The following is a 144,179-nucleotide window of genomic DNA, read 5'->3' on the forward strand; positions in this document are numbered from 1 at the left end:
CATAATTTTTGTTTTTGCGCACAAAAAGTATTCTCGTCACTTCATAACATTAAGGTTAAACCAAGTGGACTATTTTAAAGATGTCTTTCTACCTTTCTGGGCCTTGAAAGGCAGTAGCCCCTCACTGCAGAACACTCGAGATCCAGGGGGCGGAGACGGGTCGGTTAAGGGATATGTAAAGTGGGAGGAGTTGGATCCAGATCCAGGGGGTGGAGATGGGTAGGTTTAGATCCAGGGGGCAGAGACGGGTAGGTTTAGGGATATGTAAAGTGGGAGGAGTTGGATTTAGACCCAACCCTGCCCCCTGGATCTTGTATTCTGCATCCATCTCTTCTTATCTTAAAATGCTTTCCTGCTCACTCTCCATATGCTCCGGCTCATAAACATCACCCCAAGCGTCCATCTACAGAAATGGAATGACAGGGGTTAGAAAGTAAAAGGAGGCAAGCTTCGAGCGCAAAGCTTTCAAACGCAGGCTATCACAGTGTTAAATGTCAGATAGGCCATTAAGCGCCACCTGAGCATGCTGAAGGCCCAAACAGTGTACGCACCTGTCACGAGTGTCTCGCGATGAACCTGTCACATGGATCGATGTATCTCCTATAGGCTAACTCGTGTCCGCTTGAGAGTGGAAAACTGCTCTGAAACGTCAAGTCAAGTCAAGTCAAATTTATTTATATAGCGCTTTTACAATTGGTAATTGTTTCAAAGCAGCTTTACATATTAGAAGCACAGAAAAAAAGGGAAGTGGTTAAAACTGTACAAACAAGATGGTGCTACATTAAGCCAATGTCGGCTGACTTCCAGGGGTGGAAAAAACCCCCTAGGAGAAAAACCCAGCGTGCTAGCACTGGGAAAAAAGTCCTAGGAGGGAAAAAACCCCTTCGAAGATATATATATGTAAATGTATATGGAGATCAACATCTGAATTGTACATTTTTATTATAGAGATTAAAAATCGATTATATATAAATATATGTAAGCGGATACGGGGATTAAAAATCTGAATTATAGATGCAGCCAGAATTGGATCTTTAGGCCCATTGTCTCCTGGGCTACGTTGTAGTCAGGTCCAGACGCAGGTTCTCCATCTGATCTGGATACGGCCTGGATCCAGCACCCGTCAAACCTCAGGATAAGCAGAGAGACAGATATTAGCGTAGATGCCATTCTTATTCTGATGTACAGGTATATCTAGTGTTATAGGAAATGTTCTTGGTTCCGGCCGACCTAATTATTGCAGCGTAACAATCCTTTAACGGATTTGAAAAATGTTAATGTATTGATAATGTGTTATGTGTATGCAAGAGCAAAGAGATGTGTTTTTAGTCTAGATTTAAACTGACAGAGTGTGTCTGCTTCCCGAACAATGCTAGGAAGATTGTTCCAGAGTTTAGGTGCTAAATAGGAAAAGGATCTGCCGCCTTCAGTTGATTTTGATATTCTGGGTATTATCAACTGGCCTAAATTCTGAGATCGCAATAAACGTGAAGGACTATAATGCATTAAGAGCTCACTTAGGTACTGGGGAGCTAAACCATTTAGAGCTTTATAAGTAAGTAGCAAGATTTTAAAATCTATACGATGTTTAATAGGGAGCCAATGTAATGTTGACAGAACTGGGCTAATATGGTCATACTTTCTGGTTCTAGTAAGAACTCTAGCTGCCGCATTTTGGACCAACTGTAGTTTGTTTAAAAGCCGAGCAGAACAACCACCCAGTAGAGCGTTACAGTAATCTAGTCTTGAGGTCATGAATGCATGAACCAACTGTTCCGCATTTGTCATTGAGAGCATATGTCGTAATTTAGATATATTTTTTAGATGGAAGAAGGCGGTTTTACAGATACTAGAAACATGACTTTCAAATGAAAGATTGGTATCAAAGAGCACACCCAGGTTCCTAACTGAGGACGAAGGTTTAATGGAGCACCCGTCAAGTGTTAGAGAGTATTCAAGGTTTTTTCGTGAGGAAGTTTTTGGTCCAAAGATTAGGATATCAGTTTTTTCTGAATTTAATAATAAGAAATTTCTTGTCATCCAGTTTTTAATGTCAGCTATGCATTCTGTTAGTTTTGTGAATTTGTAGGTTTCGTCAGGGCGCGAGGAAATATAGAGCTGAGTATCGTCAGCGTAGCAGTGAAAACTAACACCATGCTTCCTAATTATCTCTCCTAAGGGCAGCATGTACAGAGTGAAAAGCAACGGTCCTAATACTGAGCCTTGTAGTACCCCATATTTAACCTGTGATCGATACGACATCTCTTCATTAACTACCACAGACTGATAACGGTCAGATAAGTATGATTTGAACCATGCCAAAGCAATTCCACTAATGCCAATATAGTTTTCAAGTCTTTTTAAAAGAATGTTATGATCGATAGTGTCAAAAGCAGCACTGAGATCTAATAACACTAATAGAGAAATACAGCCACGATCGGATGATAGGAGTAGATCGTTTGTAACTCTAACGAGAGCAGTCTCAGTACTATGGTATGGTCTAAATCCTGACTGGAAATCCTCACAGATTCCATTTCTTTCTAAAAAGGAACACAGTTGTGTTGAAACTGCCTTTTCTAGTATCTTTGACAGAAAAGGTAGATTCGAGATTGGCCTGTAATTTACTAAATCTCTCGGATCTAGTTGAGGTTTTTTAATAAGAGGTTTGATAATAGCCTGCTTAAAGGTTTTTGGCACGTGTCCTAGTGTTAAAGATGAATTAATTATATCAAGAAGTGGACCTACGACCTCTGGAAGCATTTCTTTCAGTAGTTTAGTCGGCATTGGGTCTAACATACATGTCGTTGATTTTGATGATTTGATAAGTTTAGATAATTCTTCCTCTCCTATAGCGGCGAATGATTCTAGTTTTACCTCAGGGACACTACAGTGCACTGTCTGAAGAGAAACTGTAGACGGTTGCATGTTTATAATTTTCTCTCTAATATTATCAATTTTGCAAGTAAAGAAGTTCATAAAGTCATTACTGCTGTGCTCTATGGAAACGTCAGCAGTTGAATCTCTGTTTCTAGTTAATTTAGCCACTGTGTCAAATAAATACCTAGGATTATGTTTGTTTTCTATTAAGAGATTTGAAAAATAAGTAGATCTAGCATTTCTTATGGCTGTTCTGTACTCAATCATTTTTTCTTTCCACGAAAGGCGAAAAACTTCTAGTTTTGTTTTCTTCCAACTACGTTCAGCTTTTCTAACAGCTCGTTTTAGAGCCCGAGTGTGCTCATCATACCACGGCGTTGGATTAGTTTCCTTAATCTTCTTTAGACGTAAAGGAGCGACCGCATCTAATGTGCTGGAAAAGAGAGAGCCAATAGTTTCTGTTGCAGCATCGAGTTCTTCTAAGTTGTCAGGTATACTAAGGCGATGAAACTGCTCGGGGAATGTAAAACATGTCATTTCCTGTTGCCCCCAGGTGGCGCTATGACTGTAACTGAATATTGTCATATAGATGTCTTCAGGTCAGGACTCTAATAAAACATGGGAAGTTTGGGGCAGATCAGACATTGTATGCCCGGGTTACAACAACTTCCTGTTTCATGGCGAAACATCAAACTTTGCCAGGCCGCCACGGACACGCCCTTCAGCGAAAACTCTAGATCTTCGCAATTTAACGTCTCAAAGGCCTTTAGATTAGATTGACCAAATATGATGTTGATCTGATTAAAGCTCTAGGAGGAGTTTGTTAAAGTACAACATGTGGAAATGGCAAAAACTGCCAAAATTTTGTAGAGAAAATTCTAAATATCTCACTTCCTGTTGGGTTTACAAACTTTGCACCCGGGGCTTTTTTGTCGGTATTTGGCTGTTACATCTGTCTACCGAATTTCATAACTGTACGTGAAACGTAGCACGAAGGGCGCTTAATTGAAATTTTGTAGGTGGTGCTATCGAGCCATTTTGCCACACCTAATTCTGAAACCCATATCAGATGTAAATTTTCACCACTTCTGACGCGTGTGTAAAGTTTCATGAGTTTTTGAGAACGTTTAGGCCCTCAAAAATGTGATTCATTTTGGAGAAGAAGAAAATTTTGGCTGAGCAATTCCAATAGGGTCCTCACACCATCGGTGCTCGGGCCCTAATTATTAAACAAGATAAATTTAAATTTTATTTGGAAGGATAAATGCCATTACATCAGAAAAGCTGACATGATTAAGAGTATTGAAAAGGATGGCATATCATAGATCTTTCTGTGATAAATGGTGTACTAAAACTGAAATGGTTGAAGTCCTTTGTTTGTCACCAAGATTCTTTTTGGTTTAGCATCATGGATGCAATTGTTCTAAAGATGGGTGGAATTGATTTTTGTTATGACAGAGACACCGGAGACAGGAATAAAAGCAGTTAAGATGTTTATTTGGCAATCAGCAGAGCAAAACGGGTGATGAATGAGGTGGTGGAAGATCTCAGAGGTGGAATGAGTGATAATACTGTCCTTGTTGAAGTTGCAGATGAATGAAGATTCAGAAGGGTGGTGAGGTTTTAATAGTGACACGTGGAAGGTGGGATGAATTCTTTTGTATTGTGCAGGGAGTTGTAACCGGTAGGTGACGGGGTTGATCTGTCGCAGGATAGTGAATGGGCCAATGAAGCGGGGACTCAGCTTCTTGCAGGGCAGGCGCATCCTGATGTCCCTGGTGGACAGCCAGACCTTCTGCCCCGGTTGGTAGGTTGGAGCGTGGGAGCGCCGAAGGTCGGCTGTCATCTTGCGCCTGCGCAGGGCTCTCTGCAGCTGGTGGTGAGCTGAGTCCCATACCCTCTCGCTCTCCCGAAACCAGTAGTCGACGGCAGGAACGTTGGAGGGTTCCCCGTTCCAGGGGAACAGTGGGGGTTGGAAACCGAGTACGCATTGGAAAGGTGTTAATCCAGTGGTGGCTTGACGGAGGGAGTTCTGGGCGTACTCGGCCCAACCCAGGTACTGGTTCCAGGAGTTCTGGTGGCCGTGACAGAAGGTACGCAGGAAGCGGCCGATCTCCTGGATCTTCCGTTCCGTCTGCCCGTTCGACTGAGGGTGGTATCCAGACGATAGGCTGACGGTCACACCCAGGAGCGAGAAGAAAGCCTTCCAGACTCGGGAGATAAATTGAGGTCCTCTATCAGAGACAATGTCCTCGGGGATTCCATAATGGCGGAAGACATGGTTGAACATTAACTCGGCTGTGGTCATGGCTGTGGGTAGACCCTCCAGGGGAATGAGTCGGCAGGCCTTTGAGAAACGATCTACGACGACTAGAATGCATGTGTTACCCTCAGACTCTGGGAGGTCGGTGACGAAGTCGACTCCCAGGTGTGACCAGGGCCTCTCAGGAACGGGCAGAGGATGGAGCTTGCCGGTGGGAAGATGGCGTGGGCTCTTGGAGATGGCGCACTCCCTGCAGCCCTGCACGTACCTCCTGACGTCGTTGGCCATGTTTGGCCACCAGAAGCGCTGTTTGAGCAGCGAGAGGGTCTCATTGACCCCCGGGTGACCAGTGCCAAGTGAAGAGTGAACGGAGTGCAGGAGTGGAGTGCGTCGTGTCCGGGTGATGTAATGCAAGCCCTGGGGGCAACCCGGCGGAGTTCGTGAGGAGGCATTGGAGGAGGGGAGTGTCTCTTCTGACCACTCTATGGGGCTCATGAATATGGATTCAGGCAGGATGGTGTCGGGGTCTTCGTTCCTTTCTTCGGGTGCATGGAGACGTGAGAGAGCGTCAGCTTTGAGATTTTTGGAGCCTGGACGGTAGGAAATTGTAAAGTTGAATCTTGAAAAGAACATCGCCCATCTGGCTTGGCGAGGGTTGAGTCGTTTGGCAGCCTTTAGGTACTCGAGATTTTTGTGGTCAGTGAGTACCTGGAACGGATGGTTAGCTCCCTCCAGCCAATGCCTCCATTCTTCAAGGGCGAGCTTGACAGCCAGGAGTTCCCGGTCCCCGATGTCGTAATTAACCTCCGCCGGGTTGAGCTTGCGGGAGAAGAAGGCACATGGATGGAGCCTACTTGGATTCCCCTGCTGCTGTGATAGGACCGCTCCCACTCCGGTGGTGGAGGCGTCCACCTCAACGACGAATGGCAGGTCTGGATTGGGGTGGACGAGGAGGGGAGCGGTGGTGAAGGCTTTCTTGAGGTGTTCAAAAGCTTCGTTGGCAGGTTGGGACCAGGACAGAGACTTGGGCTGATGACGGAGTAGGTTGGTGAGTGGACTGACGATGATGCTGTAGTTCTTGATGAAACGGCGGTAAAAGTTGGAGAAACCTAGGAAGCGTTGGAGTTCTTTTATGGTACTTGGGGTTGGCCAGTTCTGGATGGCGGAAACCTTCCCCTCGTCCATCCGGATGCCACTGTGATCGATCACGTATCCCAGGAAGTGGACAGAGGGCTGATGGAATGAGCACTTCTCTGCTTTCAGGAATAGATGGAACTGCCGTAAGCGTTGGAGGACCTCCGCAACGTGGTGGCGATGTTCGGCCAGGCTCCGGGAGTAGATAAGGATGTCATCTATATACACTAGGACGGACTTGTGGAGGAACTCCCGGAGCACCTCATGGATGAAATCCTGTAATACGGAGGGGCAGAATACCAGGCCATACGGCATAACGAGGTACTCGTAGTGGCCGGTGGGCGTGACGAAGGCGGTCTTCCACTCGTCCCCCTCGCGTATCCGGATGAGGTTATACGCGCTGCGGAGGTCCAGCTTCGTGAACACAGTGGCACCACGGAGGTGTTCCAGGGCCGCTGGGACGAGGGGAAGTGGGTACCTGAATTTGACGGTTATCTTGTTTAAGGAGCGATAATCGATGCAGGGCCGCAAGCCTCCGTCCTTCTTGGCCACGAAGAAGAAGCTTGAAGCAGCAGGGGAAGTAGACGGGCGGATGTATCCTTGGTTAAGGGCCTCTTTGATGTATTCCTCCATGGCCTTCTCCTCCGGTACTGACAGGGGGTATATGCGTCCCCTAGGCACTGGTTCACCCGGCAACAGATCGATGGCGCAGTCCCATGGCCGGTGTGGAGGAAGCTTGGAGGCGCGTTGCGGGCAGAAGACGTCACTGAAGTGGGCATAATCGGGTGGAATGTCGGCGGAGCGTTTATCCACAGGGCTTTCGATGGAGGTTGCGTTAATGGAGAGGTCTTTGGAGAGAGGAGATCTTGGAGTAGGAAGGTCTGGGAAGCAGCTGTAGAAGCAGTGGTCGCCCCACTTCAGGACTTCGCCCGTGCGCCAGGAGATGGTGGGGTTGTGTTGTTCCAACCACGGACGCCCTAGAACCACGTCAGCGGTGGATTCCTCCAGAACCAGCAGATGGATGTTCTCAGTGTGGAAGATACCCACTTGCAGCTGAAGCGGTCCAGTCATCCGTCGGATCATCCTTCGGCTCAGGGGTTTGCCCGTGATGGAGTGGACCTTGTAAACATTCGGAGAAGGCGAGGTCTTGAGCCCGAGGTGTCGACAGAGGGCGCCGGAGATGAAATTTCCTGCTGACCCTGAATCGAGGAGCGCCACCACTGAAATAGAAGCATTAGCCGCAGTAAGGTTTACTACAGTAGTGAGTGGTTTCATTTTTTGGATTGAGGGAATGATGGCACTCACCACGGGTCGAGGAGGACGAATTGGGCATGTGGAGATTACATGCCCAGGGGAACCACAATATAGACATAGATTCAGGGTCAGCCGTCTCTGTCTTTCTGTAGAAGATAAGCGGGAGTTATCCACTTGCATTGGTTCACTTGCTGGTTCTGGGGAGCTGACGGGTTCGAACCGACGGAGGAGTGTGGTGGTTGGTAGCTGGCTCTGGTGCTCTAGGAGGCACGACTGCATACGAGAACCCACTCGGATGGCGAGTTGGATGAAGCGTTCGAGTCCTAGGGAGTCCTCGTATGCAGCGAGATGCAACCGCACGTTGGGCTCCAGCCCTTGTCGAAAGGTGGTGATGAGAGCTTGTTCGTTCCAACCACTGGTTGCGGCTAGCGTTCGAAACTGCAAGGCATAATCATTAACACTCTTATTTCCTTGTTTAAGGTTATACAATTTCTCACCAGTGGACGAGTCGGTTAGGGGTTTTCCGAAGACTTCTCTGAAGTGAGAGACGAATGCAGGGTATGATTTAACGACAGAGCTTCTTTGAGTCCAGAGAGAATCCGCCCATAGAAGGGCCTTACCTTGCAGTTGTGATATTATAAACGCTATTTTAGCCGTGTCGGTGGGGTAGAGGTGCGGTTGCATCTCCAGAACCAACTCACACTGCAGTAGGAATCCGCTGCATTCCTCCGCCGATCCAGAGTAGGGCGCCGGTTTGGCCATGGGACTGGCGGTGAAGACTGGAGAAGCAGCCGCGGCGGTGGATGCGGAAGCGGCAGCGGCGGTGGGTGCTGGTGATGGTGATGGTGATTGTGAGGTGAGTGCTCCACGTAAAACGTCCACGAGCTCCTGAAAGGGGTCCTGTTGGCTCATGCTGATGCTTAGCTGTTATGGTCCGGTCTTCTGTTATGACAGAGACACCGGAGACAGGAATAAAAGCAGTTAAGATGTTTATTTGGCAATCAGCAGAGCAAAACGGGTGATGAATGAGGTGGTGGAAGATCTCAGAGGTGGAATGAGTGATAATACTGTCCTTGTTGAAGTTGCAGATGAATGAAGATGGAGACGCTGGAGAAGGCTGATGGAAACACTCACACACACTGGCAGGTAGACACACGAGGAGACTGGAGACAATGGAGACGAAGGAGATGATGAGGCTGGGTAAGTATCGCTTAGGGAGTCCTTGAGGTAAGTTTACAACTGGTGTAACACAAACGAGACCGGACAGTGAGTGTGTGTGAGTGTGGGGTTTAAGTGCTGGTGTTGATGACTGATGTGATGAGCTTCAGGTGGCGGTGATTAGTATGCTGGTGATTGGGTGCGCGGGTACTGAAGTGAGGTGGAACCTGACGTGTCTGTGACAATTTTCTATTGCGTTGTAAGTATGATTTACACAAACTATCTTTAAAATGATCTGATTTCCACCAGCAAGTTCTTCTGTACTGGAACCTAATATTTAAACAATTTCACACCACATAATACACGTTTGTGGAACAACAGATTTATTCTGAGTAATAGAAAATCATTGTTTTTAGGTACTTGGATAGAAAAGGTTATATGGGCAGTAAGTCATTTGTTGTGCCCAATTAGAGAATACAACAGAGTGATAAAGGCCATCCCAGCACCTCTGAAAACAATGATTCAACAGTTTGTAATGTATTCTAACTCTCAATCAGAAATGAGATCACTCTGTATTGAAGGTATTAGTTTAAATAGTAAACAGTTTACAAATAGGTTTATCAGAAATGTGTTATCTAAACAGTATTACCCTAATAACCTGAAAAGAAAATATGTTCTTCAAGATTTTAGTGATGAAGAGGCGAAAAAAAAAGGAAACAATATTTATCATGCCCAATTCTTCCAAAGGCCAAAGAAGTGACATTTAAAATCTTAAACGACATTTACCTATTGCTTTTTACATGAGTGTTTTATTTGGGAAAACAATTCATGAGAATTTTCTGAGAAGGTAGAATTGAAACGGTAGAACATATTTTCTTTCAGTGCGAATTTGTACATGAATTTTGGCTTTTATTTCAAAGTTGGATACAATCTAAAGATTTATCGCTGCATCCTTTAAATGTGATCTCAACTAAAGTTGGAATGTTTGTAAATGATAAGAATCTAGAATTTTTGATAAACAACCTGATTGTGTTAGGCAAACACTTTATCAACAGATGTAAATATTTAACCCTCTACCGCATGCATTATGATAATTTTATTAAAAAAAAATATTTTACTCTTTTTCTTTTCTTAAAATGGCTTAACTTGAAGTGCTGTAAAAAAAATTTGGAAAAAAATATTTTTTTAAGGTACTTTATGATATGTTGCCATATGGCAACAACGTGCAATAGTGGAAATAACTTAAAATAAATGTAAGTGTATATATAGTTAATATTTTTCCTCAGAAATGTTGTTTGTATTGAATCAATTGGTGCTATTATAAGCTTTAGCAGTAAATATAAACAACACCTCATACTTATTTTCCAACATCTTGTGCTTTTATTTATGGAATTTATTCTTTTGCTGAATAATGCTTTATATTCTTTGAATTTCATTACGTTTTTCATGAATATTATTTAAATTGCAAATGTAGACAGTGAAAAACAAATCTAATACTGTTCATCATGTATCATAAAACATTTACATAAAACCAAAAATATTGTAGTTCATGAAAATTGAACATTACGCAATCTTATGAGATGAAGGTTATGATCATGAACCCCCCATAATCAGAGGTGAGACACATGTACACATCATATTTGATGCACTTCACCCTAACAATACACTTACATTTACTTGCACCTGCCTTTTTGAGACACTATGGTAGGCCAGTGGTTGGTCTGGGCCAGTATACTGGCTGTAGTGTCAGGTCTCCGATGTTGATTTAATCCATAATATAAATGCCATGGCAGTCCTTAACATACGGCTAATCAACATTATATCACTAGCATTAATGTTTTTATTGTTATAGCTTAACAGACTGCAGCTGGCCTTTGCTAGCTATCTAACCTATTTTAATAATGCCATTCCATTATTGCGCAGTGTTGCCATATGGCAACACAGACATTTTATCGATTTACCAAAAAACAATTTCATTTTTTTTTTTTGAGTTGTGAATATGTTATCATAACTTACCGGAGATGATGTTAACAATTTTTTTTTGAATGTGACATGGGCGGGTCCTTGTTTGTTACTGACATTTTAATTTGCTTTCAGCAACTACATACAAGAGACGGCAGTCTGTCAGAAAATCGCGCCACAGAAAAAAATTGCATGTCATGTGACTTAACCAAAGCACATCATTGGCTAAACTAAGGTCTTCTCTTACCAACAAAAAAAACGAGAATGTTCTGTTATAGAGACGGTGGCAAGGAAATGAACACAAAGTGTATGTTGCCATATGGCAACACTATGCGGTAGAGGATTAAAGGTTAAACCCCATTTCATTGGATGGAAGAATGATTTGAAGCTATTTGCAATGGACAAAAATGCCCTGAAACTTATTTCTGCTTTGGACTTATTTATGTTACTAGATCAAGACCCTCAATTCTGTTTAATAATATAGAAACAAAAAAAAACAAACATAAAAAACAAACAAACACACACAAAAAAAAAAACAAGGAGTAGAAGGAAATGGGGAGATCGAGAAAAACAATTCCACTAGCCAGATACTAAACCACAAATACAATAATACTAATAAAAAAAAGCTGAATAGGCTTATTCTGGCCAGGAAATAAACTTGCATTTAAAACTAGGGAGCAGTCATAGTTTCACAATTGTAACTAAAAAAACAAAACAAAAAAAAAAACATAAGAGAACAGTGAAACAATCGTCATCCAACAACCTTAAAGAGGCAAAACCAGACAAATACAAGATGGTGCTGAACAACTTCTTCTGGTGTTAATGGCGATTGGCAGACCAACTTAGATGGTACATTCCCGTCACCTACTGTATGAGTGTGAGTGCATAATGGTTGGGAAGTTTGAAAACAAGAATTCAATAATAAAAAAAAGAAATAAAAAAAAATACAACTGTATCCTAAATTCTATTGATCAGTCTTGTTTGTTTTAAGAAAATAATTAATTCATGAAATATCCTTGATTGTTTTGGGCCATTTCCTAACAGAAACTGAAGAGACAAATTATTTATTCCGAAAGATCTTAAAGCTCTATGAGTATGTGTTCTACTGATTCTGCTTGACCACATTTATCACAATTTCCATTTTCATGCTTCCCCATTCTGTGCAGACACTGATTTAATGAACAATGTCCAAGATGCATTCTTGGCATTAAAACATCTTTCCTGTTGCCAAACTTTCTTCTTTCTAGACCTACTTTCTTTTACTTTTTCTCCACTATCCCACTCCTTCTGCCATTTCTTTCTTGTTTTATTTGCAATTAACCCTTTTCTGCTTTACTCATTGACACTTTAATGTCAATTTGTGCATGTTTCAATGCCTGTTTAGCCAGATGGTCTACCTCCTCATTTCCTTCCACACCCATATGTGATGGTATCCACAGGAAATTTACAATAATTCCAGATTGTCTTATTCTAAATAGACTCTGCATCACTTCAAATATCATATCTAGTCTTGCTGTTGATATTCCACTTAATAAGTTATTTAAAACTGAAAGGGAGTCTGTACAAATGACTGTTCTTGTTGGCTGTACTTCTATTCACTGAAGTGCTAGAAATATTGCTATTATCTCTGTAGTAAAAACAGATATATGATCTGAATTTTTTATATATATATATATATATATATATATATATATATATATATATATATATATATATATATATATATATATATATATATATATATATTGACTTTGAATTGGGAGACTGCTGATGCTGTTATTCCAGATTCAGGATCTTTAGAGCCATCCGTGTAACGTATATTTGTAATATTCTATAATACGTTTGTTCAATGTATTGCTGCACTGCTATATTTGTTCACATATTTATTTCTTTGTTATGTTTTTCTTCATATAACTGAATGTCAACTACAGGCATAGGGAAAAGCCAAGGAGGAATTGCTGAAGTTGCCACAGAAGGGACATGGTCCTGGACTTAATCCATCGGGCAAACACATTCTTCACTTGAAAAAGAAGTACCCATCAGAACAACACCCATTTATGGCAAGCCGTTTTGACTTTTATTCACATCTCAGGATATGAATTCTTGATATCAACAATTCAGTTCTTGATATCAGGAATTACATTTCCACTAGTAACAATGTTACGTCTTGATATCAACAATTTAATTCTTGATATCATCAATTCAGTTGTTGATATCAGGAATTACATTTCCACTAGTAACAATGTTCATTCTTGATATCAACTTTTGAATTTCCACTAGTAAAAACTAGAATTCTTGATATCTGTAATTGTATTTTCACTAGTGAAATGTCACCATAGGCTGCCATTCAAATTCAATTGTTGATATCAAAAATTGAGTTCTTACTAGTTGAAATTCCAATTTCTCATATCAGAAATGCAGTTCTTACTAGTAAAAATAGTAATTTTTGATATCAATAATTACATTGCTACTAGTAAAATGCAAATTGTTGATATCAAGAACTCAATTGTCACTAGTTGAAATGTCAGTTCTTATGGCAAGCCGTTTTGACTTTTATTCACATCTCAGGATATGAATTCTTGATATCAACAATTCAGTTCTTGATATCAGGAATTACATTTCCACTAGTAACAATGTTACTTCTTGATATCAACAATTTAATTCTTGATATCATCAATTCAGTTGTTGATATCAGGAATTACATTTCCACTAGTAACAATGTTCATTCTTGATATCAACTTTTGAATTTCCACTAGTAAAAACTAGAATTCTTGATATCTATGGCAAGCCGTTTTGACTTTTATTCATTCTCAGGATATGAATTCTTGATATCAACAATTCAGTTTTCACTAGTTAAAATGCTAATTCTTGATATCAGGAATTACATTTCCACTAGTAACAATGGCAATTTTTGATATCAAGAATTACATTTCCACTAGTAACAAGGTTAATTTTTGATATCAACAATTCAATTTTCACTAGTTAAAATGCTAATTTTTGATATCAAGAATTATTTTCCACTAGTAAAAACTAGAATTCTTGATATCAGCAATTTATATCCTGGGAAAGGCAATAGGCAAGCCGTTTTGACTTTTAATCATTCCCAGGATATGAAATTTTGATATCAACAATTCAGTTTTCACTAGTTAAAATGTTAATTCTTGATATCTGGAATTACATTTCTACTAGTAACAATGACAATTGTTGATATCAAGAATTAACATTTCCACTAGTAACAATGTTAATTCTTGATATCAACAATGATGTCATCACTCGCAGAAATATGTATTCTTGATATCAACATTTGAATTTCCACTAGTAAAAACTAGAATTCTTGATATCTGTAATTGTATTTTCACTAGTGAAATGTCACCATAGGCTGCCATTCAAATTCAATTGTTGATATCAAGAATTGAGTTCTTACTAGTTGAAATTTCAATTTCACATATCAGAAATACAATTCTTACTAGTAAAAATGCGAATTTTTAATATCAATAATTCAGTTGTCACTAGTTGAAATGTCAGTTCTTGATATCAACAATTGAATTGCTACTAGTAACAATGTTCATTTTTGATATCAATATTTTGATTGTCACTAGTGACAATGTTAGTTTCTGATATCATGAATGTGATTGTTACTAGTAAGAAAGCCATTTTACATATCTGAAATTATGTTGATATCAGGAATGCATTTTCAGATATCAAAAATGAACATTTTTACTAGTAGAAATTAAATTGTTGATATCAAGAACTGACATTTCAACTAGTGACAATTGAATTCTTGATATCAAAAATTTGCATTTTTACTAGTAACAATGTAATTATTGATATCAACAAAGAGAGTTGATATCTGAAATTGCTCTTGCAACTAGAAACGCAATTTTTACAGGTAAGAATAGCTAAGGTAATGAGCTAATAAATATTAATGAGATGTGGTTTTCGCATAATCCTCTGTAAGCCAAAGATGGAGGAAGAACATCCGTCCAGAGAAATGGCTCCTTTATTTTTTCGTTTAGTTAATAAAACATAAAAATTATATTATGGCTTGATTTTTTTATTTTTTATTTATTTATTTATTTATTTTTTAAAAAGTAGTTTCATCCTGTTTGTTTTTATTGGCCACGGGGTCCTTCAGAGAATTAAGGGAAAAAAATGAACAAGGCATTCATGTATCATTTATTTTACCATTGACATGAACATAAGAAAAATAACCTTGTGTCGTTTTTCATGTTTATTTTTGTTTTCATTACACTTTCTAATGCATCAATGGACTATTTTTTTATTGTTCCATCCCTGACATTTACATATGGCTCTAATACAGAATGTGTCGCCATCGTGCCCAAATTCGTGCCGGTGTTTCTCTTTGATTAAAGGCCTGTGCATTGTAAAACAGTGTAATGAAATGTTATTGGCTACTGAAAATTTTTAGTGTACATTTTGATGTATTATGTACACCGACACCTTCTCATATGGGATAGCCTAATAATGAGCCGAAATATTTGCACTCTCTGTCCAATGGATGCGTAAATATGGCATGATAGCTACACTGTAATGTGCTAATAACTTGTATTATTTTTATTTATAGTAATATGTTGTCCATTAACTTGAAGTATAGGGCCACATTGGACAAGATGAATGATAAAGTCTTTTTGAACCTCTTTCCTATTCCCATTGGCCATTTTAATGTCACATTAAATATAACACTTGATAACTCGTCTGATAGTCCAGTTGCATAATATATTTGAATGAAATATGCATCTGGAATGTCTCTCAATTGTAGTGGGTTCGGAGTGGAAGAGACAATGATTTAATAATAATGTAATCTTGCCCATCGGGTTGTCAGCCTGTTATTATTATTGTTGTTGTCGTTGTTATTGTCGTTTTACTTTATAAAATAATGTTTACTTAAAACCTAAAATAACTAATGAATGCTTTATTCGTAAACTTTTTTTTCTGTTTTGGTAAAGTGCCTCTACTGTTCCATTACATTGTTATCATGAAGTGTTGTTTTGGTGATTGTAGTTTACAGAGCTTTTGCCTGCAAAACAATACGGAATAGAACGGAATTGTGTATGTTATGTTAAAAGAGACCAATAAAAAGGTCTCTTCATTTTAAATGTAGGCCTACAGCAATCATGTCTGGAAACTTGACAAATAATATTTTATTGGGGCATGTAAAAGGGAAAAAACAAAGAAAAAAATTATAGAGAAAAGTTTAAGGTTAAAAGATTCCTTATCATATGGCCCCCTCTAGTGGCCAACATTAATATCACAGCCTTAATCTTCCAAGTGAAATGGCTGTTTTGAATTTGATTTTACACTCACCACCAGCATAATAAATTCATAAAACTCAGCATGTGTGGTCATTTATTGTTCTCCATGTTTACAAAGTTTTTATAAGTTTGATATACATGTGTTGGTAATGGGCTGTTCGTGCTCATACAGTAATGAAATGACCAAATATTAATTTAGCACATTCCCAGTGTCCATAGCTGTATCCCTTCTTGACCTTACCCTAAAATCTGTGTCTTCTGAGTTAGAAAAAAGTGCTTCAGAGAATTATTTTAAGCATGCAGTTAAGACAATTTGATGCATTCCACATAGGCATACACAAAAAGTAATTGGCCTAAGATTCATTCTATTTGCCCTATATAAAAATATCATTATTTTATTAATATTTTAAGCCTGTTCTCTTCTTGGATGAGTACAGTTTAAGTACAGAATCCGTGGGAACAGACTGCGAAGCGTGGGCATGGTTTACAAATTTGTGGGTATAGGCGGATCGAAAAACCGATATGGTTTACAAATCTAAGCGCACAGATTGGATATTCCAAGGTACGTTTAATTTTGCACTAAGTGAAATAGCAATAGAATCTATTTGCACTAAGTGATAGAATATAATAGCAATAGAATTACACTAAGTGAAAACAGCACCATTTCTTATATGCTACTTACACTAAGTGAAAAAAGCTAAATATTCTATTTGCCCTATAAAAAAGTATTCTCTTTGCAATAAGTGCACATAGTAGTTAGATGCTACTTATAAATGGTGTCAGATAATATTTGTACATTAGTGTTGTTGTACATTAAACTATATGCAATAATAACAGACAGGGACATGCAGAGAGTTCCTCAGGGGCAGGGGCTCAGATGTAAAAAAGGGGCAATATATATATATATATATATATATATATATATATATATATATATATATATATATATATATAGGTTATAGCTATATAGGTTAGGCTGCATTTATTTGATCAAAAATACAGAAAAAACAGTAATATTGTGAAATATTTTTACTGTTAAAATAATGGTCTTCTGTTTTAATATACTTCAAAATATATTGATTTATGTGAAGCAAAACTGAATTTTTTAGCATCATTACTCCAGTCTTCAGTGTCACATGGTCCTTCAGAAATCATTCTAATATGATGATTTATTATCAATGTTAGAAATAGTTGTGCTGCTTTATATTTTTTATAACCTGTGATACATTTTTTCCAAGATTCTTTGATGAATAAAATGTTAGAAAAGAACAGCATAAATTATAGGAATAAATTATATTTAAAAGTATATTAAAATAGAAAACCATCACTGTAAATTGTAATCATCTTTCACTATATTGCTGTTTTTGATCAAATAAATGCAGGAGGAGTTTATTAAGAGACTTTTTTCATAATGCTGCATAATTATCAAAAATGGTAACATAATAAAGTACTTTCTTTTCATGTCACCATTTCACCAGCCTACACTAATAGGCCTGTAGGTGGCACTTGGGCTTCATTAACTATGATAGTTTCATAAAAGAGTAAACGGTGTATCAATATACATAAATACACTAAATTAATTGAGCGGTATACTTCCATTATTGCATTTTGGTGCTGCATGGTGCAGTGCGTTGTAGTCAGTTTACATCCACTTTGTCAACGATGCAGTTGGACTTATAAAATGCACAAACCGCAGAAATAGGAAGTCTTTTTAATTTCTTAAGTTCGCAAGTTCGACACTTTTTGAATATCTTATTTTTATATCTTAATTTGTATTGAAGATAAATGCCTTTACAATCTGATGGATGGGAAAAGGAAGTAGAGCGAGTTCGGCAAAAGGCGGATTCGAACCTCTGTCAATTTGCGTCAAAACTATTTTTAACGCGCCTTACCTACACTTCGACAAGCCGTTTTGACTTTTATTCATTCCCAGGATATCAATTGTTGATATCAAGAACTTAATTGTTGATATCAGGAATTACATTTCCACTAGTAAAAACTTAATTCTTACTAGTAAGAATGAAGTTGTTACTAGTAAGAATGAAGTTGTTACTAGTAAGAATGTAGTTTTTACTAGTAACAACTTCATTCTTACTAGTAAGAATGTAGTTTTTACTAGTAAGAATGAAGTTGTTACTAGTAAGAATGTAGTTGTTACTAGTAAGAATGAAGTTGTTACTAGTAAGAATGTAGTTTTTACTAGTAAGAATGTAGTTGTTACTAGTAAGAATGTAGTTGTTACTAGTAAGAATGTAGTTGTTACTAGTAAGAATGTAGTTGTTACTAGTAAGAATGTAGTTTTTACTAGTAAGAATGAAGTTGTTACTAGTAAGAATGAAGTTTTTACTAGTAAGAATTGTATTTCTGATATGTGAAATTGGAATTTCAACTAGTAAGAATTCAATTCTTGATATCAACAATTGAATTTGAATGGCAGCCTATGGTGACATTTCACTAGTGAAAATACAATTACAGATATCAAGAATTCTAGTTTTTACTAGTGGAAATTCAAATGTTGATATCAAGAATGAACATTGTTACTAGTGGAAATGTAATTCCTGATATCAACAACTGAATTGTTGATATCAAGAATTACATTTCCACTAGTAAAAACTTCATTCTTACTAGTAACAACTTCATTCTTACTAGTAAAAACTTCATTCTTACTAGTAAGAATGAAGTTTTTACTAGTAAGAATTGTATTTCTGATATGTGAAATTGCAATCATGTCATGTTCACTGTGGTTTCACAAGGACATGAGACCTGCAGGTGACAGTTGATTGCCTTAAAACACATTGCAAACAAGTGAAATGTAAAATTTAATTAAGTAAAATGTAAATGATCTTAATTTTTACAATTCTTATGCACCCCATTAACTTATTACTATTTAGATTCATACACAATATATTCAATTCTAAAACAAAACATGATCATACACACACATTGACTTTTGCACTGGTTTAATGCAATGGATTTATACATTCCTAATAAACTGCATGTCAAGCATTTCGTCTGTCCTTTCCTACATGTTCTTGTAGTCTCTGCTTTGGTTTGCAGTGCTGCACGAGGATGATCCAGTTGGTCAGAGAAAGGAGTATGAATGCATGGTTTGCACTGAAAGAGGAAATATGTTCTAGTGAGCAGGAGCAATCTAAATAACTAAAGATTGTGTGCCAAGTTGTGTGTTAATCATATACAGGTGTATCTGCCCTTTTTCACAAAAAACAACACTGGGAACTTTTATGTTTATTGAAGGTTTATTAAAAATAAGGAGCAAGGAAAAGCTTGCAAAATCCAAGGAGCAGAGACGGTGAGGGTACAGCGAGATTGCATGGAGTCTTCAGGATCTGAATCCCCTTTGTGCTTGTATTGAAAGCAAGATAAAAGGAGACATAACAGGACAAATTAAATATAGTAGTAGTATATAATACAGTTTTGGTATTTAGTATGATTTCCCATTTAGCCTAGTATAATATATATATATATATATATATATATATATATATATATATATATATATATATAGTGCTGCTTTTAAGCATTGTTTTTTTTTTTAATAAACTTCCCTCTCCCCATCAATCCAAAAATCAGCCGAGCTGACACATATAGACAGTAATACATTGTGATTCTGTTGACTGTCTATATGTGTCAGCTCGGCTGATTTTTGGATTGATGGGGAGAGGGAAGTTTATTAAAAAAAAAAAGTATACTACAGTATTTATTACAGTATCAGTTCACTATACTGCAGTATGCTGTAGCATTCATTAACAAAGTGTTGTAAATACTATAGGCTAATATAGACAGTATTCTACAATTTACTATAGTATGGTTCAAAAACACAATAGACTACTATTTACTTTAGTATTTTTTTCACCTGGGTTGTATATTTAATAAGGAATTCTAATTTTACCACTTTCACCCACCACAAGCCCCAAAGTTATATAATCCCGTTGAGAAGACTTTTTCTCTAATTACACGACGACGAATAAAGCTGTTTTAATCTATTATCTAATCTACTATCATATAACTTCCCCTGAAACTATTTATTTAGTGAGCAATATCAGCTATCATGCTTTAATACACAAGTTAATTTGATTCAGATGTACTGATGATATAAAATCTTATTTAAACGGCTTACCTTTTAAAAGTGCATCACAAACGGTCTGTTCTGCTGTAACTCTATGGCGCGGCTGCTACCGATGATGTAGGCCTAACCGTAAAACAAGGAAAATAAATGCCTGGTTTCAATTTTTTGGTTTTGCATTTGCATTGTATGGTCTGAAAACTGAATTGTGAAGCGTTTAATTTGCCTAAAAACCTCCTTTGCCATTGCCAGTTTGTCCACAGTTCACCACAGTTCTGAGCACGTAAAAACATCACGCTCTTATTTGAATATTAACAAGCAGTCGTCATTACTATGCACATATCCGAAAAGGAATTCATTATTATGCACATATCCTAAACGGAATTCATGATATCTGCAATAAGAATTTTTACTAGTGAAAATTAAATTTTAACATGTAAGAATTAAGTTACAGATAACAAGAAGTATGTTTTTTACTAGTTGTGATTTCATTTTTGATATCATAAATGTATTTCTGCGAGTGATGACGTCATTGTTGATATCAAGAAGCGTAATTCCTGATATCAACAATCAGCATTTCCACTAGTGAAAATTGCATTTCTGATATCAAGAATTGAATTGTTGATATCAACAATTCATGTTTTTAAATGTTAAAAGGGCGACAAAACCATTACAGATATCAAGAATTGAGTTCTTACTAGTTGAAATTCCAATTTCACATATCAGAAATAAATTCTTACTAGTAAAAATGCTAATTTTTGATATCATTAATTACTTTGTTACTAGTGCAAAATCTATTATTGATATCAACAACTGAATTGCTACTAGTAACAATGTTCATTTTTGATATCAATAATTTGATTGTCACTAGTGACAATGTTAGTTTCTGATATCATGAATGTGATTGTTACTAGTAAGAAAGCCATTTTACATATCTGAAATTATGTTGATATCAGAAATACATTTTCAGATATCAAAAATGAACATTTTTACTAGTAGCAATTCAATTGTTGATATCAAGAACTGACATTTCAACTAGTGACAATTGAGTTCTTGATATCAACAATTTGCATTTTACTAGTAGCAATGTAATTATTGATATCAAAAATTACTATTTTTACTAGTAAGAACTGCATTTCTGATATGAGAAATTGGAATTTCAACTAGTAAGAACTCAATTTTTGATATCAACAATTGAATTTGAATGGCACCCTATGGTGACATTTCACTAGTGAAAATACAATTACAGATATCAAGAATTCTAGTTTTTACTAGTGGAAATTCAAAAGTTGATATCAAGAATGAACATTGTTACTAGTGGAAATGTAATTCCTGATATCAACAACTGAATTGATGATATCAAGAATTAAATTGTTGATATCAAGAAGTAACATTGTTACTAGTGGAAATGTAATTCCTGATATCAACAACTGAATTGTTGATATCAAGAATTCATATCCTGAGATGTGAATAAAAGTCAAAACGGCTTGCCATAGATATCTGTAATTGTATTTTCACTAGTGAAATGTCACCATAGGCTGCCATTCAAATTCAATTGTTGATATCAAAAATTGAGTTCTTACTAGTTGAAATTCCAATTTCTCATATCAGAAATGCAGTTCTTACTAGTAAAAATAGTAATTTTTGATATCAATAATTACATTGCTACTAGTAAAATGCAAATTGTTGATATCAAGAACTCAATTGTCACTAGTTGAAATGTCAGTTCTTGATATCAACAATTTAATTGCTACTAGTAAAAATGTTCATTTTTGATATCTGAAAATGTATTTCTGATATCAACATAATTTCAGATATGTAAAATATGGCAAGCCGTTTTGACTTTTATTCACATCTCAGGATATGAATTCTTGATATCAACAATTCAGTTCTTGATATCAGGAATTACATTTCCACTAGTAGCAATGTTACTTCTTGATATCAACAATTTAATTCTTGATATCATCAATTCAGTTGTTGATATCAGGAATTACATTTCCACTAGTAACAATGTTCATTCTTGATATCAACTTTTGAATTTCCACTAGTAAAAACTAGAATTCTTGATATCTGTAATTGTATTTTCACTAGTGAAATGTCACCATAGGGTGCCATTCAAATTCAATTGTTGATATCAAAAATTGAGTTCTTACTAGTTGAAATTCCAATTTCTCATATCAGAAATGCAGTTCTTACTAGTAAAAATAGTAATTTTTGATATCAATAATTACATTGCTACTAGTAAAATGCAAATTGTTGATATCAAGAACTCAATTGTCACTAGTTGAAATGTCAGTTCTTGATATCAACAATTGAATTGCTACTAGTAAAAATGTTCATTTTTGATATCTGAAAATGTATTTCTGATATCAACATAATTTCAGATATGTAAAATGGCTTTCTTACTAGTAACAATCACATTCATGATATCAGAAACTAACATTGTCACTAGTGACAATCAAATTATTGATATCAAAAATGAACATTGTTACTAGTAGCAATTCAATTGTTGATATCAATAATAGATTTTGCACTAGTAACAAAGTAATTAATGATATCAAAAATTAGCATTTTTACTAGTAAGAATTTATTTCTGATATGTGAAATTGGAATTTCAACTAGTAAGAACTCAATTCTTGATATCTGTAATGGTTTTGTCGCCCTTTTAACATTTAAAAACATGAATTGTTGATATCAACAATTCAATTCTTGATATCAGAAATGCAATTTTCACTAGTGGAAATGCTGATTGTTGATATCAGGAATTACGCTTCTTGATATCAACAATGACGTCATCACTCGCAGAAATACATTTATGATATCAAAAATGAAATCACAACTAGTAAAAAACATACTTCTTGTTATCTGTAACTTAATTCTTACATGTTAAAATTTAATTTTCACTAGTAAAAATTCTTATTGCAGATATCATGAATTCCGTTTAGGATATGTGCATAATAATGAATTCCTTTTCGGATATGTGCATAGTAATGACGACTGCTTGTTAATATTCAAATAAGAGCGTGATGTTTTTACGTGCTCAGAACTGTGGTGAACTGTGGACAAACTGGCAATGGCAAAGGAGGTTTTTAGGCAAATTAAACGCTTCACAATTCAGTTTTCAGACCATACAATGCAAATGCAAAACCAAAAAATTGAAACCAGGCGTTTATTTTCCTTGTTTTACGGTTAGGCCTACATCATCGGTAGCAGCCGCGCCATAGAGTTACAGCAGAACAGACCGTTTGTGATGCACTTTTAAAAGGTAAGCCGTTTAAATAAGATTTTATATCATCAGTACATCTGAATCAAATTAACTTGTGTATTAAAGCATGATAGCTGATATTGCTCACTAAATAAATAGTTTCAGGGGAAGTTATATGATAGTAGATAATAGATTAAAACAGCTTTATTCGTCGTCGTGTAATTAGAGAAAAAGTCTTCTCAACGGGATTATATAACTTTGGGGCTTGTGGTGGGTGAAAGTGGTAAAATTAGAATTCCTTATTAAATATACAACCCAGGTGAAAAAAAAAATACTAAAGTAAATAGTAGTCTATTGTGTTTTTGAACCATACTATAGTAAATTGTAGAATACTGTCTATATTAGCCTATAGTATTTACAACACTTTGTTAATGAATGCTACAGCATACTGCAGTATAGTGAACTGATACTGTAATAAATACTATAGTATTTATTACAGTATACTTTTTATTTATAGTATACTTTTGTTTTTTTATAAACTTCCCTCTCCCCATCAATCCAAAAATCAGCCGAGCTGACACATATAGACAGTCAACAGAATCACAATGTATTACTGTCTATATGTGTCAGCTCCGCTGATTTTTGGATTGATGGGGAGAGGGAAGTTTATTAAAAAAAAAAAACAATGCTTAAAAGCAGCACTATATATATATATATATATATATATATATATATATTACACTAGGCTAAATGGGAAATCATACTAAATACCAAAACTGTATTATATACTACTACTATATTTAATTTGTCCTGTTATGTCTCCTTTTATCTTGCTTTCAATACAAGCACAAAGGGGATTCAGATCCTGAAGACTCCATGCAATCTCGCTGTACCCTCACCGTCTCTGCTCCTTGGATTTTGCAAGCTTTTCCTTGCTCCTTATTTTTAATAAACCTTCAATAAACATAAAAGTTCCCAGTGTTGTTTTTTGTGAAAAAGGGCAGATACACCTGTATATGATTAACACACAACTTGGCACACAATCTTTAGTTATTTAGATTGCTCCTGCTCACTAGAACATATTTCCTCTTTCAGTGCAAACCATGCATTCATACTCCTTTCTCTGACCAACTGGATCATCCTCGTGCAGCACTGCAAACCAAAGCAGAGACTACAAGAACATGTAGGAAAGGACAGACGAAATGCTTGACATGCAGTTTATTAGGAATGTATAAATCCATTGCATTAAACCAGTGCAAAAGTCAATGTGTGTGTATGATCATGTTTTGTTTTAGAATTGAATATATTGTGTATGAATCTAAATAGTAATAAGTTAATGGGGTGCATAAGAATTGTAAAAATTAAGATCATTTACATTTTACTTAATTAAATTTTACATTTCACTTGTTTGCAATGTGTTTTAAGGCAATCAACTGTCACCTGCAGGTCTCATGTCCTTGTGAAACCACAGTGAACATGACATGATTGCAATTTCACATATCAGAAATACAATTCTTACTAGTAAAAACTTCATTCTTACTAGTAAGAATGAAGTTTTTACTAGTAAGAATGAAGTTGTTACTAGTAAGAATGAAGTTTTTACTAGTGGAAATGTAATTCTTGATATCAACAATTCAGTTGTTGATATCAGGAATTACATTTCCACTAGTAACAATGTTCATTCTTGATATCAACATTTGAATTTCCACTAGTAAAAACTAGAATTCTTGATATCTGTAATTGTATTTTCACTAGTGAAATGTCACCATAGGCTGCCATTCAAATTCAATTGTTGATATCAAGAATTGAATTCTTACTAGTAAAAACTTCATTCTTACTAGTAAAAACTACATTCTTACTAGTAACAACTTCATTCTTACTAGTAAAAACTACATTCTTACTAGTAACAACTTCATTCTTACTAGTAAAAACTACATTCTTACTAGTAACAACTTCATTCTTACTAGTAAAAACTACATTCTTACTAGTAACAACTTCATTCTTACTAGTAAAAACTACATTCTTACTAGTAAGAATGAAGTTGTTACTAGTAAAAACTACATTCTTACTAGTAACAACTTCATTCTTACTAGTAAGAATTAAGTTTTTACTAGTGGAAATGTAATTCCTGATATCAACAATTAAGTTCTTGATATCAACAATTGATATCCTGGGAATGAATAAAAGTCAAAACGGCTTGTCGAAGTGTAGGTAAGGCGCGTTAAAAATAGTTTTGACGCAAATTGACAGAGGTTCGAATCCGCCTTTTGCCGAACTCGCTCTACTTCCTTTTCCCATCCATCAGATTGGAAAGGCATTTATCTTCAATACAAATTAAGATATAAAAATAAGATATTCAAAAAGTGTCGAACTTGCGAACTTAAGAAATTAAAAAGACTTCCTATTTCTGCGGTTTGTGCATTTTATAAGTCCAACTGCATCCTTGACAAAGTGGATGTAAACTGACTACAACGCACTGCACCATGCAGCACCAAAATTTGCAATAATGGAAGTATACCGCTCAATTAATTTAGTGTATTTATGTATATTGATACACCGTTTACTCTTTTATGAAACTATCATAGTTAATGAAGCCCAAGTGCCACCTACAGGCCTATTAGTGTAGGCTGGTGAAATGGTGACATGAAAAGAAAGTACTTTATTATGTTACCATTTTTGATAATTATGCAGCATTATGAAAAAAGTCTCTTAATAAACTCCTCCTGCATTTATTTGATCAAAAACAGCAATATAGTGAAAGATGATTACAATTTACAGTGATGGTTTTCTATTTTAATATACTTTTAAATATAATTTATTCCTATAATTTATGCTGTTCTTTTCTAACATTTTATTCATCAAAGAATCTTGGAAAAAATGTATCACAGGTTATAAAAAATATAAAGCAGCACAACTATTTCTAACATTGATAATAAATCATCATATTAGAATGATTTCTGAAGGACCATGTGACACTGAAGACTGGAGTAATGATGCTAAAAAATTCAGTTTTGCTTCACATAAATCAATATATTTTGAAGTATATTAAAACAGAAGACCATTATTTTAACAGTAAAAATATTTCACAATATTACTGTTTTTTCTGTATTTTTGATCAAATAAATGCAGCCTAACCTATATAGCTATAACCTATATATATATATATATATATATATATATATATATATATATATATATATATATATATATATATATATATATATTGCCCCTTTTTTACATCTGAGCCCCTGCCCCTGAGGAACTCTCTGCATGTCCCTGTCTGTTATTATTGCATATAGTTTAATGTACAACAACACTAATGTACAAATATTATCTGACACCATTTATAAGTAGCATCTAACTACTATGTGCACTTATTGCAAAGAGAATACTTTTTTATAGGGCAAATAGAATATTTAGCTTTTTTCACTTAGTGTAAGTAGCATATAAGAAATGGTGCTGTTTTCACTTAGTGTAATTCTATTGCTATTATATTCTATCACTTAGTGCAAATAGATTCTATTGCTATTTCACTTAGTGCAAAATTAAACGTACCTTGGAATATCCAATCTGTGCGCTTAGATTTGTAAACCATATCGGTTTTTCGATCCGCCTATACCCACAAATTTGTAAACCATGCCCACGCTTCGCAGTCTGTTCCCACGGATTCTGTACTTAAACTGTACTCATCCAAGAAGAGAACAGGCTTAAAATATTAATAAAATAATGATATTTTTATATAGGGCAAATAGAATGAATCTTAGGCCAATTACTTTTTGTGTATGCCTATGTGGAATGCATCAAATTGTCTTAACTGCATGCTTAAAATAATTCTCTGAAGCACTTTTTTCTAACTCAGAAGACACAGATTTTAGGGTAAGGTCAAGAAGGGATACAGCTATGGACACTGGGAATGTGCTAAATTAATATTTGGTCATTTCATTACTGTATGAGCACGAACAGCCCATTACCAACACATGTATATCAAACTTATAAAAACTTTGTAAACATGGAGAACAATAAATGACCACACATGCTGAGTTTTATGAATTTATTATGCTGGTGGTGAGTGTAAAATCAAATTCAAAACAGCCATTTCACTTGGAAGATTAAGGCTGTGATATTAATGTTGGCCACTAGAGGGGGCCATATGATAAGGAATCTTTTAACCTTAAACTTTTCTCTATAATTTTTTTCTTTGTTTTTTCCCTTTTACATGCCCCAATAAAATATTATTTGTCAAGTTTCCAGACATGATTGCTGTAGGCCTACATTTAAAATGAAGAGACCTTTTTATTGGTCTCTTTTAACATAACATACACAATTCCGTTCTATTCCGTATTGTTTTGCAGGCAAAAGCTCTGTAAACTACAATCACCAAAACAACACTTCATGATAACAATGTAATGGAACAGTAGAGGCACTTTACCAAAACAGAAAAAAAAAGTTTACGAATAAAGCATTCATTAGTTATTTTAGGTTTTAAGTAAACATTATTTTATAAAGTAAAACGACAATAACAACGACAACAACAATAATAATAACAGGCTGACAACCCGATGGGCAAGATTACATTATTATTAAATCATTGTCTCTTCCACTCCGAACCCACTACAATTGAGAGACATTCCAGATGCATATTTCATTCAAATATATTATGCAACTGGACTATCAGACGAGTTATCAAGTGTTATATTTAATGTGACATTAAAATGGCCAATGGGAATAGGAAAGAGGTTCAAAAAGACTTTATCATTCATCTTGTCCAATGTGGCCCTATACTTCAAGTTAATGGACAACATATTACTATAAATAAAAATAATACAAGTTATTAGCACATTACAGTGTAGCTATCATGCCATATTTACGCATCCATTGGACAGAGAGTGCAAATATTTCGGCTCATTATTAGGCTATCCCATATGAGAAGGTGTCGGTGTACATAATACATCAAAATGTACACTAAAAATTTTCAGTAGCCAATAACATTTCATTACACTGTTTTACAATGCACAGGCCTTTAATCAAAGAGAAACACCGGCACGAATTTGGGCACGATGGCGACACATTCTGTATTAGAGCCATATGTAAATGTCAGGGATGGAACAATAAAAAAATAGTCCATTGATGCATTAGAAAGTGTAATGAAAACAAAAATAAACATGAAAAACGACACAAGGTTATTTTTCTTATGTTCATGTCAATGGTAAAATAAATGATACATGAATGCCTTGTTCATTTTTTTCCCTTAATTCTCTGAAGGACCCCGTGGCCAATAAAAACAAACAGGATGAAACTACTTTTTAAAAAATAAATAAATAAATAAATAAAAAATAAAAAAATCAAGCCATAATATAATTTTTATGTTTTATTAACTAAACGAAAAAATAAAGGAGCCATTTCTCTGGACGGATGTTCTTCCTCCATCTTTGGCTTACAGAGGATTATGCGAAAACCACATCTCATTAATATTTATTAGCTCATTACCTTAGCTATTCTTACCTGTAAAAATTGCGTTTCTAGTTGCAAGAGCAATTTCAGATATCAACTCTCTTTGTTGATATCAATAATTACATTGTTACTAGTAAAAATGCAAATTTTTGATATCAAGAATTCAATTGTCACTAGTTGAAATGTCAGTTCTTGATATCAACAATTTAATTTCTACTAGTAAAAATGTTCATTTTTGATATCTGAAAATGCATTCCTGATATCAACATAATTTCAGATATGTAAAATGGCTTTCTTACTAGTAACAATCACATTCATGATATCAGAAACTAACATTGTCACTAGTGACAATCAAAATATTGATATCAAAAATGAACATTGTTACTAGTAGCAATTCAATTGTTGATATCAAGAACTGACATTTCAACTAGTGACAACTGAATTATTGATATTAAAAATTTGCATTTTTACTAGTAAGAATTGTATTTCTGATATGTGAAATTGAAATTTCAACTAGTAAGAACTCAATTCTTGATATCAACAATTGAATTTGAATGGCAGCCTATGGTGACATTTCACTAGTGAAAATACAATTACAGATATCAAGAATTCTAGTTTTTACTAGTGGAAATTCAAATGTTGATATCAAGAATACATATTTCTGCGAGTGATGACATCATTGTTGATATCAAGAATTAACATTGTTACTAGTGGAAATGTTAATTCTTGATATCAACAATTGTCATTGTTACTAGTAGAAATGTAATTCCAGATATCAAGAATTAACATTTTAACTAGTGAAAACTGAATTGTTGATATCAAAATTTCATATCCTGGGAATGATTAAAAGTCAAAACGGCTTGCCTATTGCCTTTCCCAGGATATAAATTGCTGATATCAAGAATTCTAGTTTTTACTAGTGGAAAATAATTCTTGATATCAAAAATTAGCATTTTAACTAGTGAAAATTGAATTGTTGATATCAAAAATTAACCTTGTTACTAGTGGAAATGTAATTCTTGATATCAAAAATTGCCATTGTTACTAGTGGAAATGTAATTCCTGATATCAAGAATTAGCATTTTAACTAGTGAAAACTGAATTGTTGATATCAAGAATTCATATCCTGAGAATGAATAAAAGTCAAAACGGCTTGCCATAGTAAAATGGCTTTCTTACTAGTAACAATCACATTAATGATATCAGAAACTAACATTGTCACTAGTGACAATCAAATTATTGATATCAAAAATGAACATTGTTACTAGTAGCAATTCAATTGTTGATATCAAGAATAGATTTTGCACTAGTAACAAAGTAATTAATGATATCAAAAATTAGCATTTTTACTAGTAAGAATTTATTTCTGATATGTGAAATTGGAATTTCAACTAGTAAGAACTCAATTCTTGATATCTGTAATGGTTTTGTCGCCCTTTTAACATTTAAAAACATGAATTGTTGATATCAACAATTCAATTCTTGATATCAGAAATGCAATTTTCACTAGTGGAAATGCTGATTGTTGATATCAGGAATTACGCTTCTTGATATCAACAATGACGTCATCACTCGCAGAAATACATTTATGATATCAAAAATGAAATCACAACTAGTAAAAAACATACTTCTTGTTATCTGTAACTTAATTCTTACATGTTAAAATTTAATTTTCACTAGTAAAAATTGTTATTGCAGATATCATGAATTCCGTTTAGGATATGTGCATAATAATGAATTCCTTTTCGGATATGTGCATAGTAATGACGACTGCTTGTTAATATTCAAATAAGAGCGTGATGTTTTTACGTGCTCAGAACTGTGGTGAACTGTGGACAAACTGGCAATGGCAAAGGAGGTTTTTAGGCAAATTAAACGCTTCACAATTCAGTTTTCAGACCATACAATGCAAATGCAAAACCAAAAAATTGAAACCAGGCATTTATTTTCCTTGTTTTACGGTTAGGCCTACATCATCGGTAGCAGCCGCGCCATAGAGTTACAGCAGAACAGACCGTTTGTGATGCACTTTTAAAAGGTAAGCCGTTTAAATAAGATTTTATATCATCAGTACATCTGAATCAAATTAACTTGTGTATTAAAGCATGATAGCTGATATTGCTCACTAAATAAATAGTTTCAGGGGAAGTTATATGATAGTAGATTAGATAATAGATTAAAACAGCTTTATTCGTCGTCGTGTAATTAGAGAAAAAGTCTTCTCAACGGGATTATATAACTTTGGGGCTTGTGGTGGGTGAAAGTGGTAAAATTAGAATTCCTTATTAAATATACAACCCAGGTGAAAAAAAAATACTAAAGTAAATAGTAGTCTATTGTGTTTTTGAACCATACTATAGTAAATTGTAGAATACTGTCTATATTAGCCTATAGTATTTACAACACTTTGTTAATGAATGCTACAGCATACTGCAGTATAGTGAACTGATACTGTAATAAATACTGTAGTATACTTTTGTTTTTTTATAAACTTCCCTCTCCCCATCAATCCAAAAATCAGCCGAGCTGACACATATAGACAGTCAACAGAATAACAATGTATTACTGTCTATATGTGTCAGCTCGGCTGATTTTTGGATTGATGGGGAGAGGGAAGTTTATTAAAAAAAAAAAAACAAAGCTTAAAAGCAGCACTATATATAAATATAAATATATATATATAAATATATATATATATATATATATATATATATTACACTAGGCTAAATGGGAAATCATACTAAATACCAAAACTGTATTATATACTACTACTATATTTAATTTGTCCTGTTATGTCTCCTTTTATCTTGCTTTCAATACAAGCACAAAGGGGATTCAGATCCTGAAGACTCCATGCAATCTCGCTGTACCCTCACCGTCTCTGCTCCTTGGATTTTGCAAGCTTTTCCTTGCTCCTTATTTTTAATAAACCTTCAATAAACATAAAAGTTCCCAGTGTTGTTTTTTGTGAAAAAGGGCAGATACACCTGTATATGATTAACACACAACTTGGCACACAATCTTTAGTTATTTAGATTGCTCCTGCTCACTAGAACATATTTCCTCTTTCAGTGCAAACCATGCATTCATACTCCTTTCTCTGACCAACTGGATCATCCTCGTGCAGCACTGCAAACCAAAGCAGAGACTACAAGAACATGTAGGAAAGGACAGACGAAATGCTTGACATGCAGTTTATTAGGAATGTATAAATCCATTGCATTAAACCAGTGCAAAAGTCAATGTGTGTGTATGATCATGTTTTGTTTTAGAATTGAATATATTGTGTATGAATCTAAATAGTAATAAGTTAATGGGGTGCATAAGAATTGTAAAAATTAAGATTTACATTTTACTTAATTAAATTTTACATTTCACTTGTTTGCAATGTGTTTTAAGGCAATCAACTGTCACCTGCAGGTCTCATGTCCTTGTGAAACCACAGTGAACATGACATGATTGCAATTTCACATATCAGAAATACAATTCTTACTAGTAAAAACTTCATTCTTACTAGTAAGAATGAAGTTTTTACTAGTAAGAATGAAGTTTTTACTAGTGGAAATGTAATTCTTGATATCAACAATTCAGTTGTTGATATCAGGAATTACATTTCCACTAGTAACAATGTTAATTCTTGATATCAACATTTGAATTTCCACTAGTAAAAACTAGAATTCTTGATATCTGTAATTGTATTTTCACTAGTGAAATGTCACCATAGGCTGCCATTCAAATTCAATTGTTGATATCAAGAATTGAGTTCTTACTAGTTGAAATTCCAATTTCACATATCAGAAATACAATTCTTACTAGTAAAAACTTCATTCTTACTAGTAAAAACTACATTCTTACTAGTAAAAACTACATTCTTACTAGTAACAACTTCATTCTTACTAGTAAAAACTACATTCTTACTAGTAACAACTTCATTCTTACTAGTAAAAACTACATTCTTACTAGTAACAACTTCATTCTTACTAGTAACAACTTCATTCTTACTAGTAAGAATTAAGTTTTTACTAGTGGAAATGTAATTCCTGATATCAACAATTAAGTTCTTGATATCAACAATTGATATCCTGGGAATGAATAAAAGTCAAAACGGCTTGTCGAAGTGTAGGTAAGGCGCGTTAAAAATAGTTTTGACGCAAATTGACAGAGGTTCGAATCCGCCTTTTGCCGAACTCGCTCTACTTCCTTTTCCCATCCATCAGATTGGAAAGGCATTTATCTTCAATACAAATTAAGATATAAAAATAAGATATTCAAAAAGTGTCGAACTTGCGAACTTAAGAAATTAAAAAGACTTCCTATTTCTGCGGTTTGTGCATTTTATAAGTCCAACTGCATCCTTGACAAAGTGGATGTAAACTGACTACAACGCACTGCACCATGCAGCACCAAAATTTGCAATAATGGAAGTATACCGCTCAATTAATTTAGTGTATTTATGTATATTGATACACCGTTTACTCTTTTATGAAACTATCATAGTTAATGAAGCCCAAATGCCACCTACAGGCCTATTAGTGTAGGCTGGTGAAATGGTGACATGAAAAGAAAGTACTTTATTATGTTACCATTTTTGATAATTATGCAGCATTATGAAAAAAGTCTCTTAATAAACTCCTCCTGCATTTATTTGATCAAAAACAGCAATATAGTGAAAGATGATTACAATTTACAGTGATGGTTTTCTATTTTAATATACTTTTAAATATAATTTATTCCTATAATTTATGCTGTTCTTTTCTAACATTTTATTCATCAAAGAATCTTGGAAAAAATGTATCACAGGTTATAAAAAATATAAAGCAGCACAACTATTTCTAACATTGATAATAAATCATCATATTAGAATGATTTCTGAAGGACCATGTGACACTGAAGACTGGAGTAATGATGCTAAAAAATTCAGTTTTGCTTCACATAAATCAATATATTTTGAAGTATATTAAAACAGAAGACCATTATTTTAACAGTAAAAATATTTCACAATATTACTGTTTTTTCTGTATTTTTGATCAAATAAATGCAGCCTAACCTATATAGCTATAACCTATATATATATATATATATATATATATATATATATATATATATATATATATATTGCCCCTTTTTTACATCTGAGCCCCTGCCCCTGAGGAACTCTCTGCATGTCCCTGTCTGTTATTATTGCATATAGTTTAATGTACAACAACACTAATGTACAAATATTATCTGACACCATTTATAAGTAGCATCTAACTACTATGTGCACTTATTGCAAAGAGAATACTTTTTTATAGGGCAAATAGAATATTTAGCTTTTTTCACTTAGTGTAAGTAGCATATAAGAAATGGTGCTGTTTTCACTTAGTGTAATTCTATTGCTATTATATTCTATCACTTAGTGCAAATAGATTCTATTGCTATTTCACTTAGTGCAAAATTAAACGTACCTTGGAATATCCAATCTGTGCGCTTAGATTTGTAAACCATATCGGTTTTTCGATCCGCCTATACCCACAAATTTGTAAACCATGCCCATGCTTCGCAGTCTGTTCCCACGGATTCTGTACTTAAACTGTACTCATCCAAGAAGAGAACAGGCTTAAAATATTAATAAAATAATGATATTTTTATATAGGGCAAATAGAATGAATCTTAGGCCAATTACTTTTTGTGTATGCCTATGTGGAATGCATCAAATTGTCTTAACTGCATGCTTAAAATAATTCTCTGAAGCACTTTTTTCTAACTCAGAAGACACAGATTTTAGGGTAAGGTCAAAAAGGGATACAGCTATGGACACTGGGAATGTGCTAAATTAATATTTGGTCATTTCATTACTGTATGAGCACGAACAGCCCATTACCAACACATGTATATCAAACTTATAAAAACTTTGTAAACATGGAGAACAATAAATGACCACACATGCTGAGTTTTATGAATTTATTATGCTGGTGGTGAGTGTAAAATCAAATTCAAAACAGCCATTTCACTTGGAAGATTAAGGCTGTGATATTAATGTTGGCCACTAGAGGGGGCCATACGATAAGGAATCTTTTAACCTTAATCTTTTCTCTATAATTTTTTTCTTTGTTTTTTCCCTTTTACATGCCCCAATAAAATATTATTTGTCAAGTTTCCAGACATGATTGCTGTAGGCCTACATTTAAAATGAAGAGACCTTTTTATTGGTCTCTTTTAACATAACATACACAATTCCGTTCTATTCCGTATTGTTTTGCAGGCAAAAGCTCTGTAAACTACAATCACCAAAACAACACTTCATGATAACAATGTAATGGAACAGTAGAGGCACTTTACCAAAACAGAAAAAAAAGTTTACGAATAAAGCATTCATTAGTTATTTTAGGTTTTAAGTAAACATTATTTTATAAAGTAAAACGACAATAACAACGACAACAACAATAATAATAACAGGCTGACAACCCGATGGGCAAGATTACATTATTATTAAATCATTGTCTCTTCCACTCCGAACCCACTACAATTGAGAGACATTCCAGATGCATATTTCATTCAAATATATTATGCAACTGGACTATCAGACGAGTTATCCAGTGTTATATTTAATGTGACATTAAAATGGCCAATGGGAATAGGAAAGAGGTTCAAAAAGACTTTATCATTCATCTTGTCCAATGTGGCCCTATACTTCAAGTTAATGGACAACATATTACTATAAATAAAAATAATACAAGTTATTAGCACATTACAGTGTAGCTATCATGCCATATTTACGCATCCATTGGAAGGAGAGTGCAAATATTTCGGCTCATTATTAGGCTATCCCATATGAGAAGGTGTCGTTGTACATAATACATCAAAATGTACACTAAAAATTTTCAGTAGCCAATAACATTTCATTACACTGTTTTACAATGCACAGGCCTTTAATCAAAGAGAAACACCGGCACGAATTTGGGCACGATGACGACACATTCTGTATTAGAGCCATATGTAAATGTCAGGGATGGAACAATAAAAAAATAGTCCATTGATGCATTAGAAAGTGTAATGAAAACAAAAATAAACATGAAAAACGACACAAGGTTATTTTTCTTATGTTCATGTCAATGGTAAAATAAATGATACATGAATGCCTTGTTCATTTTTTTCCCTTAATTCTCTGAAGGACCCCGTGGCCAATAAAAACAAACAGGATGAAACTACTTTTTTTAACAAAAAAAAAATAAATAAATAAAAAATAAAAAAATCAAGCCATAATATAATTTTTATGTTTTATTAACTAAACGAAAAAATAAAGGAGCCATTTCTCTGGACGGATGTTCTTCCTCCATCTTTGGCTTACAGAGGATTATGCGAAAACCACATCTCATTAATATTTATTAGCTCATTACCTTAGCTATTCTTACCTGTAAAAATTGCGTTTCTAGATATCAGTAATTGAATTTTCACTAGTTGCAAGAGCAATTTCAGATATCAACTCTCTTTGTTGATATCAATAATTACATTGTTACTAGTAAAAATGCAAATTTTTGATATCAAGAATTCAATTGTCACTAGTTGAAATGTCAGTTCTTGATATCAACAATTTAATTTCTACTAGTAAAAATGTTCATTTTTGATATCTGAAAATGCATTCCTGATATCAACATAATTTCAGATATGTAAAATGGCTTTCTTACTAGTAACAATCACATTCATGATATCAGAAACTAACATTGTCACTAGTGACAATCAAAATATTGATATCAAAAATGAACATTGTTACTAGTAGCAATTCAATTGTTGATATCAAGAACTGACATTTCAACTAGTGACAACTGAATTATTGATATTAAAAATTTGCATTTTTACTAGTAAGAATTGTATTTCTGATATGTGAAATTGAAATTTCAACTAGTAAGAACTCAATTCTTGATATCAACAATTGAATTTGAATGGCAGCCTATGGTGACATTTCACTAGTGAAAATACAATTACAGATATCAAGAATTCTAGTTTTTACTAGTGGAAATTCAAATGTTGATATCAAGAATACATATTTCTGCGAGTGATGACATCATTGTTGATATCAAGAATTAACATTGTTACTAGTGGAAATGTTAATTCTTGATATCAACAATTGTCATTGTTACTAGTAGAAATGTAATTCCAGATATCAAGAATTAACATTTTAACTAGTGAAAACTGAATTGTTGATATCAAAATTTCATATCCTGGGAATGATTAAAAGTCAAAACGGCTTGCCTATTGCCTATGGCAAGCCGTTTTGACTTTTATTCACATCTCAGGATATGAATTCTTGATATCAACAATTCAGTTCTTGATATCAGGAATTACATTTCCACTAGTAACAATGTTACTTCTTGATATCAACAATTTAATTCTTGATATCATCAATTCAGTTGTTGATATCAGGAATTACATTTCCACTAGTAACAATGTTCATTCTTGATATCAACTTAAAAGTCAAAACGGCTTGCCATACCCATTACCCACACAGCTACTAGCCAAACAACTAACTGATGCTACAAGGACCCCGTCTGTCTTCCCATTTCGCCTGTCTTTTAAATTGATCCACCGTATCAGCATTGGTTTTGGAAGTTGTTTTACAATCCCCCTCCTGTTTATCTTGAGATATTATATATATATATATATATATATATATATATATATATATATATATATATATATATATATATATATATATATACACATATACACACACACACACACACACACATACACATACATACATATACGCTCGTGATCCTGACCATATGTTCCTGAGTTTTAACGTGATCGACGCTCGCTTGTCAAATGTCAAATGGGAGCAAACTGAACAACCCCTACTCCGATGCTAGTACTAGTAACGTTACTAGGTCTGTTCCGTATTCTCTCTGAGTTATAATAACTACCAGTGATTCAGGAGTTTTTCTCGTGTTGGTAAGTAGTTGAAGTATTTATCTCATCTTTGCTGACGGTTGTTCCGTCGAATGTTTTTCAGCCCAAAAAAGGTTCGAACGGTGTTTCGGAACAAGGGAAAGTAAAGAAGTTGGGCGTTTGCACCAGTTTGAACCCGCCACAGTGTTATAAAACACGTACAATTTAGATTCGGACGCAAGATTAAGTTGCCATTTCCGCGTTCACACAAGCATTCAAATTTATAAGAACAAAAAGACCCGCTGTTTAAAGATTACATTTGCGAAAAGACTTGTGATGTACCACCACCAAATTACCTGCCCATACACACTAGTTCTGTTGTATGCTTCGATCGTTCGTTTGTTGTTTACTAGCCACTTTAATATTTCTTCAGTTGTTGGCCTGGCCAAAAAAAAAAAAAAAGGTTTTGAGTGTTTAGCTACTCTCAAAAGAGCTGTGTGGTTTTTTAACTTGGCCTATGTTTGTTTTAGGCTACAGAGTCCTGAAGACCTTATTGCATTATTTTGACTGGTGATTGTGAATCAAATGTGAATCAAATTTCATTGTCTTTGTCAGTTAGATCAATGGTGAAACATATTTTCATCTCGTTTTTTATATCAGAGGCACTTCCCTTTTATACACTGTTTTTTACTCTTACCCAGATAGCAAACTGACTCCGCAACGGATCCGCCCCGGAGGTATCACAAGCTCCGGAACGGATCCGCAAAACGGGTCCGGAACGGAGTCCACTTGCACAGCGCAGCGGATCCGGAACAGATAAGGATTGCGGATCCAGTTCAGATCCGGAACAGACCCGCCCCGTGTCCGCCGATAAAGTAGTTCATCCGCCGCGGATCCGATCTGGACCCGTTTATGAAGCAGCTGATCCGCCGCGGATCCAATACTGACCCGTTTATGAAGCAGCTGATCCGCCGCGGATCCAATACGGACCCGTTTATGAAGCAGCTGATCCGCCGCGGATCCGATCTGGACCCGTTTATGTGGTTCATTTGGTCTGGATACCTTTCAGATCACTCTCGAAATAGTATTCTGGCCAAAACTGGCTACACAGAAATATTTAAAATCTAATGGACCAACATCAGACAGACTGGATTGCTCTATAAAAGCTTGAATATTTAATGTTTACCTTTATTAATATTAATAAAACATGATGAAATCATTCAAAACTTTAGCCAGTTACAATAAAACTATAAAAATAGTTTGTAAATATATTTACAGTATGTAATTACTATTACTATTTTTATAGTTTTATTATTTATGTACATTAATAGGTATTGAATAGAATTACAGAAAATGAAATGCAACCATAAATTGTACCAAAAACATTTTTTATTTAATGAAAAATAACACTTAAGAGTAAATATTCGAGCAACATTTTTGTTATTAATGTTGTAAACAGTTGTACTGCTTCATTTTTTTGTAGAAACTGGATTTTTTTTTTTTTTAGATTCTTTGAATAGAAATAAAAACAATTAAAACATTTATTTAAAAATAAACTTGAACCTTCTTTATTTTATTGTAACTGTTGCGATTTTAAATGAACACTTCAAAACACTGAAGTTAACATTGGCTACGTTTACATGCCCCCAAATAATCCATTTGTAATCGGATTGACGGCTCAATCGGATTGAAAAACGTTCATGTAAACATCTTAATCGATCTGAATGAAATTTCGATCGGATTGGAAGGGTGGTTTATTCCTTTTCTAATCCGATCAAACAGCAAAAAATAACCATGTAAACACTTGAATCCGACTACTTTCTCAATAGTATTCAGAAGCCTCTGGGGCACAACAGTGCAATGCTGACACGCATTTAAAGTTAACGTTCACGTCTTTAGTTGTAAAGATGTATGTCAACAGGCAGTGGCGTATGTATCCCTTCGTCACAATATTGGAAATCTTCCGTTTTAAGACAAGACGGGGAGCCAGTGGATATCACACAAGAAGCAACGTCCAAACTTTGCGCAAGAGTTATGCTGATGAAAAAGCCTCAAACTCGGTCAGTATTCACCACAAAAGTGAAAGTAAAAAGTGACGGAGCTGTCTGAGGCTGCTTTAACAAAGCATATTCTCAGAGACGAATTTCAACATAAAATGCTGATAACGGTAGCCTATGTAACTGTCTAAATTTATTCCATTATTTCACTTGTGGCCGTACATAATAGGCTAGTGAAACAAATGAGAATAATAGTATTTCGTGTTAAACAGGTGGTTTGTTTTTTAAAGTCAGTGCTTGAAGTAAAGCTGCGCTTAATTTTCATTGACATTCTTAATAACTTTAATTATAGGCCTATAATTCATTATATCAGACCTAAAAAAAGTTTAAATCATTTTCAAAGATAGCTAATAGCCTAATCTTATAAGTTATATTATCCTCAGAGCACGTCAGTTATGCGGCGATGCGCTATGAAATTGTGGGGCAAATTTATTATAATATTAATTTAATAATAAAAGAAAGAAGCCTAACCTAATAGTAATAATAATAGACTAGAAGTATGTAACAGGCCTACATTAATTGGAAATACCAAATCCTCTTAATATTGCCAAGATTTGCTGCATTTGACAATATCTCTGACTCTGTTGACGAAACCCGGGTTACCGCAAGTGTGATTGACATGACGTCAAAGTTTTAATCGGAATGTATATAAAACAAATATAAACGGATATTTGAATCAGATTACAATGTTTATAGTACATGTAAACAGATCTGCAATCAGATTCAATTAATTCAGATGAAAATTGGTGCATGTAAACGTAGCCAATGATACTCTGAAACTCTACTGTTGGGTGCTCACAGTGGGACGGTTCCTGGAGCTTCCCCTATCAGCTGCCAGGCTGAACCATCGTATTGTGCGTTTTGTAATGTCTTCATCAGTGGCGGTACGTGATACATGGCTCTTTCTCACAGCACCTGTAATACACAAGCAGATTTTCATTTAAAAAATAATTCACATTGAAGCTACCAGTTTTTTTTTTACACATAACCACTGCTTTAAAAACAAAAGTGTACTATCTGACATTTATAGGTACACTATGTAACTTTTGGTGCTCTAGCGGTTAATAAACAGAACTACATGCATCTTGCGGAAGAACATTATAGCCAGAGCTACTTCTCTCTGTTTATGTCTATGACGAGTCACACAGATACTGTGCTACTCCACAGCGCTGCCGACCAGAACCAGTCTAAAATAGTCCCAATATGAACTTGTTTGTTACATACATTTTGAACAACAACAAAAAAAGTTATGTGTTGGCAAAAAAAATAAATGTACTTAAATTTTTTAGCCAGGCAAAACTTATTACATTTACTTACACAGGAGGAACTTCTTGGACTCCATCTGGTTGAATGCGGGAAAGGATGTTCCTTGTGACACATTTTGTGTCATGGCCCCCAACAGTTGCACGGGATAAAATAGAAAATGTAACAAAAATCTTGTCAATTTCTTATAGTTGAAGGGTTAGTTCACCCAAAAATGAAAATAATGTCATTTATTACTTACCCTCATGTCGTTCTACACCCGTAATGCCTTCGTTCATCTTCAGAACACAAATTAAGATATTTTGATTGAATCTCATGGCTCGGTAAGGCCTACATAGGGAGCAATGACATTTCCTCTCTATGATATGAAATAATGATCTGAAACAACATTACATGAGGTGGAGAATTGTCAAATGTAAACAAAAATAGACTCAAACTAGTATACTAGAACTAAAGTTTACTGATACAAGTGGGTTTTTAAACTTTAACCCATCAATTATAGGTATGAATTTTTTCAAATGGCACAAATATTACATGTTAAAAGCTGTAGTTGTGCACCATTATCAGTATTTGACAAAATAGCTGGCTAAATCAAGTTTAAAACAGTTTTTAATCTTACTTTCCTCAGACGTTTGGTAAAGATGAAATAGAAAGAAGAACACTCCAAAAACACACTGGCGGCACTTGAATGAGCTGTAAGCTGCAACAGAACACACACACACACACACACACACACAGTAACTTATTAATTATGAATTAATATATGAAATAGTGATCTGAAACAACATTAAATGAGGTGGAGAATTGTCAAATGTAAACAAAAATAGACTCAAACTAGTATACTACAACTAAAGTTTACTGATACAAGTGGGTTTTTAAACTTTAACCCATCAATTATAGGTATAAATCTTTTAAAACGGCACATTTATTACATGTTAAAAGCTGTAGTTGTGGACCATTATCAGTATTTGACAAAAGAACTAGCTAAATCAAGTTTAAAACAGTTTTTAATCTTACTTTCCTCAGATGAAAGATGAAATAGAAAGAAGAAATACTCCAAAAACACTGGCGGCACTTGAATGAGCTGTAAGCTGCAACAGAACACACACACACACACACACACACACACACACACACACACACACACACACACACACACACGGCAATTTATTAATCATGAATTAATAGGATATGAAATAATTATCTGAAACAACTTTACATATATTCTTCACCTCATGTAAACAAAAAAATAGACTCAAACAACTAGAAGTTCAGTGAAAAGAACAGGTAACGTTAGGCCTAACATTAGCTTATCTCGCTTGCTATTTTACTGGAAAGGAGTGAAAATTTGCGTTTAGGATTGGACCGAAACCCGAACAGCTTATTAAAATCAGCCCACCTCCCAGAAAGATAAAGAAATTCTGTCCAAATAGCGTTTTACTAAAAAGGTTATTAGCCAAATTATTTTTTTACTCAAATCTAAGTAACGCTAATGACACTAAGCGCTAACTTGGCCACAGTCATTTTTAAAAACATCAAACAAAGCAATGAACGGTAATGTTACTGGATACAGCTGAACAAATAAACCATATTTTAACTTTTCTTACCGTGTTTAGTCTTCACCGACCTGCCGGCTCCAGCTTTTCCACGGTGAGGAGAAGGATTCAGTGACGACGACAGTTGAAAAAAGGCGCGTCCGGTCAGTGAATCCGCCCAGCATCTGTAACGAGTCCGCGAGTTGACAGTGCGCTGTGCGGAGGCGGGGCATATTCTGTGCGCGTTGCCGAATTGAATCTGAGCGTACAGCGGAGCTGGCGACTTGAAGGCGGATCCGCCCTGGAGTCTGTTGCTATCTGGGTAGTGCCCGAGCTTGTTCAGGTGCTTTGTTTTGTTTTACAAACAGCCTGTTTTCTAACAGGCGCTGGGAGTAGTGATGGGTGCTTTCGAAAACTTCATCAGGCTTTGAAACTTTTTCGAATCATTTGTTTTCGAGACTTCAGTGGTTCGGAGCGCTTAATTATCAAACGGTCAGAGTCACGTGATTTTAGTAAACAAAGGTGCGTCCCAATTCGCGTACTTATGCACCATTCTTTGACGTTTTTAAGTACAAATAGTGCGAGAGTAATGTGTTCACACAGAAAATTCCAAAAAGAAAAAGTGCACTTTAAATACCCGGATGATACGGAGCCCCAAAAGGGACCTTTGCAAAAATAAAAAATGACGGACCCTGCGTCCCAATGTTCATACTATCCATCCTAAATAGTATGTGAGATTAAAATAAGTGTGTCCCAAAGCATAGTAGCCTATGTTGAAAAGAGTATGCCAAAAGTCCCCGGATGATCTACTATTTCCGGTAGATTTTCGAAGTGTGGATCCGTGCACACTATAAGCTGTGTCCCAATTCAGGGGCCGCGCACTTCGAAGTGCATGAAAGGGGTGGGGTTTTGGAGTGGAGGGCCAGGTCTGCGCAACAAAACCATTCCAAAAGTAGCGTAATCACAGCACAAGTGTAAAAGTATCCCAATCCCAGACATGGCAACAATGAGCGTCGTTACATGGCTAGCGGCTGTGTGACAGACAGCTGACAGTTGACGTTTATGTGTGCATTTTTAAGTTTATGACTTTCTATTGGCTTTTGACATGCTTCACTGCCAGCGACGATGGGACACTGGACCAAAATATGTATGGTTAAACTATGTAATAGTTTAACCATACATATTTTTAGTTTTATATCGTTAGCAATAGTTAACCTTGTTTGTTTTGTTTATGTTAAATGTATGTTAACTGTAAAAATATATACATTCATATTTATACATTTATTCTTTATTTAAGTCTGAATTTAAAATACAGTACTTTAGGATTTTATTCAACTGCACTCCATCTTAGAGACAAATATATTGTATTTATGAAAAACGGATATTACAGTTTGATTTAGATTTGGGCAATTCCAGCGTTATGGACGTGACATTTGGAGTCAAAACTTGAAATATAAATGCTCAAAGAATGCATTTAATAGCAACATATTGAACCGTCTATTTATATATTCATAATCCCTTACCAAAGGAGTCCAGACATTAGAAAAATGTCAGTCTACTCAACTGTTTTATTTTTTAGATGAGGGAAATATACAGCGTTACGGACGTGACAAAAAAAGTCACTAAGTTTTGGGTGACAACATATTTTTTAAGAATTCTGTGAATTACATTGCGCAAACCAAAAGTAATACTGCCCACCGAATAAAGAAGGGTTGGCTCTCCACAGAGCATAAAATAATAATTTTATTTCATTTTTCGTGTTCGCATTAATGAGGAAAAAACAACGTTACGGATGTGACAGTTTTCCGTTACGGATGTGACCGGTCTGAAAGCGGCACAGAAGACTGCTTTAAAACTGCTTTAAAACTTTCACAGAGACCTCAAGCAAGCATGTACACCACCAAATATTGAAATCTGGGATACCAGTATGGTAAGACTCCACAATTGATCAACTTTTTACTAAACTTTATACAAATGTAACGTTATACTCTGTATTGCAAAAGGTTATAGATTAGACCTATTTCTCATGTTGACAAGCATGTGCGTTGTTCAAGAATCAATTTAGAGACCATGATTTTCCTTCTTACAGAACTGCATGCTAAAATACATTGACAAATATTAATGTTTATCATAAAGCAGTTTAAAATCGCATGTTTTCCCCACAGTCAGGTGAACCGATTGACACTATTGCCAATCGCAATCATGTCAGTTTTATGTTTTGTGTATGAATGACCACACGGTTTTTTTCGTCTAGTTTTCAGAGTTTAAAGCGGAGTCTTGAGTCAAAATGATCAAACTTTATTTCAAGTCAAAATTATTGCAATCGTATTATTTTCATTTTGTTTGATCGCGCGGATTGTGATCATTATAGGCTAGGCTATTCATTTTTAACCAACAGGTAACGCGACATCCCAATTCCCGAGGGAAGTGTCCTATGAGACACAATGCTCTTCTATAAGTTGTACTGTATCATATAGGCCTACCTTTTGATGTTCATATTTCGTTCTCTGGCAAGAGGAAGAGAAGATCGGTTCATGTGCGCCTGATCCGCCGCTTACAGGCGCTGCAGAAGCTAATCTGTCACACGCCGTAGGCTATTAAAGAGCGACATCTATTGTTTAATTTTTGAAAAAAAAAAAAATAATAAAATCGACTGAATTTGAAAGTTAAACCTTTTTCATATTAAAACTAACAAAGCACAAAGAGTATTGCGATTATTGGGTATGTTCTGATATGGTAAGCCTGAAACAGATGATAGCAATATAAAGAAGCAAACTCATAGGATTTAATATGAAGCGTCCGTAACGGTCACGTCCGTAACGCTTATTATGGTTGTTCACAGCAACGTAGTGAAATGAATTGTTGATCCTAATAAGCATAAACATAATTTAGCTTTGCATATAAAGTTTCAAGTTATTTGCATTTATAATTGTTATATGACATAAACTTAATCATTAAAACGTTACGGACGTGACAGAGCACTGAAGCGTCCTGACCTCTTTATTCTAGCCCTTATAAATTCATCAGGCAGTGCTGTTATGACTAAATGAGTGTATTTATTTCTCAGGCATGTATCCATCTTTCTACACAATGCTTACTGCTAAAATTAAAGTTTAAAAAATGGGGTCTTTGATCCCTTTTTTGAAAGCATGAAATATGGTTGGTTGAAAATTTAATTTAAGCATTGTTACTTACCACATATATTGTGGATAAACAAGGCAATTTTCTTAAAATTTCTGTTAGAGCACATTAATACAGTATATTACAGACCTAAATGGACAATTTAAAAAGGGTTTTGTTCTTTTGGTTAAAACTTTTTTTTTTCATAGTAAAGATGACCTTTGCGTGGAATTGCCCATTTGTGAACACGGGGCATTGCTTACATTTATGTGAATTCACACAGAACTCCTGTCGTCACTGGCGCGTAATGAATTGTGGGATAGTGTAGACTGCAAAGTGTCTTGAAATCGGCGCTTCATTCCACTGGGAAACGGAGAGGGTGCACTTGAAGTCGCTCTCGAATTACGTCATCCCTCCTCGCGCCGCGGTGAATCGCACTTCAAATGCTGCGTTCCAATTCGCCTACTTATACTACACTCTAAAAGTATATACTCTTTCTGTGAACAAAAAGTACTTACTTTTGAGTGTGTAGTAAAAGAGTAGACAAGCTTTGGGACATACTAACACGTCATACAATCGCGTCTTTTCTCTCTGTCGCATCCAGTCACCGTAAACTGGCCTGTCAATCATCTTACATCCTCCACATTTCATTTAGTTAATTTCCTACCGTATCGGAGAGAAATACAGCACTGCAGTTGCGGGTCTTTCATGTGGAGAACTCTCCTCTTATTAATGCATAATGATGCATTTAAAAGTTAATGGCCAATCGGATCTTTATAAAAGTACACATTGGTATTTACAGATGAAAAATAACACGGGTAACATTAAATATATATTTTCTATCAGGTTAAACTGATTATTAGTCACTCAAATCTCTAAGCGTCAATCGCGTATATCCGCCATGTTTTGTAGTTTTTAACACTTTTTACTCGTGTTTGTAGTTCTGAACTGAATCCTCGTCCAATGCGCAATGGGTTGTGGGCAATATTAGCCTCTATAGTGTGCACGGATCCACACTTCGAAAATCTACCGGAAATAGTAGATCATCCGGGGACTTTTGGCATACTCTTTTCAACATACTATGCTTTGGGACACACTTATTTTAATCTCACATACTATTTAGGATGGATAGTATGGACATTGGAACGCAGGGAAAGGCTGCTTTCCCCCCACTTTTCTCAAGAACAGAATACAGTGCATAAAATGGGCACATTAAAATGTGTCGATATCAATATTATTTAAATGTCACTTCGTCAATGAAACAGCCTAATTTTTGTGATGTAAGTTAAAAATGAAATGCATAAGTTGTACATTATATTTGTAAAGTAATTTATTTGTAAATGAGCCAGAGTAATTTCTGTTACTATAATTTCTGTTAGACAATTTATTTTTTTACGCATGTTCATGTCTGTAAATAAAAGAATTGTTCTGTTCATTGTTTATTTCTTTTATGCAACTTATAATTTTACATGAAACATTATACATATACAACAATACAATAATTTTTTCATCATGTAAATTAAATATTATTACATTAAAATACATCGTTCTATACATTACATAAAGTACCTTTACAACTGTTTACAACAGAACTTAGGTTGAACATCATAAACAACAACTGAGATGGAGTGCAGTTGAATAAAATCATTGTTGCCATGTCTGGGATTGGGATACTTGTGCTGTGATTACAATACTTTTGGGATGGTTTTGTTGCACAGACCTGGCAACCCTCCACTCCAAAACTCCACCCCTTTCATGCACTTCGAAGTGCGTGGCCCTTGAATTGGGACACAGCTATAGAGTGCCCCAGGGATGACGCGTTTTTGTAGGCCAACCCGGAAGTTAGCTGCGCACGGGTTCCCTCGACTGAAAGCCTATTCATTTTCCCCATAAACTTTATTTAGAAAACAACTCTATTTAAAAACATGCTCACTGATTATGATCTGCGCTGTGTATGAATACTTATCAACTTTTTCATGAGAAATGCTGTCCAAATGTCCTGTTTGTCATGATGACGTCTAAAGTCCCCGCCAAAGGAAGTAGTCCCTTTTAGCAATTTGTTAGCAACCGCCGAATTTAAGACACAGTAAAAGTTTAAAAAATCAAAAGTGAGTTATAACTGGTGTGTTTTATGTCATAGATCAAAACGTGAAAGTATTTAGAGGCTTTGTTTACCACAGACCTTATTTCAGGCGATTTAGCAAAAACCCATTCAAAAAGCCCATAGACTTTACGACGTTGGAACCGGAAGTCCTAAAATGCTAACTCGCTTCCGGGTTTTGCCTACAAAAACACGTCATCCCTGGGGCACTCTATAAAGGCTAATAGACCCTTTTCACATGACGTCACACAGTTTCCGTTAGGACTCGAAGCAGTGTATCCTCACTTCCGTCAGCATAGTGGAATACTAGCGCGACTCGAATGAAGTGCACTCAATAGTTGTACATATGCCACAAATGTGGTTAAAGGATAACTGTAGTCGCCTAATTTCATGCACATTCAAGGTGAGGTATTTGGCAGCCGCAGATCTCAAACAAACTTACCGATCGGCGAGATTTGCTGCTTGAAGTCGGAGGAGTTGAATACGTAACAGTTACTGAAGCCATGCAATTTGCTGCCCATATCTTGCAAACTTTGCTGTCTTTATTGCAGATGAAGCTGTTTATATACATTTGTGAAATAAACGCATGTTTCCAACATTTACATGCAGTAAAAAACTAATCATTCAAAGCTTAATGTACTACTTATTTCAGTGCCTACAGGCCTATGTACAATGAAGATCAACATAGACTTTGATATTTAAAAAGAATAAGCTTATTTTTATACTTTTATTTCGATAAATATGACGCATAATAATGCAAATTGTTTAATATAATACTATTTCTACATGAAGACTGTAATGTAAAAACTGACTCATGTACATGGCATTTTTACCATAGTAAAAAAAAAAAAACATTGTCATCATTCATCTCTTTATTGCAGAACAAGATCGGCGCATACAAAAATATACAGAGGATTTACAATAGTATACTCATTGTTATAGCAGCATTAAATGAACGAAATCAAATTATTTCTTCAGGGAATAACATTAAATGAACACATAGGCTACTTCCGTTTTGTATTTTCAATACACTCCTTACAGATTATACACTCTTAATATATTGCAGCAGTTCAGTTTAAACTGGTATTATGTAAAATTATCTAAAATCTTCACACTATTAATTCTTCGGAGTATTATATGTGGATGTGTTACTTCCAGGTGTCCATTACTCATATATAAGTCTCACAAGAACAATATCCATTATTATAGCCTACCAATTTCTAAAAACAAAGATTTGTTTTTAAAGATAATGTTCTTGTTATTCCAAATAGGCTAACAGATTTGTGTGGACACACAATCAGCAATTCACGGACACAATTGCTAAAGTTTCTGCTCGTGGAAACCCTAACCAAGGCAGTTACAGAAAGGAAATAATAAATATCATTAACAGAAGAACCCGAATGTGTAAATTCTTGACATAAACAGTTCGCATTTAAAGTTATTAAAGCATTTTCCCGAGAAGTCGCCGGCGCGAAGGTAAGACGGAACAACTGATACACTGCTTTGCTGATAGGCGGAAGTTAACTGACGTCACTGTGAAAAGGGTCTATATTGCCCACAACCCATTGCGCGTTGGACGAGGATTCAGTTCGGAACTACAAACACGAGTAAAAAGTGTTAAAAAACTACAAAACATGGCGGATGTGCGCGATCGACGCTGAGAGGTTTGAGTGACTAATAATCAGTTAGAAAATATTTATTTAATATTATGTGTTATTTTTCATCTGCAAAACCAATGTGGACTTTTATAAATATCTGAATGGCCATTAACTTTTAAATGCATGCATCAATATGAGGAGAGTTCTCCACATGAAAGACCCGCGACTGCAGATCAACGTGCTGCATTTTCTCTCCGATACGGTAGGAAATTAGCTAAATGAAATGTGGAGGATGTGAGATGATTGACAGGGAAGTTTACGGTGACTGGATGCGACAGAGAGAAAAGACGCGATTGTATGACGTGATAGTATGTCCCAAAGCTTGTCTACTCTTTTGCTACACACTCAAAAGTAAGTACTTTTTGTTCACAGAAAGAGTACATACTTTTAGGGCATAGTATAAGTTTTAGGGCATTGTGCGTCACTGCCTATGAAGAATGCCAGAGTATGGATGCACATAAAGATCATGAAAATTAAAGAGAAAATGAGAGTGGCACAAACTACAGCTGTATTTGCTCAAAATCTGGCTTTCTTAGACCAGATCGTCTAGGATGAATCCAGCTAATTATTCGTTTTAATTAAACACGTGCTTTATATCTAAAGTGCTTTATGTCAATGGCTCTGCTCCAATAAGCGCTGTTAGAATTGAATGTAGAAAATAAGCATTTCTCTGCCACCTGTAAGCGCGTTAAATCCGACAAAGTGGTTTAATGAAGGGCCGTTTGATCTTGTGAAATATGAAATTTTAGTACGCCTACATTTTACAGTTCCAGTATTTTTACATGGGAAAATATAAATATGGCCTACTGCCCTAACGAAATACAAATCAGACTCCGATGTTTAATAACAAAATAAACGTATAAAATTCACACACAATATGGATGAGTACAGTCAGGCACGTGCACACATATGCTGCGTCCGAAATCGCATACTTCCCTACTATATAGTATGCGAAAAACAGTATGCGAGGCGAGTAGTATGTCCGAATTCATAGTATTCGAAAAACAGTAGGCGAGAAGTACCCGGATGACCTACTGCTTCCGCCAGAATTCTGTAGTAGGCATTCGATGGACGCTGCGCTATCCCGTGATGCCACAGGAGAGGATTCTTCATAATTCAAAAATGGCGGAAAGCGGCGATATGCAGCTCATTCAAGTCCTTAAGTACCTCAGGGAAAAACTGTGTTTATTGTGGTTAAATTGCACTTGTTTAACATAATGTAAGTAAACGGCTGACTTATTGAAAGTTTAAACAATGTAATGAGAAGATTAAGAGTTGGCTGTAAAAAGATGTTTATTCATTATTACTGACAGCACATCAAGCTAACCAACAGGTCGAGATAACATTACATCCGCTTTTTAACACTATTTTATTTAACGGAGACGTTCGTTGTTAAGCAGTTTAATGAGATTAGAAAACTTAACGGACAGCAACATTCAGGCGGCAGTAGTTTATAGGGCTCACAGTTTGTAGTTTTCATCTTTGCTGCTGGCTGAAAACTTGTGACTATTCCCGAGAAAATACAACTGCTGCTCGGCGATGAGAAACGAAAAAGAAAGAAGTCCCGTGCATTTCTTTCAGGTAGCCTATGTATGTTGTCTGGCTATCACCAGACCTAGAAGTTGCATTCCCTCCACCTACTGTATTGAGTGTGAGCACATAATGGTTGGGAAGTTTGAAAACAATAATTCAATAATAATAAAAAAAGAAATAAAAAATACAACTGTATCCTAAATTCTATTGATCAGTCTTTTTTTTTTTTTTAAACTTGATTTTTCACAAATGTTATTTTACAAAAATAACAAAACAGCAGACCACAAAACAATAGCAAAATCACAGAGCAACTAGTTTGCACACATACAATACCATTAGACTATTACACTTGATATTTCAGCATAATAAAATAGAGTAATACTTGTCAATATCTAAAGGCAGAGTTTCGTTTCATATAGTTGTCCCATTTTTTCCAATAAAGTTTACATTTGTCCGAGGCCAACCTTATTGAGAATGTGAGTCTTTCCATTTAAGCGAATGTCTGTGATGATCTGGAACCAGTCTGTTTTGGAGGGAACATCTTCACACAGCCACTTGCGTGTTATGGCTTTCTTTGCACCAGCTAATAGTATTGACAGAAGATACTTCTCTGATTTTGTTAACTCTTGAGGTAGATTACCTAAATAGACTATTGTGAAATCGTATAGCAAGTCCAGTCCAGTTATGCTTTTTATTTCTTTTACCACCATTGACCAGAAGGGTGTAATTTTGGTACAGCTCCAAAAAACATGAAAATGGTTTGCGTTGATGTCACCGCAGTTTCTCCAACACACAGCTTTGTCTGGATCTTTACATTGTTTACTCTTAACATATGGTGAAATAAAGAAACGTACAATGTTTTTCCAAATAAACTCCCTCCAAGTACCAGAAGATGAGGTATTCATGGCAGTCTTACATAATGTTCAACCAATCATCTACAGAAATTAATACATCTGCTTCTTTTTCCCATGTTTGTCTAATATATGTGGTTGAGAGGTTTCTTGCAGCTTGTAAACATGTATATACCTTTGATATTTGTTTCTTAAGCCGGGGACACCTAACGATTGTAAGGCCGATTATGAATGTAATTTGATACTTACGACTGATCATGTCCAGTCGCGCCGAGTCAGAGCCAGTTGCGTTCAGTCTGTGTTTACAGTTGGTGCTTAAAATCGTGCAGTGTGCTGTGTCTAACGATTCTAGTCTTAGAATTTTAGAAACAGTCATTGCCAGTCCTCCTCACAAAGATTCTCAAATTTGATAATTCCCACTTCTGAAGTAGTGATGAGCAAATCGCATTCAAGTTTCGTTATTTTTTTTCAAGGAAAGTCATCTTTACAATAGCACTGAGAGCACGTGAAGGCAGCATAATATTTGTGACCGATGATGTCTCTGTTTCCTTGGAGACTGTGTCAGGCGATTGTAAACAAGCGGCGAAATGGCGTCAAAAAACGTTTGAAACATAAAAACACATTGGACAACCGGTATGGAAGAAAAACTGGTTGAACTCTGGCAAGAGTACGAATACAACATATCTTCGAAGGAATACCATAATAGAAGCGACAAGGAAAGAAGCTGGGCTGCTATTGCGGAAGCTTTGAACGTGTCAGGTAATGTACAGGGCCGGATTATCCATAGACGGCATTCGGCGAGTGTCCTGGAGCACCAGCCAATAGGGGGCAACAAATGATAAAGATACATTTTTTTTTTTTTTTTATCATGTTTTGTATATATATTATTTATCTGATACGGATACAAAATTAACAGTTGATGCAATATATACAGAGAGAATATAAAGAGCCCTGCCCCTTTGATCGCAAAAGAGTGAAAATGCCCTTTGAGGTCGCATTGTGGTAGTATAAAGTTAACGTTACTTCTGTGGTAATGTAATGGTCTGTACAGTGCCGTTTCAAGTCGAACAAGCTTCATTGAGGATCGCAGCTTATCGTTGCTTAACAACGGCCGACACCACCGGAGTGCGAGCCCTAAAAATAGATTTAAGCATATGAATTACAAATATTTTACCTATTATTGAGATTTAGTTTACTCACCTCAAATTCTCTCCGTAGAGAACAAATCCATGTTGCCTCTCCAGCCAGGACCTCACACATATCCTGCGCGTTTTTCCACTTTTTTTAGTTATTTTCCGCACAAATATAGCTGCAGATTAAGAGCGCGAGCTGTTTGTTTACATCCACTTTCAAGATCCCGCGCACAGTGTGTTGCTTAGCAGCGGTCTCAATCATAAACGTTTGTGTTCTTCTCCGACTGTCAACGATTAAAATCGGCTCCAGTCGAAGGAAACAATCGGTATGTGTGTTCAGTTCAGTCTTAGAATGTTTCAGCTAATCGTTAGGTGTGTCCCCGGCTTTAGGGGCATTACCTTTGCAAGATTCTACCAGAAGTTTAACCAGTCTTACTTCTTCCATAAAATTTATATTTTTGTCATAAGTGCCTCAGCTGAAGATATCGGAACAAATCATGTTTTTGTAAATTATATGTCTCTGAAAGTTGTGAGTAACTTTTAAGAACCTTCTTATCTGAAAGAGTCCAATATCCCTTGATGCCTTTTTGAGACCAATGCACAAAACCACAATCTGTCTTTGAAGGTAAAAACTCAGAATCATAGGCTGGCCATCTTAAACATCTGGCACTCCTCTCAGTGTTGCTGTTTTTTAGTATTTTAAACCAAATTTCTATTGGTACTGTTATCGAGGAAGGTAGCAATTGTGAATTTAAATGTTTATTGATAAGAGGTTTATCACCGAGCATGGACTGTAGGGGGGTGTGAAAATATGACTGATCTATTTCCTTCCATTTAGCCTCGCATGTTGGGTCACTCCAGCCTATCAGTACTCGCAGCTGTGCTGCTTTGTAGTAATCTTCCAAACATGGTACAGCCAATCTGCCTTTCTCCTTTTGCAACTGTAATGTTTGGAACTTTATTCTTGGTTTTTGTTTTGCCCAAATAAAATGTGACATCATTCTCTTCCAATCATAAAATTGTTTGGGTGGTATCCGAATTGGCAGTGCCAGGAACAAATAGAGAATCCTTGGTAACACATTCATTTTGATAATATGAATCCTATTATACATATTCATTGGCAGCAGAGACCACCGCTGTATATCAGCTTTAATATTTGAGGTCAATACAGCATAATTTCCCTCAAACAATCTAGAAAGATCTTTTGGAATTTGGATTCTTAAATATTTTATTTTGTTATTTTTCCAGTTGAATTTTGACCATTTTTTTGTATCTATGGACTGGTGGTAGTTAAATGAGATAATCTGAGTTTTTTGCAAATTTAATTTGTATCCTGAATAGGTAACAAATTCTTTAAGTAAGGACAAGAGGTTTACTCAATTTAGGGTTAGATAATGTTAAGAGGACATCATCAGCATACAAGCATGCTTTATGTTCCGAGTCTCCTATGATAATACCGGAGATGTTTTTATGTTCTCTGATTGCTTGAGCAAGAGGTTCAATAAAGAGAGCAAAAAACGTCGCACTAAGGGGACAGCCCTGTCGACAGCCTCTTTCTAAATTCACAGTGTCGGAAAGGTCCCCATTTATTTTAATTCTGGCAGATGGCGAGTCATACAAAGATCTTATACATCCAATAAAATTACTATTAAATCCAAATCTGTTTAAAACTAGGTATAAATATTCCCAACCAACAGAATCAAATTCTTTTTCAGCATCAAGACTAACGGCTATTGATTCTTTATTTTTCATTTTATCAAAAAGATGGAGGGCCCGCCTTACATTATCGTTATCGTATAGTTTGTCGGTTTCTTACAAATCCAGATTGATCTGTGTCTGTTAGATCAGGGACAATTGATTCAAGCCTCTTGGCTAATATTGTTGCAAATATGCGGTAATCAATGTTAATACCGATATTGGCCTATACGAACCACATTCAATTTTGTCTTTGCTTGGTTTGTGTATAACTGAAATCACCGCCCATTTCCAGGATGGTGGTATTTTCCTCCTGTTAAGATGTGGTTAAAACAATTTTTAAGTTGAGGAATAATTAATTTTTTGGAAATGTCTGTACCACTCTGCAGGGTAACCATCCTCACCTGCCATTTTGTTTACTTTCAATTTAGAAATTGTTCTACTGATTTCCTCCTCTGTTATTAATTGATTTAACTTTTCGTTCTGTTCTGTTCCTGGGTCATTGACGGATAAGACTTTTTAATAGGCCAATTTTAAAATACCAAAAATATGGATATGTTTGGCCATTTTCTAAACATTTGGAATGTAGTGTACACATGCCTTTATAAAGAAAAGTAAAAAAATTGACATTTTAGTGTTTTTACACTTAAGTTAATAATACATAGCCTTAAAAAAGTCATCTGGGGCGACCGTAATATCTCAAAATTCACATTTTTATGTATCATTAAGACTAGTTGAACTCATATCAGTAAGTAGATAAACTGATGAAGAAAGATAAACTTTAGTGCCCTTTCATTTTATGAAAACCATTATTTCACAAGTTTATTCTATAATATCAGAGTCTCCCTCATAATCCAGTTACAATACTGATTTTTACTTTAAAAGCAAAAAAACTGAATTAGCATTTATACAGATATTACACATTCAACAATAGCATACCACTGATTAATATTTGAGGCTAAACTGATGGATATTTGGTTATGAATTTATTCATTTATTCATTCATTTGTTGGTTACCCCACATGACATATGGTCGCCCAAATGATAAGAAAACCACAGGTATAAAAATTTCAGTTAAAATGTACACAGAAAAGTTCAAGACGAAAGAAAATTTAACTCTTTTTATTCAAATAACATTTCAACATTTAAATATAACAAATCAGAAGGAAATTAACATTTAAAATTATATAATTTTTATTGCAACACACATTAAATGCTTCAAGAACTTAAGAAGCTGAGTAAAGAATCTTTATTTGGAACCTTTTTGATTCATTGGACAGGGATGAACACTACTTGCATCTCAATTAACCTTTCAACATTCAAATATAACAAATAATAAGTTTCTTTTTCTGGACCCATTTAGCCACATAAGGCAGTGATGAACACGACTTGCATTTATCTAAGCTGAGGTATTTCTGAACTTCACCCAATCTTGGAGAGTCAGCTTTGAGAAGCGTGATGTTGCTGGCTCAGGCTCTGAGATCAAAGCATGCACATCTTTTCTGTAGTAGAAAATTAAATCTACAGTTTGTGGCCACAGGAAGAGGTTTTTGTCACCAGATTGTAGCATACAATTGACCTGCACTTCTTCTCCCACAACCTCAAGCACTTGGCCAACATAAGGCTTTTCATCATAAATGACAATAACAAACTTGCCACAAAGATCTAGATTTTCTTGTTCCTTAGGTGGTTGAGGAGGAGAGCTTGGGGGATTCTCAGCGTTGCACACAGTGCGTCTCACTCTCAGGTCTACTGTTACGGGCTTGTAACAAGGGCATGGACTCCTCTCTGTTTTCCTACAGAAGCATGACACAGTCCTGTGAGTGATCTGTGAAGGCTGGGTAGACCAAACCTGGTGTATTTTAAAGGTGCCCTTCACAGCCTCCAAGTTGTCAGGAATTAGCTCATCACACTTTTCAATGCTTTCTCTGTTTACCCAATAGTGTGTGATGCTTGAGCCTAATCTTGTGTTCAGCATCTCATAGAGTTGCTGTGGTGTCTGAAGTTCACCACCTCTTTGGACAAAGCGATCTGCTTCTCTTTTTATTGCCCCACCAATCCCATCTGGGGCCCCTTTCCCATGAGACTTTTCTGAATAATTCCAGGTCACCTTAGTGAACCCAGAAAGGAAAGGGACAGTACTGAGGAGGTAGAAGTTGTTTTTATTCCGGTACTGTGTAACCGGCCCATCACTCTGAATGTGGAGGGTTGTGATCTGTGGGAAGGTTTCACGAAGCTCTCCTAAGATGGGCTCTAGATGTGCCCACACCGCCCGCTCATCATGGCGCAGGCTGTCAGAGAGTGTTGCATAGGACTTTGTTCCATGCACAGTGTACAGGACTGCTGTGTGGATAGTCGCTTGCTGTCTGCTACCTCCAAAGTGAAATGCCTGAACCTCTGTGTTCAGCTTACATGCATAATTCTCTGAGAAGTCAACATGCAGAACAGCTTCACACCCTGTGATGTTTTGTTTAAGGTAGCGGAACTGCTCTGCCTGGTGCAGCCAGTTAAACTGATGTATCGCCAAGGACTCTAACTTCTGAGAGAAAAGCTTCATCAAGTCCTTGATGGTTCCACTATAGATCTGTTTCACCATGTTGCCAAACATTCTCTCTCCATTTGTGGAAGTTACCCTCTTCCACTGCTCCCAGGTGACTTCTGAGCTGCTCTCTGTCTCAGGGAATTCTACCTCCTCAAAGCAGCACTTGGCACAAACACGGTCCATACAGTCCTTATTTTTTGGATCACACACTATCATAACCAGCAGCTCAGAAATGCTTTTTGTTTTCAACAGCCCTCTGCTGTAGAGCTTGTTGGCCAGCAGGTGGACATTTTCGTGGTCCATGCATGCACATGTGTCCCGATCCTTGGCTTTTGCCTCAGTGACATAGAAGGGGCGTCTTCTAGCAAACTGCATGTAAGATAGGTGGAGGCTCTTCTTCATTTCACTATTGTACAGCCCATGGAGCTCTGTGAGTGGCTTTGTGAGAATTCTTCGCTGTTCTTTTATTTTGTTTTTTGTGATGGTATATTTTTTCCCTGGTAAAAGTCGACTATTCTCATTTCTAGTCAGAAAACTAACAACAGCCAGCTTTCTCTCTTTTGCCAGTTTCTTCCCCCCTTTTGGCTTGAGCCTCTCACTGTGGCTTAACCGTTCTTTTGCCCTCGCCTCACCTTTTCTGGCCCTTTCCTTTTCTTTTCTCATCTTTGCAAGTTGTTTCCTCAGATTTATGTTTAGCTTTCTTAATTCATGCTTCTCAGCCTGCAGTCGTTTACAACGTTTCTCAGCTTTCTTTCCTCTATCTTTTCTCTCTGGTGTGGAGGACATCTGTGGATGGAAATCCTCATTTTGAGGTGGAGCATCCACCACCACACACCCCCCTGGGCTCTCTTGCTGCCCCTCCACTCCTTCTACACCTGCTGGATCTGGCAAAGTGTTCTCTATGGATTGAGGTGTCAGGTCCAACATTGCCTTCTCCATCTTTCTTCTCTCCCTGTATCCTCTAGATGCAGCCTTCCACTTGTTTCTCAGATTATTCCTCTCCCTCTCTGATAACTCATCTGACTTCACATATGGAATCTTCCCCTCATGCTTTCTTTTTTGGTAGCTGAAACAATAGTGTACAGAGTTGTTCATCAACAACAAGATAAACATTCTACACCTGTGCTCTTTCCTCCTTATCCTGAACCTACTCTCTTTAGACAACAGCTGTTTAATAGCTCATTGTAGCATACAGTCTAAACTGTTTATTTGATCTACCCTGGTCTCCTACTTTCTGTAGCTCTAGTGACTCTAGCTCACTGCTACAGAAGCTCTTTTTTCTTTACCTCTCTCTTTTCCTTGCAAGATACTCTGCTCTTGCTGCAGGGTCGGAGTTGACTTTCTGTCTATAACGAGCAGTCTTCTCTTTGCTTGTTAATCGTGCCATCTAGGAAATAGGTAAAATAGGTTAAAACTTGTTTACATAAATAGAATGTCATTGTGTAGTTTTTTATTTATTTATTCATTTATTTTTTTACATTTTTCCTGTAGGATTGTACTACAAAAAAAAAATAAAAAATGTTTATCCCTATAAAAGGAATGGAAAATGGCTGAATTTAAAAAAAAAAAAAGATAAAATATACAAATAATTATGCTTAAACAATTAACTCTATGTATATAATTGATGTATAGAATATGAAAACTACAAATATAGGACATATATCTATCATTTAAAACACTCAGCAGTGGTCGCCCCACATGATACTCGGTCGCCCCATGTGATGTTTTCAAGTTCACTCAAGTATAACAGGCTAACAGTTAGCCTCATAAACCAAACTAGCTTCTTCTAGTGACAAAGCACTATCAAATTTATCATCAAAATATAGATTTGTGGGAAAAAAATTATAATTCACAGTTTTGGGGTGGTCGCCCCACATGATGACCAAAAGTGACTACGACATTACAGCAGTTAAAAAACAGCTTTTTCTTACTATATGAGAGAGACTGATTTACCTTACAGTTGTTTCCAGGGGGTCTTCACTTGTGTCTGGCTGATGCAATACCCCATCCTTGAGATGTTTTTCAAAATAAAGGTCCCAAAATTGTGGTTTGTTGATGGTCGCCCCGGATGATATGGATAGAATCAACTTAATTTGGACAACATTCGTTTGTATATCATGATAGAAATATATGTGCAAATGATTTATAGTTTTGTCAATGGATGTAAAACATGTTTGAAATTATGCCAACTAGGGAAAGGGATATATTTAAGTTGATTTAAACTGTTTTTAAACCAGTTGTCCTAACAAAAGTCAAGGCTGGACGGTCGCCCCATATGATGTTTTGGCACTTCGGATAGCAGAAAAATGATGAAAAACGTAAAAATTTGGAGAAGTTAGAGTGGTTTAGTAGGTGAAGAAGGTATAACAAGTAGATGAGAAATTTTTATGTATTTTTTATTTTTTTTCTGCAAAATAAAATTAACCCGGACAGAAAAAGGGGGCGTCACGTCATTGACCCTCCTATTGATGGTAGGTCAAGCGAGGACAGAAAACTGTTTGTAGCTTCTTGATCCAATGGGTTTGGTTGGGTATATAGTTGCGTATAGAAAGCGGCAAAAGAATTCTGTATTTCTTTCAAATTATAGTGTATCTTGTCATCCTGAGGGTTTTTCACCTTGTGTATAAATCTATCAGCCTGCTGTTTACGTAATCTCCAAGCAAGAAGTTTCTTAGCTTTGGGACCATTTTCATAGTAATTTTGCTTCATAAATTTGGTTTTCTTTTCTATTTGATCCTCATAGGCCTTGTTTAAAGTTTGCTTTATTTCTGTTATATTTTCTAATAGGTCATTATTATTATTTTGCATATGTTTTTGTTCAAGGGACTTAGTTCTGTGGTCAAATCATTGATACGCCTTTCTCTTTCTTTTTTTTTCATAGAAGACCACATAATCAATTTTCCCCTAAGAACGGCCTTTAAGGCGTCCCAAAATATACTTGGAGAAGTGCAGGTGTCATTGTTATAGTCTGTATAGTCTCTAATTTCTTTTTCAACAAAATTATGAAATTCACTATCTTTTAAAAAACTGGTGTTCAGTCTCCATAATTTTTCTTTACGGTCATTATCTAAATGTAATTTTAAACATACATCTGCATGATCGGATACGTCCTTCACTCCTATTTCACATTCTACAATTCTGTCTGTCAGCGTTTAGCATAAAAAAATAATCTAAGCGTGAATGCACACGGTGAGAATGAGAAAAAAAAGTATAACTCCTGTTTGTTGGATACAGACTTCTCCATACATCCATCATCCCAACTTCCTTAAGCATTTTCTTAACAAGGATTGCTTCTGCTTGAGGTTTTTTAATTTTGCTCGAAGAATCAATGGAGGTGTTAAGACAAATATTCCAGTCACCTCCACAAACACTCCCGATACTTCTGTTACAATAAGGTCAAAAATTATCTTAATTAGACTATTGTCTTTACCTGGTGGTCTATAAACGTTTAAGAGAGTCACTTCTTTATGATCTATATATCCTTTAACCAATATATAACGTCCCTCCTTGTCGCTAACCTGAGATGAAAATTGGAAATTTAGCCTGCTTGGTAGAAGAATAGCAACTCTTCTAGAATTACCTTTTGAGTATGAAGAGTAATACAAGTTTTTATATCCCATTTTGCGTATCTTTTCGTGCTCTGCATCTGAACAATGCGTTTCTTGCCAGAATATTATGTCATATTTCCCACGTTTCATTTTAGCAATAGCCTTGCTTCTTTTAATTGGGTTATGTAAACCATTTACATTAAGGGTAATTACCTTATAATGCTGTTTGACCGTCATCTTTATGGGGGTATAGAATAATGTACATATATAACTCTAGATGCTCTGTTGAACAAACGAAGGTCTGCAAGGAAGAACGTAAAACACTCCTGAACAAAAAAGAAAAAAAAAAAAAAGGGGTGACTTCCAAAAGTGAAGTGTAAGTCCACCTTCATGTTTGAGGGGCCTGGAGAACCAGGGCATCCCTCTCAGTGCTGCCACTCTTCCTCTCCTCTATCGTAGCAGCGCAAAGAGAAAGCGTTCCTCATGTGACGGTCAATAACAATGTCACTTTTTTTTTTTAAGGGCGGAGTCATAATCCTCTGTTTACTTTTCTATTCCAGCACATAGAGATGACTAGCTGGGACGTTTTAGTTAGTCCTTATTATCGGGGCGCTTGAATCTTTTCAGCTTTTCCTGAATATGTTTTGTGCGCTCCTCTCTGTTCCGACCGGTTCTACGCACTGATTCCCAAGGGGTTTTCCTCGTCCTGTGAGTGGGTGCGGCGGGTGCGGTGTCCTCCACCACATCATCTTGTATTAGCCCTCTCTTCTTCAAGTCGTCCGTAGCTTCCTCTAGACTTTTGTAAATGATTGGGCCTTCATCAAAGAACACGCGAAGTCTGGCCGGGTATATAGTTTGGAAACGACAGCCTTTCTCTTTCAGCATTTTTCTGATTGGGTTGTAAGATTTGCGCTTGGAGAGAATGTCACTGGGGTAGTCGTGGTCAAAGTACACATGTTTTCCAAGGAATTGAATAGTCTTTTTCTCCCATGCCACGCGCAACACTTTCTCCTTCGTTGTGTGCTCCAGAAAGCACATGACAATGGATCTGGGATTAGCACTCGGTGGTGGTTTGGAGCTTAGCGAGCGGTGGCAGCGCTGTATGTTAAGTGTCGTATTAGCGAGAGAAAGTTCTGATTTTAAAAAGTTCTCCATGAAAAGTTGAATATTGGTGCCTTCGGATTCTTCGGTTATACCATGTATGCGAATATTGTTCCTGCGTGAACGTGCTTCCAGCTCTGTTACTCGTGTTTGGAGCTCCTTTTGCATGTATAGAGCGTGTTCCAGGGCATCGTTAACATCGGCATTGATCTCCTCAATGTCGGTCACTCTCTGCTCTGTCTCCTCCACTCTTTGAGTCACTTCTTTTAATTCTTTAGCAGTGTCGTCCATACGTTTCCCCATTTCTTCTCGGAAACCACTCACTTCGGTATTTAATGCCCCAATCTTGTCGATCAGCTCGTTTTTAGCATCATCTTGAACTTTTTTTAGCTCTGCAATGATAGTAGCTTGAATAGCTTCCATGCTTTTGTTATCTTTAGCTTGCTCGTTAGCTGCGTTGGTTTCTGAGGATAAAAGATCTGTCGGTTGAGTGGTTGTTTGCTGATTCGCCCTTGTTCTTCTTTGTTTACTCCCTGACATACTATATTATACTATAATTTTCAGGTTTTTATGTATTTTTCCGTCAGGGAGCATAAGACCGTCAGGGAGTTAAGATATTACACTTTTGCTCGCTTCCTCGTCATCCCGGAAGTCCTCTCTATTGATCAGTCTTGTTTGTTTTAAGAAAATAATTAATTCATTAAATATCCTTGATTGTTTTCCTAACAGAAACTGAAGAGAAAAATTATTCCAAAAGATCTTAAAGCTCTATGAGTATGTGTTCTACTGATTCTGCTTGACCACATTTATCACACTTTCCATTTTCATGCTTCCCCATTCTGTGCAGACACTGATTTAATGAACAATGTCCAAGATGCATTCTTGACATTTAAAACATCTTTCCTGTTGCCAAACTTTCTTCTTTCTAGACCTACTTTCTCTTGAATATGATGAAAGTGTCTACCTTTTGCTCCACTATCCCACTCCTTATGCCATTTCTTTCTTGTTTTATTTACAATTAACCCTTTTTACTTCTGCTTTACTCATGCTTCTGCTTTACTCTGTCGCAGTTTTAATTATGTTGCAGAGGGGGAATCCGACTCCCATGTTTAATGACAAAATAAACATATAAAATTCACACAAAAATATGGATGAGTACAGTCAGGCAAGTGCACACATAGACATAAAAGGGGGCTTGAGTCCCTGCCCTTTATCTTTCTCAAGAGAAAGTGCCCTTTTTTCTGAGGTGCTTTTTTTTTTTTTAATAAATGAATAAATATTCCTGTTTGCGCACAGCTTCCCTGTCAAAAATATACAGGTGCTGGTCATATAATTAGAATATCATGAAAAAGTTAATTTTTTTTTTTATTGTAAATTATTTTAAAAAATTAAACTTTCATTTATACTAGATTCCCTACATGTAAAGTAAAACATTTCAAATGTTTTATTTTTTAATTTTTTTGATTAGAGTGTACAGCTAATGAAAGTCCAAAATCCAGTATCTCAAAATATTAGAATATTTACATTTGAGTTTCGTTAAATGACCATCCCTACAGTATAAATTCTCTTGTTGTTTGAAACCACACTAATGGGGAAGACTGCTGACATGGCAATGGTCCAGGAGACAATCATTGACACCCTCCACAAAGAGAGTAAGTTACAGATGGTCATTACTGAATGTGGTGGCTGTTTACAGAGTGATGTATCAAAGCATATTAAATGCAAAGTTGACTAGAAGGAAGAAATTGGGTAGGCAATGGTGCACAAGCAATAGGGATGAACACAAGCTTGAGAATACTCTCAAGTAAAGCTGATTCAAACACTTGGGAGAGCCTCACAATGAGTCAAATGAAGCCGGAGTCAGCGCATCAAGAGTCACCACACTCGGACATCTTCAGGAAAAGGACTACCAAGCCACTTCTGAAACAGAAACAGTGTCAGAAGCATCTTACCTGGGCTAAGGAGATAAAGACCTGGACAGTGAACAGTGGTCAAAAGTCCTCTTTTCAGATAAAAGTAAATTTTGCATTTCATGTTGAAATCATGGTCCCAGAGTCTGAAGGAAGACTGGAGAGGCACAGAATTCAAGCTGCTTGAAGTCTAGTGGGAAGTTTCTGAAGTTAGTAATGATTTGGGGGGCTGTGACATCTGCTGGTGTTGGTCCATTGTGTTTTATCAAGTGCAAAGTCAATGCAGCCATCTTCCAGGAGATTTTGGAGCACTCTATGCTTCTATCTGCTGACAAGCTTTATGGAGATGCTGATTTCCTTTTCCAGCAGGACTTCAGCACCTACCCACAGTGCAAAAACCACTTCCAAGTGGTTTGCTGACCATGATATTACTGTGTTTTATTGGTCAGCCAACATGCCTGACCCCTGAATCTATGGGATATTTTCAAGAGAAAGATGAGAAACAGTCGATCCAGCTGATCACTTCCATGCCACCATTCACTGATGCTGTAATTTGTGCTAGGAGCAAGTCATTTGCTGTAATATGTGCTGCCGACCAAGTATTGAGCGTACAAATGAACATACTTTAAAGAACTTGAACTTTTCTGTTTTGAAAATCCATTTTTTTGATTGATCTTAGGAAATATTCTAATATTTTGAGATGCTAGATTTTGGACTCTTATGAGCTGTACGCTCTAATCATCAAAATAAAAAAAAATAAAAAAAACATTTGAAATGTTTTACTTTCAATGTAGGGAATCTAGAATATATGAAAGTTTCATTTTTAAAAATAATTTACAATAAAAGAGAACTTTTTCATGATATTCTAATTATATGACCAGCACCTGTATTTACTGAATAAAATAAATAAATACTATATATCAGGTCGGCTTTGTCGAGTTCAGCAGCCCTCCCTCCGAGACACGCCATTCATTCACGAATGCGCGCGCGCCCCGCCCCCTCTCATCTTTGCTGCTGGCTGAAAACTTGTGACTATTCCGTAGAAAATACAACTGCTGTTCGGCGATGAGAAACGAAAAAGAAAGAAGTCCCGTGCATTTCTTTCAGGTAGCCTATGTATGTTGTCTGGCTATCACCAGACCAAGCTCAATTTAAAATTGAACATTGGTCTCTGGGGAGTCTGTATGTATTTTCTACTGCACAAACGAGCATTATGCTGCGTTCACGTCATCTCGTATTTACCGGAATCTTGAAATTAATTATGCGTTTTCATGGCAGCACTATCGACGCCTAAATGAATCTACAGCGGTCAGGTGGTACAGCGCGGCCACGTGGTACATCTGGGAGCTTTCAGAAAACTCCCAGCTTACAAGCTGTAATAGACCTTTTTCACACTTCCGGGTTTTTGGCTTCCGGAATGGCCCTCGCCGTGTAAAAGTTTTTCCGGTTGCAGTGATAGATAGCCTTGTTCAGAACCAGCTCGGGAATCAAAGTCGTTTTACGAATTAAATGCCATGAAAATGTTTGAACGTTCTTGGTGAATTATTGGTGAGACTACAGAGCTCTCATTAAGAGCTACATTTAATAAATAATTCAAAGTGATGGCGGTTATATAAACTGGTTAAATTATTCGTGCCTGTTTGGCGTGGCTGTGCATTATCGCGCTCCATGTGCTGTAAAGACAGTGCCTGCTTCTCAACGTGCATACTATCTATCCTAAATAGTAGTCTATGTGACATTAGTAATATTCAGTACTGTTTAGGTTGGATATGCACATTCTATGCACTATATAGATTGTTTTTAGCGACGTGCTGGGGAAATGATCAGCTGGCAGCTCCCTTATCACACAAGCCTGATCCTCTGATTCATGAAACAGGACCGCTCGCACCCTGATATTTCTGGATATAAACACTTCAGTCTCTCACTCGTATTTTCCTGTCGTCATCATCATAAAGTGTGTATTATGCACAGTATTGTGCTGTTGCAACATTAATGCAAATACTGATAGTTGTACAGTGTGGTGTTGGAAATTAATTATGTCTTTAATCCTGATCGATTAAAATTATTAATTATAACATAGGCTTGAATGTGGGATGTGATGCCATATGAGATAACATGCTATATATTTTTAAAACATATTAAACGACAATATGTTTTTAATCAATTAATTATATAAATAATGTTCGTCGTACGTGATACGATCGGGGAAATTGCTGAATGAGTAGCTGTGTAGCCTTTACTGTATGACAGCTGGTGACATGTTTTTTTTTCTGCTGTAAACTTGGCTGTTTTAACATGATGGTCAATGAGATTCTGCTCCCTTTTGCAGCCTGTCCCTAGCAGCCAGTCGATGAATCGCAGTTTAAGTACTGTATTGGCTTCACGAGAAACTTGGGGACGTTGCCGCTTGGTTTCACCGCAATAGAGTAAACAGGTTATCATTTGAACGTGTTTTGTCTTCCTAGTTTACACATTAAATAGATATAAAACCATTCCAGCGCTAGAAGAGGATTTAATTCGGTATCGTACGCGGCGCTGTGCACAGACGTGCATACAAGGCTCGCGCGCACAGAGATAGCTCGCAAACTCCAAAAATGTATTTCTCTTTCGCGTCCTCAATGCACTTGGATGGTCACATTTATGTCAGTCAAAATACCCCTCTCGGCAAGTATAAAACACATTTCGGTTATGTCTTAAGTGAACGAGGTGAGAATTCGGATGTGTATCTAATCTATCAGATTTGCGCGTGCATGGGGTCTTACTCTTAAAGTAACAGAAACCTATAAATACCTGCTGTTGTCTGTCATGTAAATCAAACAACAAAACACAGCTTTAACAAAGATTAATCTATATTACATTTACACAGTGAACAGTTTCATTTTATATTTAATTATTACATTTCTGTACACGAAAATTAATACTACAGACCTTATACTTTATTTGTAACTTTATGTTGTATTTATCTATGCTTGTAATCGGTGTACAGTATTTGTTCTTTTTACAGTCTGTTCAATTGCCTTTAATGCATTAGGCTTGTAGTTTCTGCTGTGGTATCAGAGTAGTTAAAGTGGGCTAAGTAATAAATGCAAAGTTAAGTAACCCCCCAACCCCTAATTATTATTTTTTTGTGCTGATCCGAAAAATGATCCGATCCGTGACTTCATAACAGTGATGTGATCCGAACCGTGAGTTTTGTGATCTGTTGAACCACTACCTTCAACCAATCAGATCAACGATCTGGATGACTTACTTTGCAGAACGATGTGAAAACTCCCGACAGCTCAGAAGCAGCAATGTCATCGAGCGATTTTTGCAGGTTGTGAAAAAAAACAACAAAAAAAAAACATGAAAGTGAGTGGTATTTACACCCACTCGAGCGATTTGTTTGCTAAACTAAAGAAGTCATTCAGCATCGTCAAGAGGTTAAAAGGAATTGAACTGAAGCCCCGTTCACACCGCCAGCAACTTTTTCGCTGCATGTCGCTAGTCTCCTACTGTGAAGTCGCTTGTGGGCGTTCCTAGTGCTGTCGCTCTAATATCATTGGTAGACTGCACATCTGATCATATCTATAGAAAATGCAATCACAAATGATATATAAAACTAAGAAATCATTCTAATTTGACAAGGAATTAGGTTTAAAATAATTAAAAGTAATATTCTGCTGTTGTAGAGTGTTGTGACTGCAGAGCTCGGTGCATTAAATAATTAACTAGATTAACGATCGGTCTATCAGCAAATTAAACTCACTCATACTGTCAAAAATACTAATGTCATTCGAATTTGACAAATAATCAATTTTTCTTGTCCCTAATAATAAACACAATGCAGGGGAAACTGTAATATGAACTGCAGCAGTGCTAAATTGCTCACAGCATCATATAATAACAACACAAAATGTATGAATCAAACTCACAAGACTGCCGACCGTTTCTTTTCCATGCATCATTTAATTATATCCATGTATGTACAGTTAAATCATATAAAACAGTGAAATCTCTCCGGAACTATTCCTGTCTGTCTTGCCTGCACTCGAGACGGTGACGTGAGCTCCAGAGAGCTTCATTCCTATTGGCTGTCGCTCGCGAAATTCGCTCCTCATTTGCATAAAGTTGAAATATCTGAACTTTTGTCGCTTGTCTCTCGTCGCTTGACACGCCTACATTCCGTCGCCAACGGTCACTGTCGCTCTTGTCGCCGGAAGTCGCCAGCGCTCCATTGAAATGAATGGGATCCTGTCGCTGCTTGTCGCTGGCGGTGTGAACGGGGCTTGACGGTTGTGCTTGCCGTCGCTTCTCTATCGTCATCGTGTTATACCCGCCAATAGCGTGAATAAGGTGAATAAGCCAGTCTGAGATTGGTTCCCGCAAAAGTGTAACAGAAGCAGTAGAAATGAATGTACGGGTTTCCAGACTGAGTTGCCGGGCGAAATCAAATCGCCGGCAGATCAGGCTGGGTTTACCCAGTCTACTTGTTTTGGTTAATTTGGAATAAATCTACAGATGCAAAAATACAGATGGTAGTAGACTTAAAACAAACACCACCTAAATGTGTAGGGTTAGGGTTAAGTTTTCTTTCCATTAGAGTAAAAGACATGGCAGCAAAAATGGACCAAAATCTTAAAATTGTCCACTACATGAAAGAAGTATTCCAGTAACACCATAAGAATTAAAACAATTTGATTTGTGCAAAATAAACAAATTATTACTGAAACTATGTCCCTTTTCTTGGTGCAGTCATTTATTCTAAATATATAGCTACTTGAAAATAGTAGTGTATAAACATGCACACTGTGGCATAGTTTCCTTTGCTGTTGCCTTTTCTTGTGATAAACCTAGTCAATACTAAAGAAGAACATGGTCTCTGTGTGAACTGATTATTTTGCTGGTAAGGAAGTCAGAGTTGTCTTGTATATTTAAGGGTTTATTTTCAAATAAATAATTATGAGAAGTGCCCTTTTTTCCTCTTGAGCCCCTGCTAGGGATGCGCAGCATACCGGTACTGGAAAAATACCGGTATATATTTTATTTCAAATGGTACAATATTATGATTTTGCTCATTTCGGTTTATGCTGCTGTTCCAAAGTTCACCGCTAGGTATGGCAGTATGCTACCCAAACTGACGCGAAACCGGTAAATGTGACAACATAGAGGAATAAAATGGATAATGCAGTTGAATAAACACGCCCAAAACTAATTAATAATGAGAGCAGTAGACACATAATTTGGATTTACTTTGCTTATAAAAATGAAGAACCATCAAACCTTGCCAAGCACCTGTCACTTGCTCATCCTGACTAGACGAGATCGACAGGTCATTGAGTCATTCAAACGATCAAATTTAGACATTTATATCAACGCACCTAAGTTACATAAGATCATATCGTTAAGATAACATGAAAGCTCCAGTGTGCGTTTGAACCAATAATGTTTAGATCTCACCTATGAGATCTCATAATATTTGTTATCAAACATCTTTTTATTAAACCATATAATTTGACATACAATTCACTTGTACATTCTGAAAGCCCTTTTTTATAATTAAAAAAAAAGACATAAGGAAAATAATAATAATAATAATAATAATAATAAAAGAATAAAAATAAAAAATAAATAATAAATAATAAAAAGTGGTTAACTTAAAGGTAACAAAGCTTAAAGTGGCACAACATTAAAAGCAAGACAAGAACAACACACACAAACAAAGAAAAAACACACCCCCAGACTGACCACGATCCCCCACAATATCCCAACCCCCTATCCACCCATCTAACCCCTTCCCATTTATCTCCACCCTTCCCCGTAGAGACCTTCACTCTAAAATCATTAACATTGTTATATATTGTGTATTAGGATGAGGACTGTTGCACCGGATTTGTAGTTTTTAGGTATGATATGAGGGGATGGAAAGTTTTATTGAATAAGTTGAGCCTATCTCTCAGCGTATATCTTATCCTTTCTAAATGAAGTGTGCTAGTTAAATCCTCTAACCACATCTTAGAGGTAGGTACAGTTGCGCTCTTCCATAAGATGAGGATTAATCTTTTTGCTATTATGAAGCAATAAGAGAGAAAATGCTGTTGTGCCACACTCAGTGTTTTGTAGGTCTACGATATTCCAAGAATAGTAAACAGGGGCTCAGGTTCTATTGAAGTACTTCGGACCTCAGACATAATGTTGCATATATCAATCCAGAACAATTGAACCTTGGGGCATAGAGCAAAACTATGGAGAAGTGTTGCTATGGAAGAGTGGCATTTATCACACATGGGTGACACTTCTGGGTATATGTTATGTAGTTTCTCTTTTGAATAATGAAGCCTATGTATAATTTTAAATTGGACAAGACAATGTCTTACGTTATCTGAACAATTAAGTATGTTTTCAAGACTGTCTTTCCATAAATCATCTGAAATAGGTTCACCAAATTCCTCTTCCCACTTCCTTTTATAATTTTCAGTTGACGGGGACCTTATTAGTAAGAGATTGTTATAGACACAAGATATCAGTTTACTTTCATTGGGAGACAATTTCAGACAGTCGTCTATTTTAGATTCAGTCTCAAATTCTCTCAAGTATTTCCGAACGTAGTCCCTAACTTGCAGGTAACGAAAGAAGTTATTTTTCCCCAGTTCATACTTCCTCTGTAGTTGCGTGAATGAAGCAAAGACGCCTCCCATGTATAAATCACCGATACATTGGACACCCCTCTCACTCCATATAGAGAAGGCTCCATCCAGACTAGAGGGGGCAAATGTGGGAATTCTAGTGATGGGAAACAGAAGAGAGATTGGTTTTGGATTAAAAGTGGTCTTGATTTGTTTCCAAGTACAGATCATGCTATGAATAATGGGATTGTTATTATACAGGGACTTATTAACCGCGGCCGGAGCTAGTAGGACCGCGGCCATAGAATACGGGTGGCAGTCTTCCCGCTCCAGCATTAGCCAATTAGACATTGGTATTGATGTGTCCAACCAAAAGGTAAACATCTTTATCCCTCATTTTATTCATTGGATAATCCAGAACAATAATGCATTACACACTATAAGCTTTATCAGAGTGCATGTTCTCTGAAGATGGACACACAAGACATAAATCAACAACAAAAAAAGCTTAAAAAAATTAAGGGCCTTGGCATCCATGACAAACAAAATATTCTTTTATATTGGTCTGTTAAAACACTTTCAGAGTGATGCATTCAATTGCAGCAGTCACATGTTTTAACCCTTGTGCGGATTTTGGGGTCTTTTTGACCCGCAAATGATGTTTGCTCAAATAAAAAAAAAAATGTTCTCTTTGTCCAAATGGTATGAGACTTTGTACGGTGGTTAACACTTTTAAGATCTACAAAAAAAAAAAAAAAAATGGAGTGATATCTTGTTTTTATGTTGGTGTAAGAAAACGTTTGTGGTCTTCAACAAAATGGCAACAAAATGTAATTTTGTAACAATATAATTGCCTGGCTATCACCAGACCAAGCTCAATTTAAAATTGAACTTTGGTCTGGGGAGTCTGTATGTATTTTCTGCTGCACAACAGGCGTGATCAACGAGCATTATTCCCGCAATTGGATAGTCCTTCAACCGACTTTTTTTTTTTTTTTTTTTTTTTTTGCTAAACTAAAGAAGTCATTCAACATCGTTGAGAGGTTAAAAGGAATTGGATTGACAGTTGTGCTTGCTGTCACTTCTCTATCGCCATCGTAATATACCCGCCAATAGCGAGTATGGATAAGCCAGTCTGTGATTGGTTCCTGCAAAAGTGTAACAGAAGCAGTAGAAATGAATGTTTTTTCAGGTGAAATCAAATCGCCGGCAGATCAGGCTGGGTTTACCCAGTCTAACAATATAATATATATTTTTTTTAAAAACAATGTAATTTTACTCTGTTTTTTTCTCAACATTTGTGCAGTTTTTGGAGGATTCGTGATATTTTTTTTAAATTTATATAAATAAATTAAAAAAAAGATTTTTTTATGCATGAACAGCTTTTTATGTAAAATTCACTTTATAAAAGGCCCAGATTTCTGACTTTCATTCATGTGGATAACATGGATAATTTGACATGGTTTAGTGTAAGATTTTTGCCCAACTTTTGAAAAATGCAGTTTTAAAAGTAAAAAAAACTATCACTTTTACCAGTAGATGGCTGCAGCGCTCCACTATTTGCTATGTGCTATTTGAATGACTGAAAGACGTCTTTTCACAATTTTTTTTTTTTTTTTTTTTCAGTTGGATTCATATCTAAATGTTATAAAATCACAATTATAACAATAAAAATTACTTTGTCAAAGTTTAGCATTTTTTATGCAGGGCAAAATCGCCCAATAATAAGTCTTTCAGTAATAATTTTATAATAAAAATAATAAAATATTTTTTTTTTATTTTTGTGTGCGCGTGTGTGTGTGTGAGCATGTCCATTTTGTATTGGGGATGTTTTTTGCATTTTTGGAAGTGTGCCACTTCTTAATTTCTTCATGTCACGTCTATGTGTGTTGTGCATTGTTTTTGATTTTGAGAATGGATTTTGTCCAGTTTCTAAGTGGGGTCTCTGTGGGTTACATTTTTGATGATATTATTGAAAAACTGATTTTTTTTCAGTATAAAAAATGCTAAACTTTGATAAAAAGTAATTTTTATTGTTATAATTGTAATTTCATAACATTTAGATTTGAATTCAACTGAAAAAAAAACTTGTGAAAAGATGTCTTTCAGTCATTAAAATAGCACATAGCGAATAGTGGAGCTCTGCAGCCATCTACAGCCATTTTACTTCACTTCATTTTCCAAAAGATGGCAAAAATCTTACATTAAACCGTCAAATTATCCATGTTATCCACATGAATGAAAAGTTAGAAATCTGGGCCTTTTATAAAGTGAATTTTACATAAAAAGCTGCTTTTGCATAAAAACCTATAATATTTAAAAATATTTTAATTTATTTATGTAAATTTAAAAGATAACACAAATCCTCCGAAAACTGCACAAATGTTGAGTAAAAAACAGAATAAAATTACACTGGTTTTTAAAAAATATATTATATTGTTACAAAATTGCATTTTGTTGCTGGGGTCTCCAGAGACCCCGAAGACCACGAATGTAGTCCCTTAAATGAAGACCGCAAAAGGGTTAAAGCAAGGTGAAAATTCAAAGAACAATTTGCTGATTAACAGACCCAAGAGTCTTCTGTCTATTCTGTGTGAGGATATTTGTCCCCACATCAGAGAGGTCCTCTGTGGAAATAAATATATCAACACACACACACACACACACATTCAGCAAGTATGTGTTATATAAGCGCTTGTAGCAGGCACAGGCCTATGTCTTGGCGAATCAGATCTATGTCGTCAAACATAAAACTACCCCCTGTTAGAACAGCTTCTGCAAACTACAAAGTGAATCGTGAAAAAATGGCATAAATTCACGTTTTAAATATTAGTGAATGTGCATAATGACATTAAAAAAAAAAAATTACATTAAAAAAAAAAACTTTCAGTAGTCCAAGTCAAGTGAAGACATTTATTTTTTTAATGCTTTATATAATACAGATAGTTTCAAATCAGCTTTACAATGATCAGGAAAATAATGATTGAATGATACAAAAAGAAAACAATTCTGCTGTAAAGCAGCCTTAAAAAGACAATAGTGTTGTTCAACTGAAGTCAGTTCAGTGATGATGCAGTTCCATTGATAAATTAGTTGACTATAGAGCAGCTCTGCAGAAAAAAGTTTTTCATTGTCCAGCTTAGTTCAGTTCTCATCAAACAGTGTCAGTGCAGTCCACAAAAAATGAATACATAAATAATAATAAAAAATAATTAGTTGAAAAAATATCTTTTAGTGTAAATATTTGTCAAATCATTTAGATAGCCTAATGGCCAAAGTAGCCGAAATGTGTTACCAGGGTTTCTGCAGGTTTCATCAAATCTAATTTAATGCAATTGCTAGCTAGACCCTCCCTCCTACTCCTCCTGCCCTTCCCCTCTGTGCTTCCTGAAACAGACATAAATGCGCATTTAAAATGTAAGTACCTTGCGTATTGACGCTGCTTGTCGGTTATTGGCTGGGCGCTGTTTATTGTGTTCAGTGGTTCAGGCTGCACCAGTTTGCTTTTGTGTCCGTTTTTGCAGCTTGTGGCGACTACAGAGACCGCGTTTTTTTACAGTGTGTTCAGGGGACAGGCAGCTAGCGAATAGTGAGGAGATGTTTGCTGTATGTGACAAAAAAAAATGTTTTGGCCTAAAAATGCGTGAGATCGCTTAGAGTGCCTTTTAAATGAGAAGCACAGCATTCATTTTAAATTCTTAAATTTGATGATGCATTTAAATAATGATATGAGATTGTTTTAAATATTTTTTTGAAAATACAAATAAACCTGGTGTAAAGTGACCTTCTTAATAAGTGAGTCAATCATTCAAATGATTTGTTCAAATGGCTGAATTCATTCAAGAATGAGGCAGCTGTTTATGGGTGCTTCTCATTTCTTATTTGTGCATAATCGTTTCCTTTGTGAGGGGAGGTGTGGCGACCAGGGCGGGCGAGAGCCGTGAGGGAACGGCGCGAGGCCGGTGGCGCGAGTGTTAATGAGCTTCACCTGGGAGGCGCACCGGCCTTGAGTCCCTCACGGAGGAGCTCCGGGAGCATAAAAGGAGGAGCGACTACCGTGCAGGACGAGAGAGGACCAGGCCTGGACTTTATGTTTTGGTTTTGTTATGTTTGGGTGGCCGGCAGACGTCCGCGAGGGTCTGCCGGCATTACTTTCGTTTTGTTCTTTGTTTATTTTGGATTAAAGTTTTGTTGAATGTTCGCCGGTTCCCGCCTCCTTCTTCCCACATTTACGAACTGTTACAGGAGGATACAAGGAAAGAAAACGTGGACGGAGGAATCGAAGGAAATGTTATTTGTATATTGGAATGTTCTTGTTCACCCGACAATCTGCTGTGCTCAAGGGATCTGCCCTCATGTTGTTAAAGGACATCTAGAGACCATAAAATGCTGCTAAGAGGACCGAGGGCCAGTTACACGCTGTAAAATTTCAGAAGTGAAATCTAAATATAAACGCAGGAGTCACTCTTGACATTGCAATTGACATGATATAGCATGTGACAAAAATATGGCATGTCAAAATATATACGCGCAATGTAAATGCAGACTAAAGGCCTGTACACACCGGGACGAATATCGTGCACGATTATCGCAGTCGTTTAACACCTCGTAACTAAACAAAGGGCGCCAATGTGAGTGTGCACACCGAGGCAAAAAACGCGAGGCATAAAAGCGTCATTTTTAAAAAAAAAAAAAAACACCTTGGGTTAGTTTTTTTGGTTTGACGCGCCGCGTTAAAAACTGGCAGACCAATGAGCGTGGTGCTTTTGTTCACATGCCTGGAGATGCTGAAGTTACAGTAAAACATGACTTGCTGGCACTCAAGCACAAAACGGTCTTGCTGAGCACACATTGATACCAAGATGACGAAGAGAAAGTAAGTAAAGGAGGAAGACCCCTACAAACTATCCCTGCGTCTCAAACAGCTCCCTAGCTTCCTATGTTGTGTATCTGTGCACCGTGGCCTGACCAGTGAACTAGGGAGCTGATTGACGCACGCTAATGTGCTCTGCCACTTCTTGGCCACACCAGTGGGTAGGTTATTTCTGTATTTTTACAGTTTTTTTTCTTTTAAATTCAAGAAATATAGTCGAGAATGTCTTTCATAAATATGTTTATTTGCTCTAATGTTTCTGACTACTATCTCTCATATGTAATATATATGCCATTTAATATCTGCATTTTTATCTTATTTAACTTTATTAATATCATAAATATGTTTATTTGCACTACCATTAAGCCACCACATACTGGCAGGGAGTGAATCTGCACTTTCACTCTGCACATAGCCAGTGAAAATCGCTTGGGTATGAACACAAAAAACATCTCGAAAAATGCTGGCGATAAATGCGTGCGATATTCATCCCGGTGTGTACAGGCCTTAATAGATTAAAAGAAAAATAAAAGTATCAATACATTTTTGATATTCCATTCTAGTTATTTGTAAAAGTAATGACTTGTAAATAATCTTAAATGTCTCACTGTACATTGCCATTCTCTTTATGGTACTTTACTAGAGCACCCTCACTAATTTCAGATGTTTAGTGATTTGATTCTTAATTTTCCATCACACAATGCCCAAGCAACAGTTTTGAAAGAATCTTGCTGAGCAAGTTACTTAAAGGCAAAATTTATAGCTATCTACATGAATAATAGCTCATCCATTTAATAGCTTGAAACTCTATCACAGTTTTTTTCCAGTTTTAGCAATGCAAGAGTGTACATTAAAGTGCTCCTATTATGCTATTTTAAACTCTCTAATTCTGTTTTGGAGGACTCATACAATTGGTCTCATGTAGCCAAACCTTTAGACTGACGGCAGTAGGTCTGGACTCCATAGGAGCTTTCATCATCCAAGGACTGTCTGATTGACATGTAAAGCAACCAATCAGTGTCAGTATATGCTGTGGACTTCGCATACTTCACATACTTTTGAAAATCCAGCATTTAGTTTATCCAAGTGCTCGTTAGTGTATTTTTTTTAAATGAGTGTATTTGTTTTAGCAACGTTTCAAACCAGCTATGCAAAAAGCTATGCATTCTGTTAGTTTTGTGAATTTGTAGGTTTCGTCAGGGCACGAGGAAATATAGAGCTGAGTATCATCAGCGTAGCAGTGAAAACTAACACCATGCTTCCTAATTATCTCTCCTAAGGGCAGCATGTACAGAGTGAAGAGCAACGGTCCTAGTACTGAGCCTTGTGGTACTCCATATTGAACCTGTGATCGATACGACATCTCTTCATTAACTACTACAGACTGATAACGGTCAGATAAGTACGATTTGAACCATGCCAAAGCAATTCCACTAATGCCAATATAGTTTGTCTTTTTAAAAGAATGTTATGATCGATAGTGTCAAAAGCAGCACTGAGATCTAATAACACTAATAGAGAAATACAGCCACGATCAGATGATAAGAGTAGATCGTTTGTAACTCTTTTTTTTTTTTTTTTTTTTTTTTTTTTTTTTTTATTAGGAGTGCAAAACTTACAACATAGGGTGAACACAAAACACAACAACAAAACACAAAAACAACAATAAAACAGCAGTGATAGTAACAGCAATGAAAACTAAGCAGAAATGACAAATAATAGTAGTAATAGTAGAAGTATTTAAACAGTAATAGCATTAATATTGATAATATTTTGTGATGCTGGCAACAGTAGTATCAGTAATGGTAATAACAGTAATGACTATAATAATGATACTAAAGATGGTGATGATAAGTTGTGTTGACGGCAGTAGTAATATCAGTAACAATCATAGATAACATTGATAATAATAACAGAAGTGGTACTAATACTGAAGATGGTGATGAAAATATTTGTGTTGACAGAAAAAGTAAAATCAATAATAATAATAATAATAATAATAATAGTAACAACAATAACATTTGTATCAGTAATAATGGCAACAGTGATAATTGTAATACTAAATATGGTAATGGACATAATTTTGTATTGACAATACAACTGCAATAGTAACAATATAATAACATTAATAACAACAACAATAATAATAAAATTAATAAATAATAATAATAACAACAATAGTGATTAAAAAATATTAGTAATGCTAAAGATGGCGATGATGATGTTTTGCGATGACGGGACAGTGATACCAATAATAATAATAATTATTATTATTATTATTATTATTATTTTTATTATTAACAGTTATAATGAAATCATGACACATACCTTAACACATACCACACCTCTCCTAGTTTCTGTGTCAGTGTGCTTTTTCTTTTTTTTTTTTCTTTTTTTTTCTCCTCCTTCTCATTCACAGTACAATTACTATTTGTAGGTATGCCTAAGCTGAGGTGGTGCATTAAAATCATCATTTGGTGCATTAAAATCATGTGTGGTATATGTTAGGTATTGGTTTGATTTGGTTATATTTTTATGTTTTAGATATTTATATTATTATTCACATTATTATTTTATTCATTTTTTAATTATTAAAAATATACATTATACCATTACCATCCTTATATCAAGCAAAACAAGCAAAACATCATCACATCATCATCATTTCAGTACTGCTAAATGTTTCTGTAAAATAACAACAATGTCAATAATAAATATAGCTGCAAGCAGCAATTACGGGGCCAAGCACAAAAACGGCACAAGAAGCCAGCCAACACGGCTGGGAGCATCAGACCAACTGCAACAGTGAGCAATTAAAGACCTATTAAGATAATTTTAGGCAAAAGAGCTGATAAATGATAAAAAAAATGAGGATTTACTGTTTCATCACTTTCGACCAATAGGTAGCGCTGTGACCAAATTAATGTGGTATGGTCAGAGTGAGGTGACAATGACAATCGCAAAGTTTGGTGTCAATATGTCAAAGCATTGCAGACATACAGCTTCAAGAGTCCTTTTTCATCATGCCTCAGATTTGTTGCTCCGGTGTACGAAAACGGTTTGACATATCAACTTGAAATCCATAACTTTTTGTCTGCATGGTCTGAAAATGATACGGTTCGATTTTGGTGAAAATTGGAGCAACGGTCTAGGAGGAGTTCGAAAAAGTAGGTTTTTAAAGAAAAACAATATGGTGGACAGGAAGTTCAGCCAACTATAGCAAATTTGATATCCGTGTTCTCGGCATCACCCAAGGAATCTACTGAGACCGGTTTTATTACAATTGGTGAATACAGTCAAAATTTATTAGCATTTTTGTAAATTTTGTTATAACTTTTGACCACAAGGTGGCGCTGGTCCGAAACTTCCCAGGCTCCTTCAAGGTATTGTCCTGATGACCCATACCGAGTTTCGTAAAGATACGCTAATGCGTTCGTAAAATACAGCATTTTAGCACAATATTCAAAATGGCTGACGGCCAAAATTGCCAATATGGGAAAATTGGATATCGTTCGACTCGGCTTGTTTCCCCGAATCCAACGAGACCAAATTTTTGGACAAAACCATCAGAAGTTATAAGCAAAAATGACAATTTTTCATATCTCCGCACCAGTAGGTGGCACTGCGCCGGAACACTGCATGATGCCTCTGGTCATGCTTGTGATGACATGTACCAAGTTTGGTCTGTATACGATAAAGCGTTGTGGAGATACAGCTTTATGTCCATTTTCGCAAGCACTATGCACAATTCATTCGCTTGTTTTACGAAACGGTTTGAGGAATTGACTTGAATTCCATAACTTTTTCTTGTCATGCTCTGAAGATGATCTGGTTAAATTTTCATGAATTTTGTTTCTAGCCCTTACGGTTCAAAAGTTATTAACATAAACATAAGTGCAACTTTGGACAGCTGGTGGCGCTAAAGGGATTGAGTTACAGACTCCAAATTTGCTATGGACAAAGGGCAGACTGTCCTCTAACTGTGTGCCAAATTTCATAACTTTCCCGCAAGCGGTTCTATGGGCTGCCATAGACTTCAAGAGCGGAAGAAGAAGAATAATAATAAGCGTACGGAACGCCAACAATAACAATAGGTGCCTAAGCACCTTCGGTGCTTGGCCCCTAATAATAATAATAATAATAATAATAATGAAAATACTCACAATATTACTAAAACCTTGTATAAATATGTGTAATAATAAATGAATGCATGATTGAACAGGATGAGTGTGTCAGATTTGTAATAGTTGAAGGAGGCCTGATCTGGAGTGTTGTGGTTCCGATATACAGTTGTAATGAGATGAAAAATATTCTAAAGAGATGTAGTCTATGAGCAAATTTTTCCAGTGCGTTATGTGAATAGTGTTTCGGGATTTCCAGTTCAAGAAGATAGTTTTCTTGGCGATGGTTAGGGCTACAAGAAGCATCCTTTTGTTTGTTATTTCCTGATTGAGAGTTGATAGATCGCCCAGTAGACAGAGGGAGGGGGATAATGGGATGTGGCAGCCTATGAGGCGGGACAGGGATTCAGTGACGTCTTTCCAAAAGTGTTTAATGGGTGGGCAGTGCCATGTGGCGTGGATATATGTGTCTGGGCAGTTTTGTGAGCAATGTGAGCAAATTTCTGATGTGAATCCCATTTTAGACAGCCTTTCCCCAGTGTAGTGTGTTCTATGAAGAGTCTTGTACTGTATGAGTTGAAGGTTGGCGTTTTTAGTCATGAAATAAATATTTTTACAAATTTGAGTCCAGAAGTCGGTATCAGGAGCAATCGAAAGGTCTTCTTCCCATTTAATTGTTGGTAAAGTTAAGGTTTTATTTGAATTAGTTATAATTTTGTATATTTTGGAAAGTAATTTTTTCAGAGAGGATATATTAACTAAATCTGCTAATGCGGTAGGAAGGTGAAGATTGATAGTTCTATTGTTGATTTTGGATAACACGGCTGATTTTAGTTGCAGATAATTCAAGAATTGATTGCTCCCGATACCGTACTCCTGGACTAAGTAGGAGAATGAAACAAAGTTGTTAGACTGAAAGATGTGATTTATATGTGTGATGCCCTTTTGTGCCCATTTATGGAAATTAAGTGTTTTTTTGTTACTTGTGAAATCAGGGTTGTTCCAGAGTGGGGTGAGTTTAGATGGGGCCTGATTGGAGTTTGTGATTTGATGATATTTCCACCAGGCTGTCAGAGCAGAGGCTATTGTCAATGCTTTGAAACATGGGTGGCGTTTAATGGACTGGCTAAGGAATGGGATGTCTGATATGTGCAAGTTTTCGCAGAGTGATTGTTCTATGTCTAGCCATATAATGTCTGATTGAGTGGGGTGAATCCATTTATATATGTATTGAAGTTGGTTTCCTAGTGAGTAATGGTAAAAATGTGGCGCTTCTAATCCTCCTAGGGATTTGGGTTTTTGTAAAGTGCTTAATTTTATCCGAGGGGGTTTATTTTTCCAGTAGAATCGGGTAATGATGGAGTCTAAAGATTTGAACCAATTGAGAGAGGGTTGGGTTGGGGTCATTGAGAATAAATAGTTTATTTTTAGAAGCACTGTCATTTTTATTATAGCTATTCTGCCCTGAATGGAAAGTGGTAAGTTGTGCCAGTGGTGAAGGTCGTCTTCTATTGTTTTCAGTAGAGGAGTGAAGTTGAGTCCAGTCAGCTCTGACAACCTGGAGGAAACCCTAACACCTAAATAAGCCTAATGTGTCCTGTGCATAGAGGAATAGGTGATACCTGGGCTACCACATCCCATTTGGTTTGATGTAATGGAAGAATTGCGGATTTATTCCAATTTATTGCATAATCTGATATTGTAGAGTATAAATCAATGGTTTTAATTATTTCTTGCAGAGATAATTGAGGATTTTGCAGAAAGAGTAAAATGTCATCAGCATATAAACTAATCTTATGTTGTGTTTGAGGTGTGTGGATTCCTCTGATGAGTGGGTTCTGACGGATGGCTGCTGCTAAGGGTTCAATGAAGATGGTGAATAAAGAAGGAGAGAGTGGGCATCCTTGCCTATTCCCCCTGTGCAGTGTGAAGCTTTGTGATGTTAGTCCATTGGTTGTGACTGTGGCAGATGGTGCTGTGTATAAAATTTTAACCCAATTAATAAACGACTCACCAAAGCCAAATTTTTGTAATGTGGTGAATAAAAAGTTCCAATTGACTCTGTCAAAAGCTTTTTCTGCATCTAAAGTGACTATAATGGTATTTTCCTGTTGTATTGATGAATAATGGATTAAATCGTATAGTCTGCGTGTGTTGTTGGATGCCTGCCTACCTTTAATAAAACCAGTCTGATCCGGGTGGATTATGAATGGGATAATTTTTTCAATTCTATGTGCAAGAACTTTACTGATTATTTTGATGTCTACGTTGATGAGAGATATAGGTCGGTAGTTTGACGGAAGTGTTGGGTCTTTATTAGGTTTAGGGATAAGTGAAATATTGGCTGTGTTCATGTGCACCGGTTCTCTTGAATTTTCTTTTATTTCCGTTACTGCTCTGATGAATAATGGAGATAAAATGGACCAGAAATGTTTATAGAACTCAGCAGGGAAGCCATCGGGTCCTGGTGCTTTATTGTTTGGCATTCGACTTAAGGCAATATGGAGTTCTTTTTCTATGATTGGTTCATCTAGTGCGCTTATTTGTTCGGTGTTGAGTTTTGGGAGTTGAATATTATTGAAAAATGAATTAATATCGTCTTGTCTTGTGTTATTATCAGATGAATAGAGTTTAGCATAAAAGTTTTGAAATATTGTATTTATTCCTTGTGGAGATTTGGTAGGCTTCCCTGCTGAGTCCTTAATAGTTGCAATTGTTGCTTTTTCTCTGTTTCTTTTAATCTGATTGGCCAAATATTTACTTGATTTGTTGCTATGATGGTAGGTTTCTTGACGGAGTCTATGAATTAGAAATTGAGTTTTTTTATTTATGATTTCGTTTAGCAGGAATTTTTGTTTTCTTAATTCATTATATATTACTTCTGTTGGGTTATTTGCATGTAATATTTCAAGTTCTTTTATTTTATTTTCTAGTCTGATTTCTTCTTGTTTTTCTATTTTCTTTTTATGGATGGAGAATGAAATGATTTTACCTCGTAATACTGCTTTGCCTGTTTCCCAAAGTAATGAAGCGGATAACTTTGGCGAGTCGTTTATTTCTAGGAAGGATGTCCACTCTCTTTTAAGATAACTGTCAAACTCTGGGTCTTTAAGGAGTGATATGTTAAAGCGCCATCTACTGATGTGTTTATGTAAATTAGCTGGATTCCATATGAATGTTACTGGGGCATGGTCACTGATGCTGATGGAATAGATTTTGTGCTCAGAGATATTTGGTAAGATTGAATTGCTGGTTAGGAAAAAGTCAATGCGAGAGTAGCTGTGATGGACTGGAGAGTAAAATGTATATTCTCTGTCAGTTGGATGTTGTAGCCTCCAACCATCGCCAAGGCCAAAATCTCTCATGGACTGTATTATTGTGTCAGTGGATTGCAAGTGTCTTTTATTACTTGTGGATCTGTCAAGTGATGGGTCAATTACGTTATTAAAATCTCCTCCTATAATTACCAGGCCGTTGGAAAGATCTGAAATGGAAGAAAAAAAAGTGTTAGGCAGGGTTATCTGAATTTGGGCCGTAAATGTTGGCAATTGTTACCGGGTTATTGTTAATTGTTATGTTTATGATAATAAAGCGTCCTTCTGGGTCTGAAATAGTTGTATTATGAACAAATTTAATTTTTTTGCTTATCAAGATACATACTACTCTTTGTTTTGAATTATAAGTGAATTATGAGTGAATCGTGCTGATCTTAGGGTGTTTTGTTTTGAATCTGCAAGGTGTTTCTTGTAATAAGCATATATCTGCCTGTAGATTATCCAAATAGTTGAGAACTTTATTTTTTTTTGTCTGAGAGCTAATGCCACGGATGTTCCAGGTTATGAATTTGAGTTGCATGTTGGGCTAATATTTTTTATACTGACATATATATTTGTAAATGAGTTGTGAAAAAAAAAAAAAGAACAGTAAGACATAACACTAGACAAACATGAACATTTACAGCAAAGCACATAATAAAACAAAAAATACAAAGTTTGAAAAACAAAACATAAGTGACTGAAGTGCATACTTTATAGTGCAGCGAGACATAGCATTATATTATAGATACAAGAAATGAAGATATATTATGGCTGGGATGATATTGTTGTGGAAAGGGTTCTAGTAGAGCCAGGGGGTGATGTCCTTGTCTTTGAATAACTGTCCATCAATGTACAATTTGTCCACTGTAAGTATTGCTCTTTTGCCTTCTTTTATCATTTGCTTGCGGATGGGGATTAGCTGTTTACGTCTATGGATGATTTCTTGTGGAAACTGGTCGTTGAGTCCATAGTGAGTGTCCTTTAACTGTTTGCCTTGTCGATTAACCAATTCTTTTTGTTTAAAATGTTCGAATTTAACGATGATTGGGCGGGGTCGAGTGGCGTTATTGAGTTTTTTTCCCAGACGGTGAACACGGTGAAAAGTGATGTTGTTAACAGTTTTTGTCGGGAGTTTGAGCTGTTTGACCATAAAATCCTTGATTGCTTTCTCGGGTTCGTCCGTGGGTGATTCAGCGACGCCGGTGAAAATTAGATTGTCCCTCATGCTGCGTGCTTGTAAGTCCAATATTGTTTCTTTCATTGTTTTATTTTCGGAGGTGATGGAAGCGAGCTGATTGGTAACAGAAGACAGTTGCGTTGTGAGAGTTGTAACGGAGTTTTGAAGCAAACTGTTTTCTTGCGTGAGCGTGTCAATTTGTTGTTGGCTGCAGCCTATTCCAGGCTGTGGCGGAGTTGTTGAAATTCTTTGTGCAGTACTTCGTTTGATCGTTTGTAACTCTAACGAGAGCAGTCTCAGTACTATGGTTTGGTCTAAATCCTGACTGGAAATCCTCACAGATTCCATTTCTTTCTAAAAAGGAACACAGTTGTGTTGAAACTGCCTTTTCTAGTATCTTTGACAGAAAAGGTAGATTCGAGATTGGCCTGTAATTTACTAAATCTCTCGGATCTAGTTGAGGTTTTTTAATAAGAGGTTTAATAATAGCCTGCTTAAAGGTTTTTGGCACGTATCCTAGTGTTAAGGAAGAATTAATTATATCAAGAAGTGGACCTACGACCTCTGGAAGCATTTCTTTCAGTAGTTTAGTCGGCATTGGGTCTAACATGCATGTTGTTGATTTTGATGATTTGATAAGTTTAGATAATTCTTCTTCTCCTATAGTGGCAAATGATTCTAGTTTTACCTCAGGGACACTACAGTGCACTGTCTGAAGCGAAACTGTAGACGGTTGCATGTTTTTAATTTTCTCTCTAATATTATCAATCTTGCAAGTAAAGAAGTTCATAAAGCCATTACTGCTGTGCTCTATGGAAACGTCAGCAGTTGAATCTCTGTTTCTAGTTAATTTAGCCATTGTGTCAAATAAATACCTAGGATTATGTTTGTTTTCTATTAAGAGATTTGAAAAATAAGTAGATCTAGCATTTCTTATAGCCGTTCTGTACTCAATCATTTTTTCTTTCCACGAAAGGCGAAAAACTTCTAGTTTTGTTTTCTTCCAACTACGTTCAGCTTTTCTAACAGCTCGTTTTAGAGCCCGAGTGTGCTCATCATACCACGGCGTTGGATTTCCTTAATCTTCTTTAGACGTAAAGGAGCGACTGCATCTAATGTGCTGGAAAAGAGAGAGCCAATAGTTTCTGTTGCAGCATCGAGTTCTTCTAAGTTGTCTGGTATACTAAGTCGATGAAACTGCTCGGGGAGATTATTTATAAAGCAATCTTTAGTGGTAGACGTGATCAGGGGCGTAAATTTCATCGGACAGTAGGGGGGGACAATAAACATAAAATTTCTCAAGAGCAATTTTTGAAGGGGACACAAATAATACAGCCATAATTTTACTTATAAAGGATATATGCAGGGGTTAAATTGAGCCGGGGCCTTCCGGGGCTGAGCCCCGGCACATATGCTTATCAGGGCTCGACATTAACGCTTAATTTTTTGAAAGGGCAAGAGAAAGAGAGCTTTATTTGTCCTGATTAAAACATCAATAACAAAAATAGTTAGGGAATCACCAAAACGCAAGCATGATTCTATTAAATTTAGTGTAAGTGGCGATTGATAATGGATAATATAAATATTTAATAATAAATATTTTATTAATGAATGATTCAGCGTTTTGAACGAATCGGTTGAGTCAAAGATTCAGTAATAGCCTATTCCAAAACACCTGCCTCATTCTTGAATGAATCAGCCATTTGAACAAATCGTTTGAATGAATGACTAGGACGGTCACTTGCCGCCACCTACTGCCAGTTCAGTTTCATGTTTAAATTTTCCCAACATTTCTTATTTGTATATTCAAAAATATTTAAAGAATATCATAACATTATTTAATGCAGTTGTAATTTTTCAGTGTAAATTATTTAATTTGATTCATAACAGTCCTGCTTTATTTTTCTTATTGAATTTATTGATCAAATGTAAAAAAAAAAAATAAAAAAAAATGAAGTAAGATTAGGGGGAAAAATGCCCTTGGGGTAAATATCACAAATATGCAGATATAAATATGCAAAAGCTGACGGAACACTGTTGAGAATATAGCTTCAGAATAAATTATATTTACACCAAAAAAAAATCAAATTTTTTCCAGACAACTTTTTTGGTCGGAGAGGTGACCAATTTACTTGTCCAAAGGACAATACCCTGTATTTTGTATTGATATGCTCTCCTTTAGGCCTACAGAAAGATTTTGTTATCAGATGTAGCTTTGCACACTGCCAACATCTAGAATGATTTTGATCTGCATTTTAGTGTTCATAGCAGAGGGCTCTGTCGACTTATTTTTAGTTTGTCAATTGATAAGATTTTGTAGGCTTTGCATACTCATGTGCACTCCTCGAAAGCCTGAAACCACAGAGCCCCCCCACATAAGAAATCCCAATTTAACCCCAGGATATATGTAATGTTACACAGAAGAAAACCTTACTACTATTATTAGTGTAGCATGTAGACTGCCATTATGCTCAATGTTTCTCTTTGGTTCAATAAAAAAAAACTTACTAAATTGACCAAAATATTCAAAATCATTTATTTATTGGAATATTTTTGAAGTTTTTTACAACCAAGTCACCAAAATACGATGAATATACTTTGAGCAAAACCCAACACACAACAGTAAATCTTCTAGCCTTATTACAGTTCACATATTCTTATCACACTGTTAATTGTTGTTGGTGTGGGTGACATAGTATCCAACAAGCTTTTGTAAACAAGCTACCAAACACGCTAGGTAACATTATAATTGCTATAATAGCGGACTCACGGAAAAAAAAAAAATCATGTTATCATCTTGCTTTTTTTGTTATGACTAATTACTCAGCATCGTCAGCATTAAAGCAAAAATAACCACTTCATGCGATGTTTTTGAATAAAATAGCCTTAACAGCCTACTTACTAGAGCTCCTCTCAACTACCGTCTGTCTTCTCTCCCGCCGGCGCCGCCGGATTTCTACACGCACGAGTGTGACGTGCGCGGTGGACCAAACCACTGTGAGGCAAGGGAGGGGTGACTCAAAATGTTTCTAAACTTAAAACGCCTGTTTGCGTTTGTATTGCTTTACTTCTTACACAATTATTTTAAAAATATATCATTTATTTACAATACTTAGAGTGGTATTTAATTATATTTTTTGGGGGGGACAGCACTCGGATAGGGGGGGTCATGTCCCCCCCGTCCCCCCTGCGATTTACGCCCCTGGACGTGATGGTTCTACAATATTTATGGCTGGGTGGTGGTTTTGCAGCCTTGGCTAATTGTATTATACACGAGACTAGATAATGATCTGATATATCATCGCTCTGCTGTAGAATTTCAACAGCATCAATATCAATTCCATGCGACAGTATTAGATCTAGGGTATGATTACGACAATGAGTGGGCCCTGACACGTGTTGTCTAACTCCAGTAGAGTTTAAAATGTCTGCAAATGCCAATCCAAATGCGTCTTTATTATTATCTACATGGATATTAAAATCACCAACAACAAGGACTTTATCTGCAGCCAGTACTAACTCTGATAGGAAATCAGCAAATTCTTTGATAAAGTCAGTATGGTGCCCTGGTGGCCTGAATACAGTAGCCAGCACAAATGTCAACTTACATAATGTTACATAAAGCACCATCACTTCAAAGGAATTATATTTGAAATTCTTTTGAGTGATTCTGAATATATTACTATAAATTACAGCAACACCTCCCCCTTTGCCTTTCTGTCGAGGATTGTGTCGATAATCATAACCTTGAGGACTAGATACATTTAAAGTAATGTTATCGTCTGGTTTTAGCCAGGTTTCTGTCAAACACAGCAAGTCTAGTTTATTGTCTGTGATAATTTCATTTACAATAAGTGCTTTTGAAGAAATAGATCTAATATTCAGTAACCCAAGCTTTATCATTTGTTTATCTGATTTATCTGTGATTTTCATATTTTGAACATCAATTAAATTTTTACCCTTAAAAGGTTTCGGAAGTTTTTTGTATTTACTAGTTCGAGGTACAGACACAGTCTCTATGTGATAATATCTAGGTGAAAGAGTTTCTATGTGCTGTGAATTATTTGAGTTCTGTGACGTGAGGCGGCTAGCAGACGGTCGGTTTAGCCAGTTTGTCTGCGTCCTGATCTGGGCCCTGGTTTGTCATGTTTCAGCTCTAAGACTATTTGCCAAATTTCTAGATAGAAGAGCAGCACCATCCCGGGAGGGATGAATACCATCTCTTTTCAACAGATCAGGTCTGCCCCAAAAGCTTTTCCAATTGTCTATGAAACCTATATTATTCTGCGCACACCACTTAGACAGCCAGCCATTGAGTGTTGATAACCTGCTAACTATCTCATCACTCCGACGAACAGGAAGAGGGCCAGAACAAATTACTTTTGCTGACATTGAATTTGCGAGTTCACACACCTCTTTAATGTTAATTTTAGTGATCGAACATCATTTGTGCCGACGTGGATAATGATTTTAGAATATTTACGTTTAGCATTAGCCAGCACTTTTAAATTTGCTTTGATGTCAGGTGCTCTGGCCCCCGGCAAACATGTGACTATGGTGGCTGGTGTCTCTATTTTCACGTTCCGTGTAATAGAATCGCCAATTACTAGGGCACTTTCAACAGGATTCTCAGTGGGTGCGTCACTGAGTGGGGAGAACCTGTTTGATGTTTTACTATGCATCTATGTTTTGATGTAATACTATGCAATAGGTTAAGTAATCTAGTGAAAATAAGAAAGTTATATTATGTGAATAGGAATAAAGAGAAGGATTTAGGATAAACTCCACGAAGCTCCGAGCGTAGGTCAGACAGCAGACAGGCAGCAGCGTTGAGCAGCGTTGAGCAGCGTTGAACGTAGTGGTTGATCATCATGCAAGGGTTGATTCAGAACACATGCATTACAGTTTTTGACCATTCTTTTTACATCTGTGTCCATATTAGGCCAATAAAACTTGCTTCTCAAAAATTGCTTTGTGCGAATTACACCTTGATGTGTCTCGTGTGCAATTTTCAAAGGTTGCTGAACCAGCTTGGAAGGAAGAACAATCCTGTGTCCCCACAGCAAAAGACCATCATGGGTTGACAACTCATCTGAGCAGCATTTGTATGGATGTAGACTTTCAGGAATTGTGGCAGGCCACTGTCCTGTCTCCACTATGGAAATCAGTTGCGTCAAGGTAGTATCTTCCATTGTAGATCTTTTAAGTTCCTCAAGAGTCAAGGCTTGTACATCCATCATATTTACAGACAACACTCTGTCCATATACGTGTCCACATAACTGTTGTCCTTAGTTTCTGGTAAAGGAAGTCTAGAAAGTGAGTCTGCAACATTGTCTTTCCCTGCAATGTGTTCAATCGTGTAGTCATATGGATACAGTCTTAGTCCAAGTCTTTGTATTCTAGGAGGCAAAAGCTTTGACTTCTCTGGATTGAGCATATAAATGAGAGGTCGATGATCCGTTTGAAGAGTAAATTTGCCTCCCCACAAATACGCTCTGAAGTGTTCCACCGCCCATACACACCCTAGGGCTTCCCGCTCTATCTGAGAGTAACGCCTTTCCATGGGTGTCAGAGAGCGGCTTGCATATGCTACAGGCTTGTTAGCTCCATCTTCTTGTGTCTGAAGCAAAACTGCTTCAAGTCCGACTGGACTTGCATCACTAATGACAACTGTTGGAGCACTTATGTTGAAGTATGGTAGGCATGGCTCACTAGTTAGTTCTTTTTTTCAGTCTTTTAAACGCATTTTCTGCTTCATATGACCACTGCCACTCTTGTCCTTGTCTGGTCAGTTTTCTGAGAGGCTCAGACAGATTTGCGTAATTGGGAACAAACTTCATCAAAAATCCACAAGTGCCTAAGAATGAACGTAACTGTGCAACATTTTTGGGTCTGGGAGCGTTACAAACTGCTTTAACCTTTCATGGATCTGGTTTTATTCAGTCTGCTGTGACATGACCCAAAATCTCAATCTGCTTAAGTCCAAAGAAACATTTTTCTTTATTCAAGGTCAGTTTCTTGGAATCTTTGAAAAACATTTCTCAGTCTTTGCTCCAGCTCCTTTTCATTTCCAGCAAACACGACCACATCATCCATGTAGCACACCACACCTGGCATCCCACATAACATGAGTCCATGGCTTTCTGGTATACTTCAGGCGCACTGGACAATCCGAACAGAACCTTCCTAAAACGGTAGCATCCTCGGTGTATAATGAATGTGGTCAATGTGGTTTTCTGGATTCAGGTGCCAGATCAACTTGCCAGAAACCTTTATGTGCATCCAGTTTGGCAAACACCTTTGCTCCCTGCATTGCTTGCAGTATACTGTCTATTGTTGGTACTGGGTGTCTTTCTCTTACCACCGCTTTATTCACTTCTCTTATTTCTTTAGTGTCTTTTTTAGGAATTAAAAGAATATTTGACACCCATTCAGATCCTTCATGCACTTCTGCTATGATGCCATCTTCCAGCATTTTGTCCAGCTCTTGATTCACAGCCTCTACCATCAGGTAGGGTACTCTCCTTAAAGCTTGAGCTACAGGTTTGAATTTTTCATTCACTGATATTTTATGGCTGTAATCTTTGATTTGTCCCAGTCCTTTAAACAAAGTGTGATATTCAGCCTCAAGTTTCAGAAATCTTTCTGCCGAATTTTCAATTGCAGCGACCTGGTCTGTGGTATTCAAAATCTTTAAGTCAAAGCATGACCGTCTTCCTAACAGTGGCTCAACACTTCCTTTGATTACAAAAATATCATTTTTGGTGACATTGTCCTTCCATTGGAAATGTGCTTCAAAAAATCCCACACAGTGTAGAGGGTGTGTCTGTGCATAGGCGAAGAATTTTCTCTTTCTTTGTTTTAGTTCAACTTTTTGTGCAAACAATCTATGATACAGTTCTTCTCCAATTAAATTTCTTCCACTTCCTGTATCTATGACCATCTTCAGCCTCCTCCATTAACTCTTATGGTCTCTTTTCCTTCTGGATCAATTGAATACACAAATTCATCAGAATCAGAATTGTCGTTTACAGCTTTCACTGGTTTGTCTTTGTGGTCTGACTTGTCTTTGGCCTTGTATTTTTCATTTTTATACTCCTGTGAGTTGTTTTTCTTTCTGCAAAGACGCGCATAATTACCAGTTTTTCTGCAGTACAGGCAAGTTGCTGATTTTGCCCCAGAGTCATTTGCTTTATGTGTTGTCAGCCCACATCTATAACACTTGGGGCCCTATAATACACCCGGCGTAATGCGACGCAAGGAGCAATGCAAGGCGCAGCGCAAGTGTGTTTGCTAGTTTGCGTCCGGTGCCATTCACGTTTTCCTGTTCAGCGCCACGTCCTTAAATTAGTAAATGTATTTGCACCAGTTAGTGTGCCCATGGGTGTGCTGGTCTAAAATAGAGGTGTGTTCAGGCGCATTGCCGGCGCATTTTTATTTTAAGGAGCTGAAAATAGACTGCGTCATAGACCAACTCAAACTCAATACGTCAAAATCTGCCAACATATTTACAAATAATGGTTTTTACATACAGCGCGCGCGTTCACCTGCTTGTAAACAAAGTTTAGCGCTTCCGGCTATGCCAGCACTTCATCTTGAACACTAGGTGGCGGTAATACTCCTAAGGAGTGAGCAGCCAGTAACAAGTAGTAGTAGAAGAAGACCGTCGTCAGTTTAGTTCTCGCGCATGCGTCATGGAGCTCTCGTGAACTAACGTCAGAGGCCTACAAGAGAGAAAATGAATAGTTGAATAAAGTCGTTCTTTTGTTTGTTTTTTTCGCACGAAAAGTATTATCGTCACTTGAGAAACGTACGGTTGAGCCACTGTAGTGGCATGGACTATTTAAACATTTTCTTCACTGACTTTCTGGACGGACAAGTTTGTGCCCCCTTAAAGCCAATGGAGGAGTATTCCACCGCTCATATTTAATCACAAAAATATTAATTTGTGATCCGAAGATGAAAGAAAGACTTACATGGTTGTATCAACATGAGGGTGAGTAATTACTGACAGAATTTTCATTTTTGGGTGAACTAACCCTTTAACGCGTCAATCGGAATTTGTGTCTTTCCAGCACAACATTTTTCCGTGGAGTAAAGTAAGCATCCAATGCATTTACAGTCTCTGTATATGAATCTTTGGGACCCAGGAGATTCGCGATAATCCACTACACCGGAGCACCAATGCAATAAAGTTGCGCGTCTTACCGCATTGGCAGCATTGATAGTTCCACTGGCCAGCTCAAAGAATCTGTAAGAGTCTTTCCATGTTCGTGCTACGTGCTACGGCCTCTTCTTCGCCCTCCATGCCAGCTCAGTCAGTCTTTCAGATCCAGATGTCGTTTCAAGCGAGAGTTAAACAGTAATCCTAATTGTTCTTTTTTTGTGTTTATCCTCGTTGCCATTTATGTAGTGTTGTTCATCTCATTAACCTGTATTGTTGTTAATTTCAACTTTTATTAACACACTCTCAACTACTTGATCACTCTCTTAACTCTTGTGATCCCTCTTTCGTCCAACCCCCTGTTCTCGCGATATCACTACACTACAAACACTTTTCCTGACAAGCAATGCAATTAGACCAGTTTTCTGGTTTGGTCATGTGACGTTCGACACATACCCTATCGGTCTTTGTCAGACACGTGATTTTGTTGTGTGTGACGTCACCGCGGCGCCATATTTGTGGTATCCCTGCTGACTGTGAGAATGAAAGAGATTACACGAGTAGAGATAACAAGCAAATAACTAGCAAAAATGAAGAAGCACAAGAAAAAAGTTAAAATGTCATATCGCGATAAACTCACCAAAGATGCCAGGGGCCGTTATTTGGGGAAATTTTCATCCATTCATAACATAGATCTGTACGAACTGACTGCAGTAAGTCGGAGTGCTGCTGACCCCGCATTGCTACCTAAATCATCATACTTAAATATTGTTAACTATCTTGTTTATGGTATAAATGCATAGTGAACAATTTAAAAACTATAAATCCCTCGAAGCCCACAGACATTTCATTAATGGCTGGGTGCAGGATTTATTCATATTCTGAACGAAGGACTGCGATAACACAGTAGTTTAGTGTTGTGATCAGGAAGAATTTTCAACTAATACTACCCCTTTTTTCATGCATTTTTTTCTTTATTGCATTAAGTACATAAACCAATATATAACACAATAAACATTGTTCCAATAAACAAGGCATCATCAGAGATGTATGTAGAATTTAAGTGTATTTTATTATAGTACATTCTGATATAGTATACCTTTTAGAGCCAAAATAATTTGTAAATTATTGTCCTCCATCTACCTCTGTGTTGTCTGGGTCAATGACATTATGGGTCTTTTTTTTTTTTTTTTTTTTTTTTTCCAAAGGCCTTAATAATAAAAAACAAAGATATGTCGTGTAAGTTAAATATCTGGTTTACAGATTGTGTATATTATTAATTATCCGGTTAATACTATAAGTGCATATACCTGTGAACTCATAAAATAGATCTACAAATCACCCTGAAAAATTTAATTATACATGCTTTATTGTTCATGCAAGACTGGATAAAGCATCAGCACATTTCTACACTACAATTCTACAAAAGATTCAAACATGCGCTGTCAGATTGGATGGTTTCTCTGTGAAAATCTCAAAACACTCAATAATCTCTGCTACTCTGTATTTAAACAAAGGAGACATTTTTCTGTGCAAATCATCTCTGTCTGCCCATACAGCTGAAAGCTTCAGGTTTGCATATAGATATGACACAGTTTCATTGAATGTTCTGTATACTGTCTCAGGGGAAACATAAGAAGTGTTGTGCAGGCAGATCAAATCTGAGGTACATTAAGGTTCACAGAAGCATTTGAAATTTGTATTTGTTGCGTCTGGAATCAGAGGCACAAAAAAAAAAAAAAATTGTAATAACGCCATAAAGGTTCCCAGGTTTGGCAGACCCGTATAGTACATTAACATTAACATCATCATCTCCAAAACAAACATCAGTCATCCTGTACATATCAAGTCGGTTTACTTATGCACATGCAGATCACCATCTCCTCCAGCCTCCTGCATCTTCTCAGTGTGAAGATGATCACTTTCTCCAGCCTGATGGACCATAGTGTCAGCTGACTGACTTCGGTAAAGTTGGTTTTATATTCGGACATCCGTATTCAATAGCCTTGTTAATCACACTACATTGGACATTTAGTGGACATTCACAAGTAAATATGCCATTAAAACAATACTTGCCTATTCTGATCGACTGTGAAAAATAAGTTGACAATCGTTGCTTGTCAATATGTTGCTGCTTAAAATTTGCAAACATTAATTTATTGCACATTTATTGGAAAGTGTCTTACTTAGTGTCTGTGTGTGCATCTCAATCAGCTCTGAGCTCTTGAATCAGTATATTGTGTATACAAATTTTGTGACTGAGACCGTCCTGATCAGTGCCCCAACTACTGAACTAGGGAGCTGATTGAGACACAGCCTGTGTTTAATGCTGATGTGGCCTTAATGTAGGGAGGGATGGTGTCCAGTTGGGGTTAGTCTCCATAATCTTTAAGCAGGCTGATCTGCAATGAAATTAAAAGGTTTTTAGCTACATAACATAAGACCACAGCTGTAAAAAGTAAGTCAGAAAATTAGAATCAGCATATGGATACAGAGCAAAAACGTCGTACCTTAAGTATATAAAATAAAAATGCCCTAGCAAAATTAAGAATAAAAAAAAAATAGACATATTCAAGTAAAGGGATTCAGTTTAAATTGACTATTGTCTCATAGCACATACAATCCAAAAAAAATGTGTTGCTATAACGTTTGCCACTTTAGAAAACAGAAATCTCTAACTTACCTTTGTGAAAATGTAGAAAGCAAGCATACATGAATGGAGATATCTTGACGAAAGTGATGTTTTGCGTCTCACCGCGGCAACCCATGCGATCCGGCGCCTCTGTTATTGCCTCTACATACTCTCCATACAGCCTTTTTTCAAGAAGGAAAACGACTAAATCTAATCTCGTAGTAAAATTTTTGACATTTTCTATCGTGGGACATATTATTGCAGCTTTTCACACAACAAAAGTGTGCCATTTTTACAATGAAAAGAAGCCAAAGAAGAAATAACTCTACACCGATACAGAGATTGTTTGGATACCCCACAAATGGCGGCGACACCCATAATGCACTTCAGTTTTCACGAGTGTGACGTCACCTGACAAAGACCGATTCTATGAAAGCCACAGAATATAAGAGAATAAAAAGTTAATTTTAAGTTTATATCTCACATTTCTTAGAAGGAAAAACAGAATTGTGAGAGATGTCTTTTTTTCCTCAGAATTGCATGTTTATATCCCACAATTCTGTCTTTTTTCCCCTTTAGAATTGTGAAACTCACAATTGCAAGTTATACAGTCCGAACTGGGAGATTTAAACACACAAATGCAAGAAAATTCTTAATTGTGAAATAAAAATGTTATAGGCTATGTTTAAAAGTTATCTATGTAAAATGTTATAGGTTTAAATATAATTCCTTGCTGTAACTGCAATGTATGTCCTCTATGAATTGCAAATGTGAATATTATGTAGACTTACTGTTTACATCAAATTCCTGCTTTAATAGTAGACTAATCATTGCAGGTTTCATCAGTCCAATCTTGCAACATAAACTTCTCCGTTTAGCATCAAAGGGCGTTTTCAAAGACGGTATTCAATAAAAAAAAATGAAGACTATATTTTTTGCATTGCGATTCCAACATCTAGAGGCACAACAAAACATTTTTCTCTTATTCTCTGGATTTTGCACATTTTCCTCCACTTGCTACTGCTATTTTTTCTGCAACCATATGTGCTCGCAGCTGCAAGTGACGTAACTGTGATGTCTGCTCCAAATGGGTCTATTAAACTGGACATTATATTAAAATAATTACTCCCATTTAATGTGAAACTTGAGCTTAAGTCGGTTATGGTGATGATAAAACCAATTTACACATAGTCTCTGTTGGGCGGAAACTTCATATTTTTTTAAATAATTAAACATTGTGTCATATAAAAACATTGTGTGATATAAAATATAAAGCACTATGCACAGGATACCTATATAAAACAGTATTGGCTAAGATGGCAAATACCAGAATAAGACTCTTCTACGCTCTTTAAATACAAAAAACATTAGCCTTTATAAACATAGTGTTTCTTGAGTAAAGAAAATGCTGTACTTATTCAAACATCAGTTCTTTACTGCATTGCAAATGAGCAGAGATGCATGCAACACATCTTTCACTATAGAGGAGGGGTGTAGACGTGGAGTTATGACTGATTTGGAGCTTTGACTGATCGTTTGAGGATCCAATGGAGTTACGGGGTTTATTCACAAGTTCTTTTAAATCCTTTTCATTGGTTAAATATTTGTAAAAACCCAAATACAGGCGTGATGGATGACCAATAGCATTGATTTTTAAAAAAATAAAATGAAAAAAGTAGCTGCAAGCAGTGATGGGCAGGCCCAAGCCCGGTTGCATTGCCAACCCGGTGGCTTCAGGGCAACTGTGCACAGTGGGCAATATGCTTTTAAAACCTTCCTGAACTATCATTTGTGCAACAGTCTTATGCTCCAAAAGCATGCTTTCATTAAATTTCAATATGTGTGGTATAAAAAATAAAATTATAAAATTAATAAATAGAGCCAAATCACAGAACCTGCAAAGACTATTTTAATATCAGTCTCAGGTAATAGTAAGGTACATGTCTAAATTTTTCTGCTCACTTATGCAAGTTTATTTTAAACAGCCACTTTTATAAACTCAAGTGAAATTTACTTAAATAGTGACTTTTAATAAATTTGAATTATATCAATAAATAAAAAATTTAAAGACATGTGTTGTACATGATGTTTGCAAACACAGCACATGACTTTTTATAACACACACACACAGGTTTGTCTTAGGTCTTAGTGAGGACATTGCATAGACTTTCATTGATTTTAAATCGGGTCAATGATATTTTCTATCACCTAACCCAACCCCTACTCCTAAAGGCCCCGGTATACTTCAAACAAAGTTCTTTTTTGTTCTTCGTTTAGGAGTAAAACGAAGTTCGAAATGTGTGACCAGCGATATACTGTAAATGAACATGTGACGCCGCCCACACTGCTGAGATCGACGTTTAGATATGTAAATATGTGCCGTGCACTTTCTTCTCAGTAACAAAATAAAAACAACAAAAATGAGAAAACAGCAAGCATTTATTATAGAAAGCATAAGGAAAGCGTCTGATCATAACAGCATGGGAATGTTAGCACAAACTCTGCAAAGTAGCACCCCAGTCATGTCAGGTCTTCATATAGCACTTTATTCAATAGATTGCTTAAAATCATACAGCTTTACAGTATCAAACATGAAAAACAGTGTTAGTGCCTCATTTTTTTTTACAATCACAACTTCATTTTGTACTATAAAGCGGCTATCCAGTGTGTTTGTTTTCACCCGCGGAGCTCTTACCTCGACAAACTCAAACACATGAAATGAGTCAAGGCGGAGCCTCAGCGCACACCTCCTATTATGGCAACAGTATTTGAAAAATATTAAAAATCTTTTTACAGGTCTTCATTCGTTATATCTTGACATATTTTTAATTAAGTTTGAAGCAAATTGGGTAAAAAATTGAGGGTGATGAGCATTTTGAAAGTAACACACTTCCTGCTGCCAGTTGATGGTGCTATAACTTTGACTCACAATAGTCACATCCATGTGATCGTCTTCCTACAATGAGCACACAGCTGAGCACACCAATCAATGTTTGCAGAGGTTATAATACATTTCCTGTTTCCCTTTTCTCGCCATAAATTTGTTGCCTCGCCACAACCAAACCATTCGAGATATCAAAAATCCGCTCGCAACTTTACATCCTCAATGTCTTGACTTCATTCTGACCAAGTTTGGTGGTGACCGGATTAATCGCCTAGGAGGAGTATATCAAATTCCAGAGCGTGCGTTTTTCAAACAACCCATAATAGCCGACTTCCTGTTGAGCTGGCGTATAACTTCGAGCATGAAAGTGGTTGTGCCCAATGAGGTCTATATGTGTACCGAGTTTCATACAAATACATGTAAGCATGTTTGATATATGGACCAAGTTTTCGGACACCATTCAAGGGGGCGCTGTCGAGCCCCCCTGCCATGTCCGGGTCCCATTTTTTGTGGCATCCCAATGGCCACAGATTCCAATGTGTGTGCCAATTTTCAAGAGTTTTTGAGCATGTAAAGGCCCTTAAAAGCCCCCGATGCGGAAAAAAATAATTCTCCTTAGAAAAACAAAAATGAAGAACTATAGAGATACGTTGTTTCCACCTGGCAGCGACAATATTCTTATTAATAGGATTTATTTTATTTGTTTAATTTTTCAGGGGGCATTTTATAATTTCCCACGGCACACCTGACAACCTGTCACGGCACACGCTGGTTGGGAAAAACTGTCCAAGACCGCACATAAATGCACCACCAGCAGCTCCTGCATTTGCGTGTATCCTTCAGCTCCGGTGTGCGTGTGCTTCTGCGAGTATGTTGTTATTAGAAAAACTTTGCAGTCGTTCAGATTAATTAACAAGTACACAAAGTGTATGATACCTTGTTTTTAAATCTAATATGATTTTTTTTTTTTTAAGTCATGTAGTGTAATCCAGTTTTAAGTCACTTATTGTGAATCGCTCATCTTCACAACAATAATCCCGACCGGTAAAGATCCCACAATGCATCTGTTAAATTGACATTTTTAGCAGTGTTTTATTTATGTGATCCAAAGGTTCAATAAACCAAGGAGTGTCCCCAGAATATATTGCTGTCACGCAAGTAATGTAATTTATTATTGATATGCAGCCATCTTCTTGTAAAAGCATGCTGTAGTTTTTACAGCACTTAATTACAGTGTACCTATTAGGGCTTTTCACACTTGAACAAGTTAACCCTGGGATATTCTAAACCGTGTATAAATGGAATCCAGAGTTATCTTGCTTCATGTTTCACACTGGTCATAATCTACCTGGAGTTAACAATTACTTCTAGGTATTCATAAACTGATGTTTCAAACTATGTTGCTAAACCCTGCTAACATCGTTATTTGTTTACTTGCTGTATCGTTGTCATTGATTGGACGAGTGCAGCTTGCAGCCACGTTTAAATAAAAGCTCTAGTGTTGCGTCCCCATATTACAGTATACAGTGGGTACAGAAAGTATTCAGACCCTCTTAAATTTTTCACTCTTTGTTATATTGCAGCCATTTGCTAAAATCAAGTTCATTTTTTTCCTCATTAATGTACACACAGCACCCCATGTTGACAGATTTATTAAAAAAGAAAAACTGAAATAAGTATTCAGACCCTTTGCTGTGACACTCATATATTTGACTCCGGTGCTGTCATTTCTTCTGATCATCCTTGAGATGGTTCTACACCTTCATTTGAGTCCAGCTGTGTTTGATTATACTGATTGGACTTGATTAGGAAAGCCACACACCTGTCTATATAAGACCTTACAGCTCACAGTGCATGTCAGAACAAATGATAATCATGAGGTCAAAGGAACTGCCTGAAGAGCTCAGAGACAGAATTGTGGCAAGGCACAGATCTGGCCAAGGTTACAAAAAAATGTCTGCTGCACTTAAGGTTCCTAAGAGCACAGTGGCCTCCATAATCCTTAAATGGAAGATGTTTGGGACGATCAGAACCCTTACTAGAGCTGGCCGTCCGGCCAAACTGAGCTATCGGGGGAGAAGAGCCTTGGAGAGAGAGGTAAAGAAGAACCCAAAGATCACTGTGGCTGAGCTCCAGAGATGCCGTTGGGAGATGGGAGAAAGTTGTAGAAAGTCAACCATCACTGCAGCCCTCCACTAGTCGGGGCTTTATGGCAGAGTGGCCCGACGGAAGCCTCTCCTCAGTGCAAGACACATGAAAGCCTGCATGGAGTTTGCTAAAAAACACCTGAAGGACTCCAAGATGGTGAGAATTCTCTGGTCTGATGAGACCAAGATAGAACTTTTTGGCCTTAATTCTAAGCGGTATGTGTGGAGAAAACCAGGCACTGCTCAACACCTGTCCAATACAGTCCCAACAGAAGGATGGTGGTGGCAGCATCATGCTGTGGGGGTGTTTTTCAGCTGCAGGGACAGGACGACTGGTTGCAATCGAGGGAAAGATGAATGCAGCCAAGTACAGGGATATCCTGGACGAAAACCTTCTCCAGAGTGCTCAGGACCTCAGACTGGGCAGAAGGTTTACCTTCCAACAAGACAATGACCCTAAGCCAGGGACGGCGCATGCCTATAGGCGAACTAGGTAGCCGCCTAGGGCGGTAGCTCAGCTAGGGCGGCAAGAGAGAGAGAGAAGGCGAGAGAGCAAAAGCCAGAGAGAGAGAGAGAATTATTAATGTATTTGTTTGTTTTACATTAGGTTGCAGTTATCACACTTCTGTCAACAGCATTTTTCCACTCCATTAGTATAAATTTAAATTAACTTTAAATTTATAATAAAATTCCCACCCGCCCGGCCGCGCCCTGCCCCCACCCCACTTAGAGCGGCATCAATTAATATATAAGTGCAAAATACTTTAATGTATATTCAAAAATGTCAAAATTAATAAAATTATCTGGTCATGAGTACAAAAGACGACTGCTTTTAAAAGAGCAAGCACTGGTGAAACAAAGAGGTACCTTTTGGAAATTCATTGCCTCTGGAAGTCAAGAGGACAGCATAGTAAAAATCAGCAGCGACCATGCTAATGACAGCGAAGGTGTGGAAGTTGCTAGTAATGTGCTGGAGTAGGCAGACAGCTTAGCCATAACTAGCTCGTCTGATGAGGGACAGACGGAACAGCAGGGAGAAATATTACCCTCAGAAGGTGAGGAAATGTGTCACGATCCCAGCAAATGGCCAGCAGTAATAAATCCTGGACTTAAAGACACTTTGGTACAGGGAGGGCCACATCAAACCAAAGGAATTATTTTCCCAAAAGACAGTTGGAACAGGAGATTTTCAGAGGCTCATTACAGTCGCACATTAGCTAACGGGGAGAAACTGGACAGACCATGGCTGGTTTATTTGATTAGCAAGGACGCAACGTTTTGCTTTTGTTGTAAACTTGAAACTTGTAGAGACAATTGAACTGTTTGATAGTGTTATGGCAGAGCACATCAGAAGAATACAGTCTAAGGAAACTCATGTTCATTATTTGGGCAAAGAGATTCAAAATGAAATCATAGGAATGCTTGCATCTCAGATTCAGCAGGAAATTCTCACAATGCTCAAATCAGTCAAATACTTTTCGTTAATCTTAGACTGCACACCTGAGGCGAGTAGAACAGAACAGATGACTGTTGTTGTGCGCTTTGTGACAGCACTGGAAAGTTGTGTGAGGGTTAAAGGTGCAACAGAGGATCCAAAGACCTGAGAAACCAAAGACTGTTACTGAGTTTTTTAAATGATGTTTTTAAGGCCCTACCTTGTGCACAGATGATGTATATTAATATTATTCCTTTCAGTGCACCTAATAAATAGTCTTTTATCAGTAAGTAAAGACCGTTTCAAGTTATATTGCAAAAATGTATAAAACAAAACATCCTCTATAGCACCTTTAAGGAGCATTTCTTAGAATTCGCGCATTTAATGGATTCCACCGGTGCTGGCATGACAGATGTCGTGGTTAAGAAACTTGGCGATCTAGTGATTGACATAATGGATATGAGAGGTCAAGGATACGGCAACGGATCAAATATGCTGGGGAAACACAGTGGTGTCCAAAAGAGAGTGCAGGACATAAATCCAGGGGCATTCTATGTCGCGTGCAGTGCTCACTCTCTTAACTTAGTGGTGAATGATGTGGCATCGTGCTGCCTACAGGCTGTGGAATTATTTTTCATCGCTTCCACTTCTCACTGGCAGGTGTTAAAATGGCACATAGGTGACAGTGGCCTTACAGTTAAGCCTCTCAGCAATACTAGATGGGAAAGCAGGATTGAAGCACTCAAACCTATCCATCACCATTTAGGAGATGTTTATGATGCTCTTCTATCAATAGCAGAGGATGATGCCCTGACGGGCGCTTATGGTGTCAGAGCCAGATGTGAAGCGAGAGACATTGCGACCAAAATCAAAACGTATCCATTCCTGTGCAGTGTCATTACATGGTATGACATTTTATATGAAATAAATATTACCAGCAAGATACTGCAGGTAATGAACATTGACATTCCACATGCAACAGAACAGCTGAACGCGACAAAGCAATTCCTTGTGGAATACCGCACTGACAGTAATTTTGACAGAGTGCTGTCCAGCGCAAGACAATTGGCTGATGAGTTGGAAACAGAGGCCTCAAAGCATTTGCCGCTGCAAAAGCCTGACGCGCACGCTTCTGAAATGTAGGCTATTAGTTGTGTGAATGTGTGTTTGTGTGTATCAGTCAAGAAAAAATTGAAACCTCCAGTACTTATGAGCTAAAAAGTTGTGTGCATATGTTTAGTTTTATTCTGTACACTATCTATTATAAAACAGAAATTATATGCAGCTGTTGCATTGTGTACTTTTTTCACGTTGCAGAATGAAAAAAAAAATCTGAAAACATGCTTGCAAATTTTTATTTTAGAGATAAAGAAAATATAAATTTGTTTACATGCATCTTAAGGATACCTAATTGTAAGTGTGAGGTGGGGGCGGCATGATCGTGCTCTGCCTAGAGTAGCATTTGAGCTTGCGCCGGCCCTACCCTAAGCACACTGCTAAAATAATGAAGGAGTGGCTTCACAACAACTCCGTGACTGTTCTTGAATGGCCCAGCCAGAGCCCTGACTTAAACCCAATTGATCTCTGGAGAGACCTAAAAATGGTTCATTTTAAGCTAGCCATATAGCAATTTTTAAATAATAGTTGGTTTAAATAAAACTACCCAGCAGGTTGGGCAAACATTTAACCCAACCGCTGGGTTAAAACAACCCAATCGCTGGGTTTGTCCATTTTCAACCCAACTTGGGTTGTTTTTAACCCAGCATTTTTTAGAGTGCATGCTCCAGCCAATAACCGACAAGAATGATTTTAAATGCGCGTTCATGACTGTTTCAGGAAGCACGGAGGGGAGGGGGAGGAGGAGAAGGAGGGAGGGTCTAGCTAGCCTCTGTTTTGTTTGGCAACACTTCGAACATCAACAGGAAGTTACTCCATCCAGGATTGCTTAGAGAACCTTTAACATATTCCTGTGATCTCCTAGATGAAGGTTAGTTTTAAAGTAACCAACAGTTTAATGTTTGCAAATGACTCATAATTGTATGCTAATTTAGTTACTTAATGTTTGGTAATGAAGGGCATACTTTGCATCATCAACACTGACTCAATGACAAACAAGTCATTTATAAGAAGACAACTGATGGCACCTGTGTTCATAGCAACTAGTTTCTAACTAATTAATCATTTGATTGTTAATCATAAATATAGGGGGCTGCTGCTTGGTATAATTGTTTTCAAGAAAATTATGTAAATTGGTAAACTATTTAGCCTAGGCAACCAAAACGAACACCAAAACTTAATATGAACTCTTAAAAATTATAGCAATTTACACCAAAAAAAAATGATGGAAAGCTGTCAGCCTGCATGTTTCTTGACCACCTTCTTCCATATGGATACATTTTCTGTTCTGATCTCAAGTCTCTGCAAACTACTGAGTAGGCACCAATCAGAGGCTGCAATTTTATGATGTCCTCATGTAGACTTCTTACAAAGTATTTTACAGTATTTTAAAAATACAAAACATTAAAGTATTTTGATACAAAATACAAAGACATTTTCATCAACCCTATCAAATACAAATTACAAAATACTATTTTGTATTTGAAATACGTATTTGAAATACATGTATCATAAATACTAATCCCTGACCCTACTCCTGATCAAGGTTTCTAAATAGTGTGAATTTTTTTTTACCCGGGTTTTGTGTGTGTGTGTGTGTGTGTGTGTGTGTGTGTGTGTGTGTGTGTGTGTGTGTGTGTGTGTGTGTGTGTGTGTGTGTGTGTGTGTGTGTGTGTGTGTGTGTGTGTGTGTGTGTGTGTGTGTGTGTGTGTGTGTGTGTGTGTGTGTGTGTGTGTTCAATACTTGCTGCTCCTAATGTTTGTGCACTGAATTTGTCCTCTAACTTGGATGGGTTAAATGCAGAGTATGGGTTACCATACTTGGCCTTGTGAAGTGAAAATTTGGCAGAGCCAGGTCAGCAGGCATTTTTGTTTTTGACTAGATGATTTTGACTAATTCGTTTTGACTACTTATTTCATGAAAAAGATTAAATATTTTGCTGCACAACATTAAAAAATGATTTAGGATAAATATAGTAAGACATTGAAATAGATACAATATTATAACATTCATTTTGATAAAATTCACCTTCTTAAAGAGGAAGAAAGACATTTCTCAATGTGTTAGGAATGAAAGGATGCCACATCATTTGATGGAAATGAAAATTATCAACCTACAGAGGACTGAATTCAAAGACACCCTGAAAATCAAAGTAAAAACATTATGCAGCAGGCTAGTCCATTTTGCTGAAATTTCATTGCAGCAACTGACAACGTCTGGGCATGCTCCTAATGAGACGACAGATTGTGTACTGGGGTCAGGGTCCCACTCTTTCATGAACACCAGATTCAAGGACTTTTTAAAGCACTGTTTATTTTATATCAAGCACCTATCAAATTCACATCCCAGCATATGGAGTGTCATGAAAGACCTTTTACAATACTTAACATTTTAATCGTCCTATTGCATTTGCATCCATTTTAACCCAGAAGAGGTACAGAATCATTTGTACATTAATTTTGGAAATTAAAACTGTTTGCAGCTTTCTTATCCCTAATGTTAACAATTATTCCATACTAGTTTTGGTTTTCATTTTTTATGAATCATTACTTGAGTAAAAACATTATAATATACAGAGAATATTATAAAAATACATTTTGCAGTTGAGTGAAGAAAAAAAAAAGGATTATATTGATCATAATTGTGGTCTAAAGTCAGAATATATATACAATATATTATAGATAATAAGCTTGCAATTCTGAGAAAAGAAAGTCAGAATTGAGAGATATATAAATTGCAATTCTGATTTTTTTTTTCTCAGAAGTGCTCATTTATATCACAATTCTGACTTTTTAAAGGGGTAGTTTTTTTCTCTGAATAGTCGCAATTTTTACATCAAACATGCAAAAGTTCTCATATGATTTATCCTTGTTCCATTTTTTACATCACAAAAACCAGAGTAGTGCATAGACTTTTTACATCCACTGTCACTTTTGTCAATCTACCCAGTTTCCTCCACAAAATATAAAAAACACACACACACACACTATATATATATATATATATATATATATATATATATATATATATATATATATATATATATATATATATATATATATATATATATATATATATATATATAATATACATTTCTGTTTTTTTTTTCTGTCAGGCCAGAGTGAAGTAAAGACGATGGAAGACAGAAGCTTATTGCAGAATATTCGCAGACCACCCAAACTCAGCACACCCATTCTAAGTATTCACAATTACTTTGTTCTCTGTGTGTGAAATGTTAATGTGATGCTTCATTAAATTATGTTATTAATGGTGATTGTCCTTTGAAAATGCTTTGAAATTTATAGAGAGCTACATAGCTAGAGTGTTAGAGCATTCATGGTAGGATATACAAACACATATTATGCGTAAACCTTGTCCAAGTATAGATAAAACTAGAGCATCTATTACAAAACTGAGAAAAGCGTGAAAAAACTACTTAATTGTCTCTAACAAATGTTTCACAGTAATCTCCAAACTCATTGTGACTGCCCTGCCCATCGCTCAGGTCTCAATTGGTACGTCTTTATTATTTAAGGTCTTTATAAACATTTGTTCATTTTTGGGCATATAAACAAGCCTATCATCTCCCTTCTTTTTCACAGGTGCAATATATCTGCATGACTGTCCAAAGCAGCCCTATATTCCCATCTATCTGCTGGTGTCAGGTGTGTTTGCATTGGTGCTCGGTCTGTTGTCCTGCCTTCCGTGCACTCAGGAGCCAGAAGATGGCACTCAAACTCCTCTGAGTAGTCTCTGCACTGCCTGGAATTCACTTGTGTCCCTTTTTCTCTTCTGCTGGTTCATTGCTGGTAAGATATAATGTGTTATATTAACTTGATGTGAAATTCAGATTATGTAGCTATTATGATGCTAGTTAGAACCAGTGTGCAGGGTCCAAAAAAGAGTTAATACTAAAACTCAATATGCAAGTGAATATTGGCTTTGATTAGTCAAAAAATTATTCGTTTTTTAGAAACTGCCAAATAATGAATGATTGAAATCACAATAAAGAATAGCTCAGTTGTTTTTGTTGTTATACTATTATTATTATTATTATTATTATTATTATTATTATATTTTAATGTGAACAAATTCATTAAAAGCATAAAACCTGAAAATTGCACATATATTTACAATTAAATTTAACTGCTTACACATTCTTATAAATTCTTAATCTTATGGTGCATTAAGTATTGTTTTGTTTGATTTCGTGGACGAAATGACACAATGTTTTTAACATTATACTAAATGCTTGTATTACATTTAGTATGAAACTGAAAAATACATATTATGCAGTACCTGTCAAGTTTGGAAACATTATAATTTTTAATGTTTTTCAAAGAAGTCTCTTATGTTCACCAAGGCTGCATTTTTATCATCAAAATACAGTAAAAACAGTAATATTGAGAAATAATATTACAGTTTAAAATAATTGTTTTCTATTTGAATATATTTAAATGTGTTGTTTATTCCTGTGATGATAAATCTGAATCAACAGTCATTACTCCAAGTCTTGGGTGTCACTTCAGACTTTTTTCACTTTCAGATTTTCCTTCAGAAATCTTTCTAATATGCTGATGTGCTCCTCAAGAAACAATTATTATTATCAATGTTGAAAACATTTTTGCTGCTTAACATTTTTGTGGAAACAATGATAATATTCAAACATTTGTGGTAATATTTTTAAAAATGCTCTCAGACAGCAAATGCTGTGAGTTTGCTTCCTTCTTCTCTGAGAAAATTAATAATATCAGAAAGGCGATCAGCACATCCTTGAGCTGCACTGGGGTAAAACAGATCAGATCACAACCTCAGAAAGCAGTTATGTCTGTTTTCAAAGCAATTGATGGTAAAATTTTGGAAGAAACAGTACAGCACCTTAAAACATCAACCTGCACCCTTGACACCTTTGACACACTTCCCACATCTTTTTTCAAAAGCGTGTTTAACTGTTTAGAAGCAGATCTCCTAGAAGTGGTAAATGCCTCACTTCTCTCTGGGACTTTTCCAAAATGCCTGAAAACTGCAGTTGTTAAGCCCCTCCTGAAAAAGAGCAATCTGGATAACACCATATCGAGCAACTACAGACCAATCTCAAATCTTCCTTTCATAGGCAAGATCATTGAAAAAGTTGTTTTCAATCAGCTGAACAAGTTCTTAAGCTTGAATGGATATTTTGACAACTTTCAATCTGGTTTCCGACCACATCACAGCACAGAGACAGCGCTCATAAAGATAATAAATGATATTCGCCTAAACACAGATACAGGTAAATTATCAGTGCTGGTTCTTCTCGATCTCAGTGCTGCATTTGACACTGTCGATCACAACATACTTCTTGACAGGCTGGAAAACTGGATTGGGCTTTCTGAGATGGTCCAAAAAAGTTGGTTCAGGTCATACTTATGTGGGAGAAGTTATTATGTGTGTATTGGTGACCATAAGTCTGAGTGGACATCCATGACATGCGGAGTCCCTCAAGGTTCAATACTCGCACCCCTCTTGTTCAACCTATATATGTAGCCACTGAGCCAAATAATGAGAAAGAACCAAATTGCATATCACAGCTATGCAGATGACACCCAGATTTACCTAGCCCTATCACCTAACGACTACAGCCCCATTTGACTCCCTGTGCCAGTGCATTGATCAAATTAAAAATTGGATGTGCCTAAACTTCCTTCAGTTAAACAAAGACAAAACTGAAGTCACTGCGTTTGGAAACAAAGATGAAGTTCTCAAAGTGAACACGTACCTTCACTCTAGGGGTCAAACAATTAAAAATCAAGTCAGGAATCTTGGTGTGATTTTTGGAGTCAGACCTGAGTTTCAGTAGCCATGTAAAGACAGTAACTAAAACAACATATGGTCATATCAAAAATATTGCAAGAATTAGATGCTTTGTCTCCAGTCAAGACTTAGAGAAACTTGTTCATGCTTTCATCACTAGCAGGGTGGATTATTGTAATGGGCTCCTCACTGGCCTTCCCCAAAAGACCATAAGACAGCTGCAGCTCATACAGAATGCTGCTGCCAGGATTCTGAGCAGAACCAGAAAACATGAACACATCACACCAGTCCTCAGGTCCTTGCACTGGCTTCCAGTTGCATTTAGAATTGATTTTAAAGTACTGTTACTTGTTTATAAATCACTCAATGGCCTAGGACCTCAATACATTGCAGATATGCTCATAGAATATAAACCTAACAGATCACTCAGATCATCAGGATCAAGTCATTTAGAAATACCAAGGGTTCACTCAAATCAAGGAGAGTCTGCTTTTAGCTTTTACGCCAGCCGCAGCTGGAACCAGCTTCCAGAAGAGATCAGGTGTGCTCCAACAGTAGCCACATCCAAATCCAGACTCAAAACACATCTTTTTACCTATGCATTTAGTGATTGAGCACTGTGCTATGTCCGAACTTTTTGCATTTTATTTTATACGTATTATTTTTTTATTCTTTTAATTCCTTTTCCTGTTTTTATTTCATTTTTAATGTATATTATATCTTTTATGTATCATCTTGTTATTCTGACTTTTAATGCATTTTAAATATTGCTGTCTGGTTGAAAGAGCTGGGAGAATTGGGAAGAAAGCATTTGTGATCAGGTTAAAATTTGGTAAATTTGGATAAGGGGACAAACCATGGGGAAATTTAAGCTGTAGTGCATGGTAGTGCAAGACTTCCTAGCTCATCCATCCAGATAGCAAAATTCTTTGTTTTTACTGTTATTTCTGTTCCTTATGTTCTATTTGTATTATTCTTCTTTATGTAAAGCACTTTGAATTACCATTGTGTATGAAATGTGCTATACAAATAAAATTGCCTTGCCTAAAAAAGAGAGAGAAATTAAAACTTTGGTAACACTATACAATAAGGTATAACTAAAAATGAACTGCAATTCTACAGCAATTTATTACTTTAATTTCAACATTTACGAATACATTATTCAAATCTTGTTAACATTAGTTAATGCACTGTGAACTAACATGAACAAACAATGAACAACTGTATTTTCATTAACTAATGTTAACAAAGATGAGTAAATACAGTAACAAATGTATTGCTCATGGCTAGTTAATGTTAGTTAATATATTAACTAGGCCTGTCAATCGATAAAAAATTTTAATCTAATTAATTACATACTCAGTGATTAATTAATCGCATACATAATTTTTGCTGTGAAAGTATTAAATATTTCAATTCAAATGAATCAATGCAGGGTTTTTCCCTGGTCAAAAATGGTCTTCGTGGTGACAGACATGGTCATCTACACAAACAGTAAAAAGTGCCCTACCCACGTGATCTGCGAGCCCGATACTGACAATAAAGTACCCGTCACTCTCACTGTAATTCTTTCTTGCCCTCTGCAAAAAAAAAAAAAAAAGAAAAGAAAAAAAAAGTGGTTTTATAGCTTTGTAAGAGAAGATGCTTTTTTGCTGAACCTGAAAAGTATTAAAAAGTAGCATTTAGAAGTTATATTAACTAATAATATAATTTTCTACCATATACAATTGAATGCACCTAGCTAACAACAACTTGCTTTGTTCTGGTTTCACCTCACTCCAGTCTAAACTGATTTTATAGGTAGGCCTAATTTACTACACATTGTCATTTAAATAACCTGAAATTATTGTGGATTATTAAGGCTAATTTTACTAACCACTCTTGCTAAATGGGGTAAGCACACTTGTGTTCTCATTTCAGAGTTGTTCGAGTAAATTATTCATTATAGACTGTGTGGACAAATGATTCATTAAAATGAATCTGTTCAAATGAGTCATTAGGTTGCGAATTGGACATTAGCGGACGTTGACGCGTTGCGTGCATATCGCGACTGTTATTAGGACATCGCAAAAGATTTGCCAACACAGAAAACACTTCACCACTGGATAGGATTTTCTTTTTGTTTACTGAAAGTGTGGTTTATGTCAGCTGCACGTGCAGGGCGCCTGTCAGAGAAGATGAGGTGACGTTCTTTTGAGCACTATTCACACCCAGCGGTTATTCAGGAAAAACATTCTCCGAATGCGCCTCGTGAAACATGGATTCGGTCTTACGAACTTTTAGCATTGTATCAGTTGATTTAGGTTATTATGTGTGAGGTAGAGAGAGTGCAAAGACGGTGCTTACTTTGAAGACAGAGAGAGAGAACGGCTCCAGATTCAAAGGTCAATACGGAATAGATTAATCTGCTTTAATTTTTTTATTTTGACAGCCCTAATATTAACTAATGTTTAACTAATGAACCTTATTGTAAAGTTTTACCAAAACTTTTATTAATCAAGGATTCATTAAATTGATCAAAGGTGACAGTAAAGACATTTTTAATGTTACATAAGATTTAATAAATTTAATTAATGCATGTAATAAATGCAAATAAATGCTGTTCATTGAACTTTCTAATTATCAAATTTCATCCTGAAAAAAAATTATCTTCATTTCCATAAAAAACTTTAAGCAGCAAAAACTGTTTTCAACATTGATAATAAATAAGAAATTTTATCTGAGCACCAAATCAGCATATTAGAATGATTTCTAAATCATCATGTGACACTGAAGACTGGAGTAATGACTGCTGAAAATTCAGCTTTACCATCACAGGAATAGATTACATTTTAAAATGTATTCAAAAAAATCTTTTAATTTGTAATAATATTTTGCATTATTACTGTTTTACGGGTGTAGGTTGCAGCAGAGACGAAGCATAAACAGACTTCTACAAACTGGGTATATTTATTAAACGAAGGAGAGAAAGACAACCAAACTTCACTAACAATAAGAACAATAAGAGTGCGGGGAGTGAGTCCATTATAAAGGGTGTGCAGATGAAGTCCAGGTGCAGGTGATCAGTGATGATGGGGAGATGACGAGGAAGTGAGTGCAGGAGTGGAAACAAGGAGGATGATGGGAAATGGAGTCCAGGACAAGGAGGGAACTGTGACATACTGTTTTTACTGTATTTTTGATTAAATAAATGCAGTATTGCTGAGCATAAGAGACTTCTTTTAAGAGATTAACAATTTGTAATGTTTCCCAACTTTTGACAGGTATTGTAATAAAAGAAATAATAATATAATGTATTAATAATAATTAGAGAGAAAATGTATGTCGGGTGAATTCAGGGTGATTGGGGCCCTTTTTGCCTCTGAGGTGACTTGGAAAAAGTGTCCCAATCAACCTGAAATCCCCCTACTGAATGCAATATAGAATCTATATTTAGAGGCAAATGTTAAAAATATGAAATGAATCACTTTCACTCCAGATAACTGTGAGATTTGTTTAACATTTGCCTGTTATTTTTGTCTCCTATTTGCTTGTTTAGAGACTGTTAATCACATTGAATCTTTTAAGGATATACAAGAATTTGTTTGTGGCACTAAATAAACAAACTAAAAATAAATAAATAAAATATTTAAGAATTAGTCATTCCATCCATATTTAAGAATCAACTTTATCCCAACATTGAGCATTGGCATTTTCGAAATTTCCTATTCATAGCCAGGGGCGGCGTCAGCCGATTTTGCCGGGGCTTCAGCCCCGAATGTTTTGAGTCAAGCCCCGAATGTAATGACTGTCACTGAGAAAATATGAAACTGGACAATAGCCTATGTAAACCCCCGAAATCATAAGTTGCTTTATTTCATTGCGCTTTGGCTTTGCATATACTGCATACAGCCTGTAAAAATAGACCTTAAAAATAATCTAGCCTATAGAATACATTTCTTTGCTGTCGGTAGCCTATGGGCTACTCCGTTTCTTCCTCTCTGTTGAATATGCAGCAGGTAGGGGAGGAGCTAGCACAGTCAACCGCAAAAGTGCGAGACAGTCAGAAAGCAGGAATTTCAGGTTAGAGGTTTCTTAACAGTACTCTCAAAATATAATTTTTCTTAACACATCTCTCTATTAAAATACGTTAAGCAGTTCAATACCGCTTTTCTACAGTATCCGACCATACACCGTCCGCGCTTTCTCTCTCTCGCACATTTGCGCACACGATCAGCTGGTGATGATCAAAATAAAAGCTCAAAGGATTTATCTTTTAAAAAGAAATGAGTACAAAAGTATTGTAAAAAAAAGATGTTTGAACCCTTTTTAATGTCCAGGTACAAGTCAATGCTGTTTCTTTGTTCAATTTGCACACTGTACATGTGTTGAAGCTCTTAATTTTGAGTTTCCAGAGTGCACCAGATTGATGCATTTAACCTTAAAATGTACAAAATTTTCTCATGGGGGAGCATGCCCCCGGACCCCCCTAGAGCTGGTACGTTCAATAAAGTTTTACAAATTAGTGTCAAATAATGTACATTTTCTGAACAAGAATACGACAACAAAAGCTCCTTTCATGTCAGTAAAGCTGTTAGTAGAAAATTCAAATGTCTTTGGACAAACATAGATTTGGGCTAAGCCCCGAATGTTTACAATGTCTGGCTCCGCCCCTGTTCATAGCCACCTATAATTAATTTGTTCTGGAATTAGAAGTGTTGGGTAGAGTAATATTCTGCTGGTCATGCAATTTCAACAAGCCAACCACCACTGGAGGAACCACCCTTATGTATAATAAAGCTGCTTTCTTGGCCACAAGGGTATTTCAACATGGAATGTGTAGAAAAGCGCAGATTAAAGGTGATGATACACAGTACTTTTTGAGCAATGTTGCCGGGAAGTTTTGCCGAGCGATGTTGCTTGGGTACTTTCCCATTGAGAATGGGCAACAAATTTCTATCTGGATACATTAGATTGAAATTTGTTGCCCATTCTCAATGGGAAAGTGCAAAAGCAACATTGCCCTGTAAAATTGCCTGTCAACATTGCTCAAAAAGTTGCCCTGTGTATCATCACCTTAAGGATGCACAGGTCAAAGACGATGTATATCTTTATACATCACGTGATGGTCTTAATTAAAAAGATTTGTCAAAAGTACTATATGCAAATCCAGTGTTTCAATAAATTATTTACCCTGTGAAGTGCTTCATAATGACCTCTTCACCCTTGTCTCCCCTACAGGTAATGTATGGATCTACTCTATTTACCAGCCTAATTACAATGGCAACGATTATTGCAATAAGACACTGTACCTGTTTGCTTTCTGGACCACCACATTGGTATATATATTGCTAGGCATTGTCTTCTTAGGAGGTTGCTGTATGTTATTCTGTCTGTGTTTGTGTGGAAGGAGTGGAAATGTGGATGACGTATGATGGACAGGGCCAGCAGTCAACAGTAATATTGCTAATATTAAAAACACTCTTGTGGACTTTTTTTTTTTTTGGGCCTTTATTTGATGTTGTGCCACTTGCTGGGTCAGTTATGAGCTTTTGCACAACTGAAAACCTTATTCTGTTATGTAAGTCTCTATAATTCATGTGTATAAATGCATTTGTATTGTTGGGCACCAGAACTTTTTGACGAGAGAAGATGCAAGTTTATTAACTGGTATACTGTCTTTATAATGGGATGTGCAAGATTTTGCATTTGAGAATATTGTTGAATGCTGCATAAAAACAAAAAAGATTAATAAATTGATACAAAAGATTATATTACCTATTATCACTTTTTTATTTATGTATTGTTAATTATTACACTGTTCTCTGGAATACTTTATTTTGATTGGTCAATTGTGGCATTTTTATCACAAATTTTTGTATGCTGACACTAAACTGTATAATTGACATTGTCCCTGGCACCTTATTTTTTCTTCCTAACTGTGCTGGTTTTGTCTTTTTTCACTTAATGCATCTAGACATGATGATAACGCAGCCCTGAAGTGTCAATTAAACTATCCCCTGCGAAGGCCTCCTTCCCTTTCCTTTGTATAGATAAAACGTTATCAAAATTATTCCAGTTCGCATAGATCCGCGGACACAACTAATTTTTCTGTATTATGCGGACCAGACAGGTAATTTGGTAAATATCACTTTTTTTAAAAAGACCAAGCTTATGTGGACAGACACACTCAAACACACAAGCCTATAGACTAAACACGCAAGCCTATAGACTAAAAACGTAAATGAACGGCAAGAATGCATTAAAGGTATTCGGTTTTCAGGAAAGTTGTCATTAGAGTGGCCCCTAAAGAAATAATGAACAATTTTTTACAACAGAAGTGATTCAATCAAAATCCAACTTTAGCTTGATAATAATTTTCCTATTGTCACTGTAAAGCTGCTTTGAAACGATATGTATTGTGAAAAGCACTATATAAATGAAGATGACTTGACTTAATAATAATAATAATAATAAATCAATTTAAATTGATATTTCACGTCCTTTCTGTGGTAAATACTTGTAAAAAGTCAGCTGGTTAATTTCAGAATAACCCTCAACAGGGTGATCTGGGCCCTAACAATAAGCGAATGTACATACCTACTCATAAAATTAATTGTGGTTTCTATAGAGCAGTTGTCAGAGTTCTGTCACTTCTGTCTAGTTTATTTCTTGGTTTTGTGACAGAGCTCTGACACTCCCGTTTTTGTCCTGTCCTTGTGCGGTTGTTTCCACCTGCCGCGTGCTTTCATGTTTTGTCTTTTGTTTAGCACGCAGTCTGTGTTTCACGGGCTGCGTGCTCTCATGTTGTCTTGTGACTATGAAAACTCATAAGCCACGTGTTCACACAAAACATGTCCGTGTCTCATCTTGTGTAAGCACATGGCTTGTGATTTGTCTTCATTGGCCATGTGCTTGTGTTTTTGTTTTGTTTGGTGTGAGCACATGGCTTGTCATGTGTTTCTTTGTGCCACGTGCTCTCATGTCTATTGTCTTGACCGTGCCCATCTTGTTACCTCATTATTGGCTGATTTGCTCCGCCTGTCCTCCCTCGTTACCTGCCTCATTTGCTCTCCTATTTATTCTCCTTGTGTTTGCAGTCCTTTGCTGGTTCGTTGTTGTATTTTCCCCTTGTGTGTCAAGTCAAGTCAAGTCAAAATTCTAGTCTGTTTTCCCCCTTGGGGTAGTTTTTGTTGTTTTTTTTGTAATTAATAAAAGCCCTCTTTCTTCCTGCAATTGAGTCCTCGATCCTTCCAAAAACCTTGACAGAAGCAGGCACAATTATTATTTATATAAAATATTATTTATTGAACAATATTTAATAAACAACGATAGCCATCATAAAAGTTGCTCAGCAATTTTGTCAAAAGTACATAGGCAGCGCTCTGATTCAGCATTAATGTTATATAAAAAAATATAGTTATAGTTTGCCCTTAGCCAAAACTATTTGCTCTGGAACAAACTGAGATCAAACATTGATTTAAACTTTTTTTTTTAAATGTATTTGTCATTTATTTAACCAGGAAAATTAGATTAAGAATCTCTTTTAGACTTCTGGCCAAGACAAGCAGCCACAGATGTTCACACAATGTTGCTTAACAAAACATCAACACAAATACAAATATATTTAACATTTGCAGATCCATTTTTCCTTTACCAACTCACAAATAAGAGATTTGACACCTGCTGAAATCTACCACAATTTCTTTTGTCTTTAAAACATTTAACTGTAAGTGATTTTCCCCACACCACTTCACAAAGCAGTCAACCAGATGTCTGTACTCCTCCTCCTGGCCTTTTTCCACACAGCCAACTATGGCTGTGTCGTCCGAGTATTTCTGCAGATGACATGTCTCAGAACTGTACTTAAAGTCTGCAGTATAGATTGTAAATAAAAAGGGACATAGCACAGTTCCCTGGGGGGCCCCAATGTTACTTATCAGTCGTTCAGATACACATCCCTGTAATCTCACAAACTGAGGCCTGCCTGTCAGATAATCATGGATCCATGTGAGTAAGGAAGCATCCACTTGCGTTTCTTCTAGTTTTTTCTTCAACAAAATTGGCTGTATGGTATTAAACGCACTGGAAAAGTCAAAGAACAAAATTCGAACTGTAGTATTACGTTGTTCCAAAAAACAATATGCCTTCTGTAGTAGATATATTATTGCATCTTCCACACCCATCCGGGGCTGATAAGCAAACTGCAGAGGGTCAAGTGATGGATGCACTAGTGGTCTAAGGTGTTCCAAAACCAATCTCTCCATAACCTTCATTAAATGAGAGGTTAGTGCAATGGGTCTGTAGTCATTTAGTGCCATAGGATGTCTATTCTTAGGCACTGGAACCAGACAAGATGTTTTCCACAGCAATGGAACTCTCTGAAGGTACAAACTTAAGTTAAAGAGATACTGAAGTACTCCACTCAGCTCGCTAGCACAAGACTCTCTGCCTCGCTGCTCAGTGTTTTGTATCTCCGTATAGCTTTTTCTCTTACTTTTATTGAATCTCGTACTTTTTGTTGCTTATATTATCATTACTTTATATATATATATATATTATTGCCCACAACATTAATCTGACGTCGCCAGCTTGTAATCTTTGAATCCAAATCACTGTTACAACGCGTTTGCATCTCGCTAGCTTGTTTAACTTGTCATCAGACCCAACGCGTTCATCAAACAGCTGTGGCAACTCGGATCAGTCTACAAACACGGTGAGTTATGTCATCCTTTCCCAGTGTTATATCGTGTTCCATCTGTCACATGTTTAGCATAGCCCTCTCTGTCAGCGATGAGGGATTTACATGTCATGAATGTAGGGAAATAGTCAGGCTGACAGAGAGAATCTCAGAATTAGAGACACGCATCCAAACTTTAATCGAGGATAGTAAGAATGCAGGGGCTTCAGATACTGTTTTGGATGCGACTAGCTTAGTTGTTCGGTTCCGGCTGTAGAGCCCGCGCAGCAGGGCACTTGGGTAACTGTGAGGCGGCCTAGCCGCGTAAAACACCACATTAGAGTGGCCCCTAAAGAAATAATGAACAATTTTTTACAACAGAAGTGATTCAATCAAAATCCAACTTTAGCTTGATAATAATTTTCCTATTGTCACTGTAAAGCTGCTTTGAAACGATATGTATTGTGAAAAGCACTATATAAATGAAGATGACTTAATAATCATAATAATAATAAATCAATTTAAATTGATATTTCACGTCCTTTCTGTGGTAAATACTTGTAAAAAGTCAGCTGGTTAATTTCAGAATAACCCTCAACAGGGTGATCTGGGCCCTAACAATAAGCGAATGTACATACCTACTCATAAAATTAATTGTGGTTTCTATAGAGCAGTTGTCAGAGATCTGTCACTTCTGTCTAGTTTATTTCTTGGTTTTGTGACAGAGCTCTGACACTCCCGTTTTTGTCCTGTCCTTGTGCGGTTGTTTCCACCTGCCGCGTGCTTTCATGTTTTGTCTTTTGTGTAGCACGCAGTCTGTGTTTCACGGGCTGCGTGCTCTCATGTTGTCTTGTGACTATGAAAACTCATAAGCCACGTGTTCACACAAAACATGTCCGTGTCTCATCTTGTGTAAGCACATGGCTTGTGATTTGTCTTCATTGGCCATGTGCTTGTGTTTTTGTTTTGTTTGGTGTGAGCACATGGCTTGTCATGTGTTTCTTTGTGCCATGTGCTCTCATGTCTATTGTCTTGACCGTGCCCATCTTGTTACCTCATTATTGGCTGATTTGCCCCGCCTGTCCTCCCTCGTTACCTGCCGCAGTCCTTTCCTTTGATTTTCCCCTTGTGTGTCAAGTCAAGTCAAAAAATTCTAGTCTGTTTTCCCCCTTGGGGTAGTTTTTGTTGTTTTTTTTTGTAATTAATAAAAGCCCTCTTTCTTCCTGCAATTGAGTCCTCGCTCCTTCCAAAAACCTTGAAAGAAGCAGGCACAATTATTATTTATATAAAATATTATTTATTGAAGAATAATATTTAATAAACAACGATAGCCATCATAAAAGTTGCTCAGCAATTTTGTCAAAAGTACATAGGCAGCGCTCTGATTCAGCATTAATGTTATATAAAAAAATATAGTTATAGTTTGCCCTTAGCCAAAACTATTTGCTCTGGAACAAACTGAGATCAAAGATTGATTTCAGATATACAGCACCCACCTATCTTTTATATTCCAGATATTCTTTCTCATGGTGAACTCAGGTTATAACAAATTGTAATTTTAAAAACTCATAATTGTGAGCTGTATCTTCATTATTGACACATAGACTCAAGCATTTTTACTTGTTCTTTTAGAAAGAAACTTTTCGATGTGTTCCACCTGGTGATTGGAATACTTTACAAAATGATTTGAAGATGCAAATCTAGTGTCAAATCTCTTATTTGTGAGTTGGTAAAGGAAAAATGGATCTGCAAATGTTAAATATATTTGTATTTGTGTTGATGTTTTGTTAAGCAACATTGTGTGAACATCTGTGGCTGCTTGTCTTGGCCAGAAGTCTAAAAGAGATTCTTAATCTAATTTTCCTGGTTAAATAAATGACAAATAAATTAAAAAAAAAAGTTTAAATCAGTTAGTAACAGGTTAGTGCTAAGCATTTTACCTTGAATGTCCAATAGAATAACAATTTTCAGTAATATATATCACTGAGAGTCAGTTCCAACAACTACCCATCATTAAACCCTTAGAAGGTAATTGATAAACCTATCTTGGCAACAACTAATGGATGTTGATGGAAATCATCTTTGTTTTAACCATCTTCAAAGATGCTGTATGTCATTTTTTTTTTGACCGTACTAAAGGTACCATTAAAGTCAGGTCCCCCATAATATGTTTGCAGAAATTTAGGAAAAAGTTCAAATACAAAATCAATGCCGCAGTCGTTATTTTACTTTGAAAATGAAATGTGCATTCCATGTAGGAATGTCTGTTTCTGTTTTGGCCTGTGTGACCCTGTCCACTGCCAATTTACCCAATAGTATTTCAACAAAATGACTTAGAATAGTGGTATGAATTTATTTGCAATAAATAATAAAGTTATTAGTGGACATATGGAAATGGTGTATATATATATATATATGTGTGTATATATATATGTGTGTATATATATATATATATATATATATATATATATATATTAGTAGAATGTTAGTAGAAAAAAAAAACAAGCTAACTCCAACCACTGGATGTAACTAGTGCTGATGTAGAGTGTGTCCTTTCATTAGGTTAACTCTTACACAATTATTGTTAATAATTTCATAATTTCAAAAGGTTTTAACAAAAGTTATTTTCGTAAAGACAAGTCAATGTCCTGATTTTAATTGATTGATTGATTTAACTTTATTAATCCCAAAGGGAAATTAAATTGTCATAGCAGCTTAATACAGTCAGTAACACTTTAACACATTTCTTTCCTAGACAGTTGAGTTAAATACTTTAATAGCACTAGGCAAGAATGATTTCCTGTATCGTTCTTTCAAGCAACGAGACTGAATAAGCCTGTTGCTAAAACTACTCCTTATTTTTTCCAGGGTTTTATAAAGAGGATGAACATCATTGGCCATAATTGCCAGCAACTTTGCCAGCATTCTGTCCCTGACCACGTCTTCAAAAGTACCAAGCTCAGAGCCGACGACAGATTCTGCCTTTTTGATGAGTTTATGTAGTCTGTTGGCATCCTTTGCTTTGATTCCTGCACCCCAACACACTACAGCAAAAAAGATGGTACTCGCAACAACAGTCTGATAAAACATTTTAAGTATCCTGTTACACACGTTGAAAGATCTGAGCTTTCTCAAGAAATATAGCTCCATATTTGTAGACCACTCCAACTTGTTGTTTAACTCGACACCTAAATACTTATACGATTTCACAAGTTCCACATTAATCCCTCCAATGCAAACTGGAGAGGGTGGTGTCTTATTCCTGCTGAAATCTACCACAAATTCTTTTGTCTTTAACACATTTAACTGTAAGTGATTTTCCCCACACCACTTCACAAAGCAGTCAACCAGATGTCTGTACTCCTCCTCCTGGCCTTTTTCCACACAGACATGTCTCAGAACTGTACTTAAAGTCTGCAGTATAGATTGTAAATAAAAAGGGACATAGCACAGTTCCCTGGGGGGCCCCAATGTTACTTATCAGTCGTTCAGATACACATCCCTGTAATCTCACAAACTGAGGCCTGCCTGTCAGATAATCATGGATCCATGTGAGTAAGGAAGCATCCACTTGCGTTTCTTCTAGTTTTTTCTTCAACAAAATTGGCTGTATGGTATTAAACGCACTGGAAAAGTCAAAGAACAAAATTCGAACTGTAGTATTACGTTGTTCCAAAAAACAATATGCCTTCTGTAGTAGATATATTATTGCATCTTCCACACCCATCCGGGGCTGATAAGCAAACTGCAGAGGGTCAAGTGATGGATGCACTAGTGGTCTAAGGTGTTCCAAAACCAATCTCTCCATAACCTTCATTAAATGAGAGGTTAGTGCAATGGGTCTGTAGTCATTTAGTGCCATAGGATGTCTATTCTTAGGCACTGGAACCAGACAAGATGTTTTCCACAGCAATGGAACTCTCTGAAGGTACAAACTTAAGTTAAAGAGATACTGAAGTACTCCACTCAGCTCGCTAGCACAAGACTCTCTGCCTCGCTGCTCAGTGTTTTGTATCTCCGTATAGCTTTGTTTTCTCTTACTTTTATTGAATCTCGTACTTTTTGTTGCTTATATTATCATTACTTATATATATATATATATATATATATATATATATATATATATATATATATATATATATATATATATATATATATATATATTATATATATATATATATATTATTGCCCACAACATTAATCTGACGTCGCCAGCTTGTAATCTTTGAATCCAAATCACTGTTACAACGCGCATGCATCTCGCTAGCTTGTTTAACTTGTCATCAGTCCCAACGCGTTCATCAAACAGCTGTGGCAACTCGGATCAGTCTACAAACACGGTGAGTTATGTCATCCTTTCCCAGTGTTATATCGTGTTCCATCTGTCACATGTTTAGCATAGCCCTCTCTGTCAGCGATGAGGGATTTACATGTCATGAATGTAGGGAAATAGTCAGGCTGACAGAGAGAATCTCAGAATTAGAGACACGCATCCAAACTTTAATCGAGGATAGTAAGAATGCAGGGGCTTCAGATACTGTTTTGGATGCGACTAGCTTAGTTGTTCGGTTCCGGCTGTAGAGCCCGCGCAGCAGGGCACTTGGGTAACTGTGAGGCGGCCTAGCCGCGTAAAACACCACTCTTCCGTTCCATTAAGAACATCAAACAGGTTCTCCCCATTCAGTGACACACCCACTGAGAAACCTGTTGAAAGTGCCCTAGTAATTGGCGATTCTATTACACGGAACATGAAAATAGAGACACCAGCCACCATAGTCACATGTTTGCCAGGAGCCAGAGCACCTGACATCAAAGCAAATTTAAAAGTGCTGGCTAATGCTAATCGTAAATACTCTAAAATTATTATTCACGTCGGCACAAATGATGGTTGACTTCGCTAGTCGGAGATCACTAAAATTAACATTAAAGAGGTGTGTGAACTCGCAAGTACAATGTCAGGAGAAGTAATTTGCTCTGGTCCCCTTCCTGTTCGTCGGAGTGATGAGATAGTTAGCAGATTATCATCACTCAATGGCTGGCTGTCTAAGTGGTGTCCGCAGAATAATTCATAGGTAATTGGAAAAGTTTTTGGGGCAGACCTGACCTGTTGAAAAGAGATGGTATTCATCCCTCCCGGGATGATGCTGCTCTTCTCTCTAGTAATATGGCACATAGTCTTAGAGCTGAAACATGACAAACTACGGCCCAGGTCAGGAAGCAGACAGACTGGCTAAACCGACCGTCTGCTAGCTGCCTCACGTTACAGAAGTCAGATAAATCCCAACACATAGAAACTCTTACACCTAGATATTATCACATAGAGACTGTGTCTGTATCCCGATTTAATAATAAAAAAAAACTTCCAAACCCATTTAATAGAAAAAATTTAATTGATGTTCAACAAATAAAAAATCGAGATAATAATGATAAACAAATTATAAAGCTTGGATTGTTAAATATTCGATCACTTTCTTCAGAAGCATTTATTGTAAATGATATTATCACAGACAATAATCTAGATGTGCTGTGTTTGACAGAAACCTGGCTAAAACCGGACGATTACATTACTTTAAATGAGTCTAGCCCTCAAGGTTATGATTATCGACACAATCCTCGACAGAAAGGCATAGGGGGAGATGTTGCTGTAATTTATAGTAATATTTACAGTATTAGTCAAAAGTCTTTCAAATATAATTCCTTCGAAGTGATGGTGCTTTACGTAACATTATGTAAGTTGACATTTGTGTTGGCTACTGTATACAGGCCACCAGGACACCATACAGACTTTCTCAAAGAATTTGCCGATTTTCTATCAGAATTAGTACTAGCTGCAGAAAAGTCCTTGTTGTTGGTGATTTTAATATCCATGTAGATAATAAAAAAGACTCATTGGGATTGGCATTTACGGACATTCTGAATTCTATTGGTGTTAGACAACACGTGTCAGGACCCACTCATTGTCGTAATCATACTTTAGATCTAATATTGTCACATGGAATCGATATTGACGCCGTTGAAATTCTGCAGCAGAGTGACGACATCTCAGATCATTATCTAGTCTCGTGTATACTACATTTAGTTAAAGAGGCTAAACTGCCTCCCTGCCATAAATATGGTAGAACCATCACTTCTGCCACTAAAGATCGCTTTATAAATAACCTTTCTGATCAGTTTCATCGCCTTAGCATACCAGACAGCTTAGAAGACCTCGATGTTGCAACAGAAACTATTGCCTCTGTCTTTTCCAGCACATTAGATTCAGTCGCTCCTTTGCGTTTAAAAAAGATTAAGGAATTTAATCCAATGCCATGGTACAATGAGCAGACTTGGGCCCTAAAAACTGCAACCAGAAAAATGGAGCGTAGCTGGAAGAAAACCAAACTAGAAGTATTTCGCATTTCGTGGAGAGAGAAAATTATTGAGTACAGAAAGGCCTTAAAAACTGCCAGATCTGCCTATTTTTCAAAAACTCTTAGAAGAAAATAAACACAACCCTAGGTATTTATTTGATACAGTGGCTAAAATAACAAGAAATAAAGCTTCAACTTCTGATGTTCCCAAAGAGCACAGCAGTAACGACTTTATGAACTTCATTACTTGCAAGATTGATAATATTAGAGAGAAAATTATAACCATGCAACCGTCTACTACAGTATCGTGTCAGACATTGCATTGTAGTGTCCCTGAGGAAAAATTCATTTCATTTACTGCTTTAGGAGAGGAAGAATTGTCTAAACTTGTTAAATCATCAAAATCAACAACATGTATGTTAGACCCTATACCAACTAAGCTATTGAAAGAGATGCTTCCAGAAGTCATAGATCCCCTTCTTAATATTGTTAATTCATCTTTGTCATTAGGATACGTACCAAAAACATTTAAGCTGGCTATTATTAAACCTCTTATTAAAAAAACACAACTAGATCCTAAAGAATTAGTCAATTACAGGCCGATCTCAAATCTTACTTTTCTGTCAAAAATACTAGAAAAGGCAGTTTCATCACAACTATGTTCCTTTTTAGAAAGAAATAATATCTGTGAGGATTTCCAGTCAGGATTTAGACCGTACCATAGTACTGAGACTGCTCTCATTAGAGTTACTAATGATTTGCTCTTATCATCAGATCGTGGTTGTATCTCTCTATTAGTGTTACTGGATCTTTCTTGCTGCATTTGACACTATCGATCACAATATTCTCTTAAATAGACTTGAAAATTATGTTGGCATTAGTGGAATTGCATTGGCATAGTTCAAATCATACTTATTTGACCGTTATCAGTTTGTAGTAGTAAACGATGAGATATCATATCGATCACAAGTTAAATATGGAGTACCACAAGGCTCAGTACTAGGAACATTGCTTTTCACTCTGTACATGCTACCCTTGGGAGATATCATTAGGAAGCATGGCGTTAGTTTTCATTGTTACGCTGATGATACTCAGCTCTATATTTCTTCACACCCTGACGAAACTTACCAATTCACAAAATTAACAGAATGCATAGCTGATATAAAAAACTGGATGACCAGTAATTTCCTACTACTAAATTCAGAAAAAACAGAGATTCTAATTTTTGGACCAAAAACTTCTTTGCGTAATAACCTAGAATATTGTCTAACACTTGATGGCTGCTCTGTTAAGTCTTCGTCGTCAGCTAGGAACCTGGGTGTGATCTTTGATACCAATCTTTCATTTGAAGACCATGTTACTAGCATCTGTAAAACCGCTTTCTTCCATCTTAAAAATATATCTAAACTACGACATGCTCTCAATGAAGAATGCAGAACAGTTAGTTCATGCATTCATGACCTCAAGGTTAGATTACTGTAACGCTCTACTGGGTGGTTGTTCCTCCCACTTGATAAATAAACTACAGCTCGTACAAATGAAGCAGCTAGAGTCCTTACTAGAACTAGGAAGTATGACCATATTAGCCCAGTTCTGTCATCACTGCATTGGCTTCCTGTTAAACATCGTATAGATTTTAAAATCTTGTTAATTACTTACAAAGCACTAAATGGTTTAGCCCCCCAGTACCTAAGTGAGCTCTTAATGCATTATAGTCCTTCACGTTTATTGCAATCTCAGAATTCAGGCCAGCTGATAATACCTAGAATATCAAAATCAACTGCAGGTGGTAGATCCTTCTCCTATTTGCCACCTAAACTGTGGAACAAGCTTCCTAGTATTGTTCGGGATGCAGACACACTCTGTCAGTTTGAATCTAGTCTAAAAACGCATCTCTTTAACCTGGCATACACATAACACATTATATATTTATATTTTCAAATCCATTAAAGGATTATTAGGCTGCATGAATTAGTTCAGCCAGAACCGTGAACACTTCCTATAACACCAGATGTACTTGTTACATCAGAAAAAGAAAAATAATGGCATCTACGCTAATATTAGTCTTTCTGTTTATCCCAAGGTTTACCGTAGTCAACCGGATTCGGGGCCGTTTCCATATGAGACCGAGGACCGGTGCCTTGACACGACCACAACGCAGCCCTGAAGTATCAGCAGAGATCGAGTCGACTAGATCATCCATTGTGAAGACATCATCAACACGACAGCCAGTGCCACAGTTTCCTCAAAATTATAATCACGATTATTAATCATGTTTATTCTATCAAAAGAGTAATGTAACTATCGCTATTTTGCAAGTTCTTTACCAACCTAGTCTTCACCCAAAAGGCCTGTAGGTGGCACAAAGACTTAAATTTAACCAACTATGATAACTTCGTTAGATGGTAAATCAATACAAAACATGGTTTTGGTGAGCGCTTTGTAATATGTATTCACATTAGATTTTAAAGCAACACAATTCATTTGCAATAAGACAAACCAGATTCAAATTGCCCGGCAAATTCGTAAAGCAAAGAAAAGCTGATCAACATTATGAAAACTGGTAAAACCTTTAGGAACTTCCAAAGATAAAACAGCGAAATTCCTAATATTACTTCCAATATTTCCAAATTATGTTCATTTTCATAGAGCGGGCCAATATTGTGACAATTATTTAAAATCAATCGAGAGAAGCAGATATCGTTATTGTGATAAAATACGATTAATCGTGCAGCCCTAATTTAATTTAATTTGACTTGACATTTGATATTCAACAGTATCCTTGACATTTATTCAACAGTGCTTTTGATCTGCCTGCACTGACACTATTCTTTAAAAGGAAAAATTATATACCAATTATCAATGTAAAGCTGCTTTGACACAATCTGCATTGTAAAAAGCGCTATATAAATGAAGGTGACTTGACTGACACGAGGACTAATACTGTCAGGTCTAGCAGACTTGCACGGATTTAACCTTTCCAGTTCTTTTCTCACCTTATTAGATGTTATATATATTCCGGTTTGACAGTGAGGTGACATGAGTTGGCTGAAATGGACAGAGACGTTTATGGGAGGCGATAAAGAGCCTGAGAATGGTCCAAGAGTGGTCAATGAAACACTAGAGGGAGGGCGGCCAGAGGTAGTAGTAGATGAAACACTAGAGGGAGGGGGGCCAGAAGTAGTAGTAAAGGTAGCAATAGTAAAGTGGCCACTAGAGGAAAAGGAGGCAGTATCAAATCTGTTAAAGAACTGGTTGAACTCATTTGCTTGTTGCACATTACCCTCCACCACACCACCTTTTCTCTGAAAACCAGTAATCTTTCTTATCCCACTCCACACATCCCTAGAACTGTTATTTTCCAAGCTCTTCTCCAGTTTCCTTCTATAAACATCCTTGCTCTCCTTAATTCTATGTTTTAATTGTCCTTGTACCCGCTTTAATTGAACTCTGTCATTTGACCTAAAGGCCCTCTTTTTTCATTAAGGCCTTCAGATCACTGGTCACCCAAGGTTTATTATTTGGGTAGCAGCGGACATCCGTCTTAGGGATGAAACAGTCCATACAGAAATTGATGTACTCAGAGACAGTCAATTAATGCATCAATGTCATCACCATGTGGTTCATATAAGGCATTCCAGTTGGTGGTTTCTAGTGCACAACGCAGTGACTCCAAAGCTTAATGGGACCATGTTCTCACAGTTCTTACAATAGCTGGTTGCCGCTGAACAACAGGTTTGTATAAAGGGGTTAGCAGTACTAAATTATGATCTGACCTTCCTAGCGGAGGGAGAGCAGTAGCAATGTAAGAATCTTTAGTATTTGCATACAACAGATCAAGAATCTTATTTTCTCTTGTTTTACAGTTGACAAACTGGTAAAAAAGTAGGGAGTGTAGAGGAAAGAGATACATGATTGAAATCACCTGTGATCAAAACGAGGGCACCAGAATATTCGATGTCACAGAAAGAATATCATCACATGCAGCTTCCGCGTTCCCTAATGGAGGAATGTAAACAATAATGGCAACCACACTTGAAAATTCCCTTGGCAAATAATAAGGGCGCAATTCAACCGCCATAATCTCAACATTCGGATTGCAAACGCGCTGTTTAATAGAAATATGCCCTGGGTTGCACCACCTTCACAAACAAGCCGAGCCCCCCTCCTTTTCTCTTGCCACTCGCAATTAAATCTCTATCAGCTCGAATCATGTGGAAGCCAGGAATAGTTACATTAGAGACCGGTGTTACAGTATATTCGGTTCCTGAAATATTCTGTTCCACTGGGTGGCGCTTACGCGAATATTCATGATATCCTTTTATTGTGGGCGTGTCCTAAGAGAACGCGCAAGTGAATGGAACTGAAAATATTAGTACACGCTCCTCAAATCGCATCGGTTTCATGGATTATTTCGAAAAGGTAATAAATATTCAGTGTTAAGCAACAGTTCTCATGTTCAAAGCAATGATAAATCGTCAGAGCTATTTTGCCTGATTGAGTACAGGACATGCATTCAGATAAACAGTTAACGTAATATAACATAAGAGCAAACATGAGCGAATAACCTTGTTTTACACTGATGTGTTTTCTGTTTAGCTTTTTTATTTGTGAGGCTTTAAAAAGTTTTTGAATAGTTTGATTACTTTGCTTCGTAATTCTGTGACTACAGGCTACTGCATAGTGTTGACAACATGAAACCTCTACAAATGTATCTGTGACCTAATAAAAAGCTATAGCCTTGTGTGAATATTGTCATCCTTAATTTCTTGATTATTTTTATATTTTCAGTGTTTATCACCACAGTAAGACCCTTTATCAACAACTACAAATATTTCCCGTTTTCTCATATTTTACTGGATATCATGACAAATTATCATTATAGTCCAACAAGTAAATGCACACTTGATGTTATTTGTCACATTTTTGTTGCAAAGCAACATCATTTTTTTTTTTTTTTTTTTTGAGTTTTTCACTTTCAACTGTTTCCAGCAAATTTCTTAATGTGTAAATATTTGTACAAACAAAAATATTCAACCACTGAGACATACTGAACAAATTTCACAGGCGTTTGATCAACAGAGTATCTGAAAGTCTGATGTGGCACCAGCTGCTTTACAGAGCATCTCATCCTCATGGACAGAAACACATTTGCAGCTCTTACTGTGAGATGTCACTCCACTCTTCCATCAAGGCATTTCACATTCTCAAACATGTCTGGTTTGGTACTGGAAGGACAAGCAGCTGTCCTTCTATCTCCCTGTACCATTGTCTCAGGCATCTTTGTGTGTGTGTGTGTGTGTGATGGAGGGATTCCCGCCACTGTTTTGACTCCTTTACACATTTTAGGAACATTGCAGTTTATTGCTCTGTTCACATCTGCAGTCCTCATACCTCCTGCAGCAGGACTAAGGCACATTCACACAGGGGATCAGAGACCCTGGGCATCTTTATGTTTTTCAGAGTCAGTGAAAGGTCTCTTTAGTTTCCTCTTTAGTTTTTGTAACTGATTATCTGGATTGACCTATAGATGCATGTGAAATAATTGAAAAACGTGACAAACATTGTTAAAACCTTTTCTAAATATCTGTAAGGCTTATTTGGATTGTACAAAATTATCTTTAAAATATTTTCCTAAAAATTGCCTTTTTTTTTTTTTTTTTTTGCAGATTTTTTCATCTTTTCTTAGTTTTATTTTTTTTTATTTAAAAAAACAAAAAAAAAAACAAATTCAGTTGTAGCCTAGCCTATATAAATATTAAATACATTAAATGTTATAACAAGTACAGAAGCAATTACTCTATGAATGTAACTCAAATTGAAAAGACATTTAAAAATTCAAAACAATGTTTGAAAAGAAGCAATGCTAAATGTGAGGTTCTGAGGTAAATAATAAAACAGGGCCTTGGCACTCGGGAACAGCCTTCATGGATGTCCAGATCACACACTGCCAGAGCTCTTCTCACATCCAATCTGAAACAGACAGTGACTTTACAAGATGATGAGTGTAATGTGGAAACATCACAAAAGCAAAACAAAACCATATGACATTGTGATAATAACAAGTATAACGTAATCTTGTAAAGTAGCTGTCTATTTTTTTCTGTGTGTTTGTGCTGTATTACCTCACTATGGAAGCCCATTTCCGCCACAAAAAAAAAAAAAAAAAAAAAAACCCACGAAAAAAAAAAAAAAAAAAAAAAGTTTAATTGCGACTTTTTATCTCAGAATTGCGAGTTATAACGTCCGAATTCTGAGATATAAAGTCGCAATTGCGTGATAAAAAGTCAGAATTCTGAGATAAAAAGTCGCAATTGCGTGATATAAAGTCAGAATTCTGAGATATAAAGTCGCAATTGCGTGATATAAAGTCAGAATTCTGACTTTATTTATCACGTTTCCTTTCAGTGCGACTGGCCATACCATCAGGATTGCTGCTTATACAGCTTCGTTAAAATTGAACACATCATAAAGGATTATTTTCAGCGCGGATTTACGAATAAAGAAATTTTGATCTTACTGGAGGAGACACATAACATAAAGATTAGCCTCCGGAAATTAGAAAGAACATTATGCAGGAATCAGTTGTGGCGGAGGCACAATAAAATTGACGAAGCTGAAGTGGCACATTTTATACACCAACAGCTTCAGACATCCGGACGGCAGCACGGCTATCGCTGGATGCACCAGAAATGTTGGATGTCCGGAATTGTTACAGACAGAGAAACTGTCCGTCAGTTGATGCGACTGTTAGATGGACAAGGAGTTGATTTGCGTGCTCATGGGCGTCTGCGGCGACGCGTGTATAACAGTCGCGGGCCAAATTATGTTTGGCATATAGACACTGCGGTCAAGTGGGCCGCGCGTCGAAAATACACGGTCAAGCCAGCCGCACTTTTTTTTAGGTCGCTCGTCTATTCCTGCACTCACGGTATGGGTGCTGGAAACGGTCTAAATGCATTTAAAGACGGCAGTTTCCTTTATACTCTTGCAGTTAACCGTAAAAAGGACAAGAACGTAAAGAGACATCAGATAAGTTATATATTGCTTTTTTCCCCATCTTATTATGTCTCTATATGTGCTATACATCATATGTTAATGTTAATATTAATGGTAATTATTATGAATCATTTATTAATTTGATTTTTTAAATTATTTTTTTATTATTGATTTTAATGTTTTATAAATATTATACATTAATTATTATACATTATGCATATTAATTAATGCTAATATGAGTTTTATACATAATTTATTAATTTTATTACATTTTTTTGTTGTAATGTTTAATATTCGTTTATTGTTCTACATTATTAATGTTAATAGTAATGTTAATTAATATTGATCATTAATTTTACTATTAAATTAAAAGTTTTGATTTTAGTGTTTTTATATATACAATAATTATTTAAACATTATTTATTAATTTTAATGTTAATTATCATACATACTTAATGTAAATTGTTTTATTTTTATATATAAAACATATATACATCAAAAATAAAAATTGTAAAAAGTACCTTCATAGGTTAGCTCATTCTGTCAACTGATATTTATTCAGGGTCACCCTGGCTATTACTGTACCAATTTTCATATCATTTTACTGTACAGTTTGCGAGAAAATTAGTCAAACTCACCCACAATATCCATTTTCAAACACTCATAAAAACTTTTTCTTTACATATTTGCTCATTCTGTCAGCTGATATTTATTAAGTGTTACTCTGGCTATTACTGTACTCATTTTTGTATCATTTTATTGTACAGTATGGGAGAAAATTAAAGTCAAACTCACCTATAATATCAAAGTGCATTCAAGCACTTGCACTGTAGCCCATATTCAAACCCTCATAAAAATCTTTTCTTTATAGGTTAGCTCATTCTGTCAACTGATAGTTATTCAGGGTCACACTGGCTATTACTGTACTCATTTTCATATCGTTTTACTGTACAGTTTGGGAGAAAATTAAAGTCAAACTCATCCACAATATCAAAGTGCATTTTAGCACTTGCACTGTGGCCCATATTCAAACCCTCATAAAAATATTTTCTTTATAGGTTAGCTCATTCTGTCAACTGATATTTATTCAGAGTCACACTGGCTATTACTGTACTTATTTTCATACAATTTTACTGTACAGTTTGGGAGAAAATTAAAGTCAAACTCACCCACAATATCACTTGCACCTTGGTCCATTTTCAAACACTCATAAAAATCTTTTCTTTATAGATTAGCTCATTCTGTCAACTGATATTTATTCATGGTCACCCTAGATATTACTGTGCTCATTTTCATATATTTTTACTGTACAGTTTGGGAGAAAATTAAAGTCAACCTCACCCACAATATCGAAGTGCGTTTTCGCACTTGCACTGTGGCCCATATTCAAACACTCATAAAAATCTTTTCTTTATAGGTTAGCTCATTCTGTCAACTGATATTTATTCAGGGTCACACTGGCTATTACTGTACTTATTTTCATACCATTTTACTGTACAGTTTGGGAGAAAATTAAAGTCAAACTCATTCACAATATCAAAGTGCATTTCAACACTTGCACTGTGGCCCATATTCAAACACTCATAAAAATATTTTCTTTATAGGTTAGCTCATTCTGTCAACTGATATTTATTCAGGGTCACACTGGCTATTACTGTACTTATTTTCATATCGTTTTACTGTACAGTTTGGGAGAAAATTAAAGTCAAACTCACCTCCACTATCAAAGTGCATTTTAGCACTTGCACTGTGGCCCATTTTCAAACACTCATAAAAATATTTTCTTTATAGATTAGCTCATTCTGTCAACTTATATTTATTCAGGGTCACCCTAGATATTACTGTGCTCATTTTCATATATTTTTACTGTACAGTTTGGGAGAAAATTAAAGTCAAACTCACCCACAATATCAAAGTGCGTTTTAGCACTTGCACTGTGGCCCATATTCAAACACTCATAAAAATCTTTTCTTTATAGGTTAGCTCATTCTGTCAACTGATATTTATTCAGGGTCACACTGGCTATTACTGTACTTATTTTCATATAATTTTACTGTACAGTTTGGGAGAAAATTAAAGTCAAACTCACCCATAATACCAAAGTGCATTTCAGCACTTGCACTGTGGCCCATATTCAAACACTCATAAAAATCTTTTCTTTATAGGTTAGCTCATTCTGTCAACTGATATTTATTCAGAGTCACACTGGCTATTACTGTACTCATTTTCATATCATTTTACTGTACAGTTTGGGAGAAAATTAAAGTTAAACTCACCTCCACTATCAAAGTGCATTTTAGCACTTGCACCGTGGTCCATTTATAACACTCATAAAAATATTTTATTTATAGGTTAGCTCATTCCTTCAATTGATTTTTATTCAGGGTTTAGTGATTTTTACTTCGTCCATCAAAGGACACAAAGTAAAGTAGGGATTGGTATTCACGTCACCGCTGACGTTGTGATTTTAGGACCACACGTCACTTAAGGGGTGATTATGAGTACATCAGATGACCACTTCCCCTTTTTACGTAGTTCAGGGCACCAGTCAAGGTGTTTTACCTTGGCAGTATGAGAACACTCCCAGCAGGGGCTTTCATTCATTTAGAATTAATGTAAAGTGGTCAGCTGGTTTATCTGAAAGATTGGTGATATTGCTAACTTGTAGAAACTTTTCTGTATTATCAGCACAAGGAAGACACAAGTGTAATAAAATAAATTTTATTAACAAAAAGATAAACAAGAATAACTAACACAACAACTAAATGAATACTATGAATGATAAAGGAATAAAGTGCATAAGATACATAGAATACAAGTGATTAAGTTGGGTGTGGCTATGGAAGAGTTACGTTATCTTATGGAAAGATAAAGTGTTTCTCTGAAAATAATAAGGTGGAGAACCTTATTATGCACCAAACAAATAAACGAAAGATTATTTGTTATTAACTAACATCAGCTATATTACATGTAATGGAAATTAGGAAATTATATACTGATAATATACAACAATGCCAAGGTCTCTGGAAAGAGGTTTGGTTAAGTGATATTTACGTGCCACTTGGTTGAGTCCGACGACGTTGATGTCCTCCACTGGTTGTGCTGGGGGACGATGCAGTGGGGAGAGGAGCCAGAATCTGTTTCAACAGTCTTGAACACGAAGCTCTGTGGGATGCTGATCTCCTGAAGCACCAAAGGGTCCTAAAATCTGGAACATGCAGATGAGGCCCTGGTGTAGGTGCAGAAGGTCCTTAACAATATGGAACACACAGACGAAGGTACCTTGTAGTGAAGGTTTGCTCTCCTGAGCTTAACCTTGTTGCAGATGTCGTTACTCGATGGACGGAAACTCTGAACGTAGTGTTTGTCAATGTTTCTTTCCTCACAAGCTGGAGGCTTAGAATGTGGTCGTCTCTGTTGCTGCCTCACAAGCTGTAGACTCAGATCACAGGATCTGTTGTTGTCTCTTCTGGATAGACCAGAGGCTCAGAACGGTGTTGTGTCTGTTAATGTCTGTCTCCGTGCAGGACAGACTCAGAACGGCATATCTGTTGTGTCTCACCCGATGGGAGTGTCTGTTGAGAGGGTACCCTTTATCCCTTTCTGATGAGGAGGAGATTGCATTTTGGCGCTTCTTCATTCGAGTGCTGTGATTGGCTGTTGGCATCAGAGGGGACACACAGAATGTGGCCCACCCTTCTTTCTCCTGTGGAACTCATTTGCATAAAGTACAAAGTTGGAAGTCTTTACAGTGTCTTTAAAGTTTACCAATGCATTTCTCACTTTCCAAACCACCACCAGAATACATTTGGCAATATTCAAAACAGATAGAAAAACATTCAATTGTACATTAACAGCTGGATTTGTATCAGAGGTTGCACTACAAATAGCTGTCACTGAGAATACTTATTTCGGTGAAATGGATGTGTAGTTTGCATCAGTTCTAAGGTTTTCAAACATAGTTTTGAATGGATTTGGATGGATCTTTGTGATCTCTCTTTGTTTCACCCATTACTGCTAAGGTCCCGAGGAATTTTTATGGCAGGCCTGTGGCCAACCTTAGGAAGTAGTCTCTAGATGGGTGAAGGGCTGAAACTGCCTATGGACCAATGAGAAGTCCTGTCCTTCCCAGGCTTGGTACAAGAGGTCTTCTTCTTGCCCTCTAAGAGAGGTCTGGATGTTGTCCTTACATCTTTATCTGATGGCGTTGGACAGTTTGTATGTGTTAGGCCACCAAGATCCAATAAAAATGTAGCAAACCTTTGTCCACTGTTACAGATAGAGAGGGGCCCGGCCATAAACTGGGCCCTAGAATGTGCTGTTCACTACAAGGGTTAACCTGACTATTACTGTACTCATTGTTTTATCAATTTGCTGTACAGTTTGGGAAAAATTTAAAGTTAAACACACCCCCAAACATCAAAGTTCATTCTAGCACATATAATGTCCCGATTTCAAACACTCATAAAAATCTTTTCTTTAGAGGTTTTCTCATTCTGTCAATAGATATTTGCTCAGAATGGCAATGGCTATTACTGTAATTATTTTCATGTCATTTTACTGTACATTTTTGAATCAAATTAAAGGCAAAACTCCACTATATAAGTGCATTCTAACTCTTGCAGCACCCAGTCGACTTGGTGGCAGACAACACCCTGAGGACAACCAACAGAGAAGCAACCGAAGATGGAGACCCAGATGGAGCTGATGAGCTCACGTGCAGCCGATGGTCCCGGTGACCGAGGTGGAGCCGGGAATCCTGAGGACAGAGGCTGAGTAGGTGGGACTGAGGATGGCGGCAGAGCTGGGGGGAAGGTAGAGCCAGATGGAGCTGTAGGTGTAGGCAGGTCAATGCTTGACCAAGGGGGAGACCACTGAGCCTAACTCAGTGATGAATGGTGTTGGCAGCTTGCACACCTGGTAAGACTCTGTAGGTGGTCTGAGCTACAAAACACTCTGTCCTTATCATTGGTATGGGCTTGTCTCTCATGGTGGCCGGTCTCCACTGTCTGCGGTGGGCTCAAACAGCATCTCCGTCACATCGTTCATCGTTGGTGGTGGTTGGCTGGCCTCTGGCACTGGAGTGGGACTGGTGGTGAAGTCAAACAAAGGAACTAATAAGGGAGTAAATGAACACTGGAGGAAACTAATTACATAATTAACAGACTGTTCAAACTAAGAAACACAACACAGCAGACATGTGACACTGTAGTCATGTTGACAATTTTATTGATGCTATTACTACTTAATAGTAATAGATTACTACTACTCTGGACCTTGACTGTTGCAACTTTGTTGCTTTCAATGGAGGATGAAAAAACCTCTTGGATTTTGCATAAATATCATAATTTGACATGAAACAAATGTGATTTTTGGGTGAACTAACCCTTTAATATAACTCTGATTGTGTTCATCAAAAAGACAAATGTCATTGAAAAGAACATTCCTCCTCCTCTCAATGCTATAACAGGTGCCGCTCTCCCTCTCCAGCATGAGATGCAGCCTGTAACACATCAAGCAAAATTTTGGCATTCTCATGAAAATAGCATTCCCCTCCTCTCAATGCTGTGACAGGTGCCTCTTACTTGCTTCAGTGCGAAACACTGCCATCCCCATGCTGTCGAGCTGGATATCAGAAATAACAGAACGAGTCTACTAGCTCCATTTCGCTCGCAGACCACCACGCTTCTTGGGCATGATTTACTCCTCAGTCTCAGGCAACAGGTCTCATGTCCTCCAAGCCAAAGTGCAGTCTCTGCTAGAAAAAGGTGATGTGGAGATAGTTCCCTCAGAATGCAGAGAGTCAGGCTTTTACAGCTGCTACTTCCTTGTTCCAAAGAATGATGGCGGTCTCAGGCCCATTCTTGATCTGTGACGTCTGAACCGGATCCTCATGAGATTAATTTATATTGGTCAATCTGAAAGACTCTGACTTTCATATCTAGAAAGCCCCCCACAAAAGGCCATTCTTGAGATTTGCCTTTGAGGGAGTGGAATACGAATTCCTAAATTCCTTCAATTCATACTCTCTAGAGCTCCGCATAACTTTATGAAGTGTATAGACGCGGCCCTCTCTTTTTTGCAACAGAACAGAAAATCGGGAGCATGGCAGCCTTTTTCAAGTTGGGGTCTATTCTTCCCCTCAATAGATTTCAGAAGCGGCAAGGCTATTTGGTTGAAAGGTTAGGCTACAGCACTGGTTGAAAGACGTGTTCCACCTCGTGAGTGGCACACAGGCCTGTACCTTCTTAGAGTTCGCCACCACTGTGTTCTTGGTCCCCTTGAAATCGTCCCATTTTTATTAGAACAGGATAATGCTGGGCTCTGTTTCCAGAAGGAAAGTGGTCATGACAGACATCTCCAAGATGGGTTTGGGGCCCTGTGTGACTGCAGAATAGCCTTCAGCTCATGGGTGACTCCCTTGATGAATTGGCACATCAACCATCTGATGGGATACGTTGGCACTTTGATATTTAGGGTAAATTCACCTTTAGTTTTCTCCCAAACTGTACAGTAAAAATATATGACAATAAGTACAGTAATAGTCAGGTTGACCCTGAATAAATACCAGTTGACAGAATGAGCAAACCTATCAAGAAAAGATTTTTATGAGTGTTTGAAAATAAGACATGATGTAAGTGCTAGAATGACTTTTGATGTTTGAAGGTGAGTTTGCCTTTAATTTTCTCCCAAACTCTACAGTAAAATGTTATGCCAGAATGAGCAAACCTATTAGTGTTCGAATTTGGGCCATATGTGCTAGAATGCACTTTGATATTGGAGGTGAGTTTGCCTTTAAGTTTCTCCCATACTGTACAGTAAAATGATACAACAATGAGTACAGTAATATCTAGGGTGACCCTGAATAACAATCAATTGAAGGAATTAGCTAACCTATAAAGAAAATATTTTTATGAGTGTTTGAATATAGGCTACAGTGCAAGTGCTTGGATGCACTTTGATATTATAGGTGAGTTTGACTTTAATTTTCTCCCAAACTGTACAGTAAAATTATACGAATATGAGTACAGTAATAGCTAGAGTAACCCTTAATAAATATCAGTTGACAGAATGAGCAAAGCTTTAAAGGAAAGATTTTCATGAGTGTTGGAAAATGGGCCACGATGCAAGGGCTTGAATGCACTTTTAGTGCATTCAAGTGGAGGTGGATAGTGGAGATGAGTTTGACTTTAATTTTCTCCCAAACTGTACAGTAAAATTATATGAAAATAAGTACAGTAATAGCCAGGGTGAGCCTGAATAAATATCAGTTGACAGAATGAGCTAACCTATAAAGAAAAGATTTTTATGAGTGTTTGAAAATGAGCCACAGTGCAAGTGCTTGAATGCACTTTGATATTATAGGTGAGTTTGACTTTAATTTTCGCCTAAACTGTACAGTAAAAATATATGAAAATGAGCACAGTAATATCTAGGGTGACCCTGAATAAATATCAGTTGACAGAATGAGCTGATCTATAAAGAAAAGATTTTTATGAGTGTTTGAAAATGGACCAAGGTGTAAGTGCTAAAATGCATTTTGATATTGTGGGTGAGTTTGACTTTAATTTTCTCCCAAACTGTACAGTAAAATGGTATGAAAATAAGTACGGTAATAGCCAGCGTGTCCCTGAATAAATATCAGTGGACAGAATGAGCTAACCTATAAAGAAAATATTTTTATGAGTGTTTGAATATGGGCCACAGTGCAAGTGCTAAAATGCACTTTGATAGTGGGGGTGAGTTTGACTTTAATTTTCTCCCAAACTGTACAGTAAAATGATATGAAAAAGAGTACAGTAATAGCCAGGGTGACCCTGAATAAATATCAGTTGACAGAATGAGCTAACCTATAAAGAAAAGATTTTTATGAGTGTTTGAAAATGGGCTACAGTGCAAGTGCTTGAATGCACTTTGATATTATGGGTGAGTTTGACTTTAATTTTCTCCCAAACTGTACAGTAAAATGATATGGAAAAAGAGTACAGTAATAGCCAGGGTGACCTTGAATAAATATCAGTTGACAGAATGAGCTAACCTATAAAAGAAAAGATTTTTATGAGTGTTTGAAAATGGGCCATGGTGCAAACTTAATGTACTTTGATATTGTGGGTGAGTTTAACATTAATTTTCTCCCAAACTGTACAGTAAAATGGTATGAAAATAAGTACGGTAATAGCCAGCGTGTCCCTGAATAAATATCAGTGGACAGAATGAGCTAACCTATAAAGAAAATATTTTTATGAGTGTTTGAATATGGGCCACAGTGCAAGTGCTAAAATGCACTTTGATAGTGGGGGTGAGTTTGACTTTAATTTTCTCCCAAACTGTACAGTAAAATGATATGAAAAAGAGTACAGTAATAGCCAGGGTGACCCTGAATAAATATCAGTTGACAGAATGAGCTAACCTATAAAGAAAAGATTTTTATGAGTGTTTGAAAATGGGCTACAGTGCAAGTGCTTGAATGCACTTTGATATTATGGGTGAGTTTGACTTTAATTTTCTCCCAAACTGTACAGTAAAATGATATGGAAAAAGAGTACAGTAATAGCCAGGGTGACCTTGAATAAATATCAGTTGACAGAATGAGCTAACCTATAAAAGAAAAGATTTTTATGAGTGTTTGAAAATGGGCCACAGTGCAAGTGCTAAAATGCACTTTGATAGTCGAGGTGAGTTTGACTTTAATTTTCTCCCAAACTGTACAGTAAAATGGTATGAAAATGAGTACAGTAATAGCCAGGGTGACCCGAAATAAATATCAGTTGACAGAATGAGCTAACCTATAAAGAAAAGATTTTTATGAGTGTTTGAAAATGGGCCATGGTGCAAACTTAATGTACTTTGATATTGTGGGTGAGTTTAACATTAATTTTCTCCCAAACTGTACAGTAAAATGGTATGAAAATAAGTACAGTAATAGCCAGTGTGACCCTGAATAGATATCAGTTGACAGAATGAGCTAACCTATAAAGACAAGATTTTTATGAGGGTTTGAATATGGGCAACAGTGCAAGTGCTTGAATGCACTTTGATATTATAGGTGAGTTTGACTTTAATTTTCTCCCAAACTGTACAGTAAAATGATATGAAAATGAGTACAGTAATAGCCAGGGTGACCCTGAATAAATATCAGTTGACAGAATGAGCTAACCTATAAAGAAAAGATTTTTATGAGTGTTTGAATATGGGCCACAGTGCAAGTGCTAAAACGCACTTTGATATTGTGGGTGAGTTTGACTTTAATTTTCTCCCAAACTGTACAGTAAAACGATATGACAATGAGTACAGTAATAGCCAGGGTGACCCTGAATAAATATCAGTTGACAGAATGAGCTAACCTATGAAGAAAAGATTTTTATGAGTGTTTGAATATGGGCCACAGTGCAATTGCTGAAATGCACTTTGATATTGTGGATGAGTTTGACTTTAATTTTCTCCCAAACTGTACAGTAAAACTATATGAAAATGAGTACAGTAATAGCCAGGGTGACCCTGAATAAATATCAGTTGACAGAATGAGCTAACCTATAAAGAAAAGATTTTTATGAGTGTTTGAAAATGGGCCACAGTGCAAGTGCTAAAATGCACTTTGATAGTGGAGGTGAGTTTGACTTTAATTTTCTCCCAAACTGTACATGAGTACAGTAATAGCCACAGTGACCCTGAATAAATATCAGTTGACAGAATGAGCTAACCTATAAAGAAAAGATTTTTATGAGGGTTTGAATATGGGCCAGTGCAAGTGCTGAAATGCACTTTGATATTGTGGATGAGTTTGACTTTAATTTTCTCCAAAACTGTACAGTAAAACGATATGAAAATGAGTACAGTAATAGCCAGTGTGACCCTGAATAACTATCAGTTGACAGAATGAGCTAACCTATAAAGAAAAGATTTTTATGAGTGTTTGAATATGGGCTACAGTGCAAGTGCTTGAATGCACTTTGATATTATAGGTGAGTTTGACTTTAATTTTCTCCCATACTGTACAGTAAAATGATACAAAAATGAGTACAGTAATAGCCAGAGCACTTAATAAATATCAGTTGACAGAATGAGCAAATATGTAAAGAAAAAGTTTTTATGAGTGTTTGAAAATGGATATTGTGGGCTATTTTGACTTTAATTTTCTCGCAAACTGTACAGTAAAATGATATGAAAATTGGTACAGTAATAGCCAGGGTGACCCTGAATAAATATCAGTTGACAGAATGAGCTAGCCTATGAAGGTACTTTTTACAATTTTTATTTTTGATGTATATATGTTTTATATATAAAAATAAAACAATTTACATTAAGCATGTATGATAATTAACATTAAAATTAATAAATAATGTTTAAATAATTATTGTATATATAAAAACACTAAAATCAAAAATTTTAATTTAATAGTAAAATTAATGATCAATATTAATTAACATTACTATTAAGATTAATGTTAACATTAATAATGTAGAACAATAAACGAATATTAAACATTACAACAAAACATGTAATAAAATTAATAAATTATGTATAAAACTATTAGCATTAATTAATATGCATAATGTATAATAATTAATGTATAATATTTATATGGTAGATGGCGCTAAGTCACTGTCTTAATGCCTGAGTCATCGAGTCATTCATTCAAAGAAGCAAGTGGCTGTATTTATGAATGAATCATGACTTTCACGAACAATTCATTCAAAGTTGCAGATTCGTTCTCGAAGCACTGCTGTGTTGTAATCCTGCTGTTGTTTTCGATGCAAAATAGAGCAAATACTGACAATACTGTGAAGAATAACACTTAATATTACCCCTTTGTTTGTTGAACTGTTGTGTGGATATTTGGATTTGCATTCTTGCTCATATAATATTATCAACATTAAAAACAAGAACTCACAAAAGGTAGGCTATGTTTTGTATCAAGAGCTTGAATCTTAAATTGATATTTAAGCCCTTTTTGTGCCAGGCTATTGTTCTTCGTGCTAGTAAGTACTAAATCTGCAGGTACAGAATGGCAGTATGTTGCGCGTTTTGCTCAGGGTGCAGACTCCCCACGCAAACCTATACTGTAGGCTATATGCACCCATATGTGCACTGCATGTGGAAATGGACTCTGTCAGATTTGACCGCAAAAGATGTGGTATATTGATTGGATGTCATATGGCATATTGTACCTGTTAGAAAATACATGATCAGTTTTAATGTTATTTTAATGTAGAGAAGAATTAAATGAATGGCAAAATTCTGCATTTTGTTCGCGTAACGTTACCCCCTCTGTCACCTCACGTACCCCAGTTTTGGAACTACTGATCTAAACAATTGCCATGGCATATCTTACTTTAAATGTAATTCACGAGCAAATATATTAGCCTAGTAAGGTAGGTTTCATATGTTATATTCTCTTGTGCAAAAGACAGGAATAAAAGAGACAACAAGCAAGCATATTATTATTAATATTATTGTATGAATACTAAAAATATCTAACAGTAACAAAACAGGTATAGACGAGCCAGGCACACATAAGAGTGATGTTGTGAGGCTGCTGCATGGTGGACGCTGCGTTTCACGGTGCCAAGTCCAGTGATAGGTGCATTAAAGATTAATATAACAATGATAGATCGTCAGACAGGCACAACTGTTACAGGTTGTCGTTAGGATGGTAAATTTAACAATAAAAGATTGTCCAGGTAGAAGTAGCCTATATACCGGTGACAGGTCGAGTTGCAGGTACATATGTATGAAGGTACATATGTACATATGTTATAATGTATATATATACACATTATAACAGTGTCCTGCAACAGAAAGAGTTTACCCCAGCTCGGAAATTGCCAGCTGTGATGGTTATCTTCTCCTGTATGAGTGTGAGCATCAGTAGCCATGAGTCGCATTGAAGTGATGTCATCTCCCTCCCTTCGATTGATTGGCTAGAGGAGGAGCTGTCAATCTAGAACTAGTGGACCAATGGTGGCGCTTAAGCCCAGCCTAATTTACATGAAACTCGAACTGCAACATTTGGAAAAGCAAGAGCAGAACGTAGAAAGAAGAGCAAAGAGAAAAACTGCACAAGCGCACAAAATAGTAAAATATAAGCAGAAAATGTAAAGAGAGCAGAAAGAAAAGAGTAATAAAAGCAAGGAAAACAACTTTTAAGAACGCATAAACACAAGTTTAAGATTTGTGCAATATCATTTTTAATGTGTTTAAAGTTTTGATTCATGCTTGTTATGTTTTTTAAATGTGCTTTTAGTTTTTCGATTTACGCTTATTATATTTTGATCCGTGACCATGTTCTTTGCCATTCCGATCATTTTGCATTATTTTTTTAAGTTTGTGCTATATATTTTTACATGTGTTTTTAAATTTGTGATTCACGTTTATTATTTTTTGATCCGTGACTGCAATACAGTTGGCGGGAATCTGACCCCATAATAGACGAGTGACCTAAAAAAAAGTGCGGCTGGCTTGACCATGTATTCTCGACGCGCGGCCCACTTGACCGCAGTCATATAGACGGGTACGATAAATTAAAACCTTACGGAATATGCATAAACGGATGCATAGATGGATTTTCAAGAAAAATTATCTGGCTTGAAGCGTATAAAACAAATAATAACCCACGAGTAATTGCAGGTTATTTTATACAAGCTGTTGCTGATAATAGGGGATGCCCACACAGAATTCGCATCGACCATGGAACTGAAAACACTCATATTGCAGAGATGCAAACATTTTTCAGAGACACTACAAGTGCAGAATGTGTCACACTTGGTCCAAGCATTGGGAACCAGAGAATAGAACGATGGTGGTCCACCTTGAGAAGCCAGTGCATACAGTTTTGGATGGATCATTTTGAACAGCTAAAAGAAGATGGACACTTTGTGGACACCTTCATCGATAAATCTCTTATCCAGTTATGCTTCCAGCATTTCATTCAGGTAACACATTTAGTTCATGGTGGTTATAAAGAGTATTGGACTTGGATTAAAACATTAGTAAAGGAACCTACTTTAGACAGCATGAACTAATAAACAATACTTAGAGCATTTATTGATCTTAGTTAATGTTTTATGAACAAATGAATTATTAAACATCAAATGTGTTTGTTAACATTATTCAATGCATTATGAATTAACATGAACTAACAATGAATGTCTGTATTGTCATTAACTAACATTAACAAAATTTAATAAATACTGTAATACATGCATTGTTCATTTTTCATTCAATAAATTAATTATTATAATAACAAATTAATAATTTTTCATTAATAAAGTAATAAATGTAACCTTATTGTAGAATGTCACCAATATGATTAACAATTTTTTTTTTTTCCTATTTCTTTTCTTTATTGAAGGAAGAGCTAGATGGAAACGGTCAGTGCTTGGAATAGCCACAGGATTACGGCCAACTCACAATCCACGTGCCCCCAGTGGTCGACCTTCAATCATGTTTTCTGTTCCCAGCTTATATGGCGTGCAGAATTTCTTGCATCCAGTTTCAGAAATAAAACAGAGTATTTGCCAGGAGGAGTGTTTGTTTAAAGACTATCCTTGTGATGAGGATGTCTTTCAACTATGTGTACAACTCATGGCTGAGCATAACCTTGTCATGCCAGATGATGTTTATGAAATTACAGACCTTTACCTCCGACTTCGTGAACTGATCCTTCAAGGACTGGACTTGGAGGACTAGAAAATGGTATATTAGCCTACTTTCCTCATTACAAGCTATTTGAATGTAATATTGCAGTAATAATAATATTAATAATAATATATTTTTATGCACTAAAATAAGATCTGTGTCTGCAACCTTGGACCACAAGAGGGAACATCAAGGTTATAAGTTCTGAACGGAAAAGGAATGGCCTCAAGCTGGCTGTGCTATTTAAGGAGTAAGTCTTCATCATTATTGTCTTTACCTTGTAGGAAATCCAAAGTTAGTGTTTGGAGCAACTACCACCTGTAAAGATCCTTTTTCATCTTTTTGCGTTTGTCTTGAATTCTTTTGTTAAACATAACAGTGATATTTGAAATTGTCTCCTGAATGTTTAAACATGTAATTAACTTTTCCCATTTTCTTAAAGGTCACAACCAATCACGAGGCAACAAACAGCATTGATGGCTGGACTGTGAGCACACTTTTTATACTATTTATAGAATATTTAATATTCTATTAACTGTTCAATAAAAAAAAAATAAAAATACAGTACAGTCCAAAAGTTTGGAACCACTAAGATTTTTAATGTTTTTAAAAGAAGTTTCGTCTGCTCACCAAGGCTACATTTATTTAATTAAAAATACAGTAAAAAACAGTAATATTCTGAAATATTATTACAA

The 144,179-nt window shown here is 36.4% G+C and overlaps 1 protein-coding gene and 1 long non-coding RNA gene across 9 annotated transcripts in view; both read left to right on the top strand.

The window, feature by feature from the left end:
* Positions 1-37,393: 37,393 nt before the first annotated feature.
* Positions 37,394-115,191, top strand: LOC137033815 (transmembrane protein 272-like). Of its 8 annotated transcripts, none has more exons than XM_067406139.1 (7): positions 37,394-37,592; positions 70,443-70,557; positions 76,335-76,447; positions 105,164-105,247; positions 105,513-105,563; positions 105,651-105,857; positions 113,059-115,191. In XM_067406139.1, exons 4-7 carry the CDS (start codon positions 105,184-105,186, stop codon positions 113,250-113,252), a joined length of 516 nt encoding a protein of 171 aa, XP_067262240.1. In that variant the 5' UTR covers positions 37,394-37,592; positions 70,443-70,557; positions 76,335-76,447; positions 105,164-105,183; the 3' UTR covers positions 113,253-115,191. The 8 variants fall into 8 exon arrangements, with proteins under 8 accessions (XP_067262240.1, XP_067262238.1, XP_067262242.1 ...); XM_067406137.1 differs by having other exon boundaries at positions 76,335-76,456; positions 113,059-115,190; XM_067406141.1 differs by lacking the exon at positions 70,443-70,557.
* A 25,846-nt stretch (positions 115,192-141,037) lies between these two features.
* LOC137034678 (uncharacterized) overlaps positions 141,038-144,179 on the top strand; it is a 9,166-nt gene continuing 6,024 nt past the window's right edge. Inside the window, exons 1-3 of the long non-coding RNA XR_010896965.1 lie at positions 141,038-143,541; positions 143,638-143,734; positions 143,927-143,971. This is a non-coding gene — a long non-coding RNA (uncharacterized lncRNA). The remainder of the gene's footprint in view (positions 143,542-143,637; positions 143,735-143,926; positions 143,972-144,179) is intronic.

This window comes from Chanodichthys erythropterus, chromosome 13 (genome assembly GCF_024489055.1).
Source record: "Chanodichthys erythropterus isolate Z2021 chromosome 13, ASM2448905v1, whole genome shotgun sequence".
NCBI classification, from domain to species: Eukaryota; Metazoa; Chordata; class Actinopteri; order Cypriniformes; family Xenocyprididae; genus Chanodichthys; species Chanodichthys erythropterus.

Bases quoted from the DNA above. Each gene is read 5' to 3' on its own strand.
- LOC137033815 (XM_067406139.1), top strand. From the start codon at position 105,184: ATGGAAGACAGAAGCTTATTGCAGAATATTCGCAGACCACCCAAACTC. The intron at 105,564-105,650 runs GTACGTCTTTAT...TCTTTTTCACAG, and splicing joins CATCGCTCAGGTCTCAATTG to GTGCAATATATCTGCATGAC. The intron at 105,858-113,058 runs GTAAGATATAAT...TCTCCCCTACAG, and splicing joins CTTCTGCTGGTTCATTGCTG to GTAATGTATGGATCTACTCT.